The 144,179-nt window shown below is 45.1% G+C and overlaps 1 protein-coding gene and 1 long non-coding RNA gene across 3 annotated transcripts; one reads left to right on the top strand and one right to left on the bottom strand.

Annotated features, from left to right (window-relative positions):
- Positions 1–43,532: 43,532 nt before the first annotated feature.
- Positions 43,533–96,751, top strand: LOC128459073 (uncharacterized). Of its 2 annotated transcripts, XR_008342096.1 has the most exons (6): positions 43,533–43,763; positions 44,432–44,550; positions 44,977–45,705; positions 79,834–79,897; positions 93,931–93,995; positions 95,939–96,751. It is a non-coding gene; the product is annotated as an uncharacterized LOC128459073 (long non-coding RNA). The 2 variants fall into 2 exon arrangements; XR_008342097.1 differs by lacking the exons at positions 43,533–43,763; positions 44,432–44,550 and adding an exon at positions 44,559–44,878.
- Positions 96,752–139,770: 43,019 nt separating this feature from the next.
- On the bottom strand, positions 139,771–143,760 carry LOC128458950 (transcription factor Sox-9-A). Its single transcript, XM_053444018.1, has 3 exons — positions 142,986–143,760; positions 142,351–142,598; positions 139,771–142,004 (listed from the first exon to the last, which is right to left on the bottom strand). Exons 1-3 carry the CDS (start codon positions 143,411–143,413, stop codon positions 141,226–141,228), a joined length of 1,455 nt encoding a protein of 484 aa, XP_053299993.1. The 5' UTR covers positions 143,414–143,760; the 3' UTR covers positions 139,771–141,225.
- Between the last annotated feature and the right edge of the window lie 419 nt (positions 143,761–144,179).

Here is a 144,179-nt window from a genome sequence, read left to right as displayed (position 1 = left end):
GGGATCTCCATCCTCTGTCGTTAATCTTCTGCGTGATTGCTCCACTGTCATTTGTTTTGGATTACATGTAACCTGAGCAGCAAGAGGGTTGTTCGTGGATTCTGTCGTCCTGAATAGATTGAGTCTCTTCAGATCAAATATCATGTCTGCGTTGTTTATACCTGTGGCCTTTAACATCAGATTTTCCTGTGTGATCTTATTGTTACAGCTTTTCAGTCACGCGACTGGCTAGAAACTCTTAATCTGCACAATTCTCCTTCTGTGAGAGGCTTTGTGTGTGAAGGACGACTGGGATGAAGAACTGGAACGTTTAACCCTGTCAGCATGGACGTGACATCAGGGCAGAATTCTACCGTGACCGAGCTAATAACAGCAGGTGTCAGGATTCATTTAGGACTATGTGCACCTTGGTACACACACTTGAATTACTCACACATACACAGGCACAGGCACAGGCACATCCACTTCCACCCATGTCGTCCTTTTTGATGAAAAAAAGGACGACAACTTGATGACGATGCAGTCACTGGGCTGCACTGTTGTCTGTTGGAAAAAAAGAAATCACACTAGAATAGTTAATTTGATCCAGTCCTGCTGAGCTCAAAGAGCCCGACCAGCAGTGGTGCAGGATGGTCGTCTTTTGTGTGTAATCCAGACAGATCTGATGTTGATTCCACTGTTATTCTGTTAAAGCCGCTTAAAGTACAAATATCACACCATTGTTAAATAAGTACAGTTTTGCAAAGAAATAATAAACAATCAGTTCTACTTTTTTGTATTCAAATAAATTGTAATTCAAATCTCTTTGCTTGTAAATGTCTCCCTGGAGCTCTGTGGGAAAAACATTATTTGATACATTTTCATTTGTATGGGGAAATAAATGACATGATGATAAATGGATCGAATTAACTCCGGAGCAGAAAGTAGAATCTCATTTAAATGAGACGGCCACGTCAAGGGGTCTGCTTCAGATCCACCTACGTCTTGGTTTCTCACCGCCTCGTGCTCCTGTAATCACGCTCGCCTCCATGAAGCCTCTCATTGCAGGACCTCACTGATCCCCGGTCCCTCTCAACAGCATCAGCCACAACTCGATTCATGCTTTTATCTGCTCAGCACAGAGTGGAGATGCCCCCCCACAGGAACAGGATTCATATCCATTGAGAGTTCAAACACTTGAGGCTTTAACGTTGACCCAACAACATTCAGATGCAGCTGAAATGAAAGGAGACCCGCTGCAGCCTCTCTTTGCAAACAGAATACTAAAACAATCTCAGATCTGCAAGAAGTGTGGAGAATAAAGCCACGGTTAAACACTCTAAATGTCAACAGGCATATTTCTGTATGTGTGAAATGAAATGAGATGTGTCTGAGGCTCAGGATTATTCTGCAGTGAGATTAGCCAAATTTTGAGTTTATAATTTTCACATTAATGCTAAAAGCAATGTCAGTCCCATGTCCCATGTAGAAAGCATACTAGTGTGAATTCAGTCTAATTCTTAACATTATGGATAATTATAAAAAGGTTCGTAATGGAAGATCCAGGCTGAGTAATGAGTCGAATTAATTTGAATATTTATCTTTGAACTTTAAATACTATTAAAATCCTTATCGAGTTCACACTCATCATTGAACTCTTATGTGTTTTGAGAATTTAAGAAACTCCCGACGGTCGATGGACTTCTCTCTCCCTCTGACCTTCGGTGGCCTATTTCTCCAACATGTCATTACCAATTAGGTTGCCACTGCTGGGAGAGAAATCTTGCTGTGCCTTCCTTATTTATACGTGTGTGGTAGTGTTGGTGTGTATGTGCACTCCACGTTTGTGTACACTTTATTAAAGTGTCAGAAGAGCACGGCTCAGGCTCAGGGGGGAGTGAAGCCTACGTCTGGTATCATTTATCCACTGTCCAGCCGAGGTAGTGCCACTAGGCCAGATTTCCTACGGAGATAAGAAGCAGGTTGGTTTGATAGAAAGGACATCAGGCTCTATTTTAATGACCCACGCACATGTTCAAAAGTGCATGTCACAGGTGCAGTAATAGGGTAAGTGCAAATCCACTTTTCCTTATAGTGAAAATGTATCGCTGTATGGTTCAAAAAGGTTTTACTTTGCCCACTAGTTAATCATGGGGGCTTTTAGGGTGGAAAATGATCACTGCATCAGTTTGAAATGAAATTAGGTAGGCCCCCTAGTCTATTTTGAGCATACATGCATAACGTATGAGTTTCCTGTTATATCATTATCCTGTGGATAAACAAAGTTTTACTTAGGGTATCGAGAAACACTAGGCGTATATTAAGATGCATTTATTTGTCCCAAACACATGCACAGACAGGCACACTCATGCAGGTAGGGATATTTAACCTCTGCTTTTGACCCATCTGGTGAGCAACCATGTACGGCGCCCAGGGAGCAGATGTTGGGGGAGTAAGGTGCCTTGCTCAGGGGCACTAGACAGGGTAGGGAGAATCCTCTTGGATTTTTGGACAGATCAATCCAGGTTCGTCTTTTTGTTGTTTCTCCGTGGAGTCGAACCAGAGTCGAACCAGAGACGAACCAGAGACCTTTTCTGCCACTAGTCCACCGCCTCCTAATATTATTCAGGACTCTTATATAAATGAAATGTTGACACTTGATGACATCGCCGAGAGGATTAATTGATTGAGGCAAATAATAAAAAGGTAGAAGGGTACTTCCTCAGAAAGTTCATTTTGAAAAGACTTGGAGACTGCATTATTATGTAATTCATCATCTGTGTCACCTTGTTTTCCTATTTCCTGCTCCTCTTTTATCGGAGGACATTTCTACCTTTTTATTTGCATGTTACAGCTCAATGCATGTGGAAGAAATAGGTTGATTTCACCACAGTCCATTTGTATTTGCCATCTTTCTAATTATATATTTTATAATGTTCATGCAGCTCTCTACACGACCAAACTCAATTTCAATGGACACCTCAGGCATAATTTAGCTGGAAATGAGAGCCGAGTAATTTACCTGCTGAGAAAGATTTGAATCGGAAGAATTCATTTGTTATTTTTCCTAATGGTCAGTTCAGGGAGGGATGATGTGACTAGCGGCGTGTTTTTAACTGCACTGTGTTATTGAACATCTGCGTTTCAGACAGATGGACACACGGTGGGTCGATCACGAAGTCCATAGTCCACACGTACAACGACTGACTGTGGATGTCTCTAGAGAATTCACACTTCACATTAGAAAGATATACAGAGAGCATTCATCTAACCTAAATCATTATTATGCAACAACTGTTATACCAATTTCCATGAATTTTGTGAAGGCCATGACCTAAGGAAGAAGACAGACAGACATGTTTATGGGACGAATATTTATTAGTGTGTCCAATTTGGTGCAGCCTTCAAATGTGGTTTCGTGGCGGACTGTTGGGCCTCTGTGGATATTTAATGGTGGTTTTGATGGTTAATGAATTATTCATTTTGTCTTTATTTAGATTGGTTGTTTTTTAATTCACTGTAATTTGTTTTCTCCTATGTCTTTCTTTGTTTTATGTACAGAGCTAAAACACTAAAAAGTTCTTTATAAATAAGTTATTGTTATAATATTTTAGACCTTAAGTCTCCTATGTATTTCGGCCTATATTTATACAGTTTTACTGTTTTACATTTATAACATGACACTATCGATGAAAGGATCCCTCACCACACTTGGGTATAATTGGTATAGGACATGATGAGCTATAGGAGATGGATGAGCTCTCTTTTTACTGCTCTTAATGGTTTCATAGTGCTGCTTTATAGTGCGTTCCTATTGATATATAGATGGATAGCATGTGCTGTAGAGTTCACAGTCCTATAAGCATACATGCTGTAATTCTTGTTTTAACTTTTTAAAGTCTTCAGGTGTCCTTAAAGTCTTATTTTATAGACGTACTGTTCTGGAATTCAGACTAAATTAAATGATAAGCTTCAAATCATCTATTCCTGTGATTAACAACGTGGAGGTCGTTATCTGCTCCGTGCAGCGCAAACCTTTATTAGCGCACAGGCTCTCTTTTGCTGATTTGTCTTTGTAGCTCCACTGATATTTGCAGAAACACGTCCTCACTTGGTGTTCTCCTTTTGTCTTCACGCTTGCCCGTGATTACCATCTGTGTTTGGCTCGGCTATAGCAGTGGAAGCCGGCGTTGTCACACGCCAAAGATGGAAGAACGTAAGCAAAGTGTTAGGGTTTAGTGGAGGAGATGGACCCAGGATGCAGAGGTTACAAACAAAAAGGTATTTAATATAATAAAAGGCTTTAAACAAGACAAAAACAAAACACTAACACTAACAGGTACGTTCTGGCGACAAGGCGCACAGAGAACAAGGAAGCAGGAGAAGCTGGTCGAGACAGCAGAGACAAACAAACCATATCTATCACGTGTGGAAACGTGTGGAAACGAGTAGACAACGAGTAGCACAACCACGAGTATGAACCGACAAAGGGCTTGGGGAACACAGAGGCTTAAATAGCGACACAGAGGGAAGGCAGGAGCAATTAACCACAGGTGAAACACAGGAGGACTGGGAAGACAATCACCGAAAGGAAGTGAAGATAGAAACCACACACAAGGGACAGATACTACAAAATAAAACAAGAAACAAGAAACAGAAAATACACTGATGACTGAAATTTAACAAACTAAAATGACAGGACATCACACAAAGGATATATTGCAGCAGCAGCCGTCCTCTCGTCCAACGCAGGTCCTGAATGCGTCCCGGACCCACAAAGCCGGGACCTGTTAGCAAGAGGAACGGTGACAGATTCCTATTGCTCCGTTTGAAAGGCTAAGGGTTAACGATGTGTTTCGTGACACTCATTACCAAAAGCAGATAGGAGGCTTGATGAGATTCACTTTCATTAGAGCTTCCAGTCTCCCACAAGCAGGATACACGAGCAGCTGATCTCAGAAATACACAAACACGCGCGTGCCGCCAGCGGTGGAAGAATGGGCTTTGATTTGCATGCTGCAGAAGACGAGGGATTCTGATGAAGGTGGAAATGATGGCATTGCACCATTTTAACCTGTAATCATTTTCTCTTGCAAAATGATAAACGACCAGTCAGCAGCACAGGGAAGATGTTTTTTTTCCCGGTGCAATAAAATGTCCGGTTTTTTCTTCTATTTTCAAGTACTCGATTAATGTGTTTTTCAGGATATATACTGGCGAGGGTTTTATCTATCCCTTATGCATTCTAAATAACAGGGACATTCATTATAAGGGAGATTGTAGAATGGACAGTTTTTCCATGATTACAGCCTCTTGATACACAATGCTCCAATTACAAGGGACAAAAGATGAATGTATATCCAAGGATCCAGGGCAACAGCAACAGACACTAACTAGCATCTGTCCATATATCCATACGTGTGTGAGTGGGCGTGTGCTCTCTCTGGTGTGAAGTGCTTTAAGTGGTCGTTAAGACCACTTAAAGCACTTCACACCAGAGATACATTCTATTTACATAAATACATTCTATTTACTATTACCGTAAAAGTTGCACCAATCAGAGGCTTTTTTTTATCAGCCCTTATACATTACAGGTTCTATTACTGTGGGTGTGAGGAGGACTTCAAAGCATCTGCAGGTTATTGCCGCTCCAGGATTCAATCTCTCAGCCGGCCTATTTGCTTTGCTGGCTGAATGAGTCCCAGTCTGGCACATTAAAAAAAACTGCTGATAACCGCCTCATGGAAACAGACAATACCAGCTCTTCGGTGCCCATCTCGGCCCAATTGAATACTATTCTTGCTTCGGCTTTACGTTAAATGATTTGCAGTACCGCTCCATTTTTAATCAATATGGAAATAACAGTGTGGAATTTAGAACAGGCGACAGTTTCCAGTCTGTTTGCAGAGACTGGTCCTCGATGCTGCACGTCGCTGGACGGGTGGCGGGTGGAGGAAAGTGTTGTGGCGAAGGAGTGATAGTAAAGCGTTGATCCGCCTGTGTCCTCTCACCAGATGCTTCGGTGTCTGCACCTCCGTGTTTGGCGCAGGTGCTAGGGAGGTGAGAGGAGTAAGGATCGGCTAAATGCAAGATTAAAAAGTGTGTGCTGAGAATATCCCAAACAGGCTCGATATCGGTTTGCAATTTCCTGGTAATATCCTGCGTTATCTGCTCCGCACTGCTGCTCTTGCAGATTGGTTTTGATATCATGTGCATGACACCATGTGGTTTGATATATACCTTTTATCCTTACATCATTGATGTGCGTGTGTGTGTGTGAGGCATAGTGCACGAGTGCAATTTTACCACTATAGTTATTGTAATAAGGCCGTGCACGGTAGATGGCAGCACTGCACATACAGCAGATTTAAACATTATTGTTAACTTCTTCCCAAGGCGGCTCATATAAAGTTGAAGTTTCATAACCAGTCCCTGTGACCCACCTGTCAATCTCCCTTTGTGCCAATAAAGCGGACATGCAGTGTGACAGCGAGCGAGCCGTCCCATCAGACAGCAGAGAAAAATCTATATTTTGAAAGAGGGTGTCACATTTCTTCATTTGGATCCGCTCGGCTTCGTAATGAAACATTCTCAGGTTCGAGAATTTGCTCTGAGGAACAATAAAACGTTTCAGTGCCACTAGGTCCAGGTGGAGCTGGAATTCCGATCTTACAAATGTTGTAGAAACAGAAACTAAGAATGAATCATTTGTAGAGGAAAAATACCTTTTTTAAAAGAGACATGAAGCAGGAGATGCAACATATCAGAGTAGCCCTGCTCAACCCTTTAGTGTGTGTCTTAACCAACTGAGCCACCAGGATGCACCGTTCCTCCACACGCTGCTTGGGTGCAGCTTTCTGCTGTTTGCAAACATGCCAGTGTCCCGGCTCCACAGGTATGCGTTGTCATATGTCCTGGTAACTTCATGACACTCAGAAATCCAGTCGTCCTTGCAGTCTTTTCACAACGTCAACAGACCAGTTGGTGAGTGACGGAAACTTCTCACCTCCCCCTCTCTGCTTGTCGAGCCAGCTGCCGCTCAGTGTAGACATACTGTACTGTGCTCTGGTACCCATGTCAGTCACAGAGGAGCTGCACAAGCTGCCACATGAAGAGCTGCTTGTAGGTGTATGAGGTGTAGAAGCCAACTAACTTTCGTTTCTTACTTTAGATCCGACCTCGAAGCCTTTGCTTCTGGAGCTGGTCAGGGAAGAGGCCATTGAATTCTGGTGCGAATCGGGATCGGGGGCAGATCCAGAAATAAAAAAACACACATTCTCAGGGGAGTGCTATTTATGAGTGTGTGCAGATCCAGATACAATTCAGTATCTCTTGGGTTTAAATGTGGACTGGTGGGCCACGGCAGAGTTATGATCTAACCGGGTGACATTCTAGTTTTCTCATTATCCACTTTAAAGGCCGTGAGTCTTCACATAGCCTATCAACCATTGTCTTTTCTTTTAGATTTTGTATTTAGGTAAGAAACTAGTCTGGTGTGAAATGGGCTCCTGGCAGAAGAAGCCAAGCTCCATTATTACAGCTATCAGAGGGGCGGCCAAACAGACAGGTTGTGACTGTGGTTGTTGAACTTGAACAGAGATGCTCTTCACTGTATTGCCAGAGCAGCCCCATCGCCACAGCCCATTGAATCATAGTTGGATTTTATTGCCTGAAGTGGAGTCAAAATAAAGACAAAACTATTGGCACACTGCAGCCAGAGCAATACTGGAGGGAAATCAAATCAATCTGAAGAATTTTTCATATTTTCCAACCACAGAGGCAAACCTGTGAATATTACAAATTGTATTTGCATATAAATTACGAAATTTGAAAGCCTGCCTTGTATTTTGTTGAATAAATAATCTTTTTGAAAAGCCTTTTGGTCGTTTCCTTGTGTCCAAGGTAAAAGCCAGGATACGGCAACCTGATGTACTGCCCAGGGCCGATAGGTTCAGAGAAGATCTGATTGGATTTTGGACATCTGAGTGGATTTAATCCTAAAATACGTCATGCAATCCAGTCTTGGTTTTGATCTGGATCGAGGGCTCAGCATGTTTTGTTGAAGAGTTTTTTTTTTTAGTAGGATTTGGAAACCGTTGATCCACAATCTCCCTGATCCCAGCAGAGCTACAGATCCCGATTGATTTCAGGAACAAAATGCAATGAAAACTTATCTCATTGGTGAGATAACACAACATTTGACTGGAATATATTCCTGATTTTTATTTAATTAACCATCACAGCAGCAAAAGTTAAATTAGATGAAGTAGATGTCAGCCATTAAAGACTTTCAGTGCAAGAAATAAACAATGATTTAGTTCCCACAAGACAATCCCCCCCAGACAGCTGTCAATACTGTCAAAACTAAAATAATACATTCATGACCAACCACAACCACTTATTCTGATAGAATGTCTGCATCTTCATCAGGTGCACCATCAGCAACGACCATTGCTCCTGGTAGGGAGGGCGATGCTGGTGAGTATAATGTTGCAGACTCCCCTGTTGCTCCACTCGCAAAGCACCTCTTCAGATTTCCATTTACGTGCTCAGTCGCACATCTCGTGTTTCCCAGTGAGCAGTGTTGAAGCACGCCTGCTAGGTTGGGTCAGAGGAGGGGTGTGTGCAAATCGAAGGGGATTTCTGTCTTGTTTTATTTCTGTTTTCTGTTTCCACCCGATTATTGGCTCCAGGACGATCCAGTCCAGTGCTGCTTTGATAACTGGCACAAGAGCAAGATGGATTACCCGATCTTGGATTGCAAAGCATAGGTCATAGAACCAGAAAGCCATACTGCAAAATCCAGAATCTCCCTTTTAGATAAGCCTCAGATCTTCATCTGGCCTCTGGCTCTCCATAGCAGCGAGCCGATGTTATCCGCACCTACTCACAATGGGATAATGTCTTTTTGCCACCTTCCCTGATAATGACTCGGTGATGAAGCAGTGGATGGAGGAAGTGAAGTAGAGCTGAGTCTGTTTCCTCTGATGTATTTGTGCTTGTTAGTGTAAATTGCTGCTAAGATCCTGTGCCCTGTTTGAACATTGTTTTTAGGGATCATGCTCATCACATTTATTCTACCTGGAAAACTCCAAGCTATGATACAAACAAATCAACTCCCCTCAGATGCACTCCTGTGGGATTTAACCTTCACACGCATTCAGATGACTTTTAATATATTGCGTTTCATTATAAAAGACAAAAGGAAAAAACGGTGACTACCCACCATCATTATGACAGTGTATGCTGTGTCCGTGGAAATGTGACAAATGCAATTACTTGGCTAGCAATAAACTCAAATGCCAGCCGAGAAGGGAGGTTATATAGAGTCAGGCCATTAAAATGAAACGCCGCTCGTTAGCTTCTGCTGAATACAACAGATTTGACCCGTTGCTCTTTATTCTTCCTGGGGATGAATAAGACTTGACTGCTGACAGGTTAGCATCTTTGTGAAGCTCTACTCAGGCAGTCCCTTAAGAGCTAAATGCCAATATCAGCATGCTCACAATGAGGGTGTAAGAATTTAGTCATACACCAAATAAATGGGCAACTGGAAGACATTTAGGAAAATAGGATCACCATAGTTCAGTCTTAGGGGCACAAGCATATCTGTATCATAGACTGGTCAGCTTCCCAAAAGTGAAGCCAAAGCATATCTATCACCCCCTACTGGCTGACTACAGAATAGGGCATACACATGGTCTTCTCTGGGTAAGTGGATGTGGCATTGACCAAACTGAAAAGTAAAATACGCATACATTTTTCCAATGCGGTTTCTGTCATTTAATCTCGTTCTCATCTCACGAACTAAGTACAATTTTTTCCATTAAGTTTGGTTTGTAATTAGTTATTCAATGCAATCGTTTGGTCAGGTGCATGTATCGGCGGGACCTTGATACTGCTACATCCCCTGATCGCTACTTTGCAGATTCTGGCTTCAAATGCACAAGATGGCCGCGTTCGTTGTTTTGATATGTGGCCTAATTTCTGGATAGCGGGAGGAGGTTCAGACGCTTGTTACATTTTTATAAACTGTCTTAGGATCAGTAAAATCCTTAGAATTATCTTCTGAGGACAAAGAATGTCTATAAAAAATGTCACAATGCGACATCCATTAGTTTTTAACACTTTAAACAATAGATCCCCAAAAAGCCCACTCAATGGGCTCAATATGGCAGAGTCCCTCTATATCTGATCAAGCAGCACCGAATTGTACACACTAATCAATATCACTCCTCTAATTGTGTCAGTATTAAAAAGGCTTGCTTTACTCCCAGGGAAATTTTAAGAAAATGTCGAAAAATGCCCCATCTGTGCAAAAATTGAATTGGTTCTTCCGTGGCCCATACCCCCCCCCCCCCCCCCCCCGCCTCCCTCCCCCAAGCCTGGTTCAGTAGTTCTTTCATCATCCTTACAATGAAACAGACAAACTGCAGTGAAAGCCTCCTCGGTGGAGGTAAAACATTCAGTGAGTCTCCTAACCCTGTTTGAAAGTACCAACGTGCAGGAGCAAATCCTGCAGCGCAGACGAGACCCTCCTGCTGTGAAATGAACTGTCTCTTCTCAGTCCTCCGCTTTAGTGTTTCGTTGAACCTTGTGATCGAGGAGCTGAAATACCAAGTCTGCCAGATGGACAAATGATTGTAATCATTTGAGTAATTTGATAGAATTGACTGCTAGAAAATAGCTCACTCTGTGTTCCAGGCGTTTTTACTAAAATCAATGGACAAAAACTCGGGGAAAAGAGTTGTAAGGGAAATGGCAGATGGTGGTTTTGGCTGCAGGATGCTTGGATCAATCCTCAGAGGACCGCAAAGGTCCTAATGGCCCAGGCCTGCATCAATTACAGCTTGTTGAAGTATGCTGCCTCTAAAATTGTTTCCTCTCTTTCAATTTTGTGTGTGAATTCCAAGCTGGATAATCACTGAGCAAATGCAGCTGTCGCTCACACAGTCACGTATGAGCAGAGTGTTTATGGTGAAGTGGTCACCCTGTGAAATTCTTTCTAAATTCGGAGTGCCATACAGAATCGACTTCAGATCTAAGAGGGCTTCATCAGTTTTCTTGTGGAGCGCACTTTGGAGATGTGATAAATGACGGGGCATCGTGCAATGGCCACACACGCGTGGATGTGTGTGATTCACGCCCACACAACAACAGGCCTTCCATCAACAAAATCCAGATGTGTCCATTGATAAACCTGCAAATAAATAGTCATGATAACTCTCCCCATATCCCCTAGTGGAGCCTGTGGCAGTATTGATCTCAGGAATAATAAAACAAATACAAGTAACACTGTGCAGCGCGTTTCATCAGTGTTATGTTCCCCTCACAGATGGCTCTGAAGCCCCTGCAGATCTATTTAGGAGATTTGCTCAATTCGGGGGCACAGAGCTCAGAGTCCTCAAAGATTTATGAGACGATCAACAGGCTGGAGTCTCTCTCTGTTTCTTAAGCCCTCGTGCTGCATCAGAAGAGAGAGGGGGGGGTGTATTTGCAGAGCTAGATTGATGCCTGTTGTCTCCTCCTGAACGTGGGGTGATCTAACTCCACCTGGAGTCGCAGGATCTCAGTCACAACAAGCTTCTCATGGAACCAAATGGAGATTTTTAGGTTGAATTATTTAGACGCACTTCCCACGTTTGTTCCAAGGCGCATTCTGTCTCCGAGCAGGGACTGGACGAAAATGTGTGAGTGAGAAACTTACAGAGCACTTTGGTGATCTGGGGCTTGGCAGGAACCTCTGATGCGGAGAGGCACAGATGGCCCCCGGTGGTGGTGGTGGTGGTGGTGGTGGTGGCGGTGGCGGTGGCGGCCGTGCTGTTTTACCAGACGTCTCAGGAGTCAGTGCAGAGGTGGAGGGTGTCAGCGCAGAAGATGGCGAGGCTAGAGACGGTAACTAAAAACTGACCAAGGCTGTGAGGTTAAAATTTGTTTAACAGAAATATTGTATGATCTGTATCTCTGAATTTACTTTGAGGTTACAGAATTTATATTCAGATACAACCACATTCACAAGAAATACTTTTTTGCCTTTTAAAAGTTAGCGAAAGAACATTTTTACAGAGACATGGAACAAATCATCAGTTGCAATATCGGCTATATTAAACGTGGTAAGCAATCGTTGTGGGAGAAATATTTTCTATATAAAATCACAGCAGGGGGTGCTGTGATCGATATGCTCAGCATGCTACATTCATTTCACAGCTTCTCCTCTCTCATACCTGCAGATACAAGCCGTGGGCTTTCTCACAAGCATCCACCTCGTCTCTGAACAGCAGCAGGGCCGATGCTGAATGGTCTTGAGGCATTGATTGCTCGTGGATGAAGCCGGATGCTGGCAGGAGGCTTCAGCGTGGCACGGGGGGGGGGGGGGGGGGGGTTGTTATCAGAGTACAATGTCACAGTGGCTCTGATGACACACAACTGAAGACATCATCAGCGCACTATTCAAGAGAGGGACGGAGGAACAACAGAGTCTGATGGAAGCGGCACGGATCGGCGCACCTGAGAGATTCAGTGTCGAGAAAGTGATGGGCCTCAGTGATGAGATATTTCTCTGGAAACCCCGACACGGAGACACAAGGGATTGGTACTACAACACTGATTTATTTTATTTTCTGCTGCCGCAAAACAACACAAATCTTTGTACCATCATTGAATCCCCCACATGGACGGTTTGAGTGCTGCTTCAAGTGCTGTATGTGAAACGCACAGTGAATTCCCTCAGCAGAGTGACCAACCCTCTCATCATGTCATGTCTGTGTGGCTGTGTGTGTGTGTGTGTGTGTGTGTGTGTTTGTGTGTGTGTTGTGAGTAAACAAGCGTTAGACCCTCTCTGCTGTGTGGTGATGCCACCTTCTGGAGGAAGCATGGCTGTGCACTGATAGTCCGATAAGACAATTGAAGTCCAATGTAATAAGCCTGTCGCTTATCATCAAAATTATAAAATCTAATTCCAGGCACGTCTTTGTGGGTCAGTGATCAGAAATCGACAGGGTGTTTGCACACGATGGGTTCATCTCCGTGCACTGGACAAAGTAGTCCTTTGTTGGAGGGATTTATAGGACTCACCCATCTGCTGGTGCCACTGTGGACTTACGACACGGCTGATAAAGACACAATAAGCTGCAGACTTGGAAAACACACCCTGGAAAGTGTGATCCAGTCATTCATCTGTCTTGGCTGCGGAGATTATGAATAAACTTGCACGCAAACTGGATTTCTATGAGATATTTTGTCCCGATGGTTTGATAAGTCAACAGGTGCTGGGTGTCGGTCTCCAAGCCGTACACCTGTTTTATGCTCAAATTCCAACTACATCCCTGTAGAGTTCAGCAGCGCCTGTGTCCATTCTTGGCCGTGCTTTTTAAGAAGGAAAACCAAACATTGGGGTTGGGTGAGGGGGGGGAACAAAGGGCGCACTGTGTCTGCTGGGGATATTCGTCACCTGTGGTAACACTATGATGTAGTGGAGCTGGGATTACACGGGTTCAGGAATGTGAGGGGTGACAGTTTGGACAAGATGACTATTGTTGAGGGCAACACCTGAACTGGTAGCAGAGGTGAAAACTGATCAGGAGGAGATGGGGAAGTGGCTCATCGCTGGCCAAGGAACAATTCTGGCAAAGTCCACAAACACGGGATCTTCCTGTCTCGAATGGACGGCAAAAGGAGCAGATGATACATGGTGATAACTGCCGTGATACTTTGTACGAATCCATTACACGTCGTATTCATTTCACTTTAAAGGTCAGATTTTTGACCAAGCTATTGTTCCCCGGGCTGCTCTGCTTCTTTTTCTCAATGTTATTATTCTTCGTCCCCCGAGGAAATCCACCTTCCCATGAAAATAAAACACACTTTGCACAAAGGGTGGAGTCCTATGCCAAAAGTCCTCAAACGGCATTGGGGGCCCAATAGCTTCCGGATGGTGGCGCTACAACAAACTTTGATAAGTCATAGCAAATCCACTTTAAGTGATAGAACTCCTTGCGTGCACTTTTGGGCGAGAGCAGAATATTTAGGCCTAAAACATGTTGTAAGTGAAGCTGTTTGGATCGAATTTGAATGTTGGGGCTTATGGACATGTGGCTAAACCACAGATGCAGTATGAGAGGCATCTTCTTTTTTTGTTGTTGTTTTTTACATTTGAAGAAGTGGTTTACCCTATCCCTAACCCTAACCCTATTTGCTTCGAATGTATTGGATTTGGCTGCAATGCTGTCATGAGTGGTGAGTAGATAATAAGTGAAATTGAATTTTTCTACTATCCCTACTATCCCTTGAAACTGTGCAATAAGGAAAATCTTCTCTTTTTTTTAAACCCTACTTCACAGAACCTTCTGAGGAAAAAAACCTTGTACCAATTTGAATCTCAAGCAAATACTTTCAAGTTTGAGTCTTTGCCTGTGGCAGATTTATGACGACTCCCAGACCCCTGCTTTCAGAAATCTTTTGGCAATAAAACTTCACAAACTGTGAGTAGAACAAACTCCTCACAGAGAGCCTGAGGTGTCAACATGTTCCGATTTGAGAGAAAATCCCTGAACAGAACAGTTTTCAAGGTCGTGTTCAATTTTCTGAAGTGAGAAACTCTTTAAAATCATCTGAAAAAGCCCCACGGCTCTAACAGCTGTGCTACTAAAATCAGCTGTAATAGATCCAGGTAGGAACTATGAAAACGAGTGAATGGTGTCACTATATTTCTAGTCCAGATGGGATACATTATAAGGAGAAGGCCTCGTAAAGTACACAGACCTATGTGAGTCTCCTTGTTGCAGCAGTCTGAGGCCTGTGCATGAGGCGGCCAGCAGCTGGGAGTTTCAGATCTTTCTTTTTAATAACAAGGGAAAAGCATGAAATAACATGTGAAGGGCTGGGGACATTTTTTCTCACACGTGTGTAAGGTGCATATTACACAGGTCGGGTGTTAAGGATGTGAATCAATTGCCTGAGAGGCATGGGGCGTCGTGGAATGTGTCCAGACAAGTGGGTGTGGTATTGGTGGTGGCTGTGGACGTCAGTGTGCCGTGTGGAAACTGTGTGTTACATGATTGCCAATCAGCAAGACATCAAAAGAGGGATGGATACTGTGAGCCTATGGTGTCACTTCTGATGTTGGGCGATTGTCCGATATGTTGCTGCTATCATTAATAACATCTTTACAGATACAATTATCCCTCTTATTGTGTTTCATCATAACAACTAGTCAGTCAGAGCTGCAACATGATGGTTACACAACTGTCCCTGCTCTCGCTCCGCTCTCGTCTCTCAGCCAAGGACCAACAATCCGACACATGATTGTCTCATTAGAGTAGAAATATGTAGAACATGCATTGCAACAATGGAAAAATAACCCACATCAAAGTTTCCTTGTTTCTTCTCTAATTATCACCTTTAGGATGTTATACATATTAACTTATATATAATATATATATTATATAAATAATCTTTATATATAGCACCATTCAAAACGCTGTTATGAGTTGCTTTACCATTTAAAAAGGAAACATTGAACGCAAACAATAGAAACAAATGTAAAGCAGATCTTGCAGATGTATAATCATTGACATCTGCAAAAAAAAAATTCTCGAGTTTTTGTGTTTCTGAAATCTTCATTTCAGAAAACATCAAGTGTATTGAGTTGTTTGTCGGTTCTGGAGGCTCAGACTGTTCAGAGTATCACCAGCTGGTGATACTCTGAACAAAATGCCAGTATTGATTCACATCGAATGACTAAATATCATTGTGTTGTCATGTGGCTCCACTGTCCAGTGCTCAATGTGTTTGTGTTATGAACAGCATGTTTTATTTTTTCATATAATGAGTGGATGGTTGGGTTACAGGCCTGCAGCCCATCCATGATCGATTATATCTGGATCTGGTCCCACATGAATTGCATTTACAATGACCCTGAGGAAAAAGGGTTTGTATAGACCAGTGCACTCTTGAACCAGTTTGACTAATCGACTGACTCTTGACATTGATTGTTTTGAAAAAATAAATAAATCTGCAGCTTTTGATGAACTGTGATAACTTGTATAATATAGATTGAGCATTTTTCTCTAAATGGGCATTATAATGACACCTTGAAGGTAAAAAGGGAAAGCCTCATAGACACAGACCATGAATTGTTTTTATATGCATCCACCATGTATTATAAAAACAGATGATGTGTCAACTGTCCACATGGAAAAGGTGAATGCTCGTTCTATTGTGCACCAAGGGTGTGTTTCCTGTGTGTGCGCATGGGTGCAGTGGCGTGTCGGTGTGTATCCGTATATTTCTATAACAAGTGGTTGCTTGTGTGTGGCTCCGCGGCGTATTGTAGTTATTAAAGTCAGTAAGAAAGGAGTCTTTGTCACGGCCATCATCTAAACCCAGTCACACGGGCCATCTTGTGCCAGAGAGCCCAACTCCTTTTTTTTACCACTGCATTCCTGGGCTGTTTGGTAAGAACACAGGGGTCCTCCTCCTCCCTCCTCAGCCCCACCTCCTCCCCTCATCTGGATTCCTCTCTCCGTCTTCATTTGGCTCCTTTAATGGCCAAATTAGTCTCAAACACGCACAACCCAAACACTGTGGGCCTCGTGCATTCAGGCACATTGTGCACGCTCACAATCGCATGTCTAGCTTCAGCCCTTGTTTCAACACCAAGTCTGGAACCTTAAAACAATCCTGTGTCTGTCCACGTCCCAAAATAACCTGCGTTTGTATCTATGGCCAGATTTATATGTTAAGGGGTGTGGTTTATATCAAGTTCATATCTTACCTCTATTGCCAATTATGCTCTTAATAGGTGCAGTATATACATTGTGTATATAAGCAGTCATCAACTTTTTAAATTTCGAACACAATATTTTAACCTTTTTCTTGAACTCAACTGTTTTCTTTTTTCTAAATCAACTGTAAATGTCATAAAAAAATACGGCAAGTTAAAGCTGTAATTCTTCAATTAACTAAATTGAAATTATAATTTATAGCTCTTGGAATTTTAATCTGAAGTTTCTTTTAAATTGTCTATTATAAAAATACAAACTTAAGCTTTTGACAATGATTTCAAAACGGTCTTCTCCCTCTCGAGGTCGAAATCTCGATTTGATCGTCAAAAAGACCAAAGTCTAGTACACACACACACACACACACACACACACACACACACACACACACACACACACACACACACACACACACACACACACACACACACACACACACACACACACACTCACACACTCCTGAGCAGTCCAGATTACCTCACTGGACCCTGAACTCGCGCTGCCAGCCCTGGTCACTGGGTTTTTGGAAGGAGAAGGTGACAGAGAGCTTCCTCCCATTTTTCTCCAGCCACACTGAGCATCACTGTACTGTGCCGCTCTCCCCCTGCATTCCCATCAGCTACAGTCATGTTGCCTACTCTGCTGAGAGCTCAGGGGGAGCGGCTCAACTTGTGTTTTCTTTGCAGTAATCATTTGCTCCTTGCTCATTTACATTAAGCTCTTGGTTTTTCGCTGTCTCTCTAACTGTCTTGTGTGTTGCTCCCCACATCGTTTCAGTGGCTGACAAACAAGCCATCCATTCATGGGACGGCCAGATTTCCCAAGAAACTCAACCGTGTGTTTATACATTCTTTCAGTGAAAGGGCCTTTCTGCGGTTGAGCCCTTCCACTTTCCCATGTTTCGCTCTCTCCTGTTGTTTCAGACATTTTCTTGACTTTCTCCTTCTGTTTTCCTCTCTGCCTTTTGTTTCCCCCTAAAACAATGTAATTTGTCTTGTTATTGTAGTCAGTGTATATCCTGTTTTATCTCCCTATATTCTGTGGTGACTGCACAGCAGGGACGTGCACAGATTTTTGAAAGTCAGTGTTTAGGATATGGGCAGAAATGAAATATAGTAATGTTTTCTTGAGTTTAAACTGGGAATTGTTGTTTCCATTCCCTTAGAATGAGCCACTTATAACTACATCTGGAGCAGGTCCAGTTCCACAGACATGTTTCTACAGTGGTTCAGGTCAAAGGCATTTCCCCCCTTATTACCCCCAAATTCTAAACACACCATAACATTAAAACCTTTGCATAAAAAAAGAACATGCAAATAAATTATATAACTGATTAGAATGTGATGTTACAGTCTCATAATGAAACTTCTTAAAACGTGCATGAACACAACTTAGTAGCAGTTCGTTTTTTATGGCTCCATCTCTGTGCCCCATGCAGGGTCATAAGTATCAAACAGTAATGAACGTTCGGATGATATAGTGATTTAATCTATCTTAAGCAAATTTTGGCTGCATGTGTTGGTAGCAAGAGCTAAATGTGATCCAGAGCAGAAATATATTCACAATTTCATTAACCACACTTCAAATTTAAATGGGTACATATTTTTTACTACACTCAAATGAAACCTTTCAATTTAATCAGTTTTTGGTGCAAATTATATTACAGTTATATCCCACCGGGCGCAGTTAAATAAGTTATAACATTATAATTTTAAAACAGAAAACCCTCAAAACTTCAATTCATAGTTAATCAATAATGGAAGCAGCGTTCTTGTTTTTAGAATGTGTTCCTTTCTGATTCCATTACCTGTCTGTGTGAAAGTGGGTGTGCACCACTGCTCCTCTGTTCTCATGTTTGCTGAGTCATAAACAGTCAAATATGATGCCATGGTTACTGTGGTGCCTTTGTTTAGTGGGTTTGATGTTTTACTTATGTGCAGGCAAACACCCGGTGTGTGTATAGAGACAGAAACTGTGCAGCTTCATTTGTTTGATGATGACGACGGCGATGGTTCGTGTTAATGACAGACAACCTCCGCTGTCTAATCCCAGTGGTAGAAACTCTGCACATGAACTGAGGATAATCTGAGGAGTTTCACGTCTTTAATTGAGTCCGTCTATTTTGACCGAAGAGGTAGATAATGAGACAGAATAGTGTCTTTGTTGTGTACTTTTCTCTCAATGGTATTTTCTTACTTTGTCTTTATCCTGCACCACTGTATCTTTATGGATCTTAGTGTTCAGAGCATTGTTTTTTGTCATGTAAGCAGTATATCATCCCACAGGGTCACTTTTAGGACATGTGGTGTTTGTGTTGAGGCACTATTTTGTGAGTTTCCTGCAGAAAAATGTTAACACCTGTTGTGAGGATGATATTCTTGCAGTTTTCTTTTTAAATACATGTTTCTTGCAATGCATATTTTATGTTTAAGAGCAGGATCATGTCAGAGCAATTGTCCAGGGGAATATTGTTTGGGTTAGTGCTTATGGAAGTCCTCAGTCCTCCTTGAGCCAGTGGCGATCACATAACACTCACATACAAGGTGAGATGTTGGACACCGGTTGTTCAGTGTGTTTCCTATAATTGTTCCTTCTTTTCACACTTTGTTGTGTTAATAATGGACAAAGAAAATCCCAAAAGAGATTGTTTTTAAAGATAAGTCCAACTTTCTGCGATTGTGTCAGAGTTCTCGTAAGTTTTGCCTTTGCAGCCCAGACACTGTGGATTTATCTTAATCCCTGGATTTAACTCCTGCAGCAGAATGCCTTTTTTTGGGCATATAACACAAGCAGCCCTGTGACTTCCCGACTCTCACCGGGTTTGTTTTGGCTGAGTTTTCCACACCCTATGTTTCATTTTGCCACCCTGCCCTTTTCCCATGCCACCGTCAACGCTGCCCAGCTGCCAAAGCTTTAAGCAACACACAAACCCTAAAGTTGTGCGGTGTTATGTCAGTTGCAGCAGATGAATGGACAGATGTTTGTTCTCTTATAGTTTCTATTCTTCTTATTTATTCCTTAAAAGTTAGATTTTGTCTCTGTGACCGGTTCTTTAAATCACTCGTGATACATTACAATGATTCACATGTATAGTGATGTTGCTTGAGAGCACATTGTGCGTTTTCCATCTGAGAAATGTATGGGATAAATATTCCAAATTGCACAGCTGAAAATATTGATTGAAAGCTTGAATTCTTATTGAAAATGTTTTCATGATGAAGTTTTGAAATCTTGCATAATGTTTACCAAAAAAAGGAATATCTGAAATATTATTTTTGTATTTGCGTATTTCTCCTTCAAAGCTGCAGCACCCATTTATCTGTGTGTTTCTCCAACACATTTAAAAATCATTTTTCTCACAGTTCCTTGAAACATTAAAACATACATTTTTAAGAGTTGAGTTCACAACACCCACTTTTCAGAGATTTGTCCGCATGTCTGCGATCTCGCGATCTCTTGCAGCCCCCCCCCCCCCCCCCCCCCCTTTACAGGTGAGTAAGATCTGACCTCAAAGCGGTTTCTCTAAAGCGACAGGTCTGACTTCCTAATGAATGCAGTTTAGTTGAAAAAAGGAAAGGTTCCTTCCTTTTCCCGTCCAGCTGAGAAAGCTTGTTCGCAGAGAGAACCTCTCCACCCTGGACGCACGCTGGCGTATTACATCCTTAATTCTACTGTGGAAAGATCTTGAAAACCCTGCTGCCAAAACTGCCAAGACACATTCTGCATTACAACAAGTACAGCGTTGTGCCCCGTTTGACTCCTAAGTGGTGGAAATACAGTGTGGCTCAGTTCCCTTCACTCTGCAGGTGCTGGGAGCACATTTCAGAAAAACACCTGCTGGGAGTTTAAGCTGTGTGGAACTCTGAATCCCCGCTGATTGACACCGGATTGTGTTTGTCGGCCGTTTGACGTTAACCGGTTGAGCCTGGTTCAGACATGGATATTCCACACGAGCATATTTAGCATGACCAGTTCAATGGAAACAATCTGACTCATCAAAATTCTTGAACTTTTCCCACAACATAGTTGACATTTCGGTCGAGTGGTGCTTCCAGCTTCTCTGGGTGCTGCTAGAGTTTCTGATTTGGCGGCCGCAGCTCCGGTTCTTCCTCCGGCCACAGGGTTCTCCGGGCCCCGGCCCTAACCTCAGCATCAACCCTTCAACAGTTTACAGAGCGAGAGGACTGAGCGAGCTGACCCAAACTTCCCAGGATGAGAAAACTTTAAATCTAAATGTTATTCTTCTGGGCCCTCAAAGGATACATTGTGTGGGGATCCAGAAGGACATACCACGCTGTGAAAGAGGCTCTTTCTTGTTTTCTGCCCATTGGCCCCCTCCCAGTCTCTCCGGGGCGGCCTGTCTCTCTCTGACAACAGCTGCTTGCTGCCTGTGGAGGCTGGGGGCAAGCGGCGCAGCTCCAGACATCTGTAGGCCCTGAGCCTGGGCCGCCTAGCTCTCTCTTTCTTTTTCACACACACACACACACACGTACATTGGAGCCCACAGTCTGCCCAGTACAAAGGGCTACATTCATCCCCCTCATACAGTCTCTACTGGTGAAGAGGTCGTCTGAAGCTCCCAAGCTCTCACTCTTTTCTGCCTCCTCTTCCTCTCCTTCCTCATCTTCCGTCATTCTCTCAGATATTCCCTCCCTTCACAAAATCTCTCTCTCTCTCTCTCTCTCTCTCTCTCTCTCTCTCTCCCGCCTTTTCTCTCCACGGGAGGATGTGTTTTTCCGTTCAAGTCCCTGAGAACCACGCAGTCATAAATGTTTACGAGCTGCGGTCAACCAGAATGACGATGAGGGCCGCAGGTATCAATTAGCAGCCATATTCAGAAGCACCCGGACCTGTCTTTGGCTTTGTGTGAAATCTAAAAGTGTGTGTGTGTGTGTGTGTGTGTGTGTGTGTGTGTGTGTGTGTGTGTGTGTGTGTGTGTGTGTGTGTGTGTGTGTGTGTGTGTGTGTGTGTGTGTGTGTGTGTGTGTGTGTGTGTGTGTGTGTGTGTGTGTGTGTGTGTGTGTGTGTGACCCTCTGTGTGCATTTTACCTCCTAACCCGCTACAACAGGCATTCCAGTGCAGAGGACTTGCCGACTAAGTTCACAAAGGGATACTGAGAGAGGCCTGAGCGAACAGAGATCCTTTGTACAGGATGAATGTGGCCATGAGAAGTTTGGGAACAGGATGGTTTAAGAAACATCACAAAGTTGCTTTACTCTCAACACACGTCGGACCATATGTCCGTTAGCTTGGCTTTGACCCCCGGACGTCCACCTCACACCACAGCCGGTGTGCGCTGCATGTTGAACGGTAAATGTCAAACGTGCGTCGTGCTGCAAGGTATTTGGCAATAGTTCTGCTCGTATAAACTGTCTGTCGGATAGATGGCCTTTGTTGAAAAGCTCTCTCCACCCATCTGCCTCAGTAAAGTGCTCTTGAACACTGCAGTGGCTCGTTGCCCACACGGTGATGTCGCTGGCTAACCTCTATCTGGAGCCTGCAGTCATATCTCAGTGCTCTGCAGCCGCTGCACTCTGATAGACCCCTTTGGACCTTTTTTAGTGGAACTGTTGCAATGAACTTAATTCACTGGACACTTTCATTGAACATGTTTATTGGTCTTGTTTTATTTGCACTTGGTTTTTTTACGTTCGAATTGAACTTTGCAGAATATAAAACCCTCCCTTTCATTTTATTTCCTTATGTTTTGTAACTCTCTGGATTTATTGACAATGGAGGTGTTGAGAAAAAAAACGAGAGATAAGGTATAAGTGTTGCCATTGTGTGGCTTATACAGCGCACTGCAGGATAATTCACAGTGCACAGCAGGGCTGGGTTACATTTTATCACAAGGAATATGTTCTTATCATTCACATGAGTGACATCATTTCTTGCAGATTTTTGCTCTTGAGTGAAAGTGGAAGAATAAATTATGCGTTGTACCTCCTCACTGTGAATTCACAATGAATAAACATTGTATTGCTATATAAGGAACTTATCATTGCTACTAAAGGAAATGATAAAATGATAATCATCACTCTCAAGCTATCCCCATTCAATGCTTTGTGGTTGTTCCTCATCTGACCTGTGGGTGGCAGAGGGCTGTAGATCCTCCACTGTCAGCGCTGCAGCTCAACGGTAGCTATTTGTACTGGTTGAATCCAGAAACCATCACTTGAAGTCTGACCCACACATAGTTCTGTGAGTGTGTACATATGTATTTGTTGTTGATGACATGTGTATTCTGTTAGTATACAGAGCAACACCTCATTTATTCATTCTCACACATTTTATCCAGATTTATTTTTGGATTGTTTTTCTTTAAATCCCAAAATTGAAGAAATCACTTGTGAAAAATCTGTGGTCATCTAAAGTCACACAGACCAAAGTGCGTGTTTACATCAGCCTGAGCTGATCTCTACGTAAACCGTGTCTTTAACCCCAGTCATGTTCTATAGCTCAGCAGTAAAACCCGCCTAAGCTCTGTACACACATGCACACATTTATGCATGCACACATTCTCTCACACTCGCACACACAGAGTCGGTGCAAAGCACAACTTGTCTGCTCATCTGCTTCTTATTAGTGACGACATGAGCAATGCCAAATGGGAGATATGGATCTCATTCCTCTGCAGACAAAGCCTCATTCATTGGCAGATAGCTCAGATGTGGAAGACGATTCCCGCGATTTGGACCCGAGCCGATCCACTCCTTCTGGGGTCTCATGTTGTCCTGTGAACCGAGGGCGGGGGTGGGGTGTACCACATGTGTCGGGTCGGATGGGAGGATGTTGGATCGCGCTGTGGGAAGGTGGAAAGTGTTCTGTGTTCCTGTCTGAGGAGCGTAGACAGTGGGTTTGTTTCCATTCCACAGAGCTGAGAATGGAGCCAAAATTCATCCGACTTTTGATGTGAGATAACATCAATTGAAATGAACAAAATCAAATTGAAATTGCAATGGAAACAATTCATTTTCCTAGATTATCCGCTGTCGTACTGACACGAGAGATTTTCCAGCATGTCAAGCAGATGTGTGTTTTGGATCCCTGACAGGTTACCAGCAACCTTTTAATTCACGTCAGGTTTGCAGTTGTTGTATTTGGCCAGCCGGTGGGTACAATCTCGCCTTAAGCCAGAAATGCCCTGTCGACGTATATCTCTGACAGCTGTGGAGGTGGATGGCACACCTTGAGAGGACGGGCAACCTTGTCATGAACGTTTTTTTACCCATGAGCCCTGTTGTGAGCTCTCCATGCGTGACTCACCGTTCAGGGGGGAAAAGACGAGTGCCAACAATTGGGTAGAACCTTGAGCCCCACCAAAAAATTACTAATGCTCCAAACATCCAGTAAAACAAAAGCATGCATGTAGATACAAGTGTTTGTCCCTTGTGTCTCAAATACACGTAATTATGTCAATGTAACAAAGTTTACTAAAGTTCATAATCTGCAGTTCATACAGTAGTTATCACCTCAGCTGAACAATGGCTGTAAAGCTCTTTACTGCGATTGCTTTACAGCGTCTCTCCCCACTCTCGATGCAGTCGCCGTTGTCTTGGACGTTGGTCAAACTAAATCAAATTTGTCCTTTGATATTCAACCCAATTTTTCTACTTGATACTTTCAACTTTATTCCACATATTGTTCTTATTCCTGCAGCTGCAGTTTCCCAATATGATTACAGCGTTTCCCTGCAATTCAGTTTGACACTGCCAGGACATTGAGCACGCTCAGAGGTCGTTGACCTGCAGTTCAGCTCCACGCTGGCGCAACACGTCATAGATAACGGCACGTGTGCGACTCTGTGCGTGTCTTTGTTTGTCAAAGGTGTGTTGTGTCATCAGCGGAAACTCCCAAACAATCTCGTCTCCTCGGTTACGTTGCATCTGGACTCTATCGCTCCATCTCCTCTCTTCTTCTCGCTCCTGCTCTCTCTCGCTCACCCTGAACCAGCGAGAGCGCTCCGCTTGCCAAAACGTTTGAGGGCAAAGTCATCATGGAGTCATTTCCCCCCCCGTCATATTAAGTGCACATTTCTGTGGGGAGAAAAGGTCACTGCCGGATTTATTTCAGACCTGGGAGGCGGTTTGGCTGATTTTGGCTCGCGTTGTGAACCTCGACCACATTACACACTCACCCAGAAACTCATTCGTTGGACTCGGGTGTGTGTGTGTGTGTGTGTGTGTGTTTTTCTATGTGCGTGTGCCTATTTGTGTAAGACATAGCTATGTGTTCTTACTGCCCGAATAGATCCTGATCAACAAATGCAGTGTTGTTATAGTTTACACAGTGTTTCCCTCTGTTGTCTTTCAATGTTCTACAGTGTCGGATCGTCTTAAGGTGTTAACTCAGCGCTGACATTACCACTGCCATTTGAGGTCGGGTGATAAGACAATATATCTTTAGATTAAAGGAAAATGTCAACATTGAAAGATTTTTCCTAACGTGCGTACCAAGTCATATTCAAGTCAGGGGAAATTACAGGAAACTGGGTGTCAAGGGAGTAGTTGTGAGTTGTTATGGGTTCTGGCAATTTGTGCTTTGCGTTTCCTGGAGAAATAGCTGTGGTGATGCAGTAAATAATGGCGACTGACAAACACTAATCCAATAGTAAGGGAATCAGTTGTAATAAGGTTATTGTCAGTGTGAGATTGAAAGTTAACCGTGGACAATAAGTCAGTGGGCTGTCATGTCCGTGGAAACGGGTAACTGCAGCGTGGGCCTCGTCCTTCCTTTCTCACTTCGCCATCGACCACCGGAGTCCAAGCAGGAACCGAGCGGTGAAGCAAGTCAACTCGACGAGATCCGAGTACAGCACCACCAGGTTTTTCTGTAATCTGCGAAAAAACAAGTAAATGTTTTTTGGGGCTTTTCTCTCCTGTGCGCTCCCCTCCCTGTGCACCGCATGGAGCAGGGTTCATTTGAAAGGCCCTGTTTGTTAAGGCTTTAGCGGTTAGTAAGTGCTTCCTTTGTTTGGTAGGAGCGTGGAGACGGGGGGTTAATATCTCCCAGGGAGTGCGTACAAAGAGGGCCTTCAGCTCCCCTGGCCGGAGAGGGGCGGCTAGATGAATGAGGCCGGGCCTTGGGGCAAAGGTGCCAGGGAGGACACAGGAGGGTGGGGAGGTGCAGGGGGCAGGAGGCAGGGGAGAGCCTGGGGAGGTCATTGGGGTATTAGAGCTGAGGAGTGGAGGGTGGTCAAAAAAGCTGAAGGGGCAAGAGGCAAGAAGGATAGTGCTTGGGAATGGAGAAGTGACGTGGAGGCTTGTGGTCACACTTAGTGTAAGTGCAGATATAACAAGTCAGGTTGATAACAAATCTTTGCCTGAAGGGGAAACACTAGGGCTTGGTCAAAATAGTTTGATTCCCATTGGTGGGGGGCATAGAGGTATTGAGTGTTCGCTCTGTTTGGAATAGCTCCCTCTGGACCATGTGGTCTGTGTGGTTCCTCAGACCAGGTGCACACAGGTTGCAGTAGGAGTAAAGTGGAAAGCAATGAAAATCTAGTTGGAACATTTAGCGCCGGCTTGGGGAGTGAGAAGTGGAGGGGAAAACTGCAAATGTTAGAATAAAATATAGACCCTGAAAGCTTAAAGGTTCAGTGTGTAGATTTAAGTGACATCTAGTGGTGAAGTTGCATGTTGCAGCTGAATACCCTTCACCTCATACTCCCCTTCCAAGCATGACGGCGAAAATGTGGCAGCCTTTAGTTATCTTAAAAAAGTCAACAGTAGTTTATACTGTCTGGGTTACTGTAAAAAACATGATGGCCTCCCTAGAGAGGACCTGGGCCCAATGTACATACAAAGTATTTAAATATAAAAGGCCCATCCTAGGGTAAATGAAACAACAATTTGTACAATTTAGATGAAACAAACTAGAGAAAATATCACTGGGATTGTTCAATATTCAAATTGAACTGGAACTTTAATATTCAAGTTTGAGACCTAAAATGCTCAGTCCCAAAAGAAAGTTACATTCTTCAGGGCAACATTAAAATGTCTCGATGAACTTATTGGATTTTCCAAGTGTCTCCTCCACTTGCCAATGACCCCCCCCCCCCCCCCCCCCCCCCCCCCACACCTCTGTGCAGCTGCTCGGGATATCCAAAAGTGCATGCATTCTCTGTAGAGCTCGATTTTGGAGGTTCCGCGTTGCATGATGAAGAACAATGGGATTTTTGTGGTAGTTTTGGATCCCACTGATACTTGTATTTCATGGGAAGCGGTGCGCTCTGGATTGCAACATGTGTTGGCTCGGGTCGCGATGCAGATAAAACTAAAGGGAGAACTTGGCTCTTGGGTTCGGGTTAGGTAAGATCGAAATATGCCAGGAAGAAATGCTTCCAGGTATTGATATACGGACAATCAATAACGCAACTCTGCATTCAGCCTGTCCCGCCTGTTCAACATTACAGATACAAAAAAACTCACATTAAATTGGATGTTAATAATTACAGATAATGCATTCCAGAGGTACGGCTCATTTTCTGTACTCCTTTTTAAATGTTGTGTTCATTACTGTGCATTTCGTTGGTTCTGTTTGCCCACCAGCAGAACTGGAATGGTGCAATCATGGAGTGCTGCTTGTGAAGGCTTTGTTAATTTCCCCATCTCCTCTTCTCTGTCACAAACCCACAGAGGAGAGCGAGAGAGAGGGAGGGAGAGATGGAGAGGGAGACGGGGAGAGAGAGAGAGAGAGAGGGAGGGAGAGAGAGAGAGGGAGAGAGAGATTGGTCTCATTGAGCACAACTCTTCCCACGGAACTCCGACTGGATTCCCGCTGCGTCTCGGCCAAACCAATGGTCCCTTTGTGCCCGTTCATCAGAGTCCCTCTCTCCCCTAGACACTGCCCTCTCTGTGCCCTGTAACTCAGGACCGACCATCGCCTCTCCTCCTTGCTACTGGACTTTGCGGACTGCGTCCACTGCCTCCGCCAAATCTCCTGTTCACCTGTAACTGAAACACAGCTGCACACATCTGGATCCAAGCAGGAGTGCAGTGGTGCAGCGGGGCAAGCCGTGACGACTGATGGTTGGTTGCGATTCACCACAACACAATCAAGGACGCATAAGCAGTGGGATGATGTTGTGATTTGTTCAATTCACGTAGAAAGAGTTGGATCGCCTCTTCAGATTTGTTTAGGAAGACGGTCTTGTCTTCCTCTCTTCTTCGTTATCATCATCCTCCACTTATGTCATTATTTCCACCGAGGAGGTTAAGATTTCATAGTTGTTTACTGAAGAACTGCTGAACCCTCAAACACATTCACCCCCCCGAGGTGGATCTGGCTAAATTGGCAGATACAGGAATTTCTTTAACATGGTGCGATAGGCTGGAGGTGTTTGCACTATCCCTCCTCGTAGATATTATTAAACTACCCTAAGTGAATGTGTATTAATATTTACTCATAATTTTATTGTATATAAATTATTGCAACCTTTTGCCTGAGGGTTCGCTTCCATACATGTCAATGGAATAAGCACAGTCAGTTTACATGTACATATTGTATTAGGACTCGCACTACAGTCGAATACAAATTTGAAGTGTCATTATCAAATTTAATTGTATGATACAATGGAAATTACTGGTTTTATTCCTGAGTGGAGACATTCAAAGACGTGGCCATTCAGAGCTTCACTTTTGGATCCCTGTTATGTCCACTGGTCTTGCTTTCTGGGGTAAAGAAATCAAATTGCAATCGACTGATTAGTTGGAGAACAGATTCAAAGTCCCTTCCTGGTACGTGACTAATCTAATCTGCCGCTGTTGGGGCTCAGATGACCAGCCCTCAACTCGATTTTGGAAACTGATTTGGAAACTAAACCCAGCAGGTCAGCAAACAATCAGAGTTTTTTTTTTGTCCCCCCACTAAGAGCTACTGTATGCTATAATAACAACCTGAGCTTTAGTGGAAGCTTTGGGCTTAACAAAGGCTGACCAGTTAAGAAGAAATGAAGTTAAGCACCCGCCTAAGTAGAATCAGATTAAAAATGCACTTTTTAACATTCAGACTCTTGATTTCTCTGTTTGCCCTCCTCAGTCATTATAACAACACTAACTATAGTAATGTTAATAATCTTAATCTTTGTGGAGATTTCATCCTTAAAGCAACAATTCACAATTAAATGGTTGCTAAACTCCATTTACTGATCAAGTTCATTCCATTCAATCACCAATTCCCAGAGCAGTTACGGATGTTGTGTTGACGTTGTTTAGACATTGAAATCCAAGATGTGCGTATGTTCCACAAAAGCAACGGAAGAGAATTCCTTTATGCCCGGTCATAGACAATAAGACTTGTGTAGTTTCATTTATTCAATACCTTCCTAGTCTAGAACTTTCTGCGCAATTGCTTACGTAATACGTGTGTGTTCCAAGTATTTTTCTACCAGCATCAGTTGCAATGCCAGTAACTGAAATAAAGACTTAAAAGCGAAATATAAATTAATACATCTCAAAAAGTCCCACTACAGGTTTCCCTGTAGAAATTACTTAAACAAGAACTGCTAGAGCGCTAATCAAGGCACCGAGAGCATAAAGACAACAGGAGGTCATTTTTCATTTAAGACATTGCCACTCTGAGATGTCTGATCATTTAATGGTGACTTCAAGGAAACTTTCATCTTTTTTGTAGAGATGTTCCAATACTAATAAAAACCCATCAGAAATGTCCCCAATAATACGAGGGAGTATGTGAATCTAAGTACCAATATGATACCACGTCTTTAAATTATATTTTCTACCCTGATAAAGCTAAAATTAACTTTTCCCAGACCACTTTTTCTTACACTGAGCTTCTCTGATATGTGGTAAACATGTCAGAACCACACTGGGTTCTTCCTAACCAACCAAAACCATCTTTGTATTCTCTTGTTCGGGGCCTTTTTCTGCTTTGATGTTGTTTTACCGTTGCATTGTACTGCCACTGGCGAATGTGGTATTTTAGAGTGATTTCAGGTCGAGTAGCGTTAGCCAGAATTAGCTAAAATAACAGCAATTTGGCAGAGATTCAAGGCAGAAAGTCCCACAAGTAAAATTGTGGTGTGCACCACATGCAATACTTCAGTTTCAAGGGGTGGTACTAGTGTTGCCAATTACAACACGAGCAATAGGGTGTACAATAATGATAGCAAGCATCACTTCTGTAGTTACTAGCATACATCGGTTAAAAAAACTTCTATAAGTTAACTATTACATGGATCGGATTGGTATGGGGTATCAGCAAATTCTCAAAGTTCAGCTATATCGAAATCAGTAACCTGAATTGGAAATAAGGTTATCTCTCGCTTTTTGTGCCCCCCCCCCCCCCCCGTAGCAGCATGTTTCACTGAATGATCTCATCCAGTCTGCGCAGCTTTAAACCCCGTGTTCAGAGCTGATTCAATGCAGTCCTGTGAAATAATAATATTTATGCCTCCTCTCTTACCTCTACACATTCCCCAGCCTACAGGACTGTAGAAGTTTGCCAACAATAGCACCCCCCCCCCCCCCCCACCCCCCCACCCCCAGCTCTGGTCCTGGCGACGGTGGCAGGTGTTTGGGTAAAATCCTAGAGAACTCATGGATTTGGCTCAGAAAGGTGTAGAGTATTTCAGTTGCTGATCAGAACATATTTTTATACTTATTCACTGTTGTCCTCTGTATACGACCGTTGGAGATTTCTGCACTTTCTCCCGGATCCGGAGATGCACAGCAGTGGATGGGATGTTAAGTGAACCATGCCAGATAAAACAGTGCTGCAATGTATTATCGGGCTCGACTGTTTTGCTAAGCTAAATTAATTTCCTCCAGGTGCAGCAGTGAAAATACTGAAGGGATCCAGTTGGTGATAGATCATAAATTCCCTTCAGTGTCGTGACACCGCACTCGACACGTGGTGAGGGCAGTACTGCACACTTTTTTTTTCTCGCGCGCCTTTGGTAGTGTTGAGAAAGCTCTAAAAACCAACTGCACACTACTGAGCCCGATGATTCCTGCAAGGACGAGAAAGAAACAGATCTAAAAGAGGGTAAATATTGGACTTGCACAGCGTGGTTCAAACATTCAAACATTCTCTCTTGTTTCTGTTCTCAGAGTGATGTTCTCTGGATGAAAAATGGTTTCAAGGAATAGCTCTCCCGTCATTCTTGTGGTCAGAATGGCCTGGCACCGCGAACTGGAGTGTTTTACCAGGCATCATGATGCAGGAATCCAGCATGTCTCTAAAGTGAAGCAAACTGCTTTGAAAACAGACACACATGCTCTGGTCCTCTCTCTCAATTTGAGGGATCTTTGGCTCCTGTTAAGCAAACATTATCCGGGATCTCATTTTCTATCTGTGACTCCAAAATCTGTAAGGTAATGAGCTGTACAGTCAGGAAATGCAAGAGGAGGAAGTTCAGCTTGACCTGTGGCTGCCCTGGAGCCCAGGACTTTGGGCAGGGGAACAGAGGGGGAGGTCGGCCCTGGCTGCGTCACACTCCTCTCAGCTTCTGGCTCTCCACTGTTGTGGTCAATGTTGTGTTTAGGGGAACAACTGCCGAGGACTCACTGGTTTCCCTTTGCCTCACCAGTCGTTCTCTGTCGATTCATCATCAGGACGCCCACTCGCTCCCCGGGAATTTTCCAGACTTTCTCCTGCTGCAATCTCGTGTGGCATCACTTACAGACATTTCAGGGAAAATACCTGAACTTCAGCGCAGCTCACGAGAGAGTAAACAATGTGCGCGGACGTGGGGCACTGTCTGCTCAGATGTCAGTACTGGATGGGGAATAGATGTAACGTCTAGACTGAACCTAAACAAAAACCTGTGTAATTATCCATCTCTTAACCTCGCCTGGGATTTGGCAGAGGTGTGGAGCATGTGGAGCCCGAGCGCAGGTGGAGGAGGAGCAGGGCGAGGCTGTGTGAGTGGAGCAGCTGTCAGATCTGTCGTGTGGACATTAGCTGGATTAGAGCGAGTGAAAATGAAAGGAGGAGTGCATCCAGTCATTGTCTTCACAGAGTGTCATGAATGTTTTCGATGGTTGCAGTAAGCGGGCTCACTATCTCTTCTTGCTTTGATGCACACACACACCGAGGCCCACACCATTTACTCACTGTCACTCAAAACTTCAGCGCAGCGGCTCCTCACCTTTGTCCGCCCACCTCAACCCCCCCCCCCCCCCCCCTCCAACCATCCTCCCTCTCCCACTCTATCCCTCCCTTGCTTGCTTGCTGCTGTAAAGCCTTTCCGTGACTAGCTGTCATTAATCTTCCCTCTCTGGGGGCAGGATCTTGACTGCATGCCAGCGAGTGCTCATACAAAGCCAAGACAGCCATCCAAAAAACAGAGCTGCTTTTCTTGTTTCCAGAGCACCACGCAGCTCACACTCACGCTGCTGCAGCCCCGAGGGCAACGCTGCTCCGCACAACAAAGGAGTGACTCTGGCGGCCTCGCACATCACACCTCGGCTGATCTATCCATAGGTTTAGACATACGCGCTTTGGCACGCATGAAACCTATCTCCTCCTCTCTGTTGTTTGAGTGCATGCTGCAGTCGACGGTATTTCTTTGTACAAACGCCTCTATTTTTTGCAGAAGGTGTCTATAATTGAGCAACTTTTGTCACCAATGCAATTATCCAATTTCATGTGTAATTTAATTTCATGCATAGGAAACCGGCAGCCGTGAAAGCACCCGCGGCAGTTTACAGGACGGGAAAAAATGATTATAGTTAATTCAAGTATGAGTCAGTCAACCGCTGTTGACACTTGAGCGTGATACCATCAAGCCATGCACACCTATGTAGCATAATAATACTGTTTACAAGAAGAAACCCCCCGAAGCCAAAAGTCCTGGAATTCTTTCTCAGGGCACATGCAGTTCCATATTTAAACGATAACTACAAACAAGCTCAGGGTTTGTTAACAACCAAGGTTTGTATATTACCTCCACCAAGGGAGGTTTTCTTCACTTCTGTCCCATTTGTATGTTGGGTGGTAAGCAAATAAAACAAGATGCTGAGCCGATTTCCTCAAAAACTGGTGGAAAGATCCGCTGTGGTTCAGGGAAGAGTCAGTTTCAGATCCAGGAATTTCTTTAACATCACTTTTTTCAACCTTTTCACTGTTCTCCTGGGCAAAAAATGTATGGATCTCAATGAACCTTGGCTGAGATGTGCACATTCTAGTTTATATCTTTATTTGTGTTGTGTTTTCTACTAGATTTTTTACATTTACATTTAAGGTCAAGATAATTGGACCCACTGGTTATTGTGCATTTGCCCGTCGTCTGGATGGCTGACCTGCAGTGACAGCTGTTCAGTAAAGGGCACTGATCCCACGCGTCATCCTCAGTGTGTTGGCAGCAGACTCTGGACTTTGTGTCGCAGGCAGAAATCACATATCGCAGCCCTGGGCGGAGATGAATGAGTAGTAATTTCGACAGTTGCCCCTAATAAAAAGGCAGCTCAATCGCCATCGTAAAGAGCTACTGTGAGGTTAACAGTCCATTGTTGGTGCTATAAACGTCAGTCAGCTGAACGAGGGAGCAGGAGGGTGGAAACTCAGCTGTGCAGCAACACCTTTTGTTGTGGGCTTGTTGCCTTTACGTGTGTGTGTCTGTGTGTGAGTGTGTGTTTTGGTCTCAGGGGCTTTGTATTTCTTCTGAATGGGCTGGATCTGTCTGTGTTATCTTATCACAACCTGTTTTCTATAGCAGGTCCCCCAGGTTTCTGTTTTCCTGTGAGAAGAGATACTGCGAAATAAAGAAAGCGAAGGGGCCACCGTCAGCGGGTGTAGTACAACTCCTCTCCTCTTAACAAGTGCCCCATTCAGCCCCCATCAACCACTCCAAAACACACACACACACTCCCCCCCCCCCCCCACCCCCCACCCACCTCAAAACACACCATCCAACCTCAACAAACCACCACCACATACTACTTAACGCACCCACTTCCTATTGCCCTCAGATCCTTTACAGCTTCAACATGGTCTCCCCCACCTCCACCTCTTCAGTGATCCAACAACAGGAACCACGCTCGGTTTGCACTTGAAACTAAACAAACAGAGCTTGATTATTATGTCGATATGGTTTCCACTTCTTCACGGGTTTGCTTTTGCTCAAACCCACATCATCGTGCTGTGCGGGTGCACGGTAACAGGGCTGGGGGTGTGATGAACAGGGTGTGAAGACGATGTTGCAAAGTTTCAGACACTTACTGGATGCATAAATAAAATCATAGATACATTTATTTCTACGTGTGCATGAAGAATATTGGCCTTTAAGTGCACTGGCTTGAGACAATATTTGTCTTAAGTTGTGTTACTCTCCTTGGGTTTGACAACCATCAGAAAGATCTATGTTTGTGTGTACATGTCCATTAGACAGCTGTCATGTGCTGCTCTGTGATTGTTTTTACAATCTATCATCGATTAACACTCGTATCACTTGTACCCCTCAGTTTTATCTTTAAAAATCTCTGTCCTTGGAGTTTGACACTGCTCAAAGCTTGTGTTTTGTACAGATTCACTCTGCAGCATTAAAATTTAGCTCAACATTAGGCACGTTAAAGTTTGACATTTGCGGATTTCTATTGTGTCAGGTGAGGAGCCGAATACTTGTGTAGCGTTAGCAGTGACATAAATGTTGAGGGTTGTAAACGCAGCTCAGAGTGCTCTCGGTCCGCCCAGGGCCAGGATGGATTCACATCCACTTGAGGATTCAGCTGAGACTGAGATTATTCCTCTCCAAAGCCTTTGACAAACATGTCACACTAACCGCTCTGACATGTTATACACAAAGTTGAGATGATCCACATGAGTTTACTTAAAGAAAAAAAGACTTGTTGCAAAGGAAAACATTTTCAAACGGAGACGTTTCTTTCCACCGCGCTCTGTCCTCGGGGCCCTGAGGCCAAAGTCTGTCAGTCATATTTCATTGTGTTTGTCCTGAGGGGGGGGGGGGGGGCACATTAACCTGCCTCAGCTGTCACGCTATCACGCAGTTATGTGAGTCAGTGTGAGGAGTGGGACCTCGGCGTACCGCTCTCACACATCAAAGCTGGGCTAAAGTGACTCCATACGTGGCGTGGCATTCACTGGTTCCTGGCCAGTCTGTTTTTGAGCAGGTCGATGACTGGTAACCGAAAAGAGCAATTATGGCAAAAAAATAAAGAGTTAGTAGTAATCCTGCTGGATTTGCCAGTCAGGAAACATGATTGTTCTTTTGAAGCGCTTGTTGGATGTGTTACCTGTGGGTGTTCCCTCATTGCTTGGAAACACACACAGCATAAAGAGATTCCTTTATTCTGCCGCCGTGCAGCTGCACAGTGAAAACTGATGTTTGATGCATGCGAAGTTGAGCACATCTGTACTGTGTGTGTGTGTGTGTGTGTGTGTGTGTGTTGCATACAAACAAGCTGTAAATCAAATGCCAGCACTTGGACCCGGCGGGTAGGTTTCAGGTTTCATTTATTAGAATTTGACGGAAAACAACAGCTTGAAAGACTTTTAGCTGGGAAACCTGAAATGTGTCAAAGCTAACAGATTCTCATGCTTATAAAACTAAGTCCAATAATGATGATGATAATATTAATGACGGTAATAGAGACTATAACGGGGTGACCTCTCAACCAGAAGGTACATGGTTCGAATCCCGGTTCGGCTGTGGTCTTTTGTGTCTGCGTGGGTTATTCTCCGAGTACTGCGTCTTCCTCCTGCAGTCCAAACACATGCAGATTGGAGTTAGGTTAATTGAAGACTCTAAACTGACCCCAGGTATGAATGTTCCCCCTCAAAGGATAAGCTGTATAGATAATAGATGCATTTTTCATCTTTTTGACTCCAAGCAAAAACAGAGTATATATCAATAGTACCAAAGATGAATCAAGTACTTTATAAGACAGGTTAGGAACAATAGAGAGTTTGTGTCTTTTGGATGTGCTTGTGGGCTCCATGTGCGACTGACTGGGAGGTGAAGCTACAGGCGGGGACCTGCTGTGGGTGGTTTGGTGGAACAACTTATTTCTGAGGTTGGTAAATCAGTCAGCGAATTACACATCGGTGACTGGACTCTGTTTTCGGCTGGCTTCCTGGGAAATGTTGTGTTCCGAGTGTTTCCTGTCAGTGACACCCATGACGCACTCGCTCCTCCACAAATGTCACCGCATAATGTTGCGTGTCACGGCCCAGTTAGGTGGTTCAGCCTAATCCCTTTGAACTAATGACAACAACAATAGCTTCATGTTTTTCATATGATGCAAATCAAAAGCTCACGGATCCACTCGTTAAACACACGCAGAGCTCCGACGTAGATTTGCCAAAAAAGAGCGAATACATCAAACAAATCAAATAATGAGGAAAAAAAATTGCTTGTTTTTTTCTCCCCCCCCCCCCCCCCCCGCCCTTTGTGGTTGTATTCATTTCAAAGCTGCTTTGTCAGTGCTGTTCATTTTCTCTGCGAGAGCGTGCCGCGAAGCCATTGTATTTCCAGCTCAACCCTGTCATTAGCTGGCTGGGTGTGTGGGGAGCACTGTTTACAAACAGCTGCCTGACATGACCAGGGAGAAAGTGACACACGCTATGCATTACAGCATACATTTTTTTTTTTACTCGTAAAACATTATGGTTAAAGTGTAAAAACAGAGCTTTTGTGTAGGAGTATTTGAGCTCACCACTTAAATCTATGTCCGAAAGAAAATAAAGTGACCAATTGTCGAAAATGTGTAAGACATAACATCTGTAATAGTCATATAAAATGTGTGTGGCTTCAGGGTAAAGAGTGAAGACGTCAAACAGCATTACACCAGTCCTCCAACTTCCAAAAGGCATCACCCTTTCCTTATGAATACATACTTTAATGCTTCGCTGCCCACGTGATGTGAGGACTGAACGGGAACAATGGCTCCTTCAGCGGCCGTGTGGCACAAATTTATAGAGAAAATCTGCTTCATTGTTACATTGGCGCGTTGTTGGTCCGTCTCCAAGCGCACCTTGTGGTGTGAGGGAAGGACAATACAGCTCTTTTCACAGCTCTGGCCCCAACTGTCACACCTTATATCCCGGACATCCACTGGCACCGCGGACAAAAGCCATTGTTCTCCATGAGAGCGGAGAGCGGCGCAGACGAGCCGGGCACGACACAATAAGACACAGGGAAGGCTGAGATGAGCAAATGGAAAAAGATGTGGCAAAGTCGAAATGACAGGATCTACATTTGTGGGTTGTCGTAAGTGTTGTTGGGGGGGGGGGGGCACATTTCTGTCGTGTTTACTCGGGAAAGCAGTGTTTGTGCCTGCGTCCGCGGCTCCAACGGCAAAACCCGCGGAGCCTGCCTGTAAGAAGAATCCCTTTATGCTCCCACACCAATTGCTTCATATTCCCAATCAAACGGCCTCTTTGTCTGAGGGTTCCGTCCGAGCACGGGGGAAACAGTGCGCTGCATTGACGAGACGCAGACAGATTATCTTGTTTGAATGGCTTTTCCAGAGCAGCAGCAGGGCCGGCACAACAATAGGTAACTTGTTGTAGGCACAACAAATCTAATATTCATTTAGCATAGCCCTTGTCGCAGGCTACCCCGTGGGGGCTCCTCCTGCTGGTACAGTAACTGTTTGTATTTGCATAATACGCTGCACCTCAGCAGCGCTGCTAATTGGGGCCGGTTGGAGGGAGCCAAAAGCCCCTCGGTGACAGAGAGCAGCAGCCACAATTATCACAGGAGACACAACAATGTAGGGATTGAAATAATTTCTTTTATGCCTGTATGGGACTCTCTTTTCCTCTCTGACCGCCTGACTTTTCAAAATAAAACGACCGGGGATGACTCGGCTCTCTGAATCTGGGCCCGTGGGCGACCAGACCTGGATAAAGGGCCGTTGCTGTTTGTTTGGTAACCGTGCAGCTCGACTTCGTCTGAAATCTCATAACAAGCACTAAGTTAGCCCTCATGCAGGGGTTTGTCAATAAGCAGCATGGAATATGTGTGCAGACATGCAAGTGTGGGCGGGTCGGGGGTGTTTGACATTGCTAACAAGCTAAAAAAAGATTCCTCTCTGCCCGCTGATTGAAATCATATGTGTGCTGCTGGTAACACTGGCAGAGCGGTTTGTGTTTCTCAATGCTCGGACATGACGGTCGCCCACGACGCGTCCGAAACCAGTGCGAGCTTCCCAGCGGTCCCTGCAGTTTGCTGTGGAGTGCTGCTCGAGGGATGTGCGTGACTGAGATTGGCATTTGTAACAGAGCTCCGGAGTCCGCACCCCAGATTTGGACTTGTTTTAATTTCCTTCCCCCAGTGTTCAAACATCTGTTAGAACACAATCACTCACACGCACCAATAAATGTGTTGAATGTTATTAACACATTTTGACTTCTACAAAAGCTGCACTTAAAACCTTGAGGCAACAACACGTAACGTTTGAAAGGTTTAGAGCGATCGGTAAGTGCTTTTTATTGTCGTGTGGTATTAATCAATAATAAAAAAAGCTGAATTTAATGGGCATTATCTGGGGCTCGTTGTCCCTACAGAGATGTTTGCACTGCACTTAATGAAACCTCTTATATAGTTCTAATTTAAAATGCTCTTGCTAAGGTTTGTGAATTTGGGATTCGCTACTTTTTAATTGGTTATATTATAAAGTTTAGGTTTTTGGTTGAACGTGTTTTCTGACCCTCTCCATTCGTATATGTAAAGTAGGTCATGTCCTCTGACTGCATCTAACTGGTCATCGTGGCTCCAGCTCTTCATAATCACCTCGGCAGCATCTTGAAGCCTTTAACAGACACATGAAAACCTATTTATTCATATTGGCTGTTGTCTCCCCTTGTGCATTGTAGCGTTTGAAAACATTTTTTTATTGTTTTTATGCCGGCTGTCTTTTATTGCATATATATGTTGTTTATTGCTAGTTTTATAGTTTTACTACCTTCACCAAGGAGGTTATGTTTTCAGTTTTCTTGTGTTTGTATTTTGTTAACACAATAATGCAAGAAAATACTTAACCGATTTGTTTTATTTTTATGACCCAAGGAATAAAATTCTGGCGCGGCTTCGGATCAGGAGGGGAATGTATTTTCACTTTCTTTGACATTGCGAGATTTGCCATTGTTCAATATATTTGTTGATTTCTCAAGGAATAATTCATGAATCATGATGAAGCTGAGCTGGTGAATTGAAATGTGGTTTCACAAGGGGACTGTTGGTCCTTGGTGTCTATATGAACTCTGCTGAGGGTCATTCTAGCTTTAATTTATGCGAAACACTGACTTTACTGAACTTTACTTGATATGCTTTACTTACTTTTACTTCTTTGCTATGACAGGACAAATAGTGGCAAGTGTCAGGCTCTCATTCTACTGATACGTCCAACACATTGTGAGATGCCACAATGATCCAGAACATACATAACATGTATTATTAATGCAGAAGGAGCGTGATGTGTGTAAGACCTCGATGTGTATATGGGATAGGGGGAGATCGATTCCGCCGGTCACTCAGATACTGAGAGAAACTTCATAACCTCCACAGGAAACAGGTGCTGAGTCAGTGAGGAGAGGAATGTCAGAAGAATGGGGAGGGAAGGGTAGCGTGTCTGAGTGTGCATGAGTGAAGTAGAGAGAGAGAGAGAGAGAGAGATGTGTGTACGTGTGTGTGTGAGAGAGAGAGAGAGAGGGTGTGAGTAACGCCGAGTGGAAACCAGGGAGCTGAGGAGAGAACAAGGGGAGGAGACTCTCCGGGGATTGCGTGCGGACATCAAATGTTTACCTGTAACAAAAAGAAAGGGGAAGGTGTAGAAGGGAAAAAAAGGAGAGGAAAAAAAAGGCAGTGGTTTACAGGGTGGGCGGGGACCCAAAGCCCAAAGCATGAGCTTCGCACGCAACTTAACAATACTACCTTTATGAAGACTGTATTGCGTTAGTCAGTGAGCACACACACACACACACACGCTCGTCTAAGATACCACTGGTGTTCGACTTGCACTCTCACCCACACACACGCTTCAAGGAATTAAACAGGAATAGATGAGTGTGTGACGGGGCTCACACTGTGGATTCCCGTGGAAAAGAATAAATGAAAAAACACCACAAAAAAAAAAGGAGGTGAAGAAATATGATGTGACTTTTAGAGGATGGGATCAAAAGAGGTTTCGGGACAGAGTAACTGACCCCATCTGGGGAACAGCTGGAGTCTCGGTTTGACAGAAGGGGGGTACTTGTGTCCGCCCCAAACTCAACCCAGAACCAAACCCCTCTGGAAGCAGATGTTCAGCACCCCCCCCCCCCCCCCTCATTGCGGTCGCCCTCGTTCGCTTTTCATCATAATTGGCCAAAGAATCAAGACAGAATGAAAGTCAGCCTCTGTTGTGGAAACCGTTGAGCGCCCCCGGTGGTTTACCGACAGGTGGCCTCTCGCACGCCTTCTCTCCAGGTCGCTGTCTGCCCGTCTGTCTCCACATCTACAGTATCTCACCTTATCTCTGGCTGAGAACAAAAGGCCACGAACAACCTGGGCTGCTGTAGGAATGATAATAGATTCCTTGATAAGGGTCAAATCTGGGGGTTTAATATTCCGAGTGGGGACTTCCTGTTACGATGTGTCTTACCAGGAACACATCTGAATCTTCTCGTTTAATATTATCCACCATTAAAAAACTTTTTAAACGCAGAAACTGGACTTCTTTATTTTGCACTAGTATCCTAAACTTCTTAAAATTTTTCAGAACATACACTTTAATTTCCCCCCAATGTGCACACAAGACGCCCTGAGAACAATTACACATTGAAACAATCACTCATTCTCATGTTGTCAGCTCTTCTCCCTGCAACTGTAAATAAAATGTGTCCATCACAGCCGTGATTGTCAGGATTGCGTGTAAAAGACAGAGTTACTGGGATTTAGCCCTGGGCGCCCTGCGGTCAGCACAATATGTGTACTATAAATAATATGACTGTGTGTGTCGTGTGATTGTGTGAGAGAGCGGGAGAGAGAGAGCTACACACACACACACACTGGGCTCAGGGTTTCCTCTCCTGCGAGCGTCTGCAGACGGAGCGCAGGTACAATGGAGAGCATTGTTCGGCTGGCAGGCCCCTGCGTGCCGGCTCCCCCTCCGTACCTGAGCACAGAGACAGGTGTATTTCTCCTAGTCACGCATAGCCCTGCCACACTCCCAGCTGCCTACACACTGCCACTGAGATCACACACCTCGAAACGCTTCTGCAGACAAGAGCTATGTGCTGATTACAGATACAAATTTGCCCCTTGAACACTTCACTTCCTCCTTTTCCTAACTACAAATGCAAAGTTATTACGGGCTCTTTTGCAAGTTACAAAGCAATTTAAAAAAAAAAAAAAATGCACAGGTAAATTTGCATGTCTGGGTGTCCAGCTGCTCATTCGCTGCATGGTTTTTTTCTGCAGGAAATTCCGGTGTTAGCCGTTGATAACTGGTGCTTTCATACTTGATGTTTACAAGGACACAGAAACCCAATAAGCCAAGGCACCTGTGGGTGAATTCTCATGGGTGACACTTTTGTGGGGCTCCAGCAAGGGTTCGTTTGTCCAAAGAAATGTTCCCCTTGTGCAAGGAGAGGAAATGAGTCGTGAATCATGTCAGCTGTACGGCACTGCCAGGACCGGGCCAAAAGTTCATTTAATTTCTCCTCAAGTGGGAAAATCTGTGTGAGTGAGCATCAGAACCCTTGTTACAGCTTTAATCTTAACGCAGGGTGAGAGGGGGAAAGGCCCCGCAGGGAGGGAGGGGGGAAGGAGCACGGTGATACGCTCAGAATGATTTTACCGAAACAGGCTCCAGCCCCCTGTGCGACCCTCAAAGGATAAGCCGTATGGCTAATGGATGGCTAGATGGATAATTTACCTAAACAGTTAACGCCAATCAAATGTGGAAAAATAACATGGTGGGAGGGGAGTTGTTGTTGGTGGTGGTCATTGATTACATGGTTTCCTTTGAAAGAGCCTCCCCTCCACTGAGCTGACTCCCTGAGGTGCTGGAGGGAGTCCAGTCCTATCAGCCCCGCAGCACAAGAGGATTAGCCCCTTTATCCCGGATGATACTAAAGAAAAGAGGTACACGCCACATTATGTCTTATTATACAGAGCAGGCACAAGCCATTTTTATTTAAACCAGTTTTCACATGAGTAATCTTGGGGCGCGTCACACTGAGAACCTCGCCGTGACCCCTGGTTGGCTTCACTTTGCCCGTTCCCACGCAGACAACCCCCCCCCCCCCACCCCCCCCAAAAAAAGAAAAAAGAAACGACCTGATGGAAGTCTGCGCGTCGGCCATATATGACCTGAGATAAGCTGCCAACTTTCAATCCAACCTCGCGTTGCCTGGCTGATATTTACCAAATTAATTCCCAGGTGGATGTGGAACCAATAACTCCCATGAAAAGTGGAGGGGTGGGAAAAAAAAGGAGGAGAGGAAACTGAGTGTGGCAGGCTGAGCGAGCTTGTGGCGGGGGCCGCGCCAGTGAGAGGGCATGTTGTTGTTGGGAAATACTTGTCATTTTCTCATGTACCCCTTGGTTTCCATGATCCCCCCCCCCCCCTCCTCCCACTCCCACTCCTAATAATGCAGCCCACATCAAACCATAAGATGGGCCGAGTCTTTAAATAGCAGCAATATGGCCTGCGTTATTGTAACCTTCTCCATCCCGTCTCTCCTGCCGCTCTGAGTTTGGGCACTCAGAGCCACATAAGGAAACATTTGTTCCCAGTGCAGTTGAATGGAGCCTTGTGTTGGGGGTAGTCAAAGAGATACAAGGGGAGAGGACATCCAAACAGTCCAACACAAGAGCTCTGCTCTGAAGCCCCTCTCTGTCTGAGCCGGGCCAGTAATGAATGTCCTCCAGTCTTAATCACTCTTGGAGCACACACTGGAGATATGACTGACTCCATTGTCCTCCGCGCTGTGTTTGTATGTTGAAAGCTGAAGTCGCACAGGTCATCACTTCCAGTAAATATTAGATCTGTTCCACCTAGACCAGGTGATCACTCTGCCGTCTCTTTGAGCCCTTTGTGCAGAGGAGATCTCCTCGTATCACCGGGTCTGTGGTTGTGTTTGTGGGGGGGGGGGGGGGGGGGGGGTGCACTGTAAAACAACTTGTTTGTGCTGCTGAAACATCTTTTCCCTGAATTCTCTGATGCATTCCTCCTTTTTTTCGTCCCATCTCTGTGAGCAGCGCTTTGTGCTCTCTGGATATGGTTATCCCTGTCACACCAATCTGGAAAATATTTGTGTGCACATTAGCGCATTGCATACCTACATACACGCACACTAGCGTCAGTGGAGACACGGTAGAGGAGGATGCAGAGTGAGCGGACACACACACACACACACACTTGACACAGACGCAGAGTCGGGCCTGCTGACGCACACACACACACAACATCAGATAATGCATTTTAATTTCCATTTAAGCTCTGTTGTGATGCTGACTCATTGCAGAGCAAGAAAGCACGAGGGAGCGCTGAGTCTGTTGTTTAAATTCATCACATAGTTTAGATAAGAGATAATTACCTCTTAATTACAAGATAATTACCTCCACTAATGCTTTAAATCAGCCCAGATTAATGAATAATGAGCCTCGGGAGAACTTTTGTGCAAGAAGAGGTCAACACAGTGAACCAGAAATAAATGTCCAACCTTCCTTTTCTTCCATTCCCCCTTTTTCTTTTCCTTAAAAAGAAAAAAAAAAAAGAATCCTTCACACAGCAGCGGTGGCTTAGGAATGTGAGACAGGAATGCTGTTGAGTTACTATAAAGGGGGTTTGATCAGTGAAAACAATGTCTTTGTGTTTTCATCCCCAGCTCTAGTCACGCAATGCTGTGTGCGCAAACCTCCAGCAACTGCTCAGCCCCAGCAGACAAGAAAGCCATCAAGTACCTGCAATTGACAGAATCGCGTGCAATTCAGGTACTCCTGGATTGTGTTGGAGCCGGGCCAGACGGGGAGCGAAGGAAAAGGCGGAGTGGAGCTTCACCTGCCTGAGAGCAGAGAAGTCAGAGGGGAAGGTAAAAGACAAACGACAAACACCCAAAACCGATGTGACATACAAGCTGATCAAATATAGTTTTTTGTGAGTTCTTTCCCGAAAATATAGGCTACTAAATTTCTTATTGGTTTAGTCTTCTTTGACAGACTATTTGGTTTAAGTGTTTTTATAAAAGTGCTGTACTTGTACATAAAATTATCAATGTGTAGGCTCAGTGGGGTTTGATATATATGCTACCTGGTTCCAGGATCTATCCTGTATCAAGGGGGTTTCGTGGATTTCTAAATTTAATTTCGACCCTTTTTTCCAAAAGCAGTTTGTTCCGATGCTTTAAAAGTACTGTATAGATATAAGTTATTATATCAAAATTAGTACTTGTTTAATGTTATGATTATAAGTTTACCTCCATATTATAACAGCTTTGTCCTCAATTAAATAATCTATTGCTTATTGTACATACAAAGCTAAAAATCTGTTTTTTCCAAAAGTTTATCAAATGATGATTAACTCAATTTTACAGCACCTTTTTTTATACAAGAAATGGAGCTAAAGTACATACAATACAAAAATATTGAAATTTTATTCAAATAAGAAGAGAACATATTCTAATAAAAATAAGAACATGTTATAGAAAACGATTGTTCTAATGTGCATTTAATGACCATAAACCTTATTTTCATTTCTCAGTCTACTTCTTTGGCTCTGCGCTCCATTCCTGGGAGTCCGGCCCGGGTTTTGCGGTTTCAGCAGAGCTATGATCCCAGAAATACAAGCAAGCCTGGAGGTGGTTAGGACATGAAAGTGAGGTAAGAAAGACAAGAGATTCATTCATGGGAAGGTGATTCAAGGCACCGACATCCCTGTATCTGTGCTCAGCGACAGATGATCATTATTACTCACTCCTACCGCTCACACAGGGCTCACACGCAACCAAGGGATCAAACTGACAGATGACAAGTGATTGAACCAAGATGATACCAGCTTATATACATAATAACTTACTTAGCTGATAATACTACTACCACTTCTAATAATAATAATAATAAGACCAACATAATTATATTTACTCTTCGATGGCAAAAGTTATACACAACATTCAACTATTACTTTAACATCACTTTATTGTATTTTCAGGTAAATATATATGTTTTGTCTATATGTGTAGATTTATGTATAATCATTCCGGATAATGCATTTTCTGCATTTTTTTATTCTGTAATACTTTTCTCCAGTTCAAAACTCTTTGGCAGCAACTTAAAAAAAACTCCATGTACCGTCATGCCTTGCGCGTCTACGTTGGGCAGAGCGCAGCATGTGCTTCAGCGCTCGGCTCCAACTATGGCTCAGTGCTGCTCGGGCTCTCCACGGGAGCGCACCGCGCCGCCGCCGCCAGAGGAGCTGAGAACATCACCGCACTGGAGCACCAGGGGGGAGCACTAACTTTTTCTTTTTAAACTCCTGCTCGTGGAAGTAACCGCTCCGAGCTTTCTGCCTGATTTGCCCGAGCGCAAATCATTTTACGCACGGGTTCCCCGGACGCATCAGGAGGAATTACACGCTGACCTTACAGCACTGACCCGTGTGGAGTTAATATTGTTATGGGAAGAACTTGTTCACAATGGAGTTGGATGATGGATTCTACAGTCCGGCCCCGGGTCGTCTTGTTGGATGTAAGGAAATCAAGTGCCGGGATGAGCGGTGTGTGTTCCTCCTGCTGCCCGGTCCCTGCTGCTGGACAGGCTGGGTGCCGGACACACCAGTCTCTTGGGATACTTCACGTGTGTTCGTGGGGCGCCAGTGTCATACATGGCCAATACCATGATATTCTTATGGAAAATACTTTATGGTGGATTTGAGGTACAATATCCTGGAGTATACTTTTTTGGGGGGACGGGGAGTGATGCTCAACAGATGTGCAGCAAATGTGGATAATGACGGGACGCAATCAACTCATCCAGCAGGTATGTGTGAGAACTCAAATTCATACTTCTACCTCATGACAGTGAGATGTGGAGAACTGACTGAGGTTATGTTAGAAATCAATTTCTGTAATGAAGGCTTGTCACAATGTGCAGCAGGTAGTCAGTGCTCCAAAGGGGTCCCAGTGAGGAATAAGTGTATTTCATCAACCAGGATTATTTGTTAGTTGTTGGTTTTTGACCAGAGTTTCTCACCCTACACGCCCATCTGGCCACTTTACTATTAAACAACAATCAAAGTTCTCCCATGAGAATACAGTGGATCTTGTATCTATAGGTGGGGTCTGAGTAGAACCTGTGTCTGAGGTGAGGTTTGGTGTGAAAGTCAATCCTCTGCGCTGTGTGCTCCACATATTCAGCTTCACCTGTTCCCTGCTCCGTTACTCCCTGGGCTCATTTGGCGCACGCACCATCTCTCTCTCGCTGACTCACACTGTCTCCGTTCTGTTTTGGCCGCATGACTTGACAACAGTGTCACTGCCTGACCCCAGCAGCCGAATCCCACCCATTCAACACGTTTCACAACACCTGCAGTGCAAAGTGTCCGCCACCCCCCCCCCCCCCCCCCCTTCACAGAGACGTGACCTGTCCTGAGTCGTGAAAGTCCAGGTGCGAGCCCATAAACTGAACTGTGTGGATACAGTGTCCACAGAAAGCAACCTGTACTCCAGCCACAGCTCGTACAGTGACTCCATTCAGGTGGGAGTAAATCTGTTTGGGCTCAGGGAGACCTGTCATTACTGCAAGCTGCTCTTACCCGGCCCACTCACAGGTCCAATCTGCGCTGTGGTTGATTCAGTGGAAGCTTTAGATTTTCTCCTGTAGCTGCCCAATGCCGGTGGAAGCTGCAGGTGCACGCCACCGTATTCAATGAACCTTCATAGGGTGAGGATTTTTATCAGAGAAGTGTTTGTACCTGTTCTGCAGAGTGGCACATCCATCTTTAATTCGCACACGGTGACATAATGGCACTGCATTCACAGAAGGTGTGTGTTCATGCAAGTTATCTGATGAAGCTTCCTCCTTCTCCGAGCACCTTCCTCTTCCTTCACTCGACCCCGTCCACTTCCTCCGCTAAAAGAATTCCAGCTATTGTTTGGGCATGGGGACAGAGCCCCACTATATGTCTGTGCACAGGGCAGCGCACAGACCGAGGCACCCCCCCGCTCAAGCCCGGCAACCCCCCGCACACCCCCTCCATTAAAAATCTTCTCCAAACAAGACCCCCTTTCTCCACTGAAGAGGGACCCTCTGTCTAATGCCAAGTGACTCTCATGGCCAGCATTGACGGTGGGACACTTGCTTCACAAAAGGAGCTGAAGTGTCAAATAAACTCGGTCAGAGCCCCCGACACACAAGAATTCCTTTATCTGGCACCCTGGGAGGCAGACAAAGACGGACTTTGTGTCAGTGACCAGGCCTTGACTAAAGACTGGGCCCTTTTTTTTTTCTTTCCTAACTCCTCTTCTCACAACTTCTGCCTCTTCCTCCTCCTCCTCCTTTTGTCATTTGAACGGCCGAGCGGGAGCATGTCTGTTGACGTGACCCCTGCTCGCCTGGCATCTGTCCTGCACATGGCCGACATCACCCCTGTGCCGCGTTAGCTCCGCACAAACACAGATGCGCCCAAACACGCCCACTTGCGTGCACCGTCGGCTCTTCAAAGCTGCCACAGCATTTCGGTGGATGTAATTGCTTTTTTATCCTTTCTGTTTACGTCTTGGTCCACAGCTGAGAAGAGTGGAGCAGGAATTTCTCACAGGGCTGAATGTGCTGGCGCTGCCGTCATATGATACGCTTGTGGTGAACCACAGCAGAGAGCCATACACACACCAGGGTCAGACTCGCGTAACAACCCTGTATTTACTCCACTCAACATTTCCGAGGAACTTTCGAATTCAGGTTCTGCCTTATTGTCATCTGCCTGATTTGTGTTGCTGCAGACATTTTTGAGTGCCCGTTTTAAAGCCAGTTTCCATTCCCTTGCAATGTCACCTGGATGAACTGGGTCACGCACACTTCAGACTAAACAGAGTCGAGCTTTTTCCTCACCTGAGGTGCTAATTCAGGGATTCTATCGAGCTCTTTAGCTTGGCCCTTGAGTTATATAAAAACCCAGACTGGATGAAAGAGCCCCCAAAGTGCTGGAAAAATGACCTCATACAGTGTTGAGGCATCAGAGCTGCACCGCCGAGACCATTCTGTGGCCCAGAGCCCGAGCTGGCCGGCCCCAGTGATGGACGTGTGCATCAGGCCCCCAGGTATGCTAACACACGCCTGCCCGGAGAGCAATAGTCCCCAGCACAGTGGTTAAGGTAAACAGATCAAGTTGCTGTGGTCGAGCGTGTTAATGGTGTGTTTATGGGCTTAGGTTGAGTGGTGATTTATCATGTCTAAACTCAACGCTCACCTCTGGTCCTTGGCCTTGATGGAGCTCCGTATCTGGCGCGTGTGTGTGTGTGTGTCGGTGTGTGTGTGTTTAATTGACATTGCACACAGGTGACAACGCCGTCTGAGCAGCGCGACCTCCTGGTGAACTGTGTCTCGATGTCACGACCGTTTCCGACCAGGGGATGGGGGTGGGGGGGGGTAAATGGAAAGCGAGAGAAACATTTATTGTGCATTAATTACACCCTGTTTTTCTAGCAGATATGCCGTCAGCATTACCTCATCAGGTCCGCGGGGCACTAAGCTCAAATCGCAGGAAAACCCCCCGATCGTTAGTGTCCGATAACCTTTTAATGAGCTCCATGAGAAATGTCCAAAAAAAGAATGCTGTTGTGTATCCCTTCATATAGAGCAGCATATAAACCCGGGCTGTGTGTGTGTTTCTGTGTGTGTGTGTGTGTGTGTTTTAGAATGGGCTCTAAAGTTTGTCTGAACAGGAGAACTGTCATTTATTAGTAGTGCAGGAACAATGGGGAGCTTGTCTCCAGGGGTGGTGGGGGCCGGAGGGGGGCCAGAGGGGGCCGGTGGAGCCATGGGAGGGTGGCCTGAGATTGGGCAGCAGCCTCCGACCAAGAACAAGCCCCTGTCTGATGGAGAGAACTGCTGACCCTTCCTGAGTAAAATGGCACCTTTGTTCCGAGGTGTATGTGTTTGTGCCTATGTGTTTATGTGTGCGGGAGGGAGAAGGAGAGCGGTTTTGAAAAGCTGGGAGCACAGTGTAAAGTGTTTTCTCTCTCTCTCTCTCTCTCTCTCTCTCTCTCTCTCTCTCTCTCTCTCTCTCTCTCTCTCTCTCTCTCAGCACTTTGGTTATTCTGTGCTAGTTCCAGGTTATGGTTGATAGATTCGGCTCTTAGGAAAAAGCTGAAAGAAAGAATATAAGGGTGAGAAATCAGGGCAAATTAATTATAGTGGTCTGTTAGTATGTGTACGCCGTAGTCCTCAGTGACCCCCTCTACAGATTGTAATTAGCCATTTGGCGTTCTCCTCCTGCCCGTTGCCCCAGTCTGTGCAGCATGTGAACAATTGTCTGCCGTCTAATGATGCTCATGAGGGAGAGAAACCGACGGGAGGTGAGAGGAGGAGTAAATGCTTCTGGGTAACGGCAGCAGATTGATGATTTCCTCCGGGGAAACCGCAGCTTAGTGGACAAGTGTGTGTGTGTGTGTGGGGGGGGGGTACTCCCTCCCAGTTGGGTACCCCCCCCCAAGTTGAAGGCAACGGACAGCCTGTGCCTGTGAACGTGAGTGGGGGATTCTTCCGAGTGACGCCTCTGGTTGTCACACTCAAAAGGTCCCAGATCCCCCCCCCCCCCCCCCCCCCCCCCTCTCTCACCCAGTGCTTTCACCTTATGAACGATTGACATGCACACGTCCTCTGACTTCCATTTAAATCCTGCTATCCTCTCTGCCCTTGACCTCCTGGGTGAGCGTAGCCAGTGGAAAGAGCGCACTGGGGCGATGGAGAGCACAGGGAGGTGAAAGAGGGACGGGTGGAGGGGGGGGGGGGGGGGAGGAGAGGGTCTTGTCCTCAACGTGCCCTCGTCCACACAGGGAGGGTAAACAGTGAATACACACAGCGCAGCACAGGAGCATCTCTGTCGGCCCGGACGCCAACAGACGGGGGGGAGAGAGAGAGAGAGAGAGACAGCGCTTCATTCATGCCACCACCGCAGGACGGCTGCCTGCACCACCCACCTCACTACGAGGACACTATGGATCTGCAGGACAGCGGCGGATGAGAGGTCCCTAGAATAGTCCCAACGTGAGACTGGGAATACGTGCATGTGAGGAAGGGGGTAGTTTGCGGTGCAGACAGTAGCTCAGGGTTTTCTTCCCACGCACAATACAAAGAAAGTGATGAGATTTAAGCAACCACCCCTAGATTTGAGTCAAAAAAAAAAATGTTGTGTGTGTTTGCACAAGCAGAAGACAGGTGTGTGTTCAGGGTGGATCCTCAGGGTGTCTCCTTCACCTGCCTCGCACGCACAAAATCAAAAATAATCTCCAACGCTTCAAATGCCAGACATTCCTCCCTCGGTTCTGCGTCTCCCACCGACCTCACTTGTTCTTTTCACGCTTCCGTTTTTGGAGGGAAAATTCCTCCCTTTGTGCTCGGGTCTCAAAAATGTCACATTCCACCGAACCTGTGACAACACCGGGTCCTTTACTCTCGCTGGGTGTGGGTCACCATGGCAGCGTCACTCGGTTTCCAGCGAGTCACACCTACACAAGTAAGCCATCCTCATTCAGGAGTCTGGGCCTTCTCTTTTCTTTTTCCCTCCTCATTCGATCCACTCTTTCACTCCTCTTCCCTTCCCTTTTCTTCCTCAGTGGGGGGGATAAAGGACACATTTTCAGTGTGAAGAGGAGCGTGAAATTTCCTGTGTGACCTCCCTGGGACACGGCGGGACCACCAGGCTCCTCGGTTGACTGTGTGTGGGGATATGTGTGTGTGTGTGTCCAATCCTGCGCTTGTGTGGGACATCCGTGTGACACTGACAGCTTTTCAGCGCTGGTTTTATTTGGCTTGTTTAAAGGGGACTGAATGAGGCCGAGTTGCTCTTCTCTCCATGTAAAAAAAGTCCAATTAAGCTGGATTGTTAGGAGTCCTGACATTTAGAAGGTGCAGACAAATTATCACGGCGACTGGGGGACCGGGTGGGGGGGAGACGGATGCTCCCGGGTTGGAGGCTGTCCTCGGTGTCTCTGACCAGACGCTCAGATAAGCATTCAGGGCCAAAGCGCTGTGATGACAGCTTAAACGACTGGAAGCTGTCCAGACCTCAGGCTGTCATCACAGGGCATCACTCGTCTCCCACTGAGAGACACGCAGCCATGTTTCCCTGTGTGCTGTGGCTGATTGGATTGTGAGGTTTAAAATCATCATGTCTGACTGATGGGCTTCACCAATTCGATTTTTTAACATTGTAGTATTTTATATATATATTTTCCCCTCCAAAAAAGATTTATTGTGGCATTGGAAGACTATTGATGTTGCAGTGCAGCCTATGGTTGAAATGTGAAAATGACTGCGATTATATCTAACACTTTGCTGCGCCCTTGTGGACAGCGTATGCAATAACAGTATAATAGTTTGCTGTGCTGCAGTTCCTCGTTTGTCCACTTAAGATTTGTGGTGCTAATGATCCTTAGTCGGGACATTGGGAAAGTTTATGATAACAATCACCTAAAGTAATAAAGAAGATAAGAAGAAGCTATTCTAATTTAAATTCGATTGTCCAGCAGTATTGAATATTTGATTGATTGAATACAAACAGAGACACGGTTACTAAACTGCATTAAAACTACACCTCTTAATTATTTTTCAGTGATTTTAAATTTCAAACAAACCTTGAAAAAACTCTGAAATTAAACAGAATCTAACTGTATGTCTACATTGGCCACCATTGGGATCAGTGTCTCATCCAACACATGTGTTGGATGAGTTACACATATGATGTGTTCCATCCAACCTTGAAATATAAAAATATGATTTTACTCTAATAAACAAGTACAGAAAAATTTAAATCCAAGAAACATCTAGCACAATGTATCTTAACAGGTCATATACACCAAGATTCTCAGCATCTAAAGTGCAACTGATGGAGCTAAAGGAAAAACCAGGCAGATCAATATATTTAATGCATTTCCAATTGTACTGAACAATTCATCAGTGTATTTTAACTGGATCAGTCTTCAACTTTAAAATTTTTAAAACAGTTGCTCTATAGATCTGTTTAATGCATCACTCTGGAAATTATGAACTCACATGTGCTTTACTGCATGTCGCCACTAGAGGTCGCCATTCTGCACTTGTCCTGAAACATTACACTCACTGTAAGTTACATTACAGCGCAATACAATATGGTGGGTCTTGAAGATATATATTGTATCTCCTCTGTAACTCATTTACTCTTATTTTTCTGTCATTTTATGTGTGACTTTTAAACTTCCTAAATCTCTTTCTGATTTTGGTAGTAGTTCTTAATGTTTATCTTGCAGATCACTCACTGTGTTTTGTAAGGGGCTATATAGACTATTGTTAGTATTTGTTATTATTATAATTATATATTTTCCTCCGTGGGGTGAAAGATATTGTGTTATATCACCTGCATTGCACTGGATGAAGTCAAATACCATATTTAATTGAAAACATTCTTAGATCAAATTGTTTTGATGTACAATATATCGATCTTACCATTCATCCGTTTAGTTTTTCCTTCACTTGACACCATATCACAGCAGAGCTTCATTCTTTTATTGGTGTGTGCCATATAATCATAGTTCACCTTGCTATGCACTAGGTGTCTCTCTTGCATAAGACTGTGTGAACAGTTATCCTCTACAGTTCATAGAGCGGTTGAGTTTTACACCTTTTCTTTCTTTGACGTCCACAGTGATGATATATTTATAAACGCCTCCAGTCCACAGCATGTGTTCATGTCTTTAACTTTTCACTGTTTAAAATAAACAAGTTAAATAGGAAACTTGTGAAATCTAGTGCAAGACAAATCTCTCCTTTGCTAAAATGTTTTTTTACAAACTGTTAATGGACTCTTATGACATATTTCTAAATTAATACGTTAAGTCAAACAGTTTTTAATCTCACAGTACGTTCAAGGCATTCCTGTTTGACTCTCTGGTGGAGAAAGTTTTGGTCTTTTGTTTTACCACTAGATGGCAATGTGTAGTCACGAGAAAAGCGACATCCCTGAGGAAAGCAAAACTTACTTTGCATGTGAGTAACCCTCTGATCTCTGGAGTAATGGATGCAGCCCGGCATTATTATCTCCTTATTGCCCCTCATTCTAGCTCATCTACCTTTTGAAGATCAAAGTAGCCGTGTGCCTCTGTGTGTACCGACAGCCGTAAACCCAGAGTGAACTTCAATAAAGCCAACTGTTCACTTTGTACATCTGTCGCTAACCCTTTGCCGGGCCTTACGAGATGAAATGCTGTTGAACCGAGAGAGTCAACTGTTGTGCACGGAGAGGTTACGCAAGAGCTTTCAGAATAATATCAGCAAACTTGGGGGTATTTATATTTCAGCGAGTGAAAAAGCAGCAAACAACTTTCGGCATTCAGTTTGTTTGTGTTGTTTGACTCCTGACGAGAAGACTTGGCAAGTGCTTCAGCTCTTTGTTGGTTCTGCTCCACCTCTGCGAGCGGTGCACACATCGCAGGGCAGAATGAATAAATACACTGCTGACATGTTTAAGGAACAGGTGGGGCCGTCTGTGTTTGTGTGACAATAATGCAAACATCATGTCAGATGCAGTTCAGTTCCTGCAGGTGTTCTGTATAAGTGCGTTTGAGCTCCAAACTAAATCAGGTGTTAGTTTAGCACATTATGTCGTGGCCCAAGTGTTAATTTGTTATAATTGTTGTTTCTTGTTTCATGCATTTGACTGGACTAACTAATCTGCCAAAAAATTCAAATAACTTCTCTGCCTTCAGATCTGTATGTGAACTTGCAGCCTGTGTCGAAATATGATTAGATTCCTCCGCCTCAGATTTTTTCAAATGAAATTCCTTTTGCATATTCACCAGTTTCTTTTAAGTTGCTCATTTTGGAAGGCCCCGTCTTCCGTTTCCTGTCAGTGTGTTTAGTACATTGTTGAACTCGGACCAGTTTGCCTTCAACAAATCAAATGTGAGAGTATGCAGTTATTCAGGTTCCTGTCAGTTGCAGATCATGGGAAAGTTTTTTGATGGGAAGAAGTCTTAGTCCTAAGTGAATTGTTCAGTTGTGTGTTCTGTGAACTGGTGCACATGTTGTGAACTCGATGGGAGTGGTACTGTTGCATCATGTTGCATTTAAGTTCCAAGGTAAATTATGGCACAGCGTAACTTTAGTGCATTTGTATATCAGTCCTGTGTGTTTGTGTGGACACACCTCTTGCAATGTGTACATGTGTATGTCAAGTTGTTTCCAATCTACCGCTAATCAGATTTCTCCTCTAGGGGACTTTAGCCACCTTAAAGAGCCGTGCTACAAAGTTGCGCGCGCACAAACAGAGGCACGGACCTTCTGCATAACCTTTGTCATATTTCAAACGCTGTGCACAGTTCCTCAGAATCCCTTTTATCTTCTCCTCGCTTAGAACCAAAATCAAATTTCGACCTGTGGCCTTATCAGAGCTGTTGACCACATGCTTCTGCTCCTGTTCCTTTCTTTTTTTCTTTCTTTCTTTCTTTCCATTTCACTTCTATTTATTCTCAGTGAAAGTGCAAGCTTGCACTGCCCACAGTTTACTTTCAGCTCTTTGTGGAGAGCTTGTTGACATTAGCACCTGCGTCAAATCTCATTCTTTTCCACGGTGGCAATTGCTAACACCGCAGCAGAACGGTTGCAACACTGCTCCTAGCTGCTTATCTTTGCCAACTCCCTAATCCTTCCAAGCTTAATCATCTCTTCATAGTAATCGATCAACTTAATCCATCAGCAGCTTCTGACACCAGCTACCGCAGACCAGTTGAACTGGGAACCTGACCAGACGTGTCGCAGGCAGGCAGGTACTGAAGGAGCTCTCTTGCCTCAAGGGACAACATCTTTGTTTTTCCCCGCGCTGCTCATTGCAGACGATAGGTCGAGGCGTGGCAAAGCGGTTGGGGGGGGTGAAGGTGAGGCTGAGGTAGAGATATGGAGGAGGAAGTCTGAGTGGATATCTGTCTCGTCGGTGGCTCAAGTAAACCTTCGTCTAGTTAATAATTGACTCTGGAGTTCACTGTCTCTCTGTACTTTGCAAGCGGGCAAGACTTTAGGAAAACCTTTGTTCATTAGCCTCCTTTTTCACATTTCAAACCGCCTAATGCATTTTCTGGCTATTGCATTAACCACATTTTTGCAGCTGTGCAGTAAGGCAGGGCATGTGTGAGCGGTTCTCTGCAGCTTGTTCTTACTGCTCAGTGTATTTGCTCCCTGTGGTTGATGTTAATGGGGTGTTGTTAGTGGCAGCAGCTCCTTTACAGGCCTTCTCAGTGTACGTTGCACCCCAACACTCAACACTTTTTCATCCTCTACGGGTAACATCGGCAAAACCCCCAACATGAATCTGGAGGAAACCCGAGCATAATGAAAATTAATAACTACGCTGTCCCCTAATGCTTCTACCCCCAGTCTGTGCTGCAGCTTTCAATCAGCAGCAGCCCAGATGGAGTGCATGGACGTTGGTGTGTGTGCGTGTGTGTGTGTGTGTGTGTGTTTAGCTTGACTGTTGCGTAGCTGGAGTGCAAGCATAAACACATGTGTATGCACACATCATTACCTACTAACACAGTGAGAAGCCATGGTGCATTGGTGTGTGCTTGGTGTTTTGGTGATGGTGCTGTGAGGAGAGTTTGTGTGGATACGTACAGTGCCTTGCATAAGTATTCACCCCCTTTGGACTTTTCTACATTTTGTCATGGTATAACCACAGATTAAAATGTATTTCATCGTGAGTTTATGTAATGGACCAACACAAAATAGTGCATCATTTGGAAGTGGGGGGAAATATTACATGGATTTCACAATTATTTACAAATAAAAATCTGAAAAGTGTTGAGTGCATATGTATTCACCCCCTTTACTGTGAAACCCCTAACAAAGATCTGGTGCGACCAATTGCATTCACAAGTCACATTTGCAAGTCACATAATTAGTAAATAGGGTCCACCTGTCTGCAATTTAATCTCAGTATAAATACACCTGTTCTGTGACGGACTCAGAGTTTGTTGGAGATCATTACTGAACCAACAGCATCATGAAGACCAAGGAGCTCACCAAACAGGTCAGGGATAAAGTTGTGGAGAAATATGAAGCAGGGTTAGGTTATAAAAAAATATCCAGAGCTTTGAACATCTCTCTGAGCACCATAAAATCCTTGGAAAAAAGAAAATGGAAAGAATATGGCACAACCGCAAACCTACCAAGAGGAGGCCGTCCACCCAAACTGAAGAGTCAGACAAGGAGAAAATTAATCAGAGAAGCAACCAGGAGGCCCATGTTTACTCTGGAGGAGTTGCAGAGATCCACAGGTGAGGTGGGAGAATCTGTCCACAGGACAACTATTAGTCGTCTACTCCACAAATCTGGCCTTTATGGAAGAGTGGCAAGAAGAAAGCCATTGTTGAAAGGGATCCATAAAAAATCCCGTTTGGAGTTTGCCAGAAGCCATGTGGGAGACACAGCAAACATGTGGAAGAAGGTGCTCTGGTCAGATGAGACCAAAATTGAACTTTTTGGCCTCAATGCAAAACGCTATGTGTGGCGAAAACCCAACACTGCCCATCACCCTGAGCACACCATCCCAACAGTGAAACATGGTGGTGGTAGCATCATGCTGTGGGGATGCTTCTCTTCAGCAGGTACAGGGAAACTGGTCAGAATAGAGGGAAAGATGGATGGAGCCAAATACAGGGAAATCCTTGAAGAAAATCTGATGCAGTCTGCAAAAGACTTGAGACTGGGGCGGAGGTTCATCTTCCAGCAGGACAATGACCCTAAACATACAGCCAGAGCTACAAAGGAATGGTTTGGATTAAAGAATGTTAATGTCTTAAAATGGCCCAGTCAAAGCCCAGACCTCAATCCAACAGAGAATCTATGGCAAGACTTGAAGATTGCGGTTCACAGACGGTCTCCATCCAATCTGACTGAGCTTCATCTTTTTTGCCAAGAAGAATGGACAAACCTTTCCATCTCTAGATGTGCAAAGCTGGTAGAGACATACCCCAAAAGACTTGCAGCTGTAAATGCAGCGAAAAGGGGTTCTACCAAGTATTGACACAGGGGGGTGAATACTTATGCACCCAACAGATGTCAACTTTTTTGTTCTCATTATTGTTTGTGTCACAATAAAATTTATTTTGCACCTCCAAAGTACTATGCATGTTTTGTTGATCAAACGGGAAAAAGTTTATTTAAGTCTATTTGAATTCCAGTTAGTAACAGTACATAATGGGAAAAAGTCCAAGGGGGGTGAATACTTATGCAAGGCACTGTATGTTTGTCTGTGTTCCTCTGTTCGTTTACAAAGCCTGCACTCCTCCATCATACACTCCACCTACCTAACCTCTTCAAGACCTCTCTCTCTCTCTCTCTCTCTCTCTCTCTCTCTCTCTCTCTCTCTCTCTCTCTCTCTCTAACACACACGTGCGCGCCAACGCCACTTTTTCTGTTAATCCCTGAGTCGATACAAGCTTCAACTTGAAATCCCAACCCTGTGTCCCACAACGTGTGTATATGAATATGGATTATCCTATAACAGTGACATCCGTGGCCTGTAAAGACAGGGTAGTATTTGGAAGCACCGATGTCCAAGGAGCTGCTTACTGCTTCTCAGAGGCCTGACAAAGAGCCTGGCCTCGAGGACATGGTAGAAGTCACTCAGGTGAGGCTCGACTTTTCCGCTCCTGCCAGAATTGTGGCGCCACACACCAGACCGATTGGCCCGCGCTCCGGTGGGCCGGGTCCGGTCGAACCAGCGGGGAGAGGCAGGGAGCGTATTGAGGGAAGGTTCTGGAAAATGTGAGCGAGGTGGTCAGGGACCTGGTGGTTACTGATGGCAAGCGCTCCCCCCAGCCAGCTGCCAGCTTATCGACTTTAACGATGTGAGCGAGCGATGGCCAGTCCCTCTGCCCCCTGGGTCTCCGTGTCCTCCGCGCCCGCCAAGGCAGCGAGAGTAGCAGCGGCGCACCAATAAAGCCCCACATGGTACTGATTGAGAGGTATTACTGTTCGGATTCCCTCGCTTGCGCTCACTCAGTCACCGAATCATGACGATCAAACAAATTGGAGCAGCTCAGCACGTTTGATAATCTTTAGGCCCCGCTCTACATTCCGTTATTCATTTAAAGAACAGGTTTCCTAAAATAACGTAAACACTCTCCAAGGGCTAAATTGCTTTTCCGAACATGAGTTTAGTCAACAATGAACTTTTCTTTGCATGTTTTTGCCCTAGGTTTTTTGGTTAGAGCTCGACGGTGGAGCACTGCGGGGGGGAAATCATTTGCCAGTCCCCTTCCCTACTGTAATTTTCAGCCCACCTTCTCTATCCCCTCCTTTCCTCCCTTCTCCTCTTTGACTGAGCTGTTTTGGAAGGAGCTCCAGGGCCAGCATTCATTTAGGAGACGCATATAAACTGGCATTAAAAGGCAGCATGGTCTTAATTAGCTGATGCAGCTCATATGTTTGGTGTGATTGTGTAATGTTTATACTCCAGTGTTTGTGTGTGTGTGTGTGTGTGTGTGTGTGCGTGCGAGTTGTGTCAGGCCACCGTGCTAATTGCCTAGCCTGACTTTTATTACTCCATACAATGTTGTAACACTGCCGAAATGAGACGAGCAGAGGACATCGCTGTCACTGGCTAATGATCGATTACCATCGCCGTTGCCAAGAAAACGTCCAATAGCAGCGATTCATTTACCTTCTCTTCCTTGAGCAACAATGAGCTTGCACTCGAAACGCCAAAACATGTCAGGAGTGGGAAATAAGTGGAATTGATCTGCCCTTCCTTACAAACTGGTCTTGTGATGTTTCGGTGAAACGCAACAGAAAACACACATGAGCTGGCAGTGCACGTGCGGACCTGGGCTGCAGTGTTGTTTAAGCTGTGGTGTTTGAGCACGAGCCGATGATCTACACATAGAGCCTCAGCTCCTCAGGTCCCGATGTCGTCTGGCCCTTCCTCTGTCAAACTACCTGACCTTTTTTTGGCCGTACAGTACAGCGATGACATTTGGCCTCGTCATAAAGATGCTACAACAGCCATAAAGACACCTTACGATGTCTGGCTTTCTGTAACCAGGCTATTAAGCTGTAAAGACCCATTGTAAAAAAAATTATCTAGATTGACTCCGATTTAGTTGAGGAGGGAGCAGAAAAGATAAAAAGGGCCTCACTCAGTTATACTTTCATAAACCTACAGTGGGCTTGGTTTTTACCGGTAAGCGCACAAGGAAATTCTCTGAATTCCCCGAACTCACACCCTCATTCTACTTTTGCCGCCCTGCAGCCAGATGGGCTTGTTTGTGGCACGTTTGGCATCACGGACAGTTCAATTTCTAGTTCTGCACAGGAGGGAGTCGCTGCTTTTCCTGCCTCCAGTTTAGAAATGTACTTTACTTTATAGTTAATACATTGGACTGAATGTGTCGGAGTGAAAGAACAGTGTGTGGGGACAGGCCCATCTGAGTTGGCTCACACACAGTTATTGCAGTGTAGGTGGGCTGGATCACACAACTGTCTGGCCATACTGCAAGTCATCCACGTGTAAGTTTGGACACGCCACTCTCCTACCCTTTTCCTTTTGTCCCTCGCCTCCTCTATCTATCTTTCTGTAATTGTGTCCCAGACCCAGACATGTCCATAAATAAACGGGGTCTCCTTCTCCTCAACCAGACCCAAGCCATGTTTATGTTCCGGCCTGTGTTGGGGGGCCATCTGGACCGCTGGGTCCGCCTCGCTGCTCTCCGAGCTCAGGTGGAATCAAGATGTGCCACCAACACCAGCATCTGCCTAATGGACTAACACAGGCTTAAAACACAACCGCTGGGTCACAGTAGATAAACTTTTTCTAAACTTATGTTGGACATTAAACAATCCTTGACTCCAGTCCAACACATTCTTGCTTTAACGCTTTGCAGTCTCAGCGTAGCATTTTAAAACAAGACAAAAAAGATGACCCAGAACATCTTGAGTCACTGTCGCAATATAGTTATTTACTCTGCATCTGGAACCCTAGTGAATTAATTAATGTTATTAAATGTTCTATCGTTAGGTTTTCTAGCTCCACTGCATGATGAATCCATGTTTTCATCAGTAATCCTACCAGAATGCAAACTGTACTTCTCAGTCAGGATGGCATAATCTTCCAGTTCCTGCTTTACTTTTACACAAGCTGTTGAGTAAGTGAGAGAAATATTTCATGACAGACATTGGAGGAGATTTTTGGGGTTTATTTACATTAGCTGGATGTGGTCTCCTGGTCTTCATGTCATTTGGTGCAGGAGCCAGGCTATTAAAACTAATGAACACTTATTACCCCGAGTTGGATCCTGAGCTCCTTGCTAAACATCCCCTCTGTAGCTGTTTGTTTTACTTGTACCTGATTATTCAAACAGAGCAGTAAAACACGTGGCTGAGCCTCTGCCTCTGGTCTTTACAGGTTGCCTCATAAACAGTCCGATCTGTGATACGCGATTGGACGTGAGAGCCACAGTTTTTCTATGAGCAAACACGGGTGGTCTTGAATTTTCTAATCATCGTGGCTCGCGGCCAGCCTTTACCTGAAGGACAATGCAATATCCTACGTGTCGGATCATCGGGATGTTGTGTCACTTCTAGAAAACTGTGTTGTGTTGAGAACAACACAGTTTATAATTTTTAAGTCCCTCGACTTGTTGAGGGTGGTGACAGATTAGCTTGGTCTGCGCCAATCAAGACATCAGCTTCGCAAATGTCAGAGCACGAGGCCTCCAAGAACTCGGCTGAAACTGTCCGACGTGCCGTGACGTCTAATGCTGCTGACGAATTCCTTTGCGGATGTAGGAATGTCTCTTGAATACACTTAGGTGGTTTACAGTTTGTCGGATTGTTTCTAAGTAAGATCCAGAAAAAAACTAGCGGATGCATTTCCTTGAAGCTGTAAGGATCCCCGACGGTTCAAGGAAGAGACCCGGATTAGGGGTTGGAGGAGTTTCTTTCACTTCCTTTAATATTGCAAGGGGAATAATTCATGGTTCTTGAGAAAAGATAAAAATAATAACATTTAGAGAACTGTGTGAAATTTGGTGCAGGCCGATTTGAATTTAAGGGGACTACTGGGCCTTGACGTGGGGATGTTCTCCGATAAAAAGTCCCAGAAGATAAACTTTTGCTTCTATAGTTTACAATGTAAATCTGTCGGTAGTTTCACGTCCGGGCCTTTATTTTTATTATTATGGTGTTGGCTTGTTTGATGGATTTATACTTGTTTGCTGATCACCAGGTGTCAGATTGAAGATTATAGCGACACCAGTGTCTAAATAAAGCTTGTGTGCATGATGTACATCTGTGTGCACGACCTCCTCAATGCATCCGTGCAGATCGACAGTGGCAGTCGAGAGCGATGGTGAGTGACACATGAAAGTGTGTGGTTCTGAGACCTTTTGTGTTGCATACATCAGCTTCGAACAGCTCGGGCATTGTCGAGGGGAGGAAAGAGCTCTTTCTTCTGACTCCTCTCCCGACACTTGTGGCTTTTTAATATGATACGCGCGTACGGAAAAGCATGGTCAAATAAACAGCGTGTTAAGTTTCCACGTGTCTGTACCAATCCGTCAAAAAAGAAACTAAACAAGATGGAGCTCGACTTTTATTAACGCCCCCCTCCTCCTCCTTCTGCCCCACTGCTTCTGCCCCCCCCCCCCCCCCGAAAACCCCTCCCACTACGCCTGCAGCCCTTGTCATCCCAGGCTGGAATTTCCCTCAAGTCAGCGTTGGCCATTTTTGACTTGTTTTAACGCTAATTAAATATTGTCAGAGGGCATGCCACTTAATGGCACCTTTGTTTGGCAAATACACGATAAAAGAAACATGCACTTCTAGTGAGAGAGAGGGAGAGAGAGAGAGAGCTTAGACAGAATGGAGTGATAAGCCTGAAAATGAGACACAGATTGAGGGAGAGACGGACAAAAAAAAACAAAAAAACTCCCTATCTACTTTTCTGCCAGTCACATTAGCCCTGCACCCCCGAGGAGGAAGCGTACCAGCCCTTTTTTCCTTTTTTTCTTGAGTGAAACCCTATATGGCGAAATTAAAAGGTACAGCTTCATGGGCTGCTATGTCTAGGTCACAGCAGTGGTTCTAACACTCTTTGTATTACATTTCACTCAACATGCTATCATTGTAGAAATCTGTAATTAGATATAGAACACAAGGCACCACACCTATAAATCTAGCACAATATAATGGTCTGTGTTGGCTTGATACTCAGACTCCACCTACGTCAGTGGCACAGCTGGCACTCTGTGTGTGTGTGTGCGTGTGCGTGTGTGCGTGTGTGTGTTTACTCACAGGTTATGGACTATATATCGGTCCCTGTTGTACTTCGTCATTCTTCAGCTTTGCTCTAAAGAGTTTGGGGATCTCACAGCAGCACGAAAACCAATATTTTATGACCCTACTTACCCCGTTTGTACTAAAAAAATCATAGAACCAACTGGCAGCCCGGCAAAACAATGGAAATAGCACTTTAGAACATTACGGCATGACGTGACGACAAAATATTTAGTACACGTATGGGCCCTGGGCAGCTGTGTGAAGCAACATAAAGAAGCAGAGAGAGAGAGAGAGAGAGAGAGAGAGAGAGAGAGAGACGCTGGCCAAGCATTGCGAGAGAGCACGGACGACAGACCTATGGAAAGAGTTCCAGGTCCTCGGAGTGTCTTAACTGTAGCTTCTGGTGGAGGAAACACTGAATCCTCACTGCAGGGCCTTCCTCTGCTCCCTCCTGCAGCGAGGGGGCCTCCGAGGTGCCTGATAGTGCATGTTTTTCTTGGATTCCTCACAAAGTCTTTCCTCCTTCTCCCCACACATCTGAAGATGTATTTTTTTTTTTTTTACTGCCGAACAGATGACAGAGGGGTAATCCTTTGGTGTCTTGCCACCCCCCAACTGACTGTGCACTTCCTCTTTTTTGTTTTGCTTTCTCTCTCGTTCTTTACCCCCTCTTATCAGCTAATCCCTCCGTGTATTGAAAGGTCAATTAAGACGCTCGGTTGATAGAAATGTTTCGGAGGCCTGGAGTGTGTGAAAACGCATTGAAAAGGTGTGTGTGTGTGTGTGTGTGGGGAGGGGGGTGGGGGAGATAGGGAAACAGAGCCTTATGGTGCAATTTGATTTAAAGTGGAAATGTGGCAGGAAACTCTAGTCTGTCCAGGGCTCGGTTTTGCTGCACGAGTGGTTTGGATCAGGGATTGTGAACGTCACAATCAAGACACTTTTGTAACTGGAGAGTTGCTGACCTTTGCGTTCCTAACCTTTTGTCTTGGATGCAGAAAAAGAAAAAACTCTTGCACGGCCAACCAACGCACGCAAAGTTCCTAATCCGCTTATTAAGATTAGACACAAATGACCCGGTTTATGACGCTGCAGAATGGTGCGACTTAAGATCCATAGAATTATGTTTTCTGAGAACATTTCATAAGACTAGATTAATTAGTAGAACCCCTGAGTTTTTATAACCGGTAATATAACATAATAGCTTAATACTGTGTATGTATGTGTATATTTACTTTGTTTTTCTCCTAATCAAGAAAATCTAATTGCAACACAAATAGAAGTTGATATCATAAACCTTTAAAAACCTCTTTGCCGTTATTACACAAGCATGCAAATCTTTATCTGACATTCATAAGTGATAGCTAGCAAAGATTTAGGTTGGAGCTTCTCTTTTCCTCCTCACACTAAAGAATTCATACTCGGCGCACACTTTTTCCTGCAACACACGTACATCTAATCCACCTTAAGTCGAGTGAGTGGCAGAACATTTCTGCTGTGAAGTTTGAGATTCGGCTGGGGGTGAAAGAAACACTTTTCTGTGTACAAAACAAAAACGAGATGTGCCGTGGAACAGAGTCCGTGCTGTGCTGCCGGGAGAGGAGAGGTGAGCGAGAGGGAAGGGGGAGTAATTGCCACATTAAGGGGAAGGAATTCAAAATATATTTAATCTCCCAATCCCTTTCACCCCCCAAGAGGTTTACAGTGAGCGTGCTCCGTCTTGTTATGAGACACAAGGAGAGCACAGAGAGCGTGAAATGGAGACGGGGAAGAGAGAGGGTGAGATTCAGATCCGAGGTAACCGGCTGGCTCCTCACCAGGGTGAACTTGTGTGGGAAGGTTCACACAGACGGGACAACTTTGCATGCAACAGCTATGCAGCCACCTCAGAGTCGGTTGTGCTGAGTTTGCGTATGTGGGGAAAATAGCACTGACAACTTTTGCCGCCGAAGCCACATTTGCATATAGTCGTCTCTGCCGGCACCGTTCCCACAGTGCCTCAGCTGAACGGTGCCACCCAGCCCCAGGAGCATGTCTTCAACCTGGGGTGACTGACAGGTTGATTGAAAATCAGAGGTGGAAGAGACCAATGGCTTTCTTAAGCATGCACTCTCCCTTGTTGGATGTGTTGGTCACATTTCCCCATCAAATGGAGGATTTTTGAAGCAATCGCTTCCTCCTGTCGGTTTTTCTGAAAATAACTTCAGGTGAGGGGATCACAGAAAGCCGCAGTGAGGCTGCGTCAGCTCGAGAGGTGTAGGGGCAGGGTTAAAGGCCTGCTGGATTCTACTGTATGTCATCGCGTGGTTTGGGCTCGCACTAGGACATATGGTGTGGTGTATTTTTATAATGTAATCATTCCTCCTCTTGCAACAACACTGTTAAAACTTTCTGCATGCTGGGGCAAGAATTCAGTGAAGAGCCCCGCTGCCCTAGACACAGCAGAGCATAAACAATGGAGCTAGGGCCTTGGCAGTAACACTCACACTGCACACATGGACACACAACAGCACACACATTTGCCCCATGCAACTTTTATTATTACCCCAGAGCTGTTTATTTCTTGCATATTGTGCAACATTTTCCCCGGGAATTCTCACGGACGTCTTTTTATGTCTCTCGGTTTTCCCAAAATGATTTGTTCAATCCTGAGTTGAAGACGCGCCACCTACATGTGGGCCCTTTCGAGTGGTTTTATTAGTATGGCATGTTTACTTGGCCAAATGTAACCTGTGGTTTTCTGAGGTGAGTCATCTTCCGCTGTCAAGGAGGGACGGCGAGGTCAGCCGGAGTTCTTTCCTCCAGGAGCAGTTTCAGTAACATTGACTCGCCTTTCAGGTAGTAAAGGTAATTGCACCACCCATGCATATCCTCTATTTACTTATCAGCTGTAAATACCCATCTGCTGTACGTAGTTGAGCCAGGCTACCTCATCTGTTTCAAGACACATGTTTGTTTATGGTGTTGCTGCTGACAAAATTATACCTCTGACACCGACACTCCCAATTTCCTGCGTATTTTCTCGGAGTGGTGTTATTTATTTATCAGCGCTTCTATTTGAAAAGACAAAAAGTCGCCAAACCTGCTGCTCAGGCACAGGAGCATCGACAGCATGATTGAATGGGTTCTGCCGTATCCCCTCAGCTCATCGGGGGAAACGCCAGCCTGGTTCTTTAGGGTGCTGATACGCTGATTCGGTGTGATGGGGTGCCCTGTGTGCATGAACATGCTAACCCCTAAGCTGCCGGCCCGAACACTGTGCTCTGTGTTGATGGAGGCGACGGGCACGCAGATCGTGTTTCCAGCAGAAGCAGGAAGTGAGAATTGGAGGGTTCCTGCTACCAGGCCCCTTCTTTCCTGCAGATCCTACACGGAGCTAAACTCAAACCATGTGTGTTCTCGCCCTGTGGACGTCCGCGCACAGCCGGCCTGGCTGCCTGGCTGGCTAGTTGGCAAGTGCTGTGGTCTTCTTGTGATCTGAGGAAACATTCATCCCCTCCCTCTTGCCATTGTTATTTGAATCCCCTCTCCGTGGAACTCCACTGGGGTCTTTTGGGGGAAAGTGGTAAGTGATTCCTCTCTGTGTCCGGTCTCTAAAGACACACCCCTCCCCTCTTTGAGCTTTCATTTGCGGTTAGACACACGATGGATGTGATTGGGGAAGTACAGTAGTCCGTCCCCAGGGTCAAAGGTCATTTCCTGATACTCAAGCTGCCAACGGGTTAACTAGGACCAGATTAAGAGAAATGGCTTTAACTCACAGAGACAATGGAGGAATAAAGCTACCGATAGTTACTCGGTAATTACATAAACTGATGGCTGCATGTGACTTGTGTTAAGCCAGTGGGAACAAATCATCACAAAAAAAATTCATTCATTTTATGATTTATATTTATTTTTTATGACAGAGGCTTTATAAATGCCTGAGAGGACCTCTGGTGCTCATAACGTCTCCTGCCTAAAACACATCATTCCCTTTAAATGCACTTGTGTTCTGAGCAGTGATGAAGAATACAGGATAAGAACACCCCACAGACATCAGTCATCTGTTTCAACACAAACACGCTGCTGGAGTGTGACCATATGAGCACTGAAGCAGCTCCTGAGCGTCGCTGTGTGAAGCTTTTGTGTCCCCCGGTTGTGTACCGTGTTGTCAAAGTCAGGATGTTTTAGTCAATGGTTGCATGTTCTGGCATGGGAATGCCCCCAAGATGAGATATTTATGTTGATGGAAAGCGAGTGGGTGTATGAGGCTGGTTAGGTGGAATACCTGTGTCTGCGCTCAATCCTTCCACTTCAAGAACGGCTGTTTACAGAAAACACAGGGTGATGAAGGGATAATCTGTGAAAAATACACGTGTCACTTCACTCTTTTTCTCTCGCTCTTTTTCCTCCTCTCTCTCACCGGCTGTTCTTGCGCTTTCGTCTTCAGGACAGAAAAGGCACGTGACAGATATGTGCCGACATTTTATCGATCCGTTAAATGGATTGCGTAGTGTTTATGGTGTCCCTCACCCATTCACGGACACATTCATTCACTTTGGATCAAACTAAGAGACTTTTGTTTTTGTGAACGACCGCTCTTCCTCCAGAGCCACATCGCCCTGCGTTTGCATTCCTGTAGTCTTCCTCATGAGAAATTCACCCCCGAGCCACTTCAAGCCACCATTTTTCCCCGATGAGACACATTGTATGGACACCTGTGGGCTTCTATTTCCACTCAGGGGGGAGTTGAGAGATGGGGAGGAGCGGACAGCATTGCCTGCTTTTAATCGAGATGCGTTGACTAATCGCTCAGGGATTAGGCTCTTAGACAAGGCCTCTTTCATTCTGACACTCCATACGCCGCAGAGACTCAGCCTGGAGATGGAGAGGGCAGGGGAAAGTACATTTCTCAAGGATCGAGGAGGGGAGGGGGAGTACAGATGGCATACTTTACCTGGATGTGCTTTGTTTAATCATGCCTGAGCCCTCTGCATGTACACACACACACACACACACACACACACACACACACACACACACACACACACACAGATTTACCCTCAGGCTGGATCTTTCCCCAGCTGGAGTCAGCAGGGCCGATTCCTCCCAGCAATCACATTCTCAGCCTCTGCCTGCGGAGGAGCAAAGGGACACTGGCTTTGAGTTGTGTTGTACAATTAACTGCAAAAAAAAAATAAACATCAAATCGAGGAGTGCATAAATGATTTTGAACAATAAAACAATTGTGCCATTCCACATTTACGCCACACCCTGCTCGCCATGTTGAATGAAGATGACATGTTTTTTGGGAACCGGGCCTTCTTTCAGCCCGCTTGCAAACAAACACTCACACACTCGTGCTCTGACTCCGATTGAGTTTAGCGTGCCGTGTATAGTTTGTGTGTGTGTGTGTGTGTGTGCTTGGGAGTGGGCCGTGGACCTGTATATTGTTGTATGTAAATGAAGCGGGGAGACACCGTCTTGTTCTGTGGTGTAGCTCGGACCTGATGTTGCCCAGACCTCTCTGCTGTGTATTGTAGTGTTTGATGAGGTCATTCATAACACACAGTTTATACACAAACACAAGAAATTGTAGGCGGAGAAATAAAGTAAGAGCAAAAGGAAAAGGGGGTTGCTGAGGTATCACAGTTGTATCGCCCTTTCTCACGATACGAGATTGAAGACGCGTGTATCATAGTTTTGTTTTCAGGCTCCTCACGGCACTTATGTAAAAACCAAAGCTCACGATGCATTATGAGGCAGGTAGAACTTTGTTGAGGCAACCAAAGAAGAAAGTGAAACAAGACAGAAAGGTGCTGCTTCGATGACATGTGACGTCCCATATGCTGCAACTTCCAGAAAACAACAGGCTCCCACATTAAGGGCTAGGAAGACGTAGGCAGCTCTGTTTTTTCCATTCTGCAGAGAATTGGACTAAGCTATACAGATAAACAACAGTGGAGCTGTAAGAAAAGGGGGACACTCAGTTTCGGGACACAGTTGGGACAGCATGATGAAGCTGAAATTCAGTCTGACTCTAAAATGAGTCATGCAGAGAGGAAATCGAGCTCAACAAAATCCTATACAGTGTGTGTGAGGCTTTAGAATTAAATTCCCTGTGAAGATGATGCCTGATCTGATTTAGGATCAGTTGCTGTCATAACCCTCGACAGATTACTTCTTCCATCCACTCCGTAATTCAGAGATGCGTTATTAAATTTGTCTTTCTTTTTTTTGAAAGTGTTGTCATGTTCAAGGACATTACATTAGATTGTATGATTTTTTTTTTTTTTTTACATAGTCTGCTATTGGTTTCCTGTCATTGAAGCTGGCAAGGTGTGACATGCCGTTTTTCTGGATCCTCCATTTGCACAGTTTGCCTCTAAAGCCTCTAAGTTTCAGGCTTCACACACCTCTCGGAGAAACCTGCTACACACGCTAAGCCCTCTTTGAATAGAGCATGGTGCGGAGCAAGCATAGGCCCAGGACAACCTTGTAACATGACTAAGAAGGGCAAACACCACAATGATTCTTGTCTTTTTCAAAAGGCTTCTGTCAGGGTAGCACGTTCTAGAGGTCCGTCCATTGTTCCCTCGATTAACTCTGCCTCAAGTGTCTGTTTGCACTGAGCGGCCTTAAACCACCACACTGGGATCTTCAGAGCTCTTTGTTCCTGTGTCTGATTTGTCACGGTGACAGCGTTTGTAAAGATAATGCATGTGCAGCAGGCAGGCCGGGGTCAGGTGTGCAACGTCAGCCGGGTGTTTGCTCAGTGGACTCGTGTGTTCTCTCAGCCATGTACACTCTCAAGTAGCGCTGGCTCAAGCAAACACGGATGAAGCAACTTGGAGGAGGACGCCAAAGATCCAGTTTCAAGAACCGTACCCTGCAACTTGACACTGGATTAGAAAGTGGAATTGTACCGTTCACCCCAAGTCGACGCACAATCCTACTCTGCGCACTGTGTTTGTTCTCAAACACATACTGTGGCCTGTTGTTTGTGTAGTCACTGGACTAGCATGGAAGTTGCTGCCAACCTGGCTGTGCAGTGTGTGCGCTCTCTGTGATAACAAAGGAAATAAATTAAATGGCACTAAAGCATTTGCGGTTGGGGAGATAGAAAAACTGAGACATACTTTGCAGGAAAATGGGAGGGGCGAGGTAGAAGCTGAGGCTGCAGGATATGAATAGGTGTCTTTGAGTGTTAAAGGGCTGTGTTTACGAAGCACAGGGCTGGGAACTAAGTGTTCGGGCCTCCAGGTGTGTGTGCTGGTGGTTGTCAGGGCTTGTGAGGCCCGCTGCGGAGGTGGCTACGTGACAGCGGTAATGATAGGTTGTGGCGGGTGAAGACATGAATGTGTGTGTGTCTGTGTGTGTGTGTGTGTGTGTGTGTGTGTGCATGTGTGTTGCTGCAGGCGTTAGCTTGGTCCCTGATGACATACACATTCACAAACACAAAAGCCCGTGCACACAACAATGTGCCTTATACCAGACCTTGCATCCCACGCAGCGCGAGCAATTAGACACATGACATCAGGACAAGTGAGCACTTGCCAAGTGAGGAGGGCAACGTTAAACCAGGTGACGGAGAGGTCAAGTTCAGGTTGAGGTGTGACGTGGCTGACAGGGTCAAGTGCCTCTGCCTGTCTGATTCGCCTCCGACCTGTTGACTAAACAAGTATACATGTATACATGTGTATTTTGAGTTCTTCAGGCTGCATTTGTGCATTTGCTTTGTGCAAATGAGAAGGACTTAGTCATTATTCACCAATATATCATAATAGAGTCAGATTTACTGAAAACACACCACCCGCAAACCCAAAACATTTTTTTTAAAGATGAAAGAGAACATAGAGAGAGGTCCATAGCTAAAGCTTGTAAACGACCAGAATAGCAACCAAAACAGTGTCAAATTAACTTTTGCATTCATAAAACCTTTTTGTTTCAAGCCCTGTTCATTGGTCATTGGCATTGAGAACCCGAACAAACATTTAATCAATGGTTTTGGCCAAATAATTGAAACAGTTTAAAATCTAAATAAATGCATCCTCAGAATTCAGTTTCAAAGGTGCTTTTGAGAGAAGCTATAACTAATCAGATTTTGTGGATTTCCTTTTCCGCGTAGCAAAAAAAAAAACCTTGACAATGACATTCTGATCTCAGCTCCACAGATGTTCGAATTCGGTTAATGTTTTACGACATGCACATACCTGGAGCTCATTAAATGGGATCTTCAGTGCACTACCCTCTGCTGTCATTTACAGTAACTTGTGGGGATAATAGCGCTGCTCGACAAAGATGCTCATTGTTGTGGCTCGCAGCGAGGCCTTGTGTCTTGGGGAAACCAAACTGGGCTGCGGCAAGCTGCCCCACACAATAACGCTCTCAGGAGGGACCTTCTCCGAGCCGGGGCCTTCCACTATGGTCTCACCGCTCCGGCCGCATCCGTTTGGCGGGCACTGCTTTTCTCTGTGCTGTGATACCGCAATATTTGAAAACACATACACAAACAGAAAGGCGAGAGAGTGAGAGAGGGAGAGAGGGCGCAGGAGAGACAACAGGCAAGCCATTGTCTTGTCTCACATATGATGGACTCAGAGCTACTCATGTCTGCACGTCTGATCTCAAAGTACGAGCTGCGGTTTTGTGTAGGACGATTGAGTTGCTGCTGCTTTATGTCAAGCAGACTCTTTAACATGTCAGCCACCAGTAGACCTCTTAAAAATGAGACGTAATAAGGGCAAATGACGCAGGAGACAAATTACTTTTTAGAGAGCACCCAGTCATCCTGAGAATGGCAACTTGCCACATACCATGCTCAGGGGAAAAAAAAGTAATAAGAAAATCACTCCATGACAGATGAACAGTGGGTGACCACTTGTTTGGTTTGGTAGCTTTGGTCCACAAAGATCAGACGCTCCTGTCAGGTGCATCCATAGAAGTCCTTGTGAGATTATTTTTCTATTAGACTTCATAACCTGAATTGGACACTAATGGGGCCGGGTTCAAAGAGGCAAAGAGGATATGTCCTGCTGTCTCAGGGCTTAGCGCCGGTTCAAAGCCATCCAACTGTTGACAGCAGCTGCTCTTCTCAGGAGCTCTGACTTTGTCCGACTGTATAAAGAAGCTACTGCTTAACAGCTTTGGTCCATCCCCAACAATACGACACTATATGTCTCCCCATGCGTTGCAGGAGAATGCTTTATGATTTAGACAGTGTTAAGCCGTCTGGAAAGATATCAAAGCGTCTCCCTCTTCCATCGCTGACTCTTGTTGTTTCTCTTCACTTAATTTACTTTCCAGTCCCAGAGACGGCAGTGCCCAGAGGCAGCGTCAGTGCTTATATTTGTGATTTTGTTGGCAGGGGAACAATAGTTCAGTTTAAGCAGTGCATTCCTGATTATTGACACACTGGTATGGAGAAGGATTAGTGAGCGCCTCGGCTTTCTGGATCTTCGGCGTTGGCTGGTGAGCAACACCTGGGTGTATCCATGACAACAATGAACCAGTGATTTCGCCACCAACCGGTTCGACAGAGAGTCCGTGGTGGCGCTTGTGCAAGGAGGGTCACTGAAGAGCGGAGAGGTGGCACAGATCGAGTCCTGGCAAAGGCTTCAAGGTGTGAGAGGAGTTTCAACTTACCCCTGCTCTTGAATGAAACTTGTTGGGATTTTTTTTTTCTCTCTCTCGCAAGTTTCTCTCCTGCACGTTCAATAGGAAAAGCATTATGGTTTGCAGATTGTGGTTTATGGTTTCTGCAAGAGGAGCTGGTACCATTCTGAAAGCCCTGATTACCTGTGTCCGGCGAGCCCACACGTGGTCTGTGGTGAGATGGCCCGATAGCGGCAGGACTGAGGCAGCATTGTTGCACATGCACGTTTGCTGAGGGTCTCCTGCTCTGAGGGACCTGCTCCTCAATCTTATCAGCAGGAGCCCACAGGACCCGTATCAAGCAACATGGAAAAGACTTCCACTGACATCATGGCCTCTGAGGTCTACCCAGGATACATTTTGATAGCGGAACCTGCTACTTGGTTTCACATGGAAGCATTCAGATATGAAACGACATCTTGCATGAGTTAGGATTTGCATGTGTTGCCTGCACGTTACTGGCTCTCTTGAATCTAACAGCTGAAGTAGAGCTCTGGACGAAAGACAACATTTTTGAAATAAACAAAGTGCAATAAAGAGTTTGTTTGAAATTTAAAGATCAGCATAATATAAGTTAAAGGGATAGTTCAGCCAAAAATGAAAATTCACTATCTACTCACCACTATGTCAAAGGAGGGGTGGTTGAAGTGTATGAGTCAACCCTTTTGGAGTTTAAGAGGTAAACAGCGTTGAATTAAGTGATGACCACTTCTTCAAACTTAATAATAACAACATCCAAGTGTCCTAACTTCAATTCAACTCGAAACAGCATCATTTACACCATGTTTATAGCCTAAATGTGCTCTGATATCCTGGAGCTGCGTTCATAGGTGATCACAGAGGACATTTAGACTAAAAACATGGTGTAAACCTTGTTTCCAGTTGAATTTGAATGTCTGGGTTTGCGGACCCTTGGATGACACCACAGGAGCAGTATAGAGAAGTTTTGGGGCTTTTTTTACTTTTGAATATGTCACCATTTACTTAATTTGCATTGGATTTGTCTGCCAATACTGCTGTTTACCCCCGAAACTCCAAAAGTGTTTTGTGTTCTTAAACACCTCACCCGTCCCTTCATCGGCGTAGTGGTGAGTGGATAATGAGGGCATTTTCATTTATTTGGGGCGAACTATCCCTTTAAGTTTTGACATTTTCCCAAGAATACTATAACAAATTAGGCCCAAGCTTGACCTGCCATGTGTGGTTGTTTTGAATGAACATACATTTTGCTCTGCAGTTAATTGTGCTTTTACTTTATTGTCTTTTTCCCTGGCACGTTGTGGGAAACATAATGCTCTCAATCTCTCCGGGAGCAGCTGCAGTGGTGTCGTGTTGTGGTTCTCCGCTCGGTGTGTAAGCCTCCCCGAGCGCAGGTGTCAGCACTGGTCAATTACTTGCGCCCGAATAGAGACGTTGATTCATTCATGTAGCGTCTGTGCACAAACCTTGAGAGTTAGCAGATAGATAGGGCCGCGTGTTGAGAAGAAAGACAGCGTGTCCTCATAAAGTTACTGTCCATACGTCCCAGAGGTGACTGCAGTCTGCAGCAGAAACTTTATCGCAAACTTCTCAAACTGTGTTACTAACGAGCACTGATAAGTGAGGTATTTAGGGCATTAGTCTGTTGTGTGCTGCCAGAGGTGATATTGGCTGGAAGGCCAGACAGCTGACAAATACGCCAGGAGGGGGAAAATCCATCCGTTTGCACGAGTCACTGAATTATCGAGCTGACTCACAGTTAGCTCACCTGGTGTGTATCGTAAACTAATGATTTCCAGTGAAGTTTTTACTCATTCGATTTTCCCTCTGCACCTTTGACCCTAGTCTGGTATCTTGTTCTTTGAGACTGTCAAGGCCCTTTCCCATGATCCTCCTCTCTCTGACTGTATAATCATGTCCATCATTAACATAGTTGTTGTTTTGTTTTTACACCCCTATTGGCATGAGGAGAAGGTGCGCAGGCGGAATTACATAATGTTTCATATGTCGGTAATTATGTTTTAATAAAATAATGGGCACCTTTTATCTACCCGCTCATCGTTCCAACAAGTTGTGAGTTTAAATCAGGAAAAAGGCCCAAACTGGTCTTGTGAGTTTGTCACAAGACAGAAACAACGGGGGGGGGGGGGGGATCTATAAAAAAGACACAAAGAATTAATAGATTGAAAAAGGGTTTTTCCAGAGTAAACGTGGGCGTCTGCCTAAAATAGCACAGAATATGTGAAAGAAAAACAAACGCTGCATGTTCTTCCTGATCGCTGAGATGTCACAGAGACAACTGCAGGTGATGAGTGCCGAGGGGAGTGCGGTCCGACCAGACGAGGCAGGAACGTTCAGGAGCCGACAACGAGCGGTTTTGTTTGGCGTCGCCCCTTTGTCGACACCGTCCGCTTCCCATGCCTATTAGGTTGCTCTCCACGAATGGGCACAACGTGTTGACATGCCCCCGCACAATGCCACTGGTTCGCTCTGCGTCATTGTCAAATTATCGCCCCTCTTGCTCAACTGGAGTGGTTCTAGCAGAAAGGGACACTCTGCCTTTATGCAATAGCAGTATGAAATCATTGCTGCCATAGCCGGGCCCATTTTCTGTGAGATACCTGGGAAGATATTTATTTTCTCAGTCTTTCTTACATCCTGGGTGTGTAATTGATGTGTTATCCTTGTCACGCCGATGAGGAGATCCTGCATATATATATATATAAATGTTTTCTGATTGCTCATCCCTGGGTGGGCACTCCTGCTCCGGCCCTTTTTGGGGGAGAAAAAAAAATTCCCCTGCCAGTAATGAAGAGTGTTACGGGCCTTACCCATGGTCCTCTGGTGTAAGGCAGCGTGGGAAGTTTGGTGAACTTCCTGACCCCACGCATCACCGCGGCACATTGACCCTCATCACGTGACAAAGGAATGTTCCGCATCTTTTGTTTTAACATCCACGGCACTCATGGAGTTGAGAGCAATTTTGCATACTATAGAATAATCACTAGGCTGGCATTTTGCCTCCCCATTCTCCCCCTGTGTTATTCTCAAACAGGATTTGAAGGCAGCCCTCTCCTGCATCTTTTAAATCACTTCAAGCACTGCTGAAGCCTTTTTCACCCAAAGCGGGCACCAATCTAATGGCATCATTTGGGCCTGCACACATCCAGGGAATCAACCCCTTTTTTTCTACGCTTACGTTTTTGTGAAGAGGGGAAAACAAAAGGCCGGCCCAGTGAAGCGCATCTCGGCTGGCGGGCTGAATAGAGGGGCCCCTTTCATGGCTGTTTATGAGCACCCCTCTTCAAAAACACACATACAAATCACATCCAGTTCTCCCAATGGCTCCTCTGATACACGGATGATGGTGTGGAGGGGAGGGGAGGTGCCCCTCTCTCCTTTTCATGTGTTCCAGTTGATGGATTTCCACCCGGTGTCACCTCGACTTTACTATCGGGTCCATCAGTTTGTTTTTGTGGGTTTAATCACTTGTTACATAAGAGCACGTCCAGCATCGCGGCCGAAAAACATCATTAAAATGTTGCTTATAACAGATGCCGGACAGAAGGCAGAAAAACAGGCTGTTATCAAACTGTCCCGTTGCCTTTGGTGTTTTCAAAATGTAAGATTGAATTTATAGGGGAAATAATCCATCATGTCACTCAGAGACATTGTGACGATGAAATGATTCATCTTTAGGATCAATTGTTTTTGTTTCTTTGAGTGATAAGTCCAGAAAGACCCGAATGAGTTTCCACAGTTTTTTTTAGCTCAAGTGACACCTAACAAAGTAAAAATCCTGAAGTTGTTACACTCATATATAGAATTAAGTTTCTTTTTGCATTATTTTAAGGATTAATTTCCTAAGATAGTTGCTCATGATCACCTGGTAGCACGTACGTCCCACACACAGTGGCTTGAGCCAATCTGCAGCGACCGCAGGTGCGATTCCGACCTTCCCATTTGCTGCATGTCTTCCCCTTTCTCTCTCCTCATTTAAAGCTTTCTGTCCTGTCAATAGAGGTGAAAATGCCCACAAATATGAAGTCGCTCATATGTTTTTTTTGCAATCATCAATAAATATAAATAAAGATGATCCAGAGGAGAGGGTGTGTTCCTGTTTAGCACCTGCATGTCTGTATGACTTGCACATGTGTCTGTTTACTGGCAAAAGGAAGGAGGATTCTTTCTCTTCCACTCTCCTCTGCAGGTCCAACATGAAGGTCAGACAGCTGACAGCATTGTAACAAATTGCAAGTCACCCCCCCACCATGAAGTAGATTCTTGTAGCTACCTTTTTCCAGCCTGTGTCATATCTTGTTGAACAGGTAGGGTTTGACGGACAGGAGGAATGCAGGCCGAGGGATTTGTTTTGTAATGGCACTCCATTCTTTAGGTGTTCTTGAGCAAACAGAGCGGCGCTATGTCCTGTTTTCACGGGTTTCACACGTCACTGTTCAAACTCTCAAACAGGCTTGTCCCCGGGAGTACATGGAAGAGAGTAAACAGTGCTGTAATACTTCACCATTCTGACCTTCTGCTAACTCGATACACACAGTTAAACACACATTCGCCTTTTTACTCGCCATGCAGCGCGAGAGGATGTGTGAAAAGTTCGTTTTAATCTCCGACTCTTCCGGTTTATCTGTTATGCAGCTGAATGAGTGAAGCGACAGCGACACGGATGATGTTGACGCGAATCAAATCCAAGCTTTTGTTTCATAGCAGAGTTCTTCAGAGTGTAAATACTGTGAGCACTTAGATTCATGCTGATTTTACAGAGACAGTCCAGCTCAGTTGAACTCTTAGTTAGCAGCTTTTGTAGTTTCTCAAAATGAGAAAAATTCAAATTGAATGATTCACTTCTTGTTGCATGTCAGAAAATAGCTTTTCTTAAGGCAACATTTTTTTTTTTAACATGGGTGATATGTCAAGTTATGAGTGCAGCATTTGGTGCTGCGTGTGGCGGCCCCTAATTGAGTTCTACTCTGGGTCGAATCTACGGGGTGGGGATTCTGTGGGAAAGTTTGAAAGCTCGTAAAATGATGGATTTTCAAGTGCTCCCTGAATCCCAACAAAACGTATTGAACCAGTGCAATGTCTAGGTTTATTAACGGCGTGGAAAAATATGGAGGAAACGCGTAGTGCTCCCTGGCCGGTGCACGGAGCCGAGTCTCTCGGGCTGATTTAGTTTATGTAAGCATGTGTGAAGTAGTCAGGGGCGTAAGTGTCTGGACTTGTGCGTCTTTACAGTAGTGCCAAGCTCCCCGCCATGTTGTCCTTTTATACAAACATAAAGGAACCAAGCACCTACTGCTTGTGTAGATCCCTCCGTGATCCTCTCTTTACTGTTCTTTTCTTCTCCGCTTGTTTTAAATAAGTCTCCGATGCACAAGGCTTTTCTTTGTGGTTGTGTAACATGATTTGAGGCGAACACGGGGCGAGAGTGAGACAAGGAGGAAGAGAAAGGGAAAAGAGAGAGAGAGAGAGAGAGGGAAAGGTTCGTCCTGCCGGGTTTCATGTCCTACTGTGCGCTCGTATTTCTCAGCCCGCTTCACAGTTGTGGGTAGCTGGCCTATCACTGGCCTCCTCAGCTCCCTTCTGTCATGCATGGCGTGCCCTAATCTCTCTTGTGTACTGTAAACTGCCCCCTAATAACCCTGCACACGATTAAAGCAAACATCTTAATAACGGCCTGCCTCATTATCAACTCACACTGGGATAATGAGTGGTTCAGCCTCACCTCTGTGCAGTGTGGCTCGCCAATGAGCCTGAGGACGAGACAGCCCCCGCATATTTGTAAATATGAATAATCATACGGCATGTGCGCTTGTCAGATTTTCTCATTTTGAATTGACGAGTGGTAATTGTTTCTGATGAGTTTTATTTGTTGGCAGCTCATGTTGAGACCATCAGCACCAGTGAGAGTGAGGAGTGCAGGTCTGACTGGGCCAGTGGCTCTAGAGGGTGCTGTTCACTGAGGAAATGTGTTGTATGATGACTCGCTTCCTCCCTGCTGCTTTCTTTTTTCCCTCTCTCACAAACATAAAACTTCTTGACGGTTTAAACAAAATCTAAATAGATCTGTGCAGCAGTATATATATATATATATATATAAATATATATACCTGTCGGCAGGTATATATTTATATATCACTTACTGTATACATTCAAAGTTGATAGGTCAGATCGGAGTCAGCTCTCGAGGGAAAGTGGGACAAAAACACCACGGAGAAGATTTCTCCAAGGAAAAATGTTCATTCTCTGACAGATTGTGTGGTATTGTGCTGCGAGGCTTCTTTTATTTGACATAAGGCCAATGTAATCCCCTCTGTGTGTGTGTGTGTCCCTCACCTGTGGCTCCTACACACACATATACGCACACTCAAACAGACTGCAGATGTTTATACAAGTTTCACACAGCCAACAAGAGCAGATGATGAGCTGTCAGTCAGACCTCCATGGGCAGAGCGGAGATGGAGAGGAATGTGTCCATCGCCGTGTCACGGTTCCACCTGTGCTGTCTGTGGTTTCCTGCGGCGGTAGTGCAGGGTGTAATCCCTAACATCGCCTGTGTTTATGCCTGTGTTTTAGTTACAGGCCCGATACTCGCATGCTTTAGAGCTTAGATGGGACCTCTGCTTCACTTACTCTTCAGCCTGGCCCGGGGGCATCCTCCCTAGACTGCCACACACAGGCTGATCCCTGGCATGTACGGATACAGTCAACGAACACAGTAGCTTTCTACATGTGTCATGCATCCTTTATTCACTTTGTGTACACAGAGTACATGAGTAGAAAGCCATGTGGAAGGCTTCTTGGCCATTCATTCCATTTCTTTATTACAAACTAGACTCTGTGTTCTGTCTGAGGTTGTTATGTAAAAGGTCCTTTATTCTCCAACGCTGCTCTAAAAATAGAAAAGTCAAAACCATCTCTTTTTTTCGGTTGAATTGCCGTAATAGGATCATTTGCAGGGAACATTAGGCTGCGGTTGCTTCCTTATGTACTCTGAGTATTTGAGGAGGTCTTGTTTTGTTGTTTTATATGGTCAGCGTTTTCGTCACGAGTGACGCTGGCGGCACCGCTGAGATCATGAATGGGGAGGAGAACGTTTCCCTGTGCCAGGGACTGAACTCATTTTTTATTTTTGTAAATATGCTAAATTTAGAGCTCGGCCGCGGCCAGAGGTTCGTCCCAAGCTCCCTGAATGACACACCTTTCGAGAAGTGACTCAACATCTGGTATTTTTATCACAACTGTGCTTTTTTCCCCTTGTTTTTAGTTCTCGTTTTCCAACAGACGCACAATAAATGATGCGGTCCTGTTTTTCATTTGCAAGACTTGCTGGGTAGACGCCTTGTAGACGGCAGCCTCGTTCCCTCTGAAGGGGGAACATGCCTCAGCGTTGTTGGGGAAAACACTGCTCTGACGTGCGCTCGGTGGAGGACCAGTAGCAGGTCCTCTCTGCTCACACACCCTCCTCGCACAGCTGCCCGGTAGAAGGGCTGTTGTGACGGTGGCATTTCAACCCTTCAACGTTAGATGGCTAATTAGATAATGGGATTCGGTTTGCTTTTCTGGGGGAGCAGACCCGGCCGTGACGGTGCATAAAGTTACACGGCAGCTTGTGCTGACTGAGACAAAACCTAACACTGCGTAAAGTCGAGCCGAACATGAGTGCAGCGTTGAGGCCCTGCGGTTCTTCTTCAGTACGGACGTGACATTGATGAGATCCACCCGTCGCCCGTCTGTTTTTTCTGCCCCTGACCCATTATTGTCAAGCAGGCGCTCTGCTCCGCTGCAAAGTGGTCAGTGTTTTTGGATCCAGGTCTTGTGGGCTGAGGCTTTCAACCATTTTCCATTTGTACCTCATATTACATGCACTAACACCTAAATGAACCCAGCTGTACAAATGGGGAGTGAAGAGTTAACCAGATACAGCCATGGAACACGATATAATGAGTGTGTGAAGTGACGTTTGTCCTCCTTTGATTTTTCTTTTCTCCTCATGCTTTTTTTCAGAATGAAGGAATCCAAATTCATGGAATAAGATGTGAACCTTTAATCGCTTCCCAGGGATCTTCTGGTGAGTATATAGAGACACTGAAAATATTTAAAGATTTGCCTGTTGGGTTTTCCTGCAAACCTCTGGGTTAGCCTTCTATCTAAGTGGATATATGCCAGAGAATCATAGTGTTGCTGTGGTTGAAGCTTATAAAACTGGCGCAACTGCTATTTTACTCTTGGCACGGCCAGCCACAGAATGTTGTTAAGCATTAAGCTTAACATGGAGAATTTGAACAGAATTAACAGGGTGATGTTTGTTGTGGTGTACTTAACAGAATGTTCCCATCCTCAAATTGGCATCTTAACATAAATCATTTAATTATATTGCTTTTACAAAAACCACAGCCATCAATAATGTGTTGTGACTGTGCTGGAGCCTTTGGTACTCGGTGTACTGAGCCACTCTCCCACATCCAATCAACCCCCCCACTCCCAATCCTCCCTCCCCTCTAGTGCCCCATATCCCTTCCCTATACTGGTCCACCCTCTACCCACCAGTGTGTGCCTGTCAGTGTGTCACCTCAGGGTGATGCCCCTCTCTCAGACCCTTGGAGGCCTTTTGACTCCGCAGCACTCCGTGTTTGCCCAATCATTTGGGAGCCGGATACGGGGATGAATTGTTAACTACAGCAGGTCAGCCTGTGCCCCACGTCCCCCCCACCCGGCCCCCGACCTACTGTTGACTCATCTCCATGGCGATGTGGTAGGAATTTGTTTTCTCTCATGCGTCCGCTGCCAGCCAGCTCCCCGCCACCCTCCGCCACCGCCTCCTCCTCGCTCCTCTTCATCCTCTCCGCCACTGAGCGTCCAATCAAAAGGCCACTGGAGGGAAGTCACATGGTCAGGAAGCGGCTGAGGGGGTGCGTCCCACTGGGTGGAGCGGTGTCATCGGGCCTTTGGGGAAATTGTGTCTGATTTGTTTGCGAGTACAGTCATCGACGATTTTCTGATGCACAAAAGTGCAGAGTCATTTTTAAACGTTGTCACACGCACAAAGCGGCACAAGCGCACACGCAGACAGTGGCTGGGAGGAGGCTACGGCATTTGTGGGCCCAGACTTACATGAGGTTTATAAGGTGCAACTTATTCTAAAATGGTTAAAAGCTATATATTCTATATCTGTTTATTTTTGGTCTGCAGTTGCAGCACAACCCTAAACACAGAGCACAGGTCAAGTACCGTACATGATAGTTCTGTACGCAGTGATAGAGCGCAGAGAAATAGATCTCTTTGTAGTACAGTATATTGATTTATTCATTGGGAAAAATGCTGTATTAGTTTGATTAGAATTAAATTTTTCTTATCAAATTTGGTCCTATCTTCATACATCATCTCAACATATCGACACGTTCAAGTCTGTGTGTGTGTCCATGTGTGTGTTTGTCTCCACATGTGTTATTAGCTTAGGGCAGGTGAGTGTTTGCCTACCTGTCTTCCTTTATTAGATGAGTGTTTGCCCAAGGAATGCACTATGTCCGATTTGTCATGGACTCTTATTGTTCGGCTCATCCAACTGTAACTTGAGGTTGAGTAGTGCTGTGCCCCGGCAAGTGAGAAATATGTGCCTTTCTTCCCCTTTTCCTCCTTCGCTCAGTGTATTTGCACATGTTCACTTTTCTTGGATGAAAATGTGACTTGGTGGGAAAGTATGATGGATGGTAAATGCATTCCGAGTGAAAATGAGAGGAGTCCGGACCTGCTTTGAAGAAAAGTTGAATGTCAACCATTATAGATAATTTAGAAAAAACTCTGGTAGAAGCCTGAAGTCTGAGCCTTCTTCTTCAGCTAGCTGTGACTGGACGGCTCTTGTTTTGTACCTTGGTCTCTTTAAAACAAATTATCTTTAATCGTGGTTTACCGAAACGTAAGTGAGACAAAAACATTGTGGCTGAGCAGAATTAACCAGGAGCGTCCAGTAGATACATATGATCTCTGATGAGCAAAGCCGGCTCCCTTGCTTTGTTATAATGAGGAAACCTCGTTGAACTAATCCCACTCACTGCACTTGAGTGGTTAACGGAGCCAGTACAGATTGAATGTGCAGCTTTTCAATTTATGTGGCTTTCTATGGACATCTGAGTGTGAAGGTACACAATGTGCGTGTGCGGATGTAGCAGTACATCTGAATTTGTGTGCGTGTGGCGACTGTGTGTGTGTGTGTGTTTGTGCTGCTGTCATCCTGTGCCACCATCTGGGTGGTCCTCATGACTGGTTTGATGGTAATCCCCCTGTCCCATAAATCAGTGTCCGGACTCGGGCCGGGAGCTGAGGCTTCGTGACCACTGGAGCGAGGGGCTTGAGGCACTAAGCCGAGACCCCAACCGCTGCCCTGCCCTGGCCTGGCCACACGTCAGCTCTCCACACCACCTTTAAAATAACTCGTCACGCATGGCCGACTTTGGGAAATGGCCTCAGCTCCAAGTACATACGAGTATAAGCCGCAGCAGAACTGGAGGGCAGCCCCATAAACCGAAGCACCGAGATAAAGTTTCATGATTTAAAAACCTGATTCAAAAACCTTCCTCTCATTATTTTTTTTATTGTGGATCCTTCACTTTTTCAAATATTATATAAATGTGTTTGGTAATAACACAATTTGTTTGTTCTGACTAGTGGCTAACAACCCGAAGTGACTTATGATAGCCTTCCAGAGAGCTGCTCTGAGTTCAAACGTTCCTGCCTGCCTGAAAGTGCCAAGATTAAAGCCATATCTCGGTCTTTGTAGGGCCCATACCTCTCTGTGAGAATGAGGAGTGGGGATGAAGGCCTGTCCAAGCTGTCTGGCTTGCATACAGCTCTCCACTAAGCTTTTATCTAGGGAGATTGGTCCCAGCTCTGTCCAGACCCCAGGCTCCCAGGGAGTGCACAGTCCTGAGACCTGTGGCATTAATATAGATAATGCTGTTTGGAATAATAACAGTCAATTCCACCAAATGGAGGAGAGAGACAACAGATGGATGTGCAGCGGAATACAAAAGAAGCCGAGATGAAAGGCTGAAAGGTAGGCCTGTGCACCTCTCTGGCTCTGGGAACTGATGGAACCTATATCAACATGCTCGCACACAAACAGGACTGAGTGGGACTCCGACGATTTCGACCCTCGGGTGCCGTGATGCATAAATGCAATTTGTTCTTTTGTCTGCCAAGATCACAGAGGGAGAGCAGTGACTTTGTCTTTCTTTTTTATTCGTACTCGTGTTTTTTTCTCTCTCGCTCCCCTCCTTTTCATTCTCTCTATTCTCTTCCCCATTGCCTTCAGTGAGTGCAATTTAGTTTGATGAGCAGGTGGTCTTTTTTTTTCTGAACCTCACTGTGCTGTTGGCTCCCACCTCTGGCGTGTGGGGCTTTCAGATGGAGTCAGTCATGTAGGCCGGGATTAGAAGGGCGGAGGAGAAAGAGGAGGAGGGTCCGGTGCAAGTCTTGGTATTGGCGACCTCAACGCCCCGCAGTCAGAACCATGCAGCGTGCAGATTGAAAGAGTTATTTTGTTGCTAAAGCTCTCAGCTGCACCCCAGATGGCTTTTGTGCTGGCCAGGGACATACTTAGGGACAGGGTTAACGCCACGGAGCTCCTCAGGCTTGGTGAGTCCCGGCGCTCAGCAGGTAAAGCACTGAGGGCCAAACACACAGAGAAGGCAAAGCATTGCCGTCTCGGCACTTTTCCACCTTGAACAGTGGAGCGAAACAAAATAAGTGGATTAAAGCCAAGGGAAGACTTTTTCTTCTTAGCATTCTCACAAACACACACGCACACATACAAACAGAATGAGATCAAGGCCTCTGAACATCCACCTAAATTAAGACTTAGTAGAGCATTTTTATCTGATGTCACAAAAGGGAGGAGATTGAGGAAACATGCAGTGTTTGCATTTCCATTGGACGCCTTTTCTCCTCGTGTGCACTATTCCCCTCATTGCAGGAAAGTGCACAGGCTAAATTACAACCTGCTTTCACTGCTTTACCTTTGATCTCGGTTTCATCACACTGCTAATTAACCCACGGCGTGACTACAGAGGGAATTTATGGCCCATTACTTTATCTGTCCAGAATTCCTCTGCAATAATCTCCATGGTGATGCCTAGACAAGTAATCAATATTTGTCAATAATGTGAATCCGGTGCGCTGCTCTGCTGTCAGCGCCGGTTGAGTTGTTGCCTCGTAAAAATCCCTTTTGCCCTTGAGCAACGAGGACACCGTGGCCTGGTTTTAAATTTGCCACCTGCCTTGGATATTTGCTTCTAACAAAAACATTTTGATTCGGGTCAAATTGGAACAGGCCAAACAACAGCTAAGATGCAACATTTATCCAATTTGTGTTGTATATTTGCAATTTATTTTAGTTTATTAAATAGTAGAAAAATGTCCAATAAAATTTGTGAGACTTCAGAATTGTCTATTATGTTTCAGTCTATATTTATAAAACAGAAAAAGCAGCAAAATCAAATCTGAGAGACTGAAACAAGTTATTATCAATTAATAAATCAATGAATCACGTGATTGAAATGTTAATTTGGTACAGCACTAGATTAAACTCATAGTGTGTTATATAGAAAACTGTATGTAATCATATGACAAAAAGAAAGTCAACTTTAAATTCAAAGAATAGTAGAATAGTTGTATCCGCTTTAATCATTTGTGTCTTCTCACTTTTTTAATCAACACATTGGCTTCGCAGTGTTGTGCGTCAGTGTGATCCAAAAGTCTAAGACCACGTTCCCATTCATTTCCCATTTTAGAGAGTGGGAAAAATGGGTGTCTGACTCTCAATCCCTTTGTATATGTGCTGTCACAGTGTCTTTTTATTTATTTTAACCCATTCAGAAACTCGGCTGTCTCGACACAGCCTCTGTCTCAGCTGAAAAGTTCACAGGCGATATGTGTCAGTCAAAATCAAATTGTCATCCCACAGAAAATGGCTGACCAGAAGACAGTGTCAGCATGAATAATGAAGCGGTAACAAAACGGCCATTACCATCAGACTATTGGGCTCTGGTCTTTCAGGTCTGAGCTGTAAATCAAATCTGGGAGGACTGATTTGTTGGATTGCTCTGATCCCCATTCTGGGTTTGTCCCCCAAATGCTTTTCATGGAGGTTTGACAAGTGGGCGCTTCTACTCGCACTGATAAACAGCAGGGATTGGATCCAGACCCTGTTTTGCTCTCGCTGGAGCCCGGGGGGCTTGAAAGCACACAGATGAATGTTAGTCATTTGTTTATTATAGGTGATATTTGCCTGCTCCTAATCCCTGGCCAGATTAGCCTTGATGTGTTCCCTATCCCACCTTTTTCCACCATTGCAGTTCCTTGACATTTATGTTAGGAGTTTTTTTGAGTTAAGCGTGTGTGTATGAACAATATGTGCACACCGACACAGCCACCGACACACACACACATACACACACACACACACACACACACATGTATGCAAGGGCATGAATCTGGACTTTTGCATTTACAAATGTGACGTTTCACAGATTTCCCCTCTAACTGCATCACATGTAACACTCTGATCAGTACCAATAGGAAAATTTACCCTGGTTGATTTTTTTTTTAAATCCCCTTCCAGGGCATCTTGTGCTGTGGCCGGAATCCTGTTTAAGTCTTACAGTTTAGAGCTCCGGTAAGGGTTCTGTTTTTTCAAAACGGAAACTCTTAGAACCCCGTAGGAACCAATTAATCAATGACACTGAATGTCAGTGTAGCGTCATCGGAATCGGAAATTATTGACGTCACAAAGAACGAGTAAGCGGTCAGGGTGGTGTTTATGTGTCCGTCCTGTGTGTCATGAAAGTATTGGCCGAGCGTCACCTGGATCAGAGAGGGAACAGGGTTTATAGAGCCGTGCGAGCTTGTTCAGGATGGCCTTTAAAGAGCTGATCCCGAACACTGCATAAGTCTGTTTCCAGTTTCAAAACACGAGTACGCACATGCTCATTAACAAGCCGTGCTCTTTTTCCCCACACAGGGTTTTTGTGGGTGAGAAAGTCCTGCAAATCTGCACAAACACTTCTGCTCACAATCCTTGTTGCCCCAGTTCCTCCCACAAACACAGACAGAAGCAGATACACCAACTCACTTAGTTAGACTGACAGACGTGTAGCATGTAATTATCTATGTTTATGTGTGTGGGCTTTGAGGCCAAAAGGTTAAGAATGACAGTTAACTTTTCTTGGAATGCTCGAGTTAAACTAGTCAGGCTGAGAATCCCTTCCCACTGGGTGGAGCGGTTTGAAGGGATCTAGGGTCACATCCGGGTCAAGTCAGAAGTCAAGATGCAAGTGAAATGAACAGCATTTTACATTTTCAAATTCCAATTTAAGTTGAAAGTTTTACATAGTTAAGTCCAAGTATATTTTATAAGTGACAGAATTTACAGATACAACGTTTTCAATCTATTTAACCGTCACTGAAGCATACTTCCATCCGTGTTTTACGTTGGCATTGTTGTTAAGAAATCGGCCTTGGTCTAACTAACCAACACAAAAGTACTTTCTTCATCGTGTTCTTTTGTCCTCTAGCTTGAACTATTGTCTACACTGCCCCCTATGATTTCCAGAGGGTTCTCTCATTTTTTGACTATTCAATCCCTATTTGAAGAAGTGCGCAATCACGGATTAAATGAGTAGGAACAGAAGGTGCCGTCTGTTTCTACGTAAGCATCTCACCTTGAGCATAAATGAGCCTTTGGGGTTCACCACCTCAAGTACGAGTTCCGATTTCGGAGAAACCCTCACACAATAGATGACAATCAGTCTCTAACATGACTCAGTAGAGACACTAATATTTGGTGAGACTTGTCAGGCTGAATGCTTGACCCTCCGTCTACATCCTTTCCTAGCCAAGCTTTACTCACTGCACATGGAAGCCCTCCTGCCGAATCGGTCACAGCTGAGCTTCATGGGGTGTTGGTTAATTGGCAGTTTTTGGGTACGTGCAGATATGCTCCACTATGCATATCTTCCTCAATGTCCCATGCGTGATTAGCCTCTTTAAAGTGTCCTGTAATTGGCTGCACAGTCACAGTCCCCTGCTTCAACTGTCCCCTGTGGTACCTGATTGTGGCCTATTTGACCCCACAGCCCTGGGGTGAAAACCTCCTATCTGGCAGCCAAAACCAGTCCCCAGTAACTTCCTTTGTTGTTTGTTTTTAGTCTAACCCCGGCTTCATCTCTTTTTTCCCCCCTTTCTCTTTCTCTGTTCATATGAGTTATGAATCTCATTTCTTTTCGCGGGGGCAATATTGGGAAAAGTGAAATCTGCTCTGTTTCAACACCCTTTCATAAACCTAACCTGCCCCGTGTTTGTGTGAGTGTAAGGCAGTTCCTTGGTAACATGCCCGACTCCTCATTCCCAGAGAAAGGCCTCAAAGGCTCCCCCCCTCAGACTTGGCATTCACATCCGTCCTGGGTGATCTGCAAGTGGACAGCTCTAAGTGCAGGTGTGAAGAAACATTGAGGACACGTATGAAACCGCATTTGGAGAACGTCTGGGAAGCATGTGGCCACATTCTTTCGGCAGTTAGATCGCAAATGTGTCCTGTGATGGACCGCCTGCCCTGCTGACGTCCTCTGGCTCGTCACAGTTTCATAATGAGCTGACAATATTTTAACTTTTTCCCATGCATTGATTTATCTGTGGCCAACACTGCAATCCAATCTGTTTCCAATCTTATTTCACCGTAGATCAGACTTTTTCGTCACAGTCAGACTTTCGAGGAAAATAATGCATTTTGCCTTTACAAGCAGCTGTTAATTAGCTACGTGTTTGTTTGCATATAGAGCGAAGGGAAAGGAGATGTGGTCACTTGAGATGCTTGTGTGGACAGGCTGTGCCGGGTGTGAACTGATGCTGTCCACCAGTGGATGGATCACCAAGATTGCATGTTAATGTTGTTATGAACGGGACAAAAGTCCGGCTCTGGAGGACCCTGACTTGCCCATCTGATAAAACTGCCAGTGCCCTCTCCCTATACATACTACCCACTTCCAACTGGGCTGCATCAGCAGTACTGAAAGACCTGAAAGTACTGTGATCCCACCGTGGGGTGTATGGGTATGGCTTCGGCTGCACTACACTTTAATCCCCTTTCCTTTTAACCACAATGGGAAACATGTGCTCTCTCTGTGTAGGGTACAGGCCCACCATGGGAGAGGCTGTTTACCTTCACTCTAAAACTAACATTTCACTGCTCCTGTCACCATTCCTGGTCACTCCCTCTACTGGGTTAAACAGATGATAGGAGATAACTTGGTGGCATTTTCTTTTAAGAAAAGACAATTCATTGCCACCAGTGCTTCTGAATAGAACTGTTTCATCACTTCTCACCTTGTAAAACACACAAATTAGGTTTTTTTCCACAGTAGGGGAGGAGGGTTATGCTGTTTAATTTGTGTTATTAAGGAATGGCTTGATGTAACTTTATTATCCTCTTAAATTTCCATTTTTAAGCTGTAGCTTGGCTCAGCATATGACGCTGATGACTTGAAAGCAAACCTGGGAGCGGTGCCTTGGCAAATCGACCTCCTAAACCAGAATAATCCTCCATGTTAGGATTTATCATATGTATGGATCATGTCCCACTGCTGAAGATGTTCAAGGTCACAGTCCTTATCACTTCAAGGTGTAAGCTGTAAGTCGGCTGTTCTGTGCAGACAGGGTGTAAAAGGGGAACCAGCAGCCATATGCTAACCCCGTTGAAAGGAAATGCACTCAAGTAGACGACGCTATCTTTAGTTTATGGTTATGTTCATGCGTGTGTTGTCAGGAATGTGTGATATAACAGTGACCATATGTGTTTCTGAGTTATTCAATTCCATTTTCGCAAACCTTTTAGCCTTGCAATGTTTTTGATAGATTTATTGATCGGTGGCTTGTTCAGTAGCATTGCTCATCTTCAGTAAATGTCCAAATTATGATGAAAATAAATTGTGACATGTGAAAGGCTGTAACGGGTATGCACTGACATTCACTGTTAGTGTCATATCAAATTCAGCCCGCAGCGATTTGAAACTAGCTGTTTCCTGTTTTTAAAGTATTAGTTAGTACTGCTGTGGTCACATGGTCCTGTGGCTACAGAAACATTCCAGATAGGAGCTGCGAGTGCATTCACTTTCTAAGCTGTCACCAAATTTGGCACAGAACATCAAATCATGGACATTCTGAACTTGTTGTCGACTGAACTTCAGATATTTGGAGTTTCCCAAAGGTCAAAACCAAAGACCACACATCAATATGACTTCAACAAAACAACAAAACGCCAAAGTATCTTTCCAAGTTTTGGTTCTGTACTTGAATTAACTTGAAACCAGTGGCTATCCGGATAGTTCCAATTTTAAAGTCTTGATATGCTATGGGAAATAACTGCCAGTTATGTTAGTGAGGGCCAGAACTCGTAAAACCACCAACACAATGATTTATTGTCCAGTTGCTGTAAGAGTAACCATTGGGAGGCTTTGGCGACCACTTCCCAGCTCCTGGCTGGTGGCACCGTGTTACAGATGCCGGCCTCCGCAGGTGTGGGAGGTGATCTGAGGGATGAGTGAGCTCTTCCTGCAGGTAACCGGAGCCTCAGCCAGCTTCCCCTGTTGACCTGCCTAAATCTGCCCTTTGCGGTCTTCTTATCTGAGCATCCATTGCAATCTAACCCAGGGCACGGTCCCTCCGCTCCTCCATTCCCCTCGCTGCTGGTGTCCATCGCTGGTGCTCTCAGATATCACGGTGAAGAGAAAATGACCCGCTCGAGTTGAACTTGAGTTGGGATGACTGACAGAGTCCTGACGCCCCATTGTAGCCACAACTATCTCAGCTTCCTGCCACCCACGACTTCCCACCCTCTGACTTCCACAGGATCAAGGGCAAAAAGGAACACAGATAATGAGCTACTAAGTTTATTTATTTATTACAATGAACACTGAAGCAGAAGTGGTCGGTTTTTCAGACTCGATGGAGAGGTAATTGACATTTCCTTAAAGAAGTTGCAAAGACAAAATGCGATTTTGCTTGTTGGTTGGGCCAGAGGGACATGCTGATGTATTTAAAGGGCTTTCTGATTAGCAGAGTGGAGACTTAATGTAGATCCTGTAGGGACAGAGACTTGTACTTCTTCCAACTGTCTGGGTATGATTAAGCGGACCAGTCCACCATCAGCCAGCCAGCAAGCTGCTTTCGCACTATGACTGAGAATGAAAGAGTTGGAGCAGAAAACTCGGATAGCTGCACATCTGATCACTAAATCTAAAATGTGCAAAGACGTCAAAAGCACCATAGAAGCAAACAGTACCTCGTTCTGTTTTATTAATATACTATTTGCTTACTTGTTGAGCTCAGTTAAAATTAATAAAACCCCTGGAAAATGTTACTATAACTGAAGCAACTAGCTTTCTAGAGTTCCCTGCTTTAGTGCATCGGGGCTCGGTAAAATGAAGAGGACTTGAATCATTTGCGAATCAACTATCATTTGCATTTCTGCCAAACACATAATAAACGTGTTAGCACATGTGCTCATTCCATAGCGGAGCTGCCAAACAGCAGTCGAGCACTGCTGAAAGGATGCTTATCACAGCCCCCTATGATTTTCTTTAACAAAGACCTTGCTTTGTTTTGATCTTATGCGAGGGAATCTGTGGCCTGAGCAGCTCTCGTTTTTTTACTTTCACTATTCTTGATGTCAGCCATATACATGCAGTACATATCTCTGGGTCCTGTAAGCTTGTAGGCACAGTTTTCACCCTCTATTTCTGGGCCATGCTGATATGCGCAGGGTGGCGTACATTCTCAAAGACGAGAAGGTTTGTAGGGCAAAATCTGATTAAGCCATCTATGTGTGTTCATGTGTGTGTTGAGCTGCGTGGGCCTGGAGCTGTGTGTGTGTGTGTGTGTGTGTGCGTGTGCGTGTGCGTGTGCGCAGACCTCAGCTTGGAGATGTAATCTGATTTGCAGAAAGGAACGGGTCATTTCACATGACTGGTTTAGAGGACCACTGGCGCAAGGTTGTGCCAGTGCCCCGTGTGTGTGTCTGTGTATATCTTTGTATCTGTGTGTGAGAGGGAGAGAAAGAAAGAGAGCTCTTGCTTTATGCATACACCTACAAGTATTTATCTGTTTCCACATAGTGAGCTGCAGAAATATGATAATTTGTTAGTGCAGGCCCCTAAACAGTAGAAATAAGAAGGTGTTGATGTTTGCTGTATGGTTGAAGGAACCAAAACGCTGCAATGATTCAGTTGTTCTTGTTTTTAAATGAGATTTATTCGGAAAAGGTTACATGAAAGTGAGGCCACTGCTAATTAAGAGTCAATTACGCATCTGGAAAAAAGTACAGCCCTGCATCAGATGCAGGTTTTGTTTGTAGCCTTCTGTTTACACATCACATATAATCAGAGCTTTATTTTGAACTAATGGACCATCAGAAATTATATCAAATAATTGAAATCATCCTATAGCCTCAGCCTTCTTGCGAGGACTACAAGGATCAAATCCCCTAGAAGCTTTGCCTCCGATTCCCCTGTGATTTCTAACATTGTTTGTTGATGTTTTTTCGGGGTGGAGACTCTCAGTTGTTTTTTCAGAGCTGGATGTGGTCCATCATGTGATTTTCATTGAGGAGTGGCCGGAGGAGACGACCTCAGTAAAAGCAAGTGAGCGTGCATGAGCTTGTGTTTGTGTCGCATCTGGCCTCGCTAATAAATGCAGGTTGCTTTCCATCTGGGGGTCATCAGTTATGGTCATGACTTACAGTTTGCAGCCATGTGTGTGCTTGTCGGTTGTGTGTGTGTGTTTGTGTCTGTGTGTGTGTGTGTACATGCTTGTTTACACGTAGGCATGCACAGTTCTTGTGAGCTGTGCACATGATCTCTCTGCACTGCACACTCCTGTCTTCTCTGAGATGTACAGATGTGTGTTTGTGGTGTTTGGCTGTGTGTTTTCTCTCCCATGTGTGGAGAGCTCATAAGCAGGACGATGCAGCAGGCAGGAAGCTCTGATCCCATCAGGCGTGTCAGCAGGGGCAGTTTTTCATAAGGCAGTAATCTCACCACACAAAGGGGCATCCAATATTAGAGAGAGCCCCTACCCCTGAGCTAATCAAGACCCGACCAACCCTTCTCCTGGCTCTCCAGCCCTGTAAACATTACCTCATCTGGAGGCTTAGCCTAGCCACATGCCGCTCCAGCCTGCTGGTGTACATGATAACTCACTTAGCTCAGTACGATAGCTAAAAGAAACGGAAATATGAGAGGGGATATAAAAGAAATGGGGCCGGCACAAAGCTACCTAGGGTGCCTGGTGCCAGGGAAAGGTATTTTAAAAGGAGGAATTATTTTACCATGTCCTCCAGAAACTCTGGGAAGCAATTCGCCGGTATTCAGTTTCTCTCCCCGCCGTCCTGTTATTGCTGTTTTCCCCTCAACTCTCGGAGCCTTCAACCTGAAAGGAGGTTCTTAAGTTCAGGCTTTGTGTCACTCGGAAACAGTGCATTTGTTTCCAGGGGAACTGGTCTGGGACAGTGAAACTCAGGAGCTGAGAGCACCTTTGTCTGTGATTGGATGAAGACGCCACAGCTTCCTTCACATGCTTGTATGAGGAAACCTGCAAGTTTTCAATATCTAACCGAACTTGTTGACCTTATAAAATAAAACCAAGTACATTTCAAATTGGTAAAATGGAAAAAGCCACTTTGAATGCTTCCGTTCTTCTGAACTGCCAGGTGCTGCCGAACTCCACTGAAACCTTAGATTTACATAAACCAGAGTCACGCTGATCTATGCTGCTACTCCTGGTTTGACTCTTTAAATGGTCTGTGAAGATACTGGAGAAGGTCTGATTCATCTGGTCATTATGAACCCGGTGCCTGACAGAATAATGCATCACGAACGTATGGCAGCTGATCGTTACTTAAAAGTTCAGTGTGAAGGTGAAAGGGATCTATTGGCAGAAATTAAATATGTAATAATCCTAGGGATGTTTTCACTAGTATGTTTCATCTAAATTCTACAAATGTTATCTTTACCCTTGAATGGGCCTTTTATATTTAAACAATTTATATTGACATCAGGAGTGGGCGCTCTCTAGGGAGGCAGCCATGTTTTTTTTCAGTAGTCCAGACTGAACAAACTGAACTAAAGTTCTTCAAATTTGGTACAAATGTTCCTTTGGACTCCTGGTTGAAGGTCAAAGATCAAGGACATGGTGACCTCATGTTCTTCTGATTATGATACATCAGGAACACCAAAAATTAAATAACATCTGGTCAAACATTAACTTGGACTCTGATTAAAATTTGAATGTCAAATGTCAAAGTCACTGCAACCTCACAAAACTCTTCTGCCTTGTGAAAATATTATCTTTGAACACTTTGAGGGAATCACTTCAAATTTGGCATAAATGTTCACCTTGACTCACAGATTCATTGAATCGATTTGGGAGGGCTCAGTCGAGGTCCTGGTGGTCTCACAACACATGTTTTCGGCCTCTTTGACATGATATCTTATATCTGTCTTTCTTCTCGAATCTATCCTTTGTGGATTTCTTTTAATTTTGACTTGATTTCACTTGGACACAAAGATGATCCGATCAAGTTCAGTCGTCTGAGGTAAAAGTCACGGTGACCTCACATGAGTCTGGAAAAAAGTTTATTGTCCGAAACTGCCCTAGATGGTTGAGACTTCCAACCACAGCCAGTTTATTTTCCCTTGTTTAATTGTATTATTGTTTAAAGATGTGAACATCCAGTAGTTTACAAGAACAAAAAAACAGGAATGTAAAAGTAAATAAATACAATTTTGTGCACCAAAATAGAATATACTCCTGTTATTTGTTAAGTAATGGAGGTTTGCAACTTTTAACTATAAACCTCCCTATGAAAACAGACAGCGGAGGTATGTTCTCTCGTTGTACTGTGGAGAAATAAATATTTGTTGGAGTGTTAATGCAAGTTTAGGCAGAGCTGGACTAAATTAAATCTGATTCGTCCGTCTTTTTGGTTGACGTTTATGTTTACACTTAAATGAGCCCCTCTGAATCATTTCATTTCCCCCCGTCCTTTATCTTTTACAGATGATCTCAGAGGAGCAACAAGAAGAGGCTGAGTAATGGAAACATGATCTTCAGTGATTCAACAGGTAAGGATGACTCTGCTTTTTCTTTGATATTCATTCAGAGGAATAGATGATGCATTCTTATTAATGGACACTGACAGTCGCAGCCAGAGTTTGGTCTGTACACTGATCAAGTGGAGGCAGCAGTGGTAGTTCACATGTTGAGGAGACATGATCGTGGTGTTGGCACTGGCCTCGTGCCCGTGTTCCTGTTTTTATTGTGTAACTCCAGTCATGACAGCACAGTAAAGAATGCAGTTGCACAGAGATATCACTTCAAACACTGCTTTTCTCAGGAGCCTCAGATCCTTTCAGTGGTACTGAATGAAGATATGCTTTGATGGCCCACCACAGAGTCGGTGGCCTTCAAAGAAACCCGTTGACGGGCTTTTGCGCAGCAGCCAGCAAGCTGAATGAGTGGCACTGTATACGTGCGCCTCTCAGGGGTAGCCGTGGGTGTTCTCAGTGGAGGTCAGACATGCTTGACCTCAACATGAGTAGTCTTTTTTTTTTTTTTCATGCCTGCATTGTCTTCTTTGATTTCCACTACCTGGTTCCCTCAGTAAACGAAGCGGGGCTGTGTGTGTGTGGATGGCAGGGAGCCAGCAGACAGGTACAGTAGATGTGCTGATGAGGGAGGGAGATAGGGGGACGGCCTCGGCGGCAGCCCCAGGCACAGACAGGCGTACACGGGCAGGCTGACGCTCAGAGGCAGGTTGGGACGTGGTTCTCTGTGCTGATCCTTCTCTCCTGGCTCTGCTTCCCGGTGAGGCATAGGTGAGAAACGTGGGAAGGGAAAAACCAGAATGGAGGGCAAGGGAGAGATCAGGTAAAAAAAATGTATTTGGTTGAGAAGCGAAACTGAAGAAGTATAGAACTATAAATAAGTTTAGACAACATTAATCAAATCTAAAAAAAGTGTGTTTGGTTGAAGCTTAGGCCAGGGGAAGAAAGTCGGTAACAGACGGGGATCTGTGAGGCCCGAGGGAAGGAGGGAGGAGTGCAGGAGGAGGTCGATGAAGAAAGAGAATGAGGCCATATCCGGTACATGGGTGGAACGTGACTTCGAGCAGGGAAACCAGCTCAGAGGTGCAGACAGGCAGAAAGAAGATGAGAAACACTGATGGATGACTACTTATCCTCTGACATGTTGTTCCTTCCCCGGGCAAAGGACAGGCAGGACGGGCCGGTCCTGCCACTTCGCTGCCTTGACAACCACGGGCCTGAGTGGATGGTGTGTGGGGGGGGGCAGACGACATTATGTCATTGCGTGGGAGGCTGTGAACACTGGCACAGGTAGAGCAGAGCAGAGGTTGACAAGAGGCCACCTGCCTGCATTACCTCACCTCGGGCCGTTCTCACATTGTTGTGAATGAGCTGATGTTATGCACCGATAGAACATGTGCATCCAGCTGTCGCTCTGGATATAAATCAGTTTTTCCAAGTTTCCCACACTCGTGTTCTAGACAGACATTCTATGTCATGTCTTCAAAAACTGGAATCAGATGTGTCTTTGTAATCAGGGCGTTTGTTATCTTTTACTGTTCTGTGTGCCTTAACAATACGAGAGTGACATCTTAATTCGGATATTGGACTGAAGGACTCACGCTGCTGGAAGCAAAACGCATCTGGGAATTTGCCAGCGCATTTAATGTGATGATTTGATTTGGACGAGGCGCTGGGTGCTTCATCTGCAACTTCTTCATGCCAGGGTTGAAAGTAGCAGCCAAATCAGTTCAACTGAAGGCATCAGCTGAGGAGATGCTTGTGTCGATCAGCTGTGTATGTTTGATGAGTCTGAGGAGTTTGAGGAGACAGTTACCTTTTTGATATTGTGAAGAAGAATTAAAAAATACCAGCAAAGCCTCTAACTTCTTTCGAGTGGGTATGAGAAACATGTGTCACTGTTAAAGCTTCAAGTGGTTGTTGGCTTCCAACAGTCATTAGTTTCTGTATTATGTTTCTAGGATCATGTTAAATCCCGGCCTGGACTGCGGACCTGCATCCCCTGCAGCAGATGTTTGCTCTTGGCACGGCTGCTGACAGCATGAGCTCCATCACTGACAATGTTGCTGCTCAGGACCCGCGCCAGCCGCTTGGACTTGGAGGAGCTCTGACATAAACTCAGCAGGACAGCGGCGTGTACTCCGCCGCTCCGACATTATGGAACAGATCAGTCAACCCTGTCTGGAGAGATGCTCAAGTAGGAAAGCCAAATCAGTGAATGTGCATTCGCTGTAGTTACCACAATGGATCTACATATTATTTGACTTTTTCTAAATTGAACCTGGATTAATATTTTCCTGTATATGCATCTGCTTTTGATATCCAGCGCTTATTCATACTGTTGTTCATACCCTGTACCGTAGTTGTGACATTTACTGTGTTATTCTGGGACAAGAGTCAACAGGCGCTGGAACTGTAAATGGAATATAATCAGATGTTATTTTCATTTTTTAAGACTTTTTTATTTTTTTAACAAACCGGTGGCAGCGCTTTCACCAGCGCCGGCACACATGAGGTTTGTGGAGTGAAGTGAAATTCTCCTGTGGTGTAAAAACTAATTAATACACATGTGATCGAGATTCCTCAGAAGGATCAGGCCATTATCAACACAGTGTTAATGAATGTTAACCTTTAAAAACTCTCCCACTAACCCTGCATGTCCCTGTGACACTCTGTGTGTGGTTAATATTCCTGTCAGGCTGCGTATTTCCATGATGATTTATTGCAACATATCTTTGATTGTGTTATTTGCCGAAATAAAAGAGTGTCTCCAAGCTTTTGTATGTTTTGTTATTGCAGCTGCAGATGTAAGATCATCATCAGCTAATAAGATGATTTAATGGTGTTCGTTATACGTCTGCAAATGCTTGAGTGTTTTTACTGTTTGTCACGCTGGCTTCGTTACTGGTTTGGCCAGTATTTGCCGATCTGTTACCGTCTCAATTACCGTCTGTCATCGTCTTTGTCTATGAATTTCTTTCCTTTTCTGCTCAATCAACAAGACGTGAAACAATATTTATTTTTATAGTGGCAATGCACAAATGTAGTTTAAATGTTGATAAAATGAAATGTTGAAAATCAGAGGTTTTTACCTAATAGTGTCACTAACAGGCCCGGATCCAGAAGATCCACCCAATTGGTCAAGTTCATTCTGTGTCATTTGAATCTGCCAATCACGTTTATTTCATTCTCCCTTTCAGAATTTACTGATTTCTGAATTGCTGGTAGGCCGCAAAGCTGGGTTTAAAAAAAAACTGTTCCCTAATTGAAATGTAAGGATCGATCACACTCAGGTTTTATTGTGCTGCCTTCAGGTGCTGTCAAAAAAAACACTGCAGAGAGGACGACCAGGCCAAAGTCTCCAGGTGTTCACAGTTTGTTCATCTACTAAAGTGAACCGGGCTGTTGAACTTGTTTTTTTACATAATTTAAATAAATGACACCTGTATCATTACAAATATCGTCCGTTCACAGCTTCCTCACTGGAACCAATCACTTGCATGCGTGCTTCCATGGGGGGTTAACAAAGGTTCAGTTGCGCTACTCTGTTTGCAAAAAGAATTATTCAATATAATTAAAATAATGATAATCATTATTGTAATTACACCACAGCTTTGTTGAACTTCCTATTGTGACACATTTTTTAAAACTGAAAAAGTGCACGTCCCAATTTGCTTGTATTGCCCCCTCCCTCCCAAAAAAAATCTAAGCACTCTAGATTCAGGCCTTGTCAATAATGGCTACATCTGAAATGATGCAGCGTAAAAACACATTCACAATTTGTCACAAGGCAAATGACATCATGGAAAGTGAGTCTGCTGACTTTACTTTCTGTAAACCTTGCCTGTATGATGTTGAGGGAGAAGTGTTTTAATGTCACTCTCTGGGTCAAGCTGCAGGGAGTTTTCACCGGCTTGTGGATACGAAATTCCCTGCAACCCCTTGCTTTCCGCAGAAAGACTTTCCAGTGTTTTCAATTGGTTATTGTAAGTTCAGCGATTCAGCGGCGACTTCCCCTTCAGCTGTCTCTCTCGCTGTCAATTTGGAGCTGGGATTCAATAAAGTTTGGCTGAGGGGGCTGGTTGGGGGGGGGGGGCTGCAGGGGGATGGGACTCTGCTGGGAGAGTTTGAGGTAGCGGCGTTGCCAAGGAGGTAATTATTCCTCAAGGGGTTTGCGTATTGTCGTCTTTTTTTTTTTTTTCTGTGATAAAATAAAGTCGGCCGGTCTCGTCTCCATTGCGGGGAGCGCAGGCTTAACAATGTCCTGACGAGTTCTTCAAAAGCATCGAAGGGATCATATTAAGAATCACATTTGTGGTGGGGGGGGCGGACGAGGTCAGCGCCATCTGAAAAAGAAAGAGGAGGGGGGTGTGAGGGCCACGGCGCTGATGTTTTGGAAGTTGAGCTTCATGACATCCTCATAGCCCTGCTTACGGTCAACAACATTAGCATGTCGACAATGCACTTCCCCTGCTTGCCGGCCTCCCCCGCCTACCTCCCCTCCTCCCCACTTTTTTTTTTTTTCACACACACACACACAGACACACACACACACACACACACACACAGCTCAGGGGGGAAATGACCTCGCTGCAGCTCTCAATTCACTGCACTTCTATAGCGCTGAATGGACCGGCTCAACAAAAGGTGACATAATTTTCTCAGGGTTTGATTGGGCCCACTCCATGCTACAGGATGACATCATGCAAATCCCCCCCCCCCCCCCCAAACACATCACAACCAGCATATCAACCAACACCCCCCCACACCCCTCTGCTCCATGTTCTTGGATGCTGTGTTGCCAAGACGACAGAGTTAGGCCCAGGCTGGGGGACAGGACTTGGCAGTATACGTCCATAATGAGCTCAGGCTGCGTTGCTCTTGTGTTTGCAGTAAACAGTCTTGGGAAATGATAGTGGGGGGGGGGGGGGGGTGAGGGACACTATCTTGGATACAATGTCCTCTTTTTTTTCTTTTTTTTCTTCTCTATTAAGAGTGTTGATGTAACTCTAACTGTAATTGGAAAAGTACTTCAGCAAATGGTGTCAAGCCACAAACTTTTAATGTCAAGCTTTGTGTCGACTGGTTACCCCTCACTTGAAGCGCTGCCAAGTTTTGGTGCGAGTTTCATTGTGTTTCACTTTCTCTCGCCCGAGTTTCAAGTGTGTATGTGTGTGTCTGTGTGTGTGTGTCTGTGTGTGTGTGTGTGTGTTTATGGAATGGAAGATGTGGGGGCATATGAATAGGGACGTGGGCTTTTGCACAGATCACAAGCTTGATTCATTTTCTAAGGGCAGTGTGGCGTCTTTAATCTGCCCTCAGTTGAGATTTCTCTTCACCTATTGTTTTGTAATTTTTTTTATAATACCCATTTTGATTTTTGAAATGTAACTTATAATTAACTTTCCTAAAAAGAGATCCATGACATGATTTCACCGATAAAACCTTTCCACAACTTTTTATGTACCCACATTTTAGCGGCAGTAGTCGGGGTGTTTCTCCGATCACCAGTATATGACGTCAAGTAACAAATACTGGATTCTCCCACAGTATCAGAGCCAGAAAAGCTGCCATTGGCTGCCGAGCTCAGTTCGGTACAATCTGCGACCCTGACTAATAAAGGCCACTTTTCATGCTGGTGCGCATGCAGGACTATTATAGGCCCCGTACACCAGAGTATCACACACATACAAATAGCTGTTTCCCCTTGGAATCGTCGTTAATGAGGATAATTTGAAGTGAGGTTGACATGTAGCCCGGAGCCAAACCTTGTTGGTTCCAAACACTCCTGCACCATAGACGCCTTTAAGCACACTCCAAACCATTTCCTCAAATTGGGGCTGCATCCGAAGAAAAAAATGACACAATTACCACTTGGTCTTGGACAAAGTCCACGCCTCATGTAAAACGTTACCGAAAAGAGTAATGCATGACACATGGTAGTGCTCGTCCTGGTGCATACTGGTTTAATAGACAAAATAAGATAACTTGCTTCTTCTGCTCTTCCCATACAGCTTTCTGTCTTTATCTTGTGCGTCATGCCAGGTCCCCTACCCACTTTAAAGTGCCCCTCTCGGCAGGCCTCATGCTTTCCCTTTGGTGATATGATTGGCTGTGGTGTGCTGGGCTGGCCCCACCTTGGACTTCGATGGAAGAAAGCATTTCTTTAGTGGGTTTTCGAGCTTGGATGAGCGCTGACGGGATATCGGTTACCTCTGGCATGCTGAGGCTGCGTGGGCTCCCAGTGACCATGACGTCGATCCACTCAGCTCTGCCTGCACTGGAGAATTTTGTGGGAATCCACTCCGTTCCCTTTTCTCTCTATTTTCCACAATTGTTCTTTATAGCGGTAACCTATTTTCCAATAGGTTTTCACTTTCTAATGTGTCATGGGATTTACCTTGACTTTATTATGACGGTATTTTCCATAGTAAGAACTTTATCAACGTATCAACAGCAAATTGATGGTGACATTCGGGTTAGGTGCTGCCTAAAAACCATAGAACCTAAAGCAGGGTTTCTGGTTTATTCAGGGGGACAACCTTGATTGGCAAGGTGACATAGATGAGGCAGTTGCATGGCAAAGCATCCCTCAGTCTGGGCAAGCACCCTCTGTCACCCTCTCCATCCCTCGCCGCGCTCCCTCTCTCTTAATCCCCATTGAGTAGGAGACGGGGAGACTCAGGAAGCCGGAGAGGACGATGAGGAGGAGGGGAGCAGCAGAACAGGCCAAAGGCTCCGCTGACATCCATGGGAATCTGCGGATCCATTCAGTGGTAATTATCAGCATCAATGCAGAGAGGCAGTGGCAAGGCGAGGGGCGGGGGCAAGGGGGTGTGGGAGAGTTCTGGGGGCTGGGGTTGGGCGGGATGTTGGAGGAGGAGGACGAGGAGGAGGAGGGTGGTCGGGTGGGTTAGGTCAAAATAGAAACCAATGGCGTACCAGGGGAGCCGAGAGGTTGTGAGGTGGAGAGCGGTCCCGAGTTTACTTTCAATTGTGCTTGAGATGACGTGAGCTTGACCTTATGGGTATAAGCACATTTTGATTCAGAGCAGCATTTCCCCTTCTTACGTGTCTGGTCTCTGGAGAAGTGATGACAAGAAATCACCTATTTATAGACAGAGGAACTGTACGATACATCATCACAAGTAGGGCCAGTAAGAGATAGTGCCGATTAGCAACAAGTTAAGATTTAAATTTAAGTTGATTTATAGGGAATTAAATCAATGTTTTTTCAATGGCTATGTGAGACAGTAAAAATAATTTCCGATAGTCTTCCTGCCGCTCTGCGTGAAACGAAGGAGCATGACGGCCGTTCACAAACCCGGGATGCCAACCCGCTGTCCTCTCTGCACCATACATCACTCTGACAGGCCATTTCACTCCTTGATTCCGAATTCCTGCCGAGCGACCACCTCAAACACTCTGGGTTGTCCCCGCTCGGTGAGAACGTCACTCTCAGACCACTGAACACCACGTCTGAACTCCTGCCGACTGGCTGCGGAGCCAGATCCGTCCAATCCGGGAAATTGTGACAAATGCCTTTTTTTTTTTTTTCTCTCTCCCTTTTCACTCGAAATCTGATAATTTTCCAGCTGCATCAGAGGCCTGACCTTTTCTGACTGGCAAAGAGGAAGGATCAGTTTTGAATTCACGACACAAAAAATGTTTTTTCCTTTTTTTTAGAAGCGCATTTTTTCCCCAACAGTGTTTCTCATTTCTTCTCTCTGTGAAAGAAAGGTCAAGTCAAAGGTCGGGTCGGTACTTGTCCTCTTCGTTAGAAAGCCTATTGATAGTCTGGAGTTTACCTTGGGAAACAGTCAGATAGAGATGTCTCATTATGCCTCTGGTGAATTTAGACAGAGGGTGTCAGCCTGTCAACCGCACGGATAAATGTCTTCATGTGGAGCTGTCACAAAGAACTGTCGTAGTGAGTTGGTCATGTTTTTGTGCACCAAGCATATGTCTGTGAAAAGCTCTGAAAATAAGGAAACGGACAAACCTATACTGAGTAAAGCATCAAAATAAATATCTTAAAAAATACAAATATTGCAGTCAATATTTTTAAACACCTATAATTCGAACAAAGCCCCAAAAAGCAGAAGTGAAAGTTATGTGCTAACATGTGAAACGTCTAAAAGCAACATGCTCTACACACGTTTTAACATCTTAAAGAAAAACCTGTTTCACCTTTTAATAAATGCATGTTTACATAAAAGTGTCATAAAACCTGTATATTCTCATAGATTGTTTTAAAATTAACTGAATATCTTTTTCTCTATAATTATGTTTCACCTCAATGCACTGTATAGAAAATAACTATAACTAAATCCACATTAAGAATAAAAAGCACCTTGTCTTTTTTGTCTCCATTCATGCACAAGCTCTGTATGCACATCCCAAAAAAATCTTCAACAGTGTGTCAATACTGCCTCCACTCACTGGTAGTTAAAGTCTGTTTGTTTTCACCTGTTGAAGCAGGTATCTGCTGATTTCTGGTGAACCAAGGCTTCGGGGACTGTGCTTTTCCTTGTAATTACAGTGTATTCAGTATCATAATCTCATCATCTAATCCCAGCAAATCTGACGAGTGCACAGCGTCCCACACTGCAAGAATCCTCCGGTCGGGGGAAAGCTCCGACCCTTTGACCCCCACACACACAAAGTTCCTTTTTACATGCACCACTTGAATTTCGTTTCCTGATGTGTAGAGCTGGCGGAGGGGTGAGGAACAACGTGAACCCACACAACCATCTATCACAATGATAGCACAAACAAGATGGTGCTGGTGTGTCACCGATGTCGCGGCATTGTGTGCAACGCGGCCCTTTCTCCCACGTCCTCCTGCTCGAAGCCCTGACTCGTTTGAACAGAGAGGAGCCTCAAACACACTCTGGTTATTCTTCACACACATAGACGTGTATCTCACTCAGCCATACCCAGATAAGACCTGTCCTTCCTGGGCTCGGCCGGTCGATAGCTATCTGCCTGCAGTGCAGTTGGGCCCTGTTTACACACACAGGGAGGCCCTCGGCACCAACACACACATGTGATTTGCACACAGCCAAGGGCACAACACACAGAGGAAATCAACCCCGTCCACTCCTTTCCCACCTTCTCTCACTGACATGGTTTTATCAACCAGAGTTTGTGCAGTGAAATGAGAAGTAAGGCCAAAATAATTCGTTTGACGGTGAAATAATAATACTGCGATTGCTCGTGGGATTTTGACAATTTTGCATATAAGCTAATAATAACACTAAACAGGGTAAAGGCTGAATCCTACAGGCAGAAATCGGAGGAATCCGAGACAAAATTAGGCCTTTTATCTTGAAACAGAGGATGATCAAAACACTGCACACTCAGCCCTCTTCTTCTTTTTCTCCTCTTCTCTCGTGTTTGCATTTCAAAGGCGGCTTTGTCTTCCTGTTCATCCCACTTGAAATGTAGCCCAGAAAGTTGACAGTGTGCGATCTTATCCGAGAGCCCCAGAATGCTCCTGTCCTCGCCAGAAATTCTAAACGCTTCCTACTTTCTTTCTTTTTTAAGGCCCCGGAGACACCATTCATTATTATTAAGAAATGATCATGTTAAATCAATCTTAAGGCCATTTCACATTTTTGTTAAATTAGTTTGATAAACTGTAATTGATCAATTCTAGGATGATTAGAAATAGGTATAAATTATATATATTTAATTTTTTCAAATATTAATTTTACATTTTCACAATTTCTACATTCATGCACATTATAAATAATATAAATAAACATTTATAGTGCAGATAAGTATTTTAAATTGGTAAATTTGTCTATAATCGAGTTAAAACCTGATATTAACATAACTTTTTGTTGACTTAACAAAACAAAAATACATGTGTAAATGCAACAAATGTGTATTGAGGATGTATTGTGATCAGATTTGCCAAATTATCCCCGGAGGTGGTCAGGAATGCGCCCTGACCGCGTTGAACCCAAATGTAAATGTGTTGTCAATGCGCATACAAAGGCTATGTGGGTAGAAATGGTAACATATGCATAACTAGTCCAAACCAATGAGGTAGCAGCAGCTCACAGCCATTAGTCAGTAAAAAAAAACAAGCAGTTCTCTCCTCAGTCTTCACATCAATCAAGATAACAGCTTGTTCTCTTCTTCTTCCTCTGTCGTTTTTGTTTTGTTGTTGATCCTGTTGGTTCAGATCAAGATCAGATCTCAGTGTAGACGCAGAGGACTCATATTAACCCCTGGTGTGAATGATTTAAAATCATATCGAGATACAATCTGGATATGAAACACATTTTAATGCCAGATGTAAATTGAGTCTTATGATTGTGATTATTTTGTCTGGGATCAAATCACGTATCATGTTGTGATTAATTTGAAAGTATCTGTACACGTTTCTAGAAGCTCTGAACATGTGAGCAGAGTCGAGGGATCTGGACACGAGTCAGCAAGTACATTCGCTAAAACAACACTGAGCAGAGGTTCTCCCCAGAGTTTCCTTTCCCTGTTCTCAGAAACAAACATGAATTCACTCATTTCAGCAAACTTGATTTGGATGTTGAAACTAAATTAAAAAAAAAATTGCACTGGCCTGCGTCCAGTCGGTGAGAATTGTGGAGTTAAGTGCAGATGTAACGTCTGTTTGCGGCAAACACACGTCACATAACACGACCTGTTCGGGCAAAATGGAGAGCGAAACCCCCCTTTCCAGTCCAAAAGGCCAGACATGATGAATATGGATGTTTTGTGTGACATGTTCGTATGCTGAGGCACGTTCAGATTTTGTGGGGCCCGCATTAACACACATCAATCACTGACCATGAGTGGTGTTTTTAGGGTGGATGCATGATGTGACTAAGTCAAGGCTGTGCAACATTTTCCAGCGGTCGGCTCCATGCGTCCTCCCTCCGGGGACCTGTTTGTGTTTTGGAGAGCAGGATCAGGGGCTCTGGCTTCCCGGCCCTCCTCTTGGAAATCTTGGTCGGGACACAAAATGCCGCCCGGCGCGCTGGCTGTCGATCCTGTGTATTGTTCAGCCCTGAGAAAACGCAGGACCGTCTAATTGGGCCTTTGTTGCTTTGTTTGTGTGCTTCTGTCAGGTGTGTTTCAGCACAACTTCTTAGCAAATGCCTGCATGACTGGATACAGCTCTTTTCCATTAATGTGAAAAGTTTCATTGTGCTCACTGGTGGATGAAAAGCGTTCCCATGTTGAAACCCCCTGAGAACAGCCATCAGCGAGTTGTCCCATCTCCCGCCCGAAGCGGTGTGAATGATGCTGTCACGTTTGCAGGTGAGTGTAATGCAGCACCTGTTGGGATCAAGCCCATTTCTCATTTCTCATGGGACATAATGCAAAATATCGTCTGGTCCAATTACAAATCACAATTGGTGCACGAGGAAACTCGAGCTGGAGTCATGCAGCGTCCTTAAAATTGTAATCGCTGTTTATTCCCACCCACAGCTGCACAACCTTTGTTCAGATGTCACTTAGCGCTATCCAATAGGATTGCAATGCTGTCTTCTTGTTTAACATCCTCAAACCATTAAATGGCATTAGTCAAGTTAGTCAAAGTCAGGCCGCCTGCTTCCTGTTCTCCTACAGTCGGATTTCAACTCATTCATTCCTTTATAGAACCTGGGAACTCCCCCGACAGAAGACAAGTAACGGGAATAATTATTCTCAATAATTGGAATTAGGACATGACAGTGACTTTGTTGTGTGTACTGGCGAAACCGTCATCTCAGATATTCAAAGAATCCCTCCAGCGTAGCGATGTGTTTGTGCTCTTGTTGACGTGTTTACAACCAGGGCCTGAGGGAGTCACTCAGCGAGCCAGTGGACATGGGTGTGAAGCTGCGGTTTCACAGCTGGAGCCGAGCGTCTCCCATCACATGATTGGAGCTCTTGTGATGGCCATAATGACAGCGGTGGCGGCGGTGGCGGGGTTACAGAGAGGTTATGACCAGCTGAGAAAGTGCCACAGTTTATTGCCACTGACGGGGAGGGGGGGGGGGGGGGGGAACCAATTAACTGTGACACCACAATGTTTTTTTGGTTTCACATCCAGAACCTCCTCAGAAATTGATGTCATTTAAAACCGCTTAGTGCCGGCGTTATTTACAGCTGTTTTATAAAATGTTAAAACTTTGCTGTTGGGGGGGAAATAACTTTTAATGAACACGGAAAGTCTGGTGTGATTTATAACAAACACAGAGTGTGGGATGGATGGATGGGAGTGAAAAGAGTGTCTTGGGAGGGGAGCACATCCTGTCAGCTGAGCTCTCTCTCTATCTCGCCCTTCCTTCTTTCGCTCGGTTTCTCCTCTTAGCATCCTGTGCTCCTGACTGCATGCAGGGCGATGTGTGGGTTGGTGGAAACGCTCCTCGGGGTCTCCAGCTGAATCGGGGCTTGGCCTGGAGATGTGCTCCGGGGTCACCCGACCCTTTCACCCCTGGGTTGACCTTCTCAACTTCATGTCTCCCCAGGGTCAGACACATAGCCATACTGAACACATTAACCCACTGACCTCCTCTGTCCTGCTTATTGATACACAGAACACTTCATCCTCACTCAGTAGCAAAGGCTGTTATTATGCCCCAAGACGCTCAACAATAGTATGAAACGTTTTTGGTGATGAGGAAGCGGAGGTCCTGTGATAGAGAATTCCGAGCATGTTAATGCTGAGTGGACGGGGGCAGTTTAGGACACAGTCATGCCAGCAGCGGGCTCAAAGTCTATTTAGCCAGACTTGTCCATAACTGTTCAGCAGCTCCTGATCAAAGTTGACCGCTGAGTCTTCAGGGCTGCCGGGCTGCCAGGCTGGTCAGGTGGAAGGCTCGGGGCTGGGTGACTGCCACGGGGTAGCACCACTCCGCCCTCAGTCCCTGATCTGCCCAGCATGCACAGGGCTTAGGGCAAAAGCCGGGGATTATCTCCACTGCACTTCCACCCCTACCACCCACTGCCTCCCGGCAATGCAACGCCATGAAGTAGTGCTTCACCTCCTCTCTCCCTCCCTCCCTCTAACCCTGCACCTGCATAACACACACAAACACGCACACAACTTAATCCACAGGAATGACACTTTTGTTGAAATGCATCAACATATTTTGTGCAGGTCAATCAATGATTTTGCAGCATTTTACATACAGTACAAATTGAGAGCAATGTTTGTTTCTCACACACACACACACACACACACACACACACACACACACACACACACACACACACACACACAAACACACACACACACACACACACACACACATCACCTGATTACCAAGCAGCCTCCATAGTCAAACACTTTCTTTGACATGCATGGATGTTTGTTAAAGGTGCATGGCTGGAAGTGTGTGATAGTTTTTTTTCCCAATACTTGTTCTATACTAGTTTTTCACGTTAGGTCTAATTCTTCCTTGGCTCCTCATCCACAGTCTATCATCAACTCAGACAGTGTTTGTAAAAATCCTGTATCCGTTGCCTGATCCGGGTCTGCTCCAAAAGGTTCTTCACAAGTGAACCTTGAACCCGAATGTTGCTTTCAAGTTGGTGCTATGTTAATACCCCTCCAATTCATTTTTTTAATTAGCAGTGCAGCCTTTTAATGTGGTTTGCATGATTATACAGACCCTTGTGTTTGTCAAGGGGGAAGGATGGATCCTTGTTGTCAAAGATATGACAGAGGGCCACAAAGGCCTCTACCTGGCTCGCTGTAGGGCTCCTCTCCACAGGATGTGGCTTTAAAAGGGATCATATGTTTCATTTCCCAGTAACTCATGTCCTACTGAGTGCTCAACCTCGCTCCCTGATTCTGATTCTTTCACTCCATATCCCTGCTCCTTTTAATGTCTTACTTACGCACACTTTCCCACCTCTGCGACAACACACACCCTAATGAGCTGCGTCTCACTCACGTTGTCGTGTGTGAGTGCCGACAAGAATCTGGTGTCTGTGTGGGGCTGAGAAGCAGACAGTAGCTGAATAAGATGACGGCTGATAAGGACACTACAGAATAAAATAAAATAATCAGCCTTCACAATCAGATGACGTCAGTTAGCCTGTGGCTGACCCTGCCATGTAGCAACACCAACCCGCAGAGATAAGGAAAAGAAAAAAGAGAAAAGACATTTAAGATGAAGTGATACAGACAGAGTGAAGGGAAGGGTGTCTCCAAACAAATCAGTTGGAGTAGAGATACCTGTAGAGATGGGAAGGGGTAGAGATTTGATGAGATGATGGCTCAGGGGGTAAAGCGGTCGTTGGTTTTCTGGTTCGATCCTCAGCTCCTACAGAGGATATGTTGCTCCCGGTGCTGTGTCATCAGTGTGTGAGTTTGTGTGAATGGGTGAAGGATACACTACCCTGATCATCACATTAGAGAAGCACTATGTAAATACAGTCCACTTACAATGAGACGCTTGCATTGAAACGTTTATATTCTTTTTCAGGTGACGTGGGGGGGCAAACCTCTGCTCGTCTCTGAGAGCTTCCACTGCCGATGTGTCTCTGCCTCCAACACAGGCCAAGAGCTGCAGCTGCGGGCTGGGATCAACTTGGCACAGTAACATCATTTTTGTCTTAAATCTTAGGTCATACACATGTATACCATTCCTTGTGCATTTCATCGCATGGTGTTGCTGATGGCGAGATCAAACGGATTCCTGTTGGAAGACAAATGCAGAACAGCTTTGTACTGTTTCCTCTGCTCAGGCTTTGACAAGATCAACGAGCCAAAATGGCCTCCAAGAAGGTGGATGTGTGGGGACATGTTTTTACAGCGCTGCCTGCTGCAGGCTTTGGCTGACACACAGGGCTAGAGGTGGAGATGTGAGTGTGCACATACGTGCTTGTGTATTTTAATGGGGGGGGGGGGGGGGGGGGGGGGCATGAGGCACAGGCAACAACTCACGGGCCCGATGCCAGGTGAGATAATGACTCTGCCGAATGGGATTTTGGGTAATGGGGGCGATAGTAGCTGTGGAAACAATGATGTCATCATTTTGGCCGAGACCCAGTGGTTTCATAAAAGGTGGTAGCCTTAACTTGAGGACAAGAGGAAGGGGGAGGAACAAGAGATAAGGGTTGGAAGGTGCCAGAGAAGTTGTAGGTGAGGTGGAGGGGAGTTTACATGAGCCTATGCACACAGCGTGGGGCTGTGATGGATGTGATATGGGAGGGTTTACGTGTGATTTGGCTTGTTCTTCGTATGCATCGTGCATAACCGGTAGGGCATATCTATATGCACGGCATGGTGGTAGAGCTTAGTGCACTGTAAAGGAGATTTATCATACTACCTCCTCTCCTCCTTCTCCTCCTCCTCTCTCCTGCCCCCATAACCTGGCCCTTGCAAAACCATTTTGCAGGCACGTAGCCACTGCACCCCTCCCTTCACCGACCTGTGTCTGCAGCCACACCGCTGGCAAACGGCCATGAAGCCAGTGTGCAGACCGCCGTCGCCTGCATGGGTGAATACCCACACCTGACAAACAGAAGGTGGTGGAGAATAACGAGCATCAAAGTAGCAGCTGCCGTACTTTACCTCTCAACAGCACACAGCCTGTTCAATCTGTCCACCGACTTTACGTCTCTTGAGGTTTTCAGGAAGGAAACACTGTAGATGACATTCAAAATTCGGATCAGATCTGCCCGACACACAAAGTACGCCTAAAACAGGCAGTACTGCGGCTCATACAGGAAGTTTGGGGAAAGACTTTAACCCTGGTTCAGCAAGATCAGGATTTACAAAAGACAACAACACATATATCTAGATTTGAAAGGGCCCGCTTGAGTTCAAGTTTTACATCCCTTCATCATTTTAAATCCTGTATTTGCTGCCTCTCTGGTTGGCAGGGATTGAGCAATCCCCTTTGTTCAAAGCTTACTGAGTATTTAACAAGAGCAAACAAACTCAGTCCCTATAACTATAAGAAATATGTTTGAGATTCCTGGTGCTCGATGGAAAGTGGATAGAGTTATAATGCATGACGGGGCATGCTTGTACAAGAAATAGCCTGATTTAGCCGCAGCGTTTTTTATGATATAGTTTGGATCTTTCAGAGAGGGCTGCCTGCGGTTTGAGGTGAAACCCAAGGCCTTGCAGTCTAGGTGGGCCTACTGTGTTAGCCTAGCTCTGGCAGCACCTGGGACTGGTTAGCATCCTGGCTAGAGCTAGATAGAGCTGATGGACAAAGTTCAGCTCTGTGGGAGAGGAGTAAATGTTACAAAGGGAGACAGAGCTTTCCTAATGTAAGCATGACGTGAATGCTGCCCCACATCCCACGAAGAGTCTTAAACCTACAAATGAATTCACACTTGTGCCACGTAATCTCAGACTTTAGACAGAGATACCTGTGTGATGTACTTGATACATTATGTAGATGACACATTCATCAGAAATCTGCTAAAAACAGCTGACATAGCCAGATATAGAGCTGTGCAGGGGGCACAAATAATAATTTTTTTAATTTTTACATCCCGTAAATAGACAGGAAGGTACAACTCAGTTGTTACACTTCTGTGTATTAGCCCACAACCGTCATCAGTTTTGTTTTTGCTGCTGCAACAAACGAATCAACAGACAAAACCTATCAACCGAATGATGATATCTGCCGCATTTTGTCAAGGTGGCCAAGTGTAAAGTATTCTTAGAATAGCAGCTCTTCAAGGTTTCTCAAGAGTGTTGCACATCTAGTGTGGCTACCAGAGGATGAGACGTGTTTTAAGATCCAAGCATCGATTTCCTGCCTGGAATATATCCTATTCATTTCTGGGACGTTTATCCATCATCATTCTTATTTTTGCCTTGCAGGATGTATTCTATCAGCACCTCAGAGTATTGTGCCTTAATCCCAAAATGGCCCTTCTCCTTGCTCTCACATTAATGCCGGTTTAGAGCAGTAGTTCCACCTCCAAGGCCAGTTGGCTGTGTTCCTTGTTCTGGCTCCAGCTTCTGCACCAGTTAAAGCAGCATTGCAGCTCAGTCCAAACGGGTTGCACAGACGAGGGGTCTGGGTCAGAAAGAGGGGTTTCTCTGTTGTGACTCAGTCATAACACAAGCCAGGGTAAGCCTTGTTTGCTGGATGGATGGGGCGATGTTCTGCCCTGACCAGGGTTGACCTGACTAGACGACCACAAGCACTTGGCTGTCTCCCGCTCATTTTTGGGCTGCCAGCCCACCTCCATGTTCTGTGCTCCATTTGGGCTTTCTTGATCCATCCCAAACAAAACCACAAAAGTGGAGGGGCTGATGCAGTGAGGTTGCTGAGCAGCTCTACTCCGCCGCAGAGTAGTGAGGTCATTGACTGCATGCCCCAGCCGAGTACTTGGCATGATGTATGGGAACTGTCTTTGAATCTCTCTCAGCACCCATAGCTCCTTTCCCCACTTCTTCGCCATCTTTCTCCTTTCCTCTCCTCTATCACCCAGCTCTCAGAGTGTCGAGGATCCGACGTCTTAGCACCTCATCATCCTCAACATATGGTATCTATATCACGGTCATATTACTCATCTCTGAATCTCTCCAGATCCCCTCCAAGCATGCTCCACCAGTTTTCCCACACAGCACAAATCATTAGTGTCTCTGCAGCTCGAAATTGGCAGCGCTGCCAAACGGGGCAATATAGTAAGTCGGGCAGGATTTTATATTTAGATGCTTTTACATGTTACCAAAGGGTATCAGCTCTTGAGCAAAACTCATAGCTTTCTCACAGGGCACCATTTCCCTCAGATTTCTTAATCCCTGCCTTGTTACACTGGACATTAGGTTGAGACAGGCATAAAGACACAGAGATTTACTGTGGATGGCTGGGGTGTTGGTTTACATGTTCGGAAACCAAAGGACTTTTCTCAGGGGACAAGAGGAAGCTGAAAAGTGGCAATGGAGAAACTCAAAAGAGCTGAATCCTGTAATTTGGATATAAAAAATGCTAGATTATGCTTTTTTTGTGTGTTTGGTCCAGCCCTACATCATCCCAAGCAATTGTTAAGAAGAAAGAGGAGAAGTTAAGATTTCTCTCCATGTCTGCTCTGCAGTGACTTGCACACAGAAGACTGATTCACTTCCACAGCTCAGTTACTGCCTGGGTAAGCTCCAGGGGCAATTTTGTTGTACCATAGAGTTGCGAATGGTAATATTCCTCTGTGGTACAAAGTGTACTGCACTTTTACACATGACAAGACATGCACGGCTTGGGAACATATTGCTTGTCAGTCATACATCACCTTGTTCTGACACCTCCACAGACACAAAGGTGCCAGTATTGTTTCCTATAATGCTCCCTCTTCCCAGGGTTTAATTCTTTATTTTACAGTGGGAGAGAGAAAAAAGTCTCACTTCCTGCATCGGAACGTGTCATGTTTCTGTCTCACACAAACAGCCCCTTGTCTCGCAGTGCAATTTACCTGTCCCGTGGCCATGAGGGCTGTTGTTCCCCTTCGCTTCGTCAGAGCACAGAGCACAGTTCACAGGGAGGACAGGCTTATCCGGATGTTGTCTTGGTGATGCACAACCACTTGAGAATGACACAGGGTTCAGATCATGGGATGTCGCGTACGGCTGTAGTCGGCGAGAGGGGATGGCACAGTACTTTTGTTGAGGAATATTTCTCGAGTGACTTAATCAAGTGCACGCTGTCTTGAGTTTCACTAAGGTTTCAAGGATTTGGGACTTGGCATCTAGGTTTTCTAATAATGGAGCACGAAGCAACTGAGTCTTCACGTCACGGCATAAACAGAATCATCACTTTGTACATTATCAAGAAAATGATTCTTAATAAAGTGTAAAGGTAGTGTTAAATCTAAAGATCTCTACTGTTTAGTGCTTCTTTGCCAGGTCTGGTGCCACAGTAATAGGTTGGTGAGCCCCACCCTGCTGCGACTGCCTACTGTGTTGAACGCCTCAGGGCCAGGGTAATGAAAGGTGTATGAATTTACGCTGCTCAGACTTGTTTGGCCTGTCACCGTAGCTGGAGAGTAACAGGCCAAAGGAACTGTCAGCAGCTCTGTATCTGATGGCTCCGCGCATGCTGTGTGTGTGTGTGTTTGTGCACTTGTGAGCGCTGGCTTGTGCATGTGTGAAGTGGGTGAGAGGGCAAAGGTGAAGTAGAAATACAGCTGAAGCGTGTCGTCCTACATTTACATATTAGCATTGCATTATAACGTTCCTCATCGATAAGTATTTTGACAGTCGGGGCTTGTTTACACAGTGGAACCATCAATATGTCCATGCCTTGAAATGTCAGAATGTCATTGTGCGTCCCTCGAAATGCCTCTTCCTATAATCACCGCAAATCTGTCATCAGTTGGCTTCTGTTTCAATTCTTGTAACCTTAAAATTAAGAAGGGGAGAAGAGAACAAGATGAAAGAACTTGGGAGGGGGTGCCAAAGTTGTGTGATAATATCCTGCTTGTAAAAGCACACCAGTGATTATTTTGCATCGGTAGAAAATTATCCATAAATCACGTCGTTGCTCAACATTTCAACTCTCTGAGGCTCCATTAAATATGACCAAGACTTGCAAGGATGTCAGAACAGTCAAATAAAGCAGCACAGAGTTTAAGAGTTTATACAAACGCTGATTAGTCGATGATTAAAGGAACCTTGATTACTGTAGAATTATAATATAGATAGAGCACACATACGCCAACCCGTTTGTGGAAAGTGATGCTGCGATAATCGTACCTATTGCGACAGATATTTTTGCAGAAACTGTTGACGAGCACATTTAGAATTTTGTAACCTCCTCCAGAGTTGTGATCTAGCACAACAGATCAAACATAAATAAGCAGCTGATGGACTTTGTCGTTACTTGTGTACTCTGCTGTTCTTCTCAACATATGCCATATTTCCTGAGAAACATAAAGTCTGACTGAGGAGATGAGGAAATTGTCCTGCAGTGTAAAGGGCTGTTTTCATTCAGTGAGGTGACATGTCAACACTTCTCCACGTGCAATACATCATCAACAGTGTTTATTCTCTGCTTTCTTGTAATGACAACAAACTATGGACGAAGTGAGAGCACAAACTGAAGCTGATCGGTGACTGGGCCTCAGGAGGTTGAGAGGTTGGTCCAATGGTCAGAGGGTTGGAGTTTCGATCCCAGGCTCCTCCAGTCTGCTTTCCGAAAGCGTCTTTGGACTAGATACTGAGCCCCAAATGGCTCCTGATGGCTGTGCTCAAAGCTATGAATGGTGTGTGATTAAAAAAGGTATATAAAGCTGTATGAATGTGCGCAGGAATGCGACTTGTACTAAGACTAGAAAAGTTCGCTATCCAGTCCATTTACCATTTAATCCCTCAATGCTAATCTTCATGAGTGGGTGGTCATTAGAATAGAAAGAGCTGAGAAGCTGTAAACTAATGTACGTGTTGGAATTCATGCTAATTTCGCCATAAAAAGGAGTGTTTGTATTTCTATCCCTCCCTGCAGATAAAAAAATCAAATAAATTATGATCAGTTTTGTTGCCAGAGGTCAGTGTTGTCAGTGACTGTACTTTGAACCTTCAAATTTCATTGAATCGCTCCTTTCATTTCAGCTGCCATTACTTATTCCTCAGCATCGTTTGTTTCTTGTTGCAGCCGTGTCTATGCAAACAGGCCACTAATCAGAAAATCTGAGTCATGCAGAACACATAAGCCGACTGCTTGTGCCCAGTAAACTGCATGTGCTCGGCGGGCGAGACGCGTGAACCGGTATGTGCTACTTCATACCACACTCGCACAAGTATCTTTAGCCGCCATTATTTTCCGACTTAATAAACATTACAGTGAGTGACAGTTGTGTGAATGGAGGGATATACCTGCCGGCTTAGCTCTGCGCCGTGGGAATGCAGAGCATGCATCTGTTAAACTCCCTTTGTTTGTCAAGCTCCCTGAGCCTGACTCATACAGATCATCACACACTCTGTGCAAGAACAACTTTGTACAGTAAATGGCTAAAGCATTGATAAATGGGCTTTAAGATATCCGGTGGACTTGAACAAGTTCATCTGTGTTACAAACCTCCACAGTTAACGGAGAGTGATGGAGGAGATGTCTTTGTTTGGAGTGAAGTAATGAGCCTGTACAGTAAATATGAAAGCGTACACCTTGACAAGACCTGGTTGCCCGAGGAAGAGTGTGAAAACTGAGGCTGCTCTGCCTGCCGCTGCCTGTCTCTCATTCTGAGAACTCTGTGTGTGTGTGTGCCAGTGTGTGTGTACGAGTGCCGGAGACTGGGAGGTTGCCAAGGAGAGCCTGTATGGACTGATGTGAGTTCAGAGATAAGATATAAGATGACATGCAGGGGAAGTAAGAAGATGAGGGACAAGAAAAGTAGTGCTGGAGACAGATTCGGTGATTTGACAAAAAAAAATTAAAAAAACTTGCGAAGAGGGGGTGGAGGGATGGAGCGATCCTAAATGGCAGGGTGGAAACTCAGCTCTGACACCGGCCTGTCAGCACTCCCGGCAGCCATCTGAGAGCTCTGCCATCTCCATGGCGATGGCAGAGTGTTGTCTTTAATAATAGGCAACAGTGAGCGCCTTGAGTGTCCCGAGCACAGATACACTTACTCATACTTTAACGACACCTGTCAGAGAAGCCGACTCCTCCAAACCTGATGAGCTCAACAGCTACTGCAAGGAAATGCGGAGGCTTGTGTTTGGTCATGCTTGAGCGCGCGCGCACACACACACACTCACGTACACACACGTACACAGATCCTTACAGGTGAGTGGAGTCATCAGTGCAGTCAACAGATTGGAAGTCAAACCCTTCATGAAAGTGGCCTGGAGGAAAAGAGTTTTGACAAGGAACCTGTCCCGCTGTCTCCGCTTGACAAAACAAAAGCTTACGTACACTCGGTGGAACTCTGGGGAAGTTAGGGAGCAGAGCAAATTAGCGATATTGTTCAGGGGGGGATGTTTTCAGGCCTGCATCTGATGCTATCACTGCCCCCCTGATGGTATCTCACCTCGAAGTGATCCTGGGAGACGTGCAGCAGGCAGGGAGGGAGGCTCTGTCACGTCTCATTGCCGTGAGCTGGATAACGCGCAGCTGTTTACAACACAAGTCGGGCCAAATTGCCAAGTCGTCATGTCCGCTCACATTTGTTTAGCTTTTTTTTTTCATTATTCAGATGACGTTCCCTCACTTCCGATGCACGTCGCTTCTCAAACATGCTTTGTGCCGTGCTGCGATAAATATGCTAGCTGAAGGACATGATTTATTCCCTTCCATATAAACGATGTCATTATCAAAGTATAAATCTGCCACCGGCCGACTTCACGTTAGTCTTAGAATAACAACAACAGTCGTGGAAAGCATTTTTTTCTCGTAGTTCTCTGAAGGTACAAACTTGGATGATAGTTGGTGCCTGTGCTTATTAAGCTCGAGTGCAGAAGGTGCTCATTAAAAGTGAAATTGAGATGGCTCTCTATCTCCAGTTGCTCCATGCTTTTGTTCGGTATGGGAATGGCACTATAACCCAGAGTACTTGGCAGTGGAGCAGCGGGTCGCTTTGGCTCTGTGGCCTGTTGTGTCTTTGTCAATCACCTTGCCCTGGGAGGAAATGGCTGTCTGTTGCATGGGCCAGCAACATCCTGGCAGGCACCTAGGACAGCTGAAACCATGGGAATGTCTATCCAATAGGAACTCAGGGCACTTCCATTATAGCATTGTACACTGTTATTGTGTATACGTCGCTGGATAGGTTTTTCATATGGGAAAGGGGAACCTGCTGGAGCTCTGAATTGATCGAGGTGACATGCGTGATTAGTGAGTTTGGATTGTTGAGATCTTTGTGTTTTTGTACATTGTTGTGATCAGGAGTCTTTTGTTCACTTGTGTTGTTTGTTCATTTGTGTTATTTTGTCAGGGAGTACTGCACAGCTTTTAATGAGAGGTATATTTAGGTGGAGGATGTGATTGTGTACAAGTTGGTGCTGATCAGACTGACAAAGGTCGAACTAGTGAGTTTTAATGTGGTTTACTAAGGGAATGTTTACGCTTTCTGAGTGCCATTTCAAATTGTTATCATATGACTTGAATTGACAAAGCCAGAAAGTTCATGCTGCATTTACTGCTACTTTTCACTAACTCCTAAAGCCTGAAACATGCTTCTGCGACTGCGTCTGCGTCTTTTCACGCCGCTGTGGCGCAAGACTCGTTGTCATTCATGCCTCCCCAACCGTTGCGCGTCTTACAAAGCAATTCCGTGCCAAAACACTAGGCGGAGTAATGCTTTTTGTCGAAGACGACCTGAGAGACACCTTCTTTCTTCTTCATCGATTGTTTATTTACATAGCTACTGCGGCTCCTTGTAGCCTTTTTCAGGCGGACAAATACGCCAGTCAGTGACGGGTTATACAAGTGGACATACTTTCGGATCTCTTCTGCCAAACGCTCTTCTATTTGGTCCATATTCATTCTTCTAAATCTTCCGTTGTTTCTGCCTGTATTATGGGGCATGAAACCGGAAATGCAGCTCCAGAAGGGATGTAGAGCAGACCAATCACAGCCTTGCGGGCTGAGTGAGCTTGCGGAGCTTTGCCGTAAATTTTTGAAAAGTGGGGCGACGCCCGTCAGCACGTAAGAAGGGATACATAAGCACGTAAGGGACCCGGAAGGGCTCTTGCGCTTACGGGCCCGTGAAAACGCAGAAGCATGTTTCAGGCTTAAGTCTGTGTGTAAGAAAAAAAGAAAATAAAGAACCAGTGAAACACAAATTAGAGAGATTTGTTGAACTTTTATCGTATTTCTTTTGCTGTATCCTGTTTGAACGATTTATTAAGAGTTTTTTAAATAAAGTAATAGGTATCTCACATAATATACAGCTTCTTAATTAATATGTTTGCCGCCTGACGTTTTCTTATGAGGTGAAATGTTAGAAAGATTATCTGAGCTGATGTGCTGGCCGTCATCCAGAATAACCTCTCAGGCTAGTTACACTTTGCAACATAAAGTTTAACCGTGCATTTATGCTTTTGTCTATTTGTGCATGGATGCAGGCAGAGGAACACTTCTGTGAAAGTGTCAGAGAATGGTAATAATATGTGTGTGAGTCCAGATCGAAGATAATTTGCATTTCGGCAAAAAAAACAATGTTCAGGCCCGACATAGTAACCTGGTTAGTAACCAGCAGCAAGTGGGCAATTAATAACTTAGCAGCTTAGCTGAAAAATAATTTCCATATAATTTAATAATGAAAAACATTTGATTCTCAACTCAAATGCAGCTCCTCGGAGCCAGAAACCACTCAGTGGATATCGGGAGGCCATCCATTTTCTGAAACATTATTCCTAAGTGGGCTTATTCATTTAATCATGAAGTTTTTGTACAACAACACAAACTTCCACATCTTTCCTTCATGACCTGAACCAGTCGGGAGGCCCCTTCGTACTGCATGGCAACATGACGCTGGCCAAAGGAGAACATATTAGGCTACGAGGAGAATCCATGTAGTTTGTCATCGTTCGAGGCAAAGCTCAGTCATGATCCCCTAATCACTCTGAACCCATATAACAAAGAACAGACCATGCAAGTAAATCTGATTCAAAGCAATTTGTTCAATTATGGGGAGCTGGAAAATGGAAACCGATACCTAGTATGAGACTTTAGTTCCACTGCATTCAAAAAAGGGTGCTAGAAAGAATCCTTGTAACTGTGGCCACGACTGCTGCTCTCTCTCACAGCATGATCACTTTTGCTGAAGGACTTTGTGACACTTTGGCTGTGCATTGTTTTTCATATTGCGTTGGCTGAGTCGGAGATAGATGAAGGTACCTCGGTTACTGTCAGTATTTACCTGCTGTGTCTTTATATCACTTTTTAAGTTTTAGTTAAATGTTTTCTACAGCTGAAGTAATTTCATTCCCCCCATATATTAGAGGCTGTGAATAAGTATATAGATACAATTATCACAATTGAAACAAAAATTAGAACTAATTCTGATCATTTAACAGAAACAAACACACAAAGATTAACTATTTGAATTTAATAGTGTTTTACCTTATAAATTAAGAAGCAGTACGTGTCATAAACACGTTAAACGAGACTATGACGAGTGTTTCTCTGCTTTTAATGTGAAAAGAAAAAAAATCAAAGATGATCTCATACTCTAATTATTCCGTCAGATGTTGCTAATTTAATTTGTCTGCGTTATATTCAAGCTTCCATTCCCCTTTGTTTGTGTTTCACGCCGTGTAGACATTCTCAGCATGATCTTCATGAGACGCTTTGACATCATCACTGTGGGCAGAGCAAAGACATTATGCGCTTTCACTTCTCTCTGCTCTCTCATGCCTGTCGGACATGAGTGACATCACGCAGACACATTTTCAGTTTCCCCCAGTGTCGAAAGAGGAAGTTCTGAGTCTGTTGTGTCTAAAGACACTTTCCTATCAGGCATCCCCACTGCGAAATGACGTTGTGTTTGTGACGATTCCTTTCTGAGTGGATTTCTATAACCTCTTGCGGTCAGTGCTTCTCTTTTCTTCCCAGTTGGCTGTGAATGTGCTGCGGCTTCCAGGGGTGCATTCCCTTTCGATGGGGAATACAAAACTGCACACATCAATATGCTTACTCCTTTGTTTGCATGTCCAATCTGCCACTGTGGTTGCACGCTTTCCACACCAGTGCATGGGTTAAAAATTTCCAATGGCTTCTCAACGTTACTTAATAAAAGAGATTTCTCAAGAAGAGAACTGAAAGCCACATCCAAAAGCTTTCCTGTGAACCTCATGAAGAATTACTCTTCAAAAAGTCACAACTTTTTATGGAAATTCCAGATTTACTCCTAAGACTGCAAATTTGTGTGGGGAAATGCATTGATTAGTTACTCTAATGCAAATAAACACACATATTGTCATGCATTTGTGCACAGATGCACACTTTCACATGCACGCACAGGCACAAAACAAGAAGTATTTCGACCATTGTGAGTTGCTGTTCCGGGAGCCAAATTTATGGTGAGAACACAGCAGAGAGCAAACAAGAAGGGAAGTGTAGGATGCTTCATGAATACTAATTTTGGTGCTATTAGCCAAAAGGCTACCACATGAGGCAGCTGGAATATGCCTGATGGCACTGTCTGTTGAACAAGGCGGGAAATGGTTGTTTGAGCAAGATCTAAAACCTTTGGTCAATTTCTGTGTAAAACTCTTGCTTTTACCACCAATATTAACATACTACGGACAAATACAGCATTGTGAGACTCTGTGTGTGTGATGATGACCCCGCTGGCAAGGAAAGTGGAAAGTGAGTGGAAAGTGGGAAGGATGGAAGGAATAGGAAGAGGCAGAAAGAGCCTGAATCAGTGGAGCCAGGACATCTCAGGTACCCACATGCTCTTACTTTGCCAAGCACTGACTTCACTCCCACTTCTGTTTGTGTGTTTGTGTGTGTGTGTTTCTGTGACTGTGCGTCACAGTTGTGGCAAAAGGTCATTTGTGACAAAAACATCTCCTGGTCTCCCCATTTGTAATCCCCCTCCTTATTTTGGGGGATATTTCGATAATCCCATGCCCATAAGGGTGGAAGAGAGTCGGGATTAAATCCATACTTAATGGATATGTTAGATATGACCACAGCCTCCAGGTTGCAAAGCCAGCCTATAAGAACTGGGTCAACTGCCAAGAGGAGGTGATTAAGGTTTGTCTGTTTGATGGGCACCCAGACTCTGATCAGCAGATGTAAACTTAACTCAGGCACCATTTTCTCACAGGGGTGAAAAGCGAAAGCACCCACCTAAAAGCCCATAGAGACCCTAAAGGGGTGTACCTATTCTGTTACCACTTCTTAACTATACAGATTTTGATTGCAAAAATCATTGACAAACATTGACTTGTAAATTCAAGTCCACCTCTGGAGCCAGAGGGGGGGCAAGGTGAAACGTTAGATCACTGGTGGCTTAGACGAATGCTGGGTCTCACAATGTGTCTCAGAGCATGTGTCCAGTAAAATTCAGAAGGGCCTGGCAAGGATTTGCCAGGACTCTGGGTTGGCCAAAGCTGCCTGCCAGGTAACTATGCCTGCAGCAAACAAGAGACCGTGGTGAGGATAAACAAAATCAGCCCAGCACATGTTTAAAAGCAGAAGCTAAACTCTGCTGCTTAAATCAGTACTTAATCTCCATGTGTTGATAAAAGTAAACAATACGCTGTTATTTATGACCAGGGCCGCGGCCGCTCCAAACATCCTGGCTGTTTGTTTGGCTTGCAGTAATGCTGGTTGCAGGTCTCTTTCTGAAACTGTAAAAATGACCGGGCAGTAATTGAGGCAGTCATTAGGTACAGACTGCAGTTCTGCAGAACCCTGAAGCCACGGCACCGCTGCTGCACAGAGAGCTGTTCGTGGGGAGCCCGGCTCAGAACGCCAGAAAGCCAAACTGGAAAAATCTGTCATCATTGCTGTTGTTGTGAACACCCCAGTTGTCGCACTCGAGTCCCAACCTCAGCTGCTAATGCATCCGAGCCACCGCTGCCTCCGGTTTATTCAAAGATTATTAACAAACATAAATCGATACTGCTTTTCCTTGGGCCCTGAACAATACACCTGTCCAGGCTAAAGCTGATAAGATGAATGGTTCTTGAGACATTCGAGTCACATACAGACAGAGGGAAAGACTTTTCAGTGATATTGTCGGATTGTGATTAAGCTCTTCATTCTAGAATCTGGTCATCTTCTCTCATGGTCAACATGCAGCTCAGATTTTTAACGCTGCTCTTCAGCAATATGTGTATCAACTTCAATCCATAGGTTCAGAGCAGATAAACCATATATTACAATGCTTACTGGTCAAACTTCATGCTTTATTGTGGTTTGCTCTGCTCTTTAATGTAAAACAGGTGATCGAGGCAGTGCAACTGCGCCAGGACCTGAGTGACCCGCCAGGTTGGATTGGATGGCTCTTGCCCATATATCCTTCCTTAAAGTACGAGCCCTCCCCCTGCCTGCCATGTCCCTACCCTCACCCCTTCTCCACCAGACCTGGTCCATTAACGACATCCATTTTGAGGGGCGGTGAGAGAGAGCCTTTTATGTGGCAGCGATAAAATAGCTTTTTGCCTATGCTTAGCAATGGTGGTGCTCTGGGCAGTAGACCATTACATGAAAATAAACCTAATTATATTCTGTGCTGCTAGAAACGGTGGCCCCCAGTCTCCAGCTGCAAACTGAGACTTATGCTTTGGCCTCAGCTCCTGGGCCTCATGACGCTCAGGCCTCCACGTCTCCGTAACCCAACGAGTAAGATTGATTCACTTAACCAATAACTTGAACAATGGTCTTAGCTCTCGAATCACAAGCGTCCTCCGATTCTGTCGACTATAATAATCTGTTAAGTGTCCTCTTTCACTCCATTAACTCCCGCCTTGTGTAAGCGGTACTTACAAAAACCTAACTAGTGAATATATCAGGCAAATCTTAATCTAATAATTCCCATTTGGGCATGAATACATATGTAAATGAGTTAGGAGGGGTTTCGTAAAAGGGGCAAATGGTGTTAGTCTGACATGCTACAAACTTGAACCATATGTGTTTCCCTCTTTGTCTATAAATGCAGTCAGATGGCTTTGTTCTTGCAGTGCCCCCTAGGAGAGGGTTTTGTTCTACCCAGATCTCAACTGTTTCCCCCCATCCCCTTTACAGTTCATCCTAGGTCCCTTCAGGCAGCCACAGACCTCTGCAGCCTGCTGGAGCTTCGTTTCCTGGAAGATCCTCCTCCGAGTGTCCCCCCCCACCGCCAGATAAGGATGGTGTGCGTGTGTGTGTGTGCGGGTAGTGGCGGTGTGGCTAGAATAACTCTATAATATCTGTGACCATGCCCAGAATAACTGCATTATGAAGGGGACGTGGACCGGAGGAGCCAGGAGGCATGGGAAACCACAGTTACAGACAAAAAATGGATGGGACTAGATGTAAATACACTTCAAGATATTCTGCGTTTTGTCCCAGAAGCTGCAGCTTGGCCGGCGGAGCTTTGATCGGGTCCATCCAACAAGGAAGTGGCCTTCACAGTGGGAAATAGGGCTCATTGCTTGGCAGCTCATGTGTACCGCTGGGAATGTGACAATGACAAAAAAGGAGCATTGCGTATAAGTCTTAATAATGCCACTAATAATCGCTTTGCACCCTGTCTAGACGAGGAACGGTTAAATTGGGTGTGCGAGGGTGTTTGGGCATGGGGGGCGGCCACTGCAGGAATGGGTGAGTAAAGTGAGCATTCTGTTGAGGACTTAGTTTGGCTAATCTCCCCCATGTGACAGCACAGCCAGATTTGCTGCCATGGAATGCCACAGGCTGTTGTGCTGGGGACAAAAAGAGACAGAGGCTTAAGCTGCAGGGGGGCAACACTCCATGGTCCTGGAGAGCAGCACAGCTACGCCAACAGAAAGAAGGGGAAAAAAGTTCTCAGGGTTTCCACACACACACACACACACACACACACACACACACACACACACACACACACACCCCTTCCTCTCCTGCCTCCACTGCCCTCCCCCCCAACATCCCTCCATCTCCAGCAGTCATCCCCAGGAGTGCACACTCCCCACCAACCAGGACTCACGTGTCTGCGCACACGCACACCTCATCCACTGTTGGAGGGTGGTCAGAGGTGTTTTGGGAGGTGTCCTGACCCACCGCTCACTCTCTTCCTCCTTCCCTCTGTCTCTCACTCACTCTCTCTCCCTCTTGTCTCCGGTGCCGACAGTGGTCCCTGTCCTGCTCCACACCACACGCTCTGGGGCCACATCTGGTCCACAGTCGCACAGGGTACACAGAGTCTTCACATGAATACCACAACCGTGGCGAGGACAAACAATACAGATCCCGAGGGCGGATCGCTCATCTACCCAACACTCAGTGTTTTTCTGTCTTCCTCTTTTGTGGTGCACATTATCTCAGGGGAACTGGACAGAAACCAGCATATTGTCAGCCCGCAGTAAAACACAGTCACTGCAGCTATCAGTCCCTTTGATATCTTAGTTGTGAACGTTCCAGTTCATCTTACACTTATCTCACTCAATCCATCTTCTCTTTGGGTTTGAGTTGTTTATTATTAGAAATTAATGCCGCACTGATAAACACTATTCTATATGAGCACTGGTTGCAGGATTTTTGTTTTTTTCCGTGAAAGGTACAATAACTGCATCCTAAAAATAATGATCAAAAAGCAGATACCACAGAACTTCACACGGGCCCAGATCATCTTGATTGTTGTCAATCTGTTTTGTTTTTCAATAGTTGAAACACCAATGTTCAGGCTTAGAAGACATTATATGCTCTCAGTCAATGTAAGTGACCTGTGGGAGAGATTCAAAGGCTCAGCCCCAATCCCTCAACCCTACCAGCCCCTCACAAAGCAGCCAAATCCCCCGGAGCCCCAGATCTCCAGTCTGGGAGCAATGGGAAAATCCTTGTCTAGTAGGGGTAAGGACGTGCAGTACTGTCAGTTCCGTCAACCCCACCCATCCTCCCCTCTTGCCCCCCTTCAATGCTTTAATTAAAGAAATAATCAGGATTTGCATCACAATGGCTACCAGGGCTCTTACCATTAGTCGCCCGTTTGCGATCAGAAGTCTAATGAAAATGTAACATCACCTAAGCCCTCCTTCACAGATTCTCAGATTAGCCATAGCGGACTAGAGGAGAAAGCTCGGACCTTGAGTTGGTTTAATTCTTTTGTATGATAAGCATAGGCACCCTAAATCCAGCCTGGCCAAATCCTCTTGAGAGGGGCTAAGTGGTCGGGCTGAGTGAGGAGAGGAGAGGAGAGCAGAGATGGGGAGAGGAACCCGGGAGCAGAGAGGAACGAGGACAGGAGAGAAGAGGAGGAGAGGAGAGCAAAGGCGGGGAGGTAGCCAAAGCAGCCATACGAAGCTCAGGCCGGGGCCAGACCCTTCCTCCCTCGCCTGCCTCCGCCCCATTGCCCTCCCCCCTCAGCTGTCCCGGGCCACAATAGGCTGAGCATCTTTTGTGGCATTAACGGTTTGTAGGAGCGGGAGAACAATGTATGAGAAGTGAGGAGCGCGGGGTTCCCACACACAGGGCCGACATGTCCTCACACCCCCACACAGCCACCCCTCAAAGACAGCAACCTGCACACAGCTGATCGGGGCCCCCCCTCTGTGCCCCCCTTTCACACAAAACACACTTTCCTCCACATGCGTGTACAAATACACACACTCGCAGAGCAAACACTCGCACGCACGTAAATATACATGGCTGGCTCGACACAGATATTCGCTCATGTTTAATGCATGAATACGAATTTATGAGACGGGATGCAGTTAATAATAAAGATGTATTAATGCTTGCGCTCATTCACATACACATGTAATTTAATTGCCTGGTGAGGCCAGGGCGGGCCGGGGGAAAATCCCTTTTGTTGCGTGAAGGTTGAGGGTTTGTCTGGGATCTTGATTAATTTGTACTGTCATATGTGGGAGGGGTCTTTCTCTAAGGGGTGCAGGATGGGAATGTCACTTACCCAACTCCCGGTTCATTCCTGTCAAATAGACTGACAGTGAACTGGGGTCTCCAAAAAAAGTTTGACTTTTGCCAGCGTTGATTCAAATTAACGAAAATGACTTAAACACATCCACAGTGTGCAATATGTAGATTGGTGTTAAATGTTGTATTTAGTCATGGTGAACTCATCCATTCATCAAAACATCCTGAGGCATTTCTTACCCATTGACGTTTAATGAACCTTCCTTGTGTCAGTTATCTTTTATTCTCTGTTGGAATTTTTGTTTTCATTCCATCAACTATAAAGTGTGCTGTCATTAATCTGAGAGGTTAATCTGAACTGATGACTGAAGGCCTGGAGGAAGGTAGAATTATAACACACACTCACGCACACACATCCACACACATGTTGCTGAGTAAGTAAACAATGGAAAATCCAGAGAATTTTTTGTTTTATTTCCTTGTATAAGCAGTGTGTTAATTTTAACAGCATGCTTTTTGGTGCTGAAACTATTTTGCCATTTGTTTGTATGTAATTGCCAGTGTATTTCTTCCAAGACATGACGGTGTTGACAACCTTGTAATAGCTTTAATAATCACATTTCAGAAAGCGCCTTCTTCTGGTTCTTGTTCTTGATATTTATTTATTCTTTTCTGTTCGCTGCTGCTCTTCCAGCCGTAGTTTAGGCCTCGAAACAGCAGAGTGGCCACATTGCAGCACTTTCTGCGTGCACTCAGCCTTGGCTGAAATTACAGTGACTGCAAGCTCAGCAAGTGTGTGTGTTTGTGCATGCACGAGTTGTCGTTATTTGCACTAAACCAGAGCATTTAGTCTCCTAATAGCCCAACATGCCACTGTCAGCAGCCATTGTTAACCCTGCACAGTGTAATCCCCTTGGGACGGTAGTGAGATTAAACATGCTAAGGAAACATGCAAAATATGAGGTGCGCACAAGTGTCCAGATGCCATCTGTTTAAGTGTCATTCTCATTTATCTTGAACTTTGTGTGCATGCGTTCGGAGCGTGTCCTTGTCACCCTGTCAAAATGTCATTCTGATAATGTGGACTAACGTGTCTTCCCCCCCTCCCTCTCCCTTCTGCTCCTCCGCTGCTCTCTAGCCCTCCATCATCCAATTTGGCGGTGTGTGGCACTCAGCGGATTCCCACACTCCACCGCTCTTGTGCTGTCAGGCCCAATCAGGGGCCGGATCTGTATTGATTTTCAGCCACCTGTGCCAGGCGCCACGCTGCTGCAGGGACTCCCCTGCTCCCTTCCTCCCCTGCTCCCTTCCTCCCCTGCTCCCTTCCTCCCCTGCTCCCTTCCTCCCATGCTCCCTTCCTCCTCTGCTCCCTTCCTCCTCTGCTCCACGTCCTGGCTCCGGGTCCGCCACCGTCTCCAGGGGCAACTGGCGCACAGTGTGCAGCGCAGTCCATTTGTCACCAATTGTCAGCGTTTAGCGGGGCAATGATGTGTGGCAAGATCCCGCAGGGTGGGAGGGATGTGGGGGCAGGTGGAGGGGGTGGAGGAGCTCCCTCCAATGGGATGAGAACCACGTCCCACTGCCAATCTCCTTGCAGTAAGGACACATCACTCTCGACTGAAAATGTGTGTGTGTGTGTGTGTTTGTGTGTTTTTCTCTCTTGCTCCTTCCAGTAGAGTAGTTAGGAAACTTTAAGTCAGGTAAGCACTTGCCTTCCTGCACGTCCTGTGTTGTTGTCAAATCTGAAGCTGTCTCTTTCATCCACCTCAGAGGAGCTATGGTCGCTGCATATCCCAAATCACCAGAACCTGATTTGGTTCTCAACAGGGGACTATAGAGTTGCCCCGGCTATCCACCGGATTGCCTAGGGATGGTATTTGTTAGCACAGCGAGTGAGTGAGTCTGATGTCCTTGTTTGTTTTCCTTAATAACCAGAGACTTTTTAAGAATGTCAAGGCTGGATGTCATTAGCGGGGTGCGGCTGGTCCCTAGTGAGAGTAGGCCTGAGTTCAGCTTACTCACTTCCAGCTCTGAGTCAACAGAGAAGGGGCAGTTTTCCGCCATCACAGCGCCCATCACTAAGCCCAGACCCTGAACTCAAGTCAGGGGAGACTGAGAGGTGCCCCTGGAGGAGAGGAGATACCAGTGTCCTATAATTGATCTGTTTTCATTCCAAGGGAAGTGGTTATTTAAGCAGACTATGGGGAGAGCCCCCCTTTCCAAACATCCATGGAGGGGTTTATACTCTCAGGGTGAATTGATGTTTTTGAATGGAGGAGAGGCTTTCAGGGAGACAGAGGAGAGGAGATGGGTGGCTTTGGTTCACTCGTGTTTTTTTGTGCGTCGGCTGATGGAGTCTGAAACCACAGGAGGAACACCAGGGAAATAATCACAGTTTCATATATATTCAGACTAATCTGTCACTGTGGGCTCTCTCTCACATCCCTATGACGAATCTGTTTAAACCACCTCTCTGCAAAGGACCAAGTAGTCCTAAATGTTCAACGGTTCTTTTTTTTTTCAGAGCAGAAAGTTGTTAATACCGTGGCACTGGCCTGCACCCATCTTAAGTCCGGGTGCCAGGGTTTGGTTTGGCAGTGAAAGATTGAAGACCTTAGACTTCCAACTCATTAAAACTACATGACACCCTCTTCAGTCCAAGGCTGACAGAGAAGCTCAGATTCTGAATGTGACACCCTGATATTTTCTTCAATTTGCTGAAGCAAACAGAGATGAAATGCTCTTGATATACATTCCACACAAACAGCCCTTTTCATAGACTGCCAGGCAAAATGTGTTGACTTGGCCTCGACTTCAGGTGCCTCCAACAATTATGAAAATATGACGGGTGTAATCTTTAGCAGGGCTTGGTGTGCATTTAAGTGCGTGTGTATAAGTGCATGTGGGTGTTTTTTGGCAGGTTGCTGCTCCGCCTGGTGCCACTGTGCAGTCGGCTCTAATGGATTTGCAGTAGGGGGTGTCCTGATTTCCCAAGCGCCTCGCGTCTGCTCTCCTCCCGGGCCGCGGTGCCAGAGAACGGGTCTTGGGACACGTTTTGAGGATCAGCTCGTGTAAACACAGACTGACCATTCCAGGGCCCATATGGAAGAGATCATCGCACAGAGAGCAGTGTGACGCCTGTCATGGTGGGGCCATGGGATCACGGATATCCCCACCCATTCCCCTAAATATCTCCCAGGTTCTCTTCCCCCTGAATACCCCACCATCCCCTCTCTAGAAAACACATTCAAATCTGTCAACAGGGCTTGCAACCTGGCAAGCGCTCTGGCACTCTGGAGCCACTGGCCTCCCTGGATTGGCGGAGTACGGTTGCTTGCTCGCCACTAACAAATAATCAACCTGTTCTCAACCGGTCAAGTTTGTTTGATACACAAAAACATGTAGACTATCATCACAATCTACGCACAACACTCTCCCGTGTCCTGAAGCCCAGAGGTTAATGAGCAGCAGTGTAATTACTGTGCTGCGGACTTGCTTATTCTCATCATGGATGACCGGCTTGGGATTAACTCATTACCCCCCTGTCCTGACCATGCAATTAGGCCTTGCACCACAATTAAGTCCCCATGTTCCGCCTCACTAGGCACTTGACACAGCGATCGCTGCCAGCGCACCATCGCTGCTACCGCTTATCTCCAATCTGCGGATGAACAGAGAGCCCAGGCCAGTGATCGTAATGAAAGCTATTGTTTCCTATCGGGTGTATGGTATTGATTAGGCTGGGTGTGTCCCTACGACTCCTGGGGCGCGTTGACAGTCAGGCACAGATGCAGAGTTCCGTGGGCTGTCCGTAACATTTTGGGTCTTGCAGGGCCCCGCTGACGTCTGCCAGGGTGGCCCAGGAACAATGCTTCCCATCTGGAAGCCGCTTCTCCTGCGTCTGAACTCCCTGATGGATGGGGAGATCCCTTCTAGGATGTCCAGCTGAGCCTGCCGACAGGGATACAATCAATCACCCCCCTCCTGTCCTCTCTGACGGGCACCCACCCCAAATGAGACCTTCAGGTCAAGGGTTCTGTCAAGGCATCTCCTCATCCTCACACTCGTCCCATGACCACAGGCAAACTTATTTGATCATCTTGAGTGTGGCTTTATTGTAGGTGTTAATTGTGTGTGTACTTGTAGATACGACATCCAGATATTTGCTTTATCTCAGCCATTCTGTTGGCCTGCTACTAGTTCCTACTGTTGTTCTTGTTGACTGCTGCCCTAGCCCTGAGTGTTTGTATTAGTTTGTAGTATTTTTTGTATCTTCTGTGAAAAGAAAAATAAATGTGTCAGCTGGGGATATTTTAAAAGACCAAGTTATCGGGTTGGATAAAATATCCCATGCGTCAGCCTGCATAATGATCAACCTCAACAGCCATAAAGGAACCCATAAAAAAAAGATTTCCCTCTAATAACAACAGGAGTGACACAAATACATCACTAACAGTAGCTGCACGTTCTGGAAAGTCTTTGATTTACGAACAATGCGTGTCCTCGATCAAGACATTTTGACAGCTTCACAATCTATTATCTTGTCAGGATCTCTGAGCAGACGGGAAGTGAAAAGCAGGTCTTTCAACCGATCTCCTGCGCCGTGATTGATGGCGTTTCAGGCCGATTTTTCCATTGCTCTGGAGACGCCACTTGTCAAGAGACGTCTCAGGTTTCTGGCAATGGTCTTCAGTCGCCGTTTTGGAGACACATATGCAGACCTACTTAGCATATGGAACTATAGAGACTGATTTATGATCGCAATATATTTTTTTATGAATTCATATTTGACAGAACAAAACAATAGTCATAAGTATTTCTTCATGCACTGCATCCAAAAGGGAGATGAGGGAAAGGTGCACAAATCGATGGAACTGGTTACAGGGCCAATGGGAGGCCTTTATTTCCTGTCGCTTAGTTGGCCCACCTCGGCACTTGTCAGTCATAATGACAAATGGCAGCTCTCGATGAAACAGAGGGGTTACATCATCACTTCTCTAATGAGGCAGCTCACAGCAGGAGGGGGAAAGAGGGAGCAGGACATGCAGTATGGAGGGACGGAGGGAAAGAGAGGAAAGAGAGGAAAGAGAGGGAAGACCACTTTTATGTTGCCAAATAACCAGTTGCCCAGATATTGTCTGTGTTTGTCCATGAACAGGGTTTAGGATTACTGCGGAGTACTAAAACTGTAATCAGTTGTATGACGGAAGAGTATCTTAAGTGATGACTTCTGTTCTTGAGTCCAACTCGCTGTCACGTTTAAGTGTCTTCCTGTACTGATCACACAAACCGACCTGGGGGAGATAGCTCAGCTAAGCCCTCTGTGATTTTGAAAGCCAGTGAGGCAGTGTATATTTAAACAGTAGCATTTCGCAACTTTTGTTCATGAGGCCACGAGGGACAGAGATAAAGATGTTTGATGAGATATTTCCGTTTCCCTGACAGCGTATATGACTTGTCGCAGTGCTCGTTGTGAATGTAGCGTGGCAGCAGCCCGGCGGAGGGGCCGTTCCCCCGTGGGCCTGTGTCTCTCTGCGTCTCTATGCCTGGCTCTGGACTTGGCGCTGGAGTCCGAGGGGGAGATTATCTGGCCCGTCTGCCTCCAGGAGCTCTCGGGGTTTGTGTCTTTGTGCAGCATTAGAGCTGGCTGGGAGTGCGCCCACCGAGGAAGGGGGAAATGTGTTTGACATACGCTCAGCGCACACGGTCGGGGAGGCTGGAACAGCAGGATACGATTAATGACCACAGAATAAGATTGTTACAATATGGCTTCCCTCACCCCCACCTTCTTCACCGTGGGGCTGTCATATTTCACAGACTTGCCTGCCTGTGTGTGTTTGCAATGTGTTTGTGTGTCTGTGTTGGGAAGGGGCCCTTTTATCCTCTCTTTTTTGTTTTCTCTCTCTCTCTCTGTGTCTCTTTCTCTCTCTCTCTCTGTCTTTCTCTGTTGATGTGGGTCATTGATATGCAACAGTGCATTCCTGGATCTTACAGGAGAGCCCGTTCTCATGGTTATTGTGGAGGACTTTGGCAGATTGGACACAGACACAGGTCCTTGGACTCTTGTTGTGGTCCGGCTTGGAACAGAAAAGCTGTGAATGTTGAGGTTAACAGACACGTGAATTATCACCCAAAAATGGAAAGTGAGGAACTAAAATAAAATGAGTTTAAAAGTGCCCAGTTTGAATCTTGAATATATTTTTCAATTAAATGTAATTTACAACTGTAGAAAAATGTGTTGTTTCCCAGTTTTGGAGAAATTCTACGAGTCTCTAAGTCTGTGGTAACGTTTGATATTCATCATTATAAGAGTCAAAGCGAGTGCAGCTGAAGCACTGGTTACATATAAATTTGCTTTAAAACAATAATAACAAGCTCAGAGATTCAGGGGGAAACCTCAGGGGAAAAAATAAATAAATCTGGAGGCCAAATGTTGCCAGATTGTTGTGGTGGTTCGGAGGCTCCTTCGAGTGATCCTCGGGGCTTTGGGGTCAGTGGCTAACGTCCAAAAGGCCACTGGGGCACTGGTGTGCAGGGATACAGAGGGCAGGAGACGGGAGAGGAAAACCTTAACAAGGTGTCAAACAGGATTGTTGGATCTTTGCACATGTGCACATGCATAGCTGAACCTGCACTGTGATGTTTGTTGACACGTCTGGGAGAGAATTCTGAAGTTTTCACAGAGGAGAGAGGACATTATATCCGGAGGGGGCATGATTTTTCCCAGGGTTAGGAACTGCGTCTCACTTCCTATTGGCCACTGCCAATAGGCCATCAAGGCCAATGAACGCCCAGCAGGCTGTGTTACCGTGGCAACCAGTGGTAATAGAGTTAGGGGGGGAATTGCTATTCTGCAGTTTTATTCCGAGGCCTTTGCCGGGAATCTGCTGGGGGTTAAACCGATCAAAGATTTCATTTACCAAGGAAACACAGAAATGTAGTGTTAAAAGACACAACTGAGCCAAAACTAGAAGAGGTAAAATTACTCTGGCAACGAAAAAAATAATCTTTAAAACACTATGTCTTGCATTTCTAAGAGTTGGCTTTGCCGCACATGAAAACCAAATGTCTGCCTCCTGATTCTTCTCTTCCTGACGTCTCCTTGGAATTTCACAGCAAGTTACAGAGAGGAACTGGTGAAAAAGGAGAGAGAGAGAGAGAGAGAGAGACAGAGAGAGAGAGAGAGAGGGAGGGGGGACTGGATGTACTGTCTGGCAGCTTTGGCTCTGTGCTTGGGCACAGCGCTCACTCATTTATTGAAATCCCACCATGTGATCCTGCGTTAAAGGGAGAGATTCAGATTTCTCCCTCAGCGTCTCTTTCTCCAGATGTTTTGGCGACCTCTCCTCCCTCTAATCTGAGGAGACACAAAAACATACATGTAGTTCTAATAGCAGCCATTGCATCTCAGTCTCTCCCTCTGCACTTAAGTTGAAATGTTGTGTTTCACGCATCGAACATGTGGCGGACCTCAGCGCCCTCACCATGTGCTCACCACACACACCTGCTCTCCCCAGTTGCTGCTCCATGCATGGCATTCTGGGAGGAATGGCTACTTAAGTGTTTTCTAAGCCCTCTTGGAAAAGGTTCTCCAGACGTTTGGTTTTCGTTTTTTATTATAGTTTAGTTAAGTTGAGTTTGTTGCACTCAAAAAAAATATAAATTGCATAAATGAAACGGCATGGTAGAAAAAAACTGAAATGGCTTTTATGCAAATCACTACCAAGATGTTCATAAAAGATAGAATAGGAATCATATAAAAATCATATACAATCATACGCATTTTGTCTATATACTGGTATTAAAGAGAAAATTTGACAAAAAATACAGAGAGCTCTTGTGAATACAGCTGCCAAATTCGTTTTAAATCTCTACATCTTGATGGCCTGCCTTAAAAGGGACATGTATGACCATCAAACAGATGCAACTGTCTGATAAGGAGCGGGCATCTGTAAAAGCAACTGCTCTCTAAAATTAGAGGCACATAAAAGCTTCCTGTAGAGAGTCCCCCTGCACCCAGTTTCAAAGTATTCCCTTCTGCTCACAATGAGGCCAAAACTGCTGATGCTTCAGAGGTAGTTGGAAAGCACTAAACTGCCTGTGGAGAAAATAATAGGGGCAGAGAGCAGAACACCCCAAGCTCTGCCCCACCCCCATCCCAGCACTGCTACCAATTAATGCACAAAAGAGACTCCACACGTAACTTTGTGAAAGTTGCGGGATGGGAGCACAAGTGATAATCATTTTTTGCAGAAATCCATTGCTTGCTGCAGAGAAGACTTTTGATTTTTTAGTTTTAAAGTGCATGCAGGTTTAACTTTTACCTTCCCATCACCTAGTTATGTGACCAGTCAGCTGTTGTGCTGCAGTGATCTGCCAGCAAAGCTTAAGCAGCACATCACAAGACCCTTGCGTCTTATTAGCCTCTTTCCTCAAATTGAGTTACTGCTTCTATTTATTACAGTGAAGTGATATTTGCCTTAATCTCTAACCGAACCTAATACTGTGCAGTTTCCTCCTGTGCTGTCAGCATCGGGCCTGGGGGCTCTGCTTAGCGCTCTGTGACAGCGCTCTGTGTCCAGGAAATGAGGCTGGTGAAGACCCCATTTACCGTAAGGCATTTTGCCCATATTTCACGATTCCCCTCTCCCGGAGGAGAAGGCCACTGAGATGAACCATATCAAAGCACATGCTGGGACTGGGGGGGTCAACAAAGGAACAAGATTGAGAAACATAAGGTAGAATAAACCTACAGGCGACTATACACACACACGACTATAAACACACACACACACATAAACTCAAAGGAGCATGCAAAGCAGAGGATTGGAAATCGTGGGATAGAATTTTTAGTTTGAAAGATAAACATACTGTGTGTGACTCTGTGTGATGGAGCCTGCAAGGTTGTGTGTGTGTGTGTGTGTGTGTGTGTCACTTTGTGTCTCCATGACAGACTGAGACGTTGTGTGTAATTAATTGGTTTACTGCCAGGTTAGGCACCGTCTGTCTCTCAGGAATCTGCATTTGGCCCTGAACTTTACTTTTAAATGTTAGTCGAGGTATTAATTTATTTGGACAAGGGATTAAGTCTTACTGGTTGTCCCGCAGATAGAATGGACAAACATGGGGGAGGCATGTTTGATATGCTGGGCCTGTAAGTAAAGAGATGGCTGTTAAGAAGACGTGCACATACATACACTCCACCCTGTGTGTGCAACTCCTCCCAAATCTTCTACGCACACAGTTGTCCACATTGTTATCTGGCAGTGGACGAAAGTGAAAGAGACTTATGACCGTTGCAAGAGAACAGAAACCTGCAATTCCTGGTATTTTATAAAAAGTTGTGGTCGCAATAGAACAACACAGAAGCGAGGCTGTACAGTGTATAATCTCTATGTACATTAAGGTACAGCAGCCACAGCTATACCTCAAGGATCAACTGCCAGAGCAAACAACCTGTCATCACATCCTCTGTGAAAAGAAATGTTCTGAGGAGATTTACCAGGTACACATGAAGCAGCAAAGACAAACTCCTCTGATCCTCTGGCTGGTTGGAACCGGAGTCTTAATCGGAGACAAGTGTAGGTGGTTGGGAAATCGCTACTTTTCTGAAGGAGAAGGGATGATGGAGATAAAGAAAAGAATCCTTTGTTATTATTAGAAGTTCACAGACAAATCCATCATCTTATTCAGGCTCATCATTTAATATGGACCTGGTCTTACTCGTATAGGAACATTTCCTGTAACTATTTGCTGTGACAGATTGGTGTCAGCGATGGCAGATTCTCACTGCGTGTGATTGGATGCATACTTTGGGAATGTTCCACTTGAGAACTAGAGTAGTACGGTGGGTGTTTTAAACCTGACTGTTGATTGTGTTGTTTGCTTGGCCTGTTATAATGCAGTGTTCTCTTTAAAACCATAAAAGCAAAGCTATCGCGTAACCAAATCTGACACTGCACTACCTAGACCCTTAACAAGAGGGAAGTCGATTAGATGAGAAAGACAGAGAGAGTTTTTTTAATTATTAGTGTGATATATAAGTCAAGGAAACATCTTTGCATTTGGCATTGAGGCTAAAAACATCCCACAGCCTATGGGGTAAATCTGACCTGGATATCATCCACTGACTTCTTGTCTTCAGCACAAACCCACCCACTGCCAGCCCTTCGCCTACCTTCCTCCCAGACTGAGCTGGAGCTCACGAGGCCTCAGACACACTTAATGGGATTATGGTAATATAATTTTGTGACGCTGACCTCGGGCCGGTGCCAGGTTTCTTCCACATCCTCAGACAAAGGCAGGGAGCTCACCAAGGGTTCCAGCAGGCCGGCCCAGCTCGGCCTCTTGGCACAGGCCGACATCCTCATGGGGCCAGAGCAAGATAGATGGCTACGGGGCAAAGTCTCACTTCCTAAATCTACTGCAGCAGTGAGCAGAATCAAACGGTGGCAGGAGGGGAGTGTAAACTTTAAATGCATATAATTTCCCAAGAGTCAGTAGCTGTACGTTCGTGTAATTCCTCTGATTGAATCACAACAATGATCAATATGGTTCAGGATGTAGGAAATGTGTCCGCCCTGTGCTCCCGACTTTAATCAGAACATGGTAGTTCTTACGCCGAGGGTGCTGCCTCCATGGAAACGGCCTTGTGGTCAACTTGTCTTCTCTGTGTGATTTAGCAGCGGTTTCCACTGGATGTGTCTTATTGGTTTAAGAAAGAATTTTATGGACTGGACAATTTAAAACTCAGCGTGGGGGTCAATTCAAACTGTCCGTGTAGGTTATTTAAATGGAGGAATGATAACATGTTTACCACAAGCCATAATAAACTCCTAAGTTAGGCAATATTTTTACCTAATTTGCAATATCAAACTGTCCTGAAATACAGAAACACAGAAAAGACACACACACACCCAGACACACAGTCCAGTAATTAAAATAAGTGGCTGTATGCTTGCAATATGCTGGAAGTGCTGTTTGACTCGTCCTCTCCTTCTGCCTTATTCTACTTTATTGTGTATTTTAATGTTGTCCAGTCTCCGCGGGTGTATCACCAGATTTTTTTTCTTCCCCTTTTCCTTTTCTCTTCCTCTTCCTTTTGCCTTCAGAAAGACCACCCATAGGGTTCGGAGGGGGCAGACGTCTCTGTGGAATAATAATGGGGTCGTCCTGGGAAAATTGCCCATGCAAAGGCCTGTCTGAAAAAAAAGAAAAAAAAGAAGAAGAGAGAGAAATTTGGTCTTGTTTCCGATCCTTCTCGGAAACATTCATCAGGGCGCTCCTGCTGTTTTTGAGGGGAGCAGTCCCAACGCAGCCCATCCACTCACTGGCTGGGATACTCCGCCACTGCCAAGAGCCTCTGAGGCGAGGTCAGCAGGCTGGGGCGCACGCTTTAGAAAGACATTTTTTTTAATTTGGCTTTCCCTTTAATTTATATTGCGGTGATCATAGAAATGTATTTTGAACAGCCTGTGTATTGGATGTTGACGGTTGTTTTGATATTTCTTATTGTCAGAAGTCATCTGCTTTGGGACATGGCTGTAACTGTTATTATGTGTTAAATGTATCATCGTGTTCGGGTTGCTACTGGGCAAGGCGGTCTGTGTCCACAGGGAATCCCAACGAATGAGTCACCGTGGTCTCAAACAGTGAACGTCTCAATAGTGAAGTCATTTCCTGATATGATGCTGAATCACGTGACGTATAATTCTGATGAAACTCGCTGAAAGTGGCTATCATTGTTTTTTGTTTTCTTTTAGCACATAGCAGCAAAATTATACAACATATCAGTATTTACTTAATTAAATTTTAATTCACCCCTCCCACAATGCTTGTTATTCATCTTGTTAGAAGTGAATGGGCAAATACACTGGGTTCTTCACGAAACCTTGATGGGATCATATAGAAATATCAAAAGTTATGCCTATTTTTATATTCTTATTATAAGAATTTTATTCTTAATATTTTAATTTAGAAAAAAAAAGAAGTGATCTCAAGCACTTGTGGTTAGTTTTTTAACAGCTGGACATTTCACATTCCCCATGCAATAAACGCAGATAGAGCAATCCAGCTAAAATCTTCTGGTCATTCTCTGAAGCTGGAGGATGATGGACCTGTGTTTACAAAAAGTTTTTTTTCCCCCTTTTTGCCAAACAGAAATTGTTAGTTACAGCTAAACTTTCAGGCCAAATCATGTTCTGTATCACTTTATTTTACTTTATCTATCCGCACCTTTTTTTATTGCCAAAAGTTTGAGTGGCATCAGAGATTGAATTAAGTGTTTTCCCCGATTCCCCTCACGTTGTTTCCCCTGATAATCTGACGTTTCAATCAGTTGAGTAATTCCTATTCAGAATTCTCCTGAAAATGACGCAGCGTGTTAATATTTCAGTCGTGTCAGTCAGGAACACGAGGCCTCGCTTTGAGAGACAAAAACAGTGAATTAATACGATTCTTCTCTCCTTCCCTTGTGACCCCTCCCGCTGCCCCTCCTTCCTGTTCCCCCCCCCCCCCTCCCCAGGCTGTCACTAACCGGCCTCCCTTTGCCCTCTCTGGCCCTGAGGCTCTGCCTGCTACCTCGCTGCCTTGCTCCGGGTCTGAACCACTGGAGATCCGGTGATGGATGTGCCTCGGGGGGGCTCTCTGTGGGAGGTGGGCTCAGAGCCTCACACACTCACTGTCACAGGGAGAAATTTCAAGCTTCACATTTAACCAGAGACGATGGAGGAAAGTCTGCCGGAGTATCGATGTCTCGTCAACAGCACAACAAGCCTAAATATAACTTTGTATTGACAAAGGTTATTTAATTGTTTTTACCTATTTCTGCAGTTTTGATCAGATGATATTTCCTGAAAGCAACAGTGGCAGCAGTTTTTAAGCAAAGTACAGAAAGGAAGCAGAGATAAAGACAGGAGATTATAAACTACCTCAGATTTTACATGCCATTAAAACAAATACAGTGATGAGACGTTTTATTGTTTTAACTCATAATTTTCATAATTTAAATCAATAAAGTTCAATTGTGGATGCCAACTTCAAACCACAATTCTAACTGTCGATATCCTGCTGATACATGTCCTCAGTGTGTGACTGTCGGTGAATTGCATGTAGTAGCGTGTGCTGCAATTGTGTAATTTCCCCTTTTATATGTACCCACATTCCCACAGCTTATACTTCTCATAGTTACTGTTTTCCACATTCAACAAATACCAGAGCGTGTGAGAGAATTGCAAATTCACATTTTTTAAGTATTGATAAAATAGCATACAAAAACAAAACAGCACAACTTCCCTTCTCAATATAAATTAATTCAAAACTTAAACCTACAAATTCACTGATGAAATTATATTTATATCTAAATTTGTACTCGGGTTTATTAAATCAAACCGTGTGAGAATTGATTTTTCTAGGAATTAATCTTTTCTGTTCTATTTATGCAGTAAGAAAACAACTTTTTGGATGGAGTCACACAGACTGGCCATATAATGTGAATGGTCAACGATTCTATTTATGTCATCAAAACGGTGGTTATTGATTTTTAATCTTTGTCACATTTTAAAATTTGCTTCGAAGGAAAACAACGATGACTCTGGTCATAGTATGAAAATCATGTTTCCATATTTGTAAGCAGTGTCGACGTGTTGAGCCACATGTTTAGTGAAGCCGTGTATGATGTGTAGTGGGTAGTTAAGGAGTCAAGATAAAGAAAAACTAAACAACTATCCAGTCATCACAGGGAGGCGAGGTGCAGCGGTGGGTGGCAGAGAAAGGTTCAGTCCGGTTGACGTGAGGAAAGAGACGTCATCTCTGAATGGGCCTCGAGTTTCAACACAAAGCTATAGTACCTGATTGTGTTTACACTGTCACTGATTTATTAAGGGCCGCTCGATTCCTATATTACTTGGCCAGTAATGACTAAACAATATGCAACGTCGGGTTTGTTTCTTTAAGCCGTGGTGTATACAGGGCAGGGGGGGAGGGGTGTGGACATACGTCTTCTCAACAGGCCGTGGCAATAATGGACCTGTGACCTCATGGTCTGAGAAGCCAGGGGCAACAACCTCACTTCATCAAACCGCTGCGACAGATTGACTCTGTCACATTAAAACAAGCGTGTTTATTTCTGTTGTTTCTCTGAGCGTATACGAGCTGGATAACGACTACTCCGAAGTCATTCCACCTCAATAAATAACATCTTGAAGTCGCTGGTGTGCTGTGCCGTCAGTGGAGGGTCACGTGTGTGAATAAACCTCACGGATCTTATTGCTGTATGTGCATTGCACCACACGGCCGTGAACAACACATGATACTGACTGAATAATAATTATAATGAATCGCACAAGAAGATCACATATTTCTCAGTGTTTTGTTTTTATTGCAAACAATAGAATACAAAAGATAAGCTTTTAAGACAATGGCAGGTTTACCTATAGGGAAACTGCATTAAGAAAGATGACAAAAGAAGAACTAATGATACAGAATATAAAATGAGGAACACAACTTTTTTTTTTTTTTCAAAAACAAAAAGTATCCTGTGGATTCCAGCAAATTCTTTACAAAACGGCCACGGCTTCCATATACATTAATTCATTTGTTAGAAGGAAAAGACAGAAGACTTCCAGTTTTTCTTTTTTTAAGAGAAAGACTTATCGTGTAATTATAAGTAATCTGTACATAACTAGATCATGAATAAAGGAAACTTTAATACGGAAACATTTACAAATGATAAATAAACAAATTTGTACCACATATGCCAGCGGCTGTAAGCTGCTGCTGAATTAAAAAGATAATTGCAAATAGTTATTTTCAAATAAAATTTATGCTAAAGAATAAATTAAGAAAAGAAAAAAGGTTAGGAAAAAGGCTGTGGGAATGACAGAAGTACGCCAGACTCAGACCCGCTGGCTGCTGGGGAGAGTCAGGTAAACGGTCACTTCCTGTATTTCCCCCTCAAACAGGAAGTCAGAACTATGCTGTGGTTTTGACACTGCAATGCCAGTGGACTGAGCCGCTCTAATGTGGCTCCAGAGGCACCAATGGTATCAAGGCAGTACCCAGATAAAAGCGAGCATTGCTCAGTTACGTCTAGCAACACGGTAAGGCCCCTAGTAGAGTTACATGGCACCTGCTATAGTGTTTCCAACACAATCGTTTGAGCTAAAGCAAAGAAGGAGAAGTCGAATATTTGACTAATTCACTGATGACACAGTCATATCATGGCCAAACAATTCAAACCTATTTCTAACGTGCACTGCTCAAACCTTGCATCTCACGGGAATTACAATAACGTATGTACAGTACAAAAGTTCAAAGCAGAATGAAGGCTATTATAAGACGGCAGTGTCAGTAAACAGACGTTTCTTACTTCCTGTACGAAAAGTACATCAGTGAGAAGTAAGGCCACTGAGGGTGTTTTGACTCGGCACTCACGCTCCCTTAAAACGTGTGCGACCTTCGAATCCTGACGATGAGGATGCTAATGACACTGATTACCAAGATGAGGATGACAAGAGCAGAACACATACACAGTACATACTAAAATATTTATAACCAGTATGTCCTCACAGAGGATTTAACGTTTTTAAACATTATATCTAGAAAAATATAATCACAATTCCAACCAATACAAAAAGGCACTGTTGTGAGCCAATCCAAAGATATATTTCAGTACTATAAAAAAGTCCTTGTCATGTTTTTCTGTTGGCAATGCAGGGGGTTGGAGTGGCGGCGCGAAGGCCACCGGGCAGAGAGAAGTCTATGCGTGGGGGGGGGGCGAGGGTTGTACAGTCAGTGCTGAGGCTGCCTCTTCACGGCCTGGACAGCTGTGTGTAAATGGGCTGCTGCTCCCAGTGCTGCGGACTCTGGGTCTGGGGTACAGAGGGCACTCCGGTGGTGTCGGCGATCGGGGTGTACATCGGCCTCTGGCTGGGGCTCATGTAGCTGAAGGTGGAGTACAGGCCGGAGCCCTGGCCGCCTGCATGGCTGTAGTAGGAGTTGGCCCCACCTTGGTGTTCAGAATAGTCATACTGTGCTCTCGTGATAGAGGGGTAGGAGGAGGCGCTGTAGTGCTGCAGGTTGAAGGACCCGTAGGTGACGTGCTGTGGGGAGCCCTGCTGCTCGCTGTAGTGACTGGGGCTCAGCTGCTCCGTCTTGATCTGGGTGGTTCTTTGTTGACCCTGCTGGCCCTGCTCGCCTCCTCCACCCAAGGTGGTGAGAGAGTGCTGCTGCTGCTGCTGCTGCTGCTGCTGCTGCTTGGCCATCCAAGCGTGGGCCCCGACATTGGCTGCCTGGCCGACTGAGGAGCTGCTGATGCCATAGCTGCCAGTGTAGCCGGCCTGGGCTGCGCCGGCCAGCCCAGCGTGGCTGTGAGGCGGCAGGTACTGGTCAAACTCATCCACGTCGAAGCTCCCCATGTTGGAGATGACTTCGCTGCTCAGCTCGCCAATGTCCACGGCTCCAAAGTCGATGTTGAGCTGGCGACTGGTGCCCTCCTGAATGGGGCGCCCCTCACGCTTCAGGTCAACCTTGCTGGTGGGCAGGTCTGTCTTGGGGGTGGTTGGGGGTGTTGGTGGGCCCTGGGATTGACCTGGTTATAAATAAAAACAACGATATAATGAGTTCACTGTTTAAAATGCATTTAAAAAAAGACCTGAAACAATTTTTTAAGTATTTCCAGCGTGAAGCACTGAGCTCAATAGTGCAATGAAATGTAAATGCTTGTAGGAGGAGGAGTTTGTGGGCACTATTCTGACAGGTGTATTTACATGATGCTTGTAAATCCCATTAATCATTAATCATAGACATTGACGGATATAGATCAAGGCTCTAAAGTAAAAACGAACAAATTGTAGAATAAAGGCAAACAATAATAATAAAATAATAATAAAATAATAATAAAATAATTTGTTTTCTTTAATTATATCTTCTCTTACCTGAATGTTCTCCTGGAGAGTGCGCCTCGCCCATGCTCGACGCCGGGGAATCGGCCTGCTGCAGCGCCTTGAAGATCGCGTTGGGAGAAATGTGCGTTTGCTCGCCGTCCTCGGGGTCGTTCTGTCCGTTCTTCACAGACTTTCTCCGCCTCGGCTGATATTTGTAGTCGGGATGGTCCTTCTTGTGCTGCACTCTCAGGCGCTCCGCTTCCTCCACAAACGGGCGCTTCTCGACCTCGTTGAGCAATCTGAAGTGGGGGAAAAATCAAAGAGAATTGTTTTTATTAGAATAAATCGTAAACCTACAGGAGAAACGACTGATTCATTGCTTGAAGAGATGTTACATTTGAGCGTTCATTGTTTCATTATCAATCGTCAGCAGGAGGCAGCTACAAAGTTCGCGTGTCAGTCAATGCAACTTCTTGGAATTGAAAAGCCAAAGTTCTGACCACAATCCCAACAATAACAAATCAAATCTATCTTTCACAGATGAAAATACGTTTCGAAAATCCTTATTACAAATCTGCACAAACTTGAAACAGCAGGCAGGTGGTGCGTTGCGTCCGAAAACGCTGCGCACAGTGACGCGTAAAAGCGCACGGCAAACTTGACTATGAGTGCAAAGCGAACCTTACCTCCACAGTTTGCCCAGGGTTTTGCTGAGTTCCGCGTTGTGCAGATGCGGGTACTGGTCGGCCAGCTTCCTCCGCGCGGCTTGTGCCCACACCATGAATGCGTTCATGGGTCTCTTGACGTGAGGTTTGTTTTTGCTCGAGCCGTTGACGCGCACTGGCATCGGCACCAGCGTCCAGTCGTAGCCCTTCAGCACCTGGGACACCGCATCCCTGATGCACACGGGGAACTTCTCCTCCTCGCCCTCCTTCTTGTACTCTGGGCCCAGGAGGAGGTGGTTGTCGATCGGACGGGTGTTCTCGGTGTCCGAGCCGGAGCCGGACGGGCACGGGGAGCCCGCGGAGTCCTCAGACATGCTGGGGCTGGGAGCGTCGGAGTGACACTTCTCCTGTTCTTCTGTCATCTTCAGGTAAGGGTCGAGGAGATTCATGCGAAACAAATGAAAGAACCGCGTATCACAGATAAACAAAAAGGAGAAAAATCCTTCTTTCTAAATCCAAGCGCGGTGCCCAGAGACTGCGGTGACAGTCTGTGAGGGCGCGCAGCTCGACTGGCGAACCTGAATCCTGGAGTGCAAAACGGAACAAAAAGCCAAACAGAAAAAAAAGGTCTGGACGCTCCTTTGACTTTTACGCAGACGAGAAGGCGAGTTGCGAGAGATGCCGCTCTGATGCTTGACTCTGAAAGTATGACTGTGAGGAGAACTGCGAGGAGAGACGCACTCTTGGAGGATGGCTGAGGAGTCTAGGGACACAGGAGGCGCTCCCTGGATTTATGCTGGGCGAAACTTTTTGGAGGCGGGGCCGTAATCTGACTCTGTTCCGTGAGCGCTCCTGCAGTCAACAACACTGGAAAGCTCGTCCAGCAAGAACAAGTGTGTGTGTCTGCCTCCAGAAACTCTGCTTTGACTGAACATTCACATTTAAAACTTGAGGATTCAGAGTTAAAAACCAAAGTAAAAAAAAATACATGATTAAAAAATTGAACAATGTTATAATTATCTAATTTCTAACAAAAAAAAGAAGAAGATATATTATAGCTACTGGTGTCGAGGGAAGTTAAATGTATGATTTGTCTATGATCACAAAATCAAATCCTTGTTATTGACATTACAGTATTCATTAAATTATATTTCCCTCCGTGATTTTCTAAAATCACACATTTCTATTGCAGACTGTATTATTGTCTTCTCTTTT

The sequence above is a fragment of the Pleuronectes platessa genome, chromosome 16, assembly GCF_947347685.1.
Source record: "Pleuronectes platessa chromosome 16, fPlePla1.1, whole genome shotgun sequence".
NCBI classification, from domain to species: domain Eukaryota; kingdom Metazoa; phylum Chordata; class Actinopteri; order Pleuronectiformes; family Pleuronectidae; genus Pleuronectes; species Pleuronectes platessa.
The sequence above is the reverse complement of the archived record's forward strand: the minus strand, read 5'-3'. Positions and strand labels throughout refer to the sequence as shown.

Bases quoted from the DNA above. Each gene is read 5' to 3' on its own strand.
- LOC128458950 (XM_053444018.1), bottom strand. From the start codon at position 143,413: ATGAATCTCCTCGACCCTTACCTGAAGATGACAGAAGAACAGGAGAAG. The intron at 142,599-142,985 runs GTAAGGTTCGCT...CCCCCACTTCAG, and splicing joins ACCCTGGGCAAACTGTGGAG to ATTGCTCAACGAGGTCGAGA. The intron at 142,005-142,350 runs GTAAGAGAAGAT...ATTTATAACCAG, and splicing joins CTCTCCAGGAGAACATTCAG to GTCAATCCCAGGGCCCACCA.